Source organism: Bos indicus x Bos taurus, chromosome 17 (genome assembly GCF_003369695.1).
Source record: "Bos indicus x Bos taurus breed Angus x Brahman F1 hybrid chromosome 17, Bos_hybrid_MaternalHap_v2.0, whole genome shotgun sequence".
In the NCBI taxonomy this organism is placed as follows: Eukaryota; Metazoa; Chordata; class Mammalia; order Artiodactyla; family Bovidae; genus Bos; species Bos indicus x Bos taurus.
In genome coordinates this window covers 8080069-8206490 of record NC_040092.1, presented here as the reverse complement: position 1 = coordinate 8206490, position 126422 = coordinate 8080069, and the positions used below count along the sequence as shown (strand labels likewise).

The window sequence follows — 126422 nt, the reverse complement described above, 5'->3', positions numbered from 1 at the left end:
CATAGCAGGGGGAGGGCCACAGTCCTTGTTCTTACGGGGGCTCACGTGTCCCGGAGTCAGATATTCTCATACTTTTTGTCTGAAGCAAACCCAGCTGATGGAGCAGGGGAGGGTTCTGTCATGTGAATCCTCTCACAAAACTTAAATATTCAAACAACTAAGCTCTCATACCAGCTTCCCAGGTGGCACAGCAGTAAAGAATCTGCCTGCCAGTGCAGGAGAGGCAAGAGGCATGGGTTGGATCCCTGGCTTGGGAAGATTCCCCTGGAGGAGGAAATGACAACACACTCCAGTATTCTTGCCTTGGAGAACTCCATGGACAGAGGAGCCTGGAGGACTTCAGGCCATGGGGTTGAAGAGTCAGATATGACTGAGCTCAAGCACTAAAAACTCCCTTATACTCCTGGAGGGAGTACATAATGGTGTTGACTCTTTGGAAAAGGTTGGCAGTTCCTTTTATTAAACATATGTGTATCTTGTAATCTGGCAGCAATTCCACTCTTAGGTATCTGCTAAAGAGATTGAGAATGTTATACTCACACAAAGACCCACAAGTGAACATTTGTAGTACTGAATTGGCCAAAAAGTTCATTTGGGTTTTCTGTAACATCATATGGAAAAACCTGAGTGAACTTTCTGGCCAACCAAATAGCTTTATTGATAATAACCAAAAACTGGGAAGAAGTCAAATTGCTATCAATTGGTGAATAGGTTAAAAAAAAAAGATGTGGTATGTCCATACAATGGAGTACTACTCAGCAGTGAAAAGGAACGAACTATTTATATATGCAACAACCAGGATAAATCTCAAAAGTCTTACATTAGCTAAAAGAACAAGATCGATATGATTCCATTTACATGAAATCCTGGAAAATTATGATAGAAAAAAGACTGGTGGTTGCTAGAGGCTATAGAGGCTATGGTGGTGGAGGAAAGGAATCAACTGCAAAAGGCATCAAAGAATTTTGGGGAGAAATGATAACATTCCAGGGCTTCCCAGGTGGCTCAGCGGACGCAGAAGATGCAGGTTAGATCCCTGGGTCAGGGAGATCCCCTGGGGGAGGGCATGGCAACCCATTCCAGTATTCTTGCCTAGAGAATCCCATGGACAGAGGCGCCTGGTGGGCTACAGTCCATAGGGTCACAAAGAGTCAGACGTGACTAACGGGACTGAGCACACACACACCATAATGTTCTGCAGCAACATGGTGAGGGTGGTGACATGCCTGTGTACTGTGGCAGTTAAATTCCATCACATTGTATAAGTGAAACTGGCAAATTTTGTTATATGCAAAATATACTTCAATAAAGCTGATCAAAAAACAAAACATTGAGTTTTCCACAGCAGAGGAAATACTGACATGGACAACAATAATAATTAAATCCCCTACAGTGGGTCAGGCACTCCATATACACAGGTCTCATTTTCCAGATCAGAAAACCGATGCTCAAGAGCACGAACCTTCATTTCTAAGGCCGCACTCCTGGGAAGTGACGGAGCTCGGACTTGAACCTGGGGAGGTGAAGGTACTTCACGCGAGTTCCGAGACCTATGAGCTGGCCACCCTGTGGCTTGGGAATCTGGACGTTTGCTTGGGAAAGATGCAGTCCTAACACTCATGGGGCTGCTGGTTTCTCCTTGGGGATTAGCTAACAATTATCGAATCCATGCATCTAATGAGATAGAAAGCAACCTCTGATAACAATGATTAGTGCTGAAGCAGTGTTCTTTAACATTAGCTCGCTTTGAAGGCATGTTTAGTAATTAAACACTTCCCACAGCCCTACAAGGCGAGAGAAGAGTAAATGGCTGGCTTTCAAGGACAGCAACCAAGGGGAGAAAGAGGGTGTGAATTTCCCTAGGCTGAGCTCCTGCCAGCCCACCATCAGGACCCTGTGGCCTTAGTCCATTCAGCCCATCAGCACACAAAGAAAGGGCGTGTGGAGGATGACTGTTCTCAGAATGGTAGGTTTGACATCAGGGAACATAGGTGTGAAACATGACTTGGGGCCAGGCTCCTCCCTCTCCAGGCCTTGTTCCCCAGCGGGCTGGCTTGTATGATTCTAAGTTGTCCCGTCCCAGGGATGACTAGATCCTTAGGGGATCACCCAGTGCAGCGATCTTGGTTTTATGGAGGGGGAGACTGGGAAGTCCAAGATCAAGGTGTTGGCGGGTTTGGTGGTACCTGTTGAGAACCCCATTCCTGGTCTGCACGTGGCTGCCTTCTTGCTGTCTCCGCACAGAGAAAGAGACCTTCTGCCTCTTCTTTTTATAATGACACAAAATCCCACTGACAGAAGCGCCTGGCAGGCTACAGTGTGTGGGTGCATGCTCAGTCGCTTCAGTCATGTCTGACTCTTTGCGACCCCATGGACTGTCACCTGCCAGGCTCTCTGTCCATGGGGTTTTCCTGGCAAGAATACTGGAGCGGGTTGCCATTTCCTTCTCCAGGTCATAGCGATGATACTAAAGATAATACCTTTGTGCTTTCCAAGCCCTGCCCCTCCCCCATCCCCACTGTATATAGAGTACTGGGCCCAGTACTTCTATTCCATGATCATCGCCATTTTAGAGATGAGGAAACTAAAGCTCAGAGATGTTTGGCAGCTGGTCCCAAGTCACACAGCTGAGTTTAGTCAGTCTAGTGTAATGCGGAAGGAACTCCCCACTCATTTCCCTGAATGGGTGAGTGAGTGAATGAATGAGCAGAGCCCCTTTTATTATATTACACCAGGGTCTGCCAGCATTGACAGTATTGGATATTCTAGGTCAGATCATTCTTGGCTGTGGCAGCTGTTCCATGTTTTGTAGGATTTTGAGCTACGTCCCTGGCCTCCACCCGCTAGATGCAAGTAACACCTCCCCCTCCCCAGGCTGTGGAAACCAAGGATATCTCCAGATATTGCTAGATATCCCTACGGGAAGATCCCTCCTGACTGAGAACCACTGTATTAGAGATTGGGATTTCACTTCTGATTCTGACTGAAGATAGGGTTCTGCTGCCCTAATTTGGAAGCCACTGGTTTAAATGATATATTTATTTCCTAGTTTAGGTCTCAAAGAGGCTAAATGCTCCTTGAAACTCTTTGCAAACCTCTGCATGCGTGGGTGTATGTGCGGCTCACCTTTTCCTGAGGAGACAGTTCATGGCCTCCATGAGACCGAGAAGCCCATCTGAAACCCCCTTCCCAGTCTGAGGAGTGGACCTGTGAGGTCTTAAGCTCCTCTTTGTTCTTTCTTCTGCCCCCGCCTCCCCTCCGCCAAACTTTGCTCCTCCATCAAGAAAGGGTCTCAAGGCCATTTCTTCTCCTCTGGCACAGTCTGTCCTGAGGAAGATGCTGTCACCCTGCCTCTATTGTCTGGGAGGAATGGCAGTAAAAGAGAATGGGATGGACTTCACAGAGAATCACTGAGCTGCGGAGTAAGAGATTATTGCTTGGCAGTTGCCATGGGAACCTATAAACCACCTTGCTGCTAAGAAGCCAGAGCTGCTTAGAGCACCAGCTCCTGGCCTTGTCTCTACCTCCTCTTTACCCCAGGGGTCCTTGGCCCCAGAAAGGCCAGTCCTTTGCAGTTTTTTTTCATCCTTCATCTCCCGCTGCAGCAATCTTCTCTGTGTTGACTTGCTAGGGTCACCCTTACCTTCTGGGCTCTTGGATTGTTTCTCCCCACTGGGATACAGCATTGTGGCTAAACATATAGATTCAGGAGCTAGACTGCCTGCCTGAATTCAAAGCCTAGATCCAATCATTTCCCAGTTGTGTGACACTGGGCAAATTACTTAACCTCTCTGAACCCCAGTTTCCCTCACTATAAAGTGGGGAGACTGTGTCCCTGCCTCCCAGAGTTCCGGTGACGACTCAGTGACGTTATACATATGAAGCTCCTAGCACAGTGCTCAGTATATAATTAGTACTCTGGGCTTCCCTGGTGGCTCAGTGGTAAAGAATCCACCTGCCAATGTAAGAGATGCCGGTTTGATCCTTGGGTCAGGAAGATTCCTTGGAGAAGGAAATGGCAACCTATTCCAGTATTCTTGCCTGGGAAATCTCTCGGACAGAGGAGCCTGGTGGGCTACAGTCCCCATGGGGTTGCAAAAGAGTCAGACACAACGTAGCAACTGAACAACAACAAATATTAGCTACTTCATCACTGTGAGTGGTTTCTCATTTCCCCGTCTTCTGGGCCATTGTTTGGGCAGTAGTGGGGCACTTCTTCTAGCTACTCACCCCAAAGTCTGTGATGACTGAGAGGCTGGTGGATGGTGTTCAATGCAACTGCCATATCCATTCTTCCACTGGGTCAACATTTGCTTGTCACCTAGTCTGGGCAAGGAAGTGCATCAAAATCCAGAGTCAAGGTTCCTGCCCTAACAGAGCTCATGCCCTAAGCTCTGCGAGAGACACCTGTACCAGATTACTGAAGAGATCACAAGAATGGCCACATCGAGAGTTGTGATCGATCAGGTTAGAGGAGGAGCTGAACTTGGCCTTTGGGATCAGGGGAGGCTGCCTGGAGGAGGAAGAGCCTGAGTTGAGTCTTAAGGAGGCTTTCCAGATAGAGGGGGACAGCGCGAATCAAGGCATGGAAGAGACCAGAAGCAGCACACGTGTGCCTCTGTGCTTTGGGCACTGGTGTGCTGGTAAACACCTAACGACTGGCTCTCCAAACAAAACCAGAAAGACACTCACCTGCTCTGCAGCAGTTGCCGATTTCCATGGTGTAAATATTCTCACCATGGCCAATGTCAAGCTACAGATGTGATGTCACTGAATGTGAGTTTGAGATGCACACAATGGGCTTTTGAGAGCCGGTGTAAGTGGGCTGCACCACACCATCGGCTTTAGGGGCTCAGGCTGGGGGTGAGAAAACAGAAAATCAATTCAGCGTTGCTGGAGAGAAAATTCAAGGCCACCAAGGGTCTGCTCTGGCTGATGACTTGTGGTTTTTCTCTGGAGATCCTTTAACAGTCCTCGATTCACTCATTCAGAAAATCACCACTCGCTTCCATTGCACATGTGTGCCGGGCACTGTGCTAGTTCTAGGGATCATGCCTTGAGGTCGGTGATTAAGACTCTGGCCTTCCACGGTAGGGGGCTTGAGTTGGATCCTTGATTGGGGAACTAGGATCCTGCATGCCACACTGCACGGTCAAAAAACAACAACAACAAAACACACCTACCGCAGTGGCACATAGATCGGGGCCAGTAATTATCAACAAGGCAACTGGAAATACAACTTTTGCTCCCAGTAAGCCCTGCAGATCCTCTCGTCCATGCCTGGACTCTTATGTTTTGGGAAATCTGATCCTTATCCCATGTCTGGGATAAGGCATGGGCATTTCACATTTTGGAACCCCAGGGGACTCTATGGGTCAGGTGCCTAACCCAGGTCTCGGAAGAAAATCTGACCCCTACATCGCCTCCCCCTCCCTCTTATCCCCCATTTTTCAGGACACACACACACACACACACACACACGTCTCCACTAAGATCAACCCCCTCTCTCACGTCTGGCAGACTGTTCACTCCCCATAATTGTTTAGCAAAAGACTCCAGAACACACAAAAATCATTTTGTTGCGACACGTTCTGTCCTATAATGAATGTTCGTTTCAATTAGCTGTCAGAGACCAGAAATAGAGATGTGTGGTCCCTCTCAGGTAAATCACCACCATGGTTGGAAGTGGGCTTAAGGCAGCCCGGCTGTGGGGGTGTGGATGGAGGGGATAGATATTCCGTCATCTCTTCACTCCTTGATGTTCTGCCAGTTTGTTCTCATTTCCATGTCCCCCCCTCCCTGACCCTTGCCTGCTGGCAGATTGCAGACTGTAAATTTGAGGGGAAATAGTAAATGTGCAAACATGATAAATAAACATGTTGCTTTTGTGGGGACGGATATTATTATCATCCAGATTTATAGCTCTCCACGCCTGCACGCTTTATTGCATTTGGGGAAAAAAATGGAGTGAGGTGTTGGTGTTACATTGATCAACTTTCTGCCTTTCACCCCCGTCACCCGCTCTGAGTCGTTTAAATATCAGCCTAGACTGGGGACACAGTCTGTGTCCCTGGGAGTGGATGTGTCTTGACAGGTGTTTTCTTTGGGGACAGTTATTTATAGCTGCAAAAGCTATCACCCCGTAGGGGGCTTCTGCTTCCTCCCTCCCCCTTTTCTAGTTTCTCTAAAATCGAACGTCTATTTTGTTTTCCCAGTAGGAAACATTGCCCAATTGATGCTTTAAAATCTCTCTTCTGTTTTCTCTTTTCTCTCTCTCCCTGTCTCTTCCCGCCTCTTTATATTCTACCCCCTTCTGTCTCCCATCTTTGGGACAGGTTCTGGGTCCTTCCCAGGTTCCAATCCAAGGGTTATCACCAACTTTTGTGCCACACGATCCAATGACGTGCCATCCCTGAGCCTCTCAAACCACCCTTGGGGCCGTGCTTTTTCCTCCGGGCTCCTTGTTGCCAGTTTATAGGGCGAATCATGTGAGATATTTCTGTGTCTGTTTCCACCTCCCCTCCCGCGATGTCACCCCAACTGGATGGTGCACTCTTGGGGACAAGGAGCTTACCATTCCCCCTCCCCCACCTGCTCCTCTGCCCTCTGTTCTGCACCTCAAAAGCCCTCCTTCTGAAGATGCTCAGACAGAATCTTGGTGTCCCTTTGCCTGCCCCCCACCCCATGTATTCAGTCTGTCCCCAGGTCCTGTGGACTGCTTCCCTAGCTGTCTCCACTCTGCCTCTGACCCCACAGCCCCTCCACCTCTCATAGTTTTGAATGTCCCTAAAGTGCTTATCTCTGACCACTGTCCCCTCTCAAGAGGACCCATACAGCAGTGTCTTTACTGACTTCCTCATCTCCAGGCTTGTCCCCCACCCTCTCGGTACTCGTTGTCATAGCTAAGGGACGGGGCAGTGGAGCGCGTGCCTGCAGCTTCTGTTGCTAAGGAAACCACTTCCGTGGTTACCGGGCCGGGTAGCATTTGTCTCACTGTGTCTGGATCCCACTGAGTCGCCCCCACTCTCCAGGAAGATGAGGGGGAGGAGGGAGGAGAGGACAACAGAGGTGGAGAGGGAGAGAGAGAGAGGGAACAAGAGACAGGCAAAGACAGAGACTGAGAGACGCAGAGACACATGGACAAAGAGAAGCAGAAATCAAAACAAAGAGAATGCAGTCAGAGACTGGTTCAGGGATGGGGGCAGGGAGGAAGAGACAGAGAGGAGAAAGACAAAAAGAAAAGAGGTTTAATGTGCATCTCGAGGAAATAAAAAAGACCACAAAGAGAGAAATTGAGAGCAGGAGGCAAGCGTAATAAGGAAAAAGGGTGAGGGGTCAGGGATGAGGACAAAGGACACCAGTGCAAGAGAGATGGGGAAGGAAGGAAAGGAGCTGGTTCCTGAAGGACCTTGCCCTGGCAGCCCCTCGGCCTCCCCACCCTTTCCTCCTGCCCACACTGTCTACCAGGGATGTTTGTAGCTGCCTCGGGGTTCCTGGAGAAATCAGGAGGCAATCCCGCCATCAGCAGGTGCAGGCCCTGATGCTTCTCCTTGGGTCCTGGAGTCACAACGCGCTGGGGGAGACAGCGGGGTGGGAACCCGGGGTCCCAGCTTGCAGGCCGGGCATGTCCCGGGCCCTGGGGACCGCTGGACCACCACACTCTCCTTCCTCCCCAAGGGTCGGGGTTTGGAGAAGGGGGCACACAGACACACCAGACATGGAGCGGTCATCACGACAGCTGGTGGGGTGCAGTCTCCCCACACAGAAGGGCGGCTGAACACAGAGGCAGAGACAGTTCTGAACACCAAGACACACAGTTCTTTACAGCTGCACAGACACAAGAGCAATGACGCACCCAGAACATTCCTGTTTCATACACACACACACATACACATACACACACACACAGAAGAAAAAACATCCCATTTGTGACCTTGCCTTACATGACACTCCATCATGTGGTAGAATTATCAACAAACTTGCTTTTAATGATGGTGTTGACCTGAGGAGTCTTCAGATAGAGGCTGGTGGCCTGAAGAGACCACTGGCAAAGAAATGGCCCAGGTCTTGGACCCAGAGTCTCCCAGAGAGAGAGCTGACCTCTTACAGGGTGGGGAGGCCAAGCCCTCTGATGCTTCGAGAAAGAAGACTAGAAATTTGCCTGGGGAAAAGAAATTTGGTACAAAATACATTCAGAGCCCCTGGCCGGGCCCTGGGGTGGCCCGAATCCTAAAGATGAGAGGCTCAGGGATGAGGACAACAGGTCCAATCCCCCAGCCCTTCCCTTTGCGTGGCCAGGTTCCAAGGGGGTGGAATGTATGAGTCATATTCCTCTTAGAAAAATATATCTCTTTACACTCGCCTTCTCCATAGTCTCTTGGCTATTTGGGAATGAGCATTTACCTGCACCCCAAGGCTTCAGAGGGGGCTGCTTGGGGGGGTTGTTCCAGACAGAACAGCAAGGAGCTGTGACCTATGGCTTTTGCATCTACATGGTGGGGGGTGGTGGTGCAGGTATGCAGGTGTGGGCCGGATGCGAAACCACTGATGCCCAAGGTGAGGGGAGAGAGGGAATCCTGGAACTTGATGCTTTCTAAGACAGATGATCAGCCACCCAGTCCTTTGGTTGGACGTCTCAGCATCGAAAGAGCAGTGTCTGTACGGACACGAGGAACCATCCCATCGCCCCTTTCCTTAAAGGGCCCCCCTGGACTATGACCAAAGCGGGGTCGCTGGTCTGGGAAGGTTGTGGGGCTGTCTCTCGGTCACAGGTCATGTGATTTGGGGCACGCGTGTTCTCCCGCCTGGACAGCAGAGGACCCGCTGGTAGGAGTCGGAAGGGCAGTGTCAGATCAATGCGTGGGACCCCACGGTGGAGAGAGGTGTCACCCCTGGAAGCGGGTCACCTCCTGGATACAGCGGGTGAGGAAAGGGCAGAATCCCAGGTCCTGAAGTGGACACGCCACGTGGGGGCTCCAGATGCCTGTGACCCCACCCGGTGGCCCCAGTTAACCTACCCTGAGAGCCAGGGCCTCTCTGACCCACAGAATGTCAGAAACCTAAGCCCATGGAGAAACCTCCCAGCAATCTTCCTGCCGACAGAAGTGGCCCGGATAAACCCTGTCACCGCGCTTCCTGGGTGGGGAAGGACGGGGCGGCTACGAGCGCTCAGCCCAGCAGGGGGGCGAGTCTGGGCCATTCCCTTTAGCTCTGTGCCAGGATCCTCCACACCCGTGGTGAGGAACCCCGATCTCTGGGACACCCAGGAGCCCTCTTTCCCACAGGTGCGGGGGGCAGGGACACCGGAGACAGAGCAGGGTCCAGGCGGCGGGAACTCCCCAAACCGGCCACCCCTCCATCTCCAAGGGGTGGGGTGGGGCGGTTGCGAGTCGGTGGGAGGTGCCTGCACCATCTCTTCCCTTGAGCTTCCTTCGTCATGCGGGAAACTCACTGGAGGCCAACGCTAGGCCAAGGGGATGGTCCCTACCTACACGGAAGAGTGGACTGGCGGGTGGGGCTCCCCAGGGGCCCGGAGCGCCCTGGGGCCTGCTGGGTCTGAACGGCCCGCCCCCTGCCCCGGTCTGATCATCCATCATCTGGGGTAGTAGTCGTCAGGCACGCCCGTGAGGTTCCTCCCCCGGAGCGCCGCGTCCACCGTCTTGATGTAGGCGGAGATGGTCCTCTGCATGTCCGCCGTGTAGGGGTCGTACTCCAGCTTGCGAAGCCCCGAGCGCTTGAAGTTGCCGTCTTTCTGGCTCTCCACGCACAGCAGCCGGTCCTCTCTGACGGCCACACCCAGGAGGCCCACCATGCGGCCCAGCTGGACGAAGAGGTCGCGCTTCAGGTCCTCAAAGTGCACCACCAGCACCTTCTTGCCGAACTTGAGCCAGTCCAGCGTGTGAGTGGCCCACCACGGGGCGTAGTTCCTCACGAACTCCGGCCACTCTGCATGGACAGAGAGGGGACGCGTGGGCCCGACGTGCGTGCGCTGCCTACGCTCCACCACCACCGCTGAGCCCTGAAACAGCCAGACTCGCCTCCCGCCTCCTGCCTCCGGGCTGCTGCTTCTGCCTGGAACAGTCTTAGTCCTTCCTGCTCTTTGGGGAGACCCAAGACATCTGTCTGGGGCTTACGCCACACCAGGCACAGACATATAAATCTTTGCTACTCTGTTTCTATATTTTAACAGGCAGGCGTGCTCAGTCGCTCAGTTGTGTCCGACTCTTTTTGTGACCCCAAGGACGGTAGCCCACCAGGCTCATCTGTCCACGAGATTTCCAGGCAAGAATACTGCAGTGGGTTGCCATTTCCTTCTCCAGGAAATCTTCCCGACCCAGGGATTGAGCCTGCATCTCCCCCATCAGCAGGCAAATTCTTTACCGCCGAGCCACCTGGGAAGCCCATATTTTAACATGCAGTGATATACTAATATAGCTATCAATTCACATATTCCTCACAACAACCCTGTGAGGCAGGCATCCTCGTTTTCTTCATTTAACAGAAGCGGGGAACTGAGGCACAGAGAGGTTAAGGAACTTGCTCAAGGTCACACAGCGAAAAACTGGCTGAGCTGGGATTTGAAACCAAATAGTCTGGTTTCAAAGTCTGGGCTTTTATCTACCAAGTTATCCCATGTAGGAATAGCTATCCTGTGTAGTAACAATTCTTCTCACAGGGTAGTAACAGGGCTTTTGTATAGAGAACTGGAAAAAGCATACAAAGTTTTTAGCATGGCTCCTTGTACCCTGTAGAAGCTCAGTAAACGCTGGTTATCATTACCACCGTGATTATTCTGTTCTTAGGTGAGATGCCATCTTCCCTGATTTCCTAGGCTCAGCCAGGCACCTCCTCTGGGCTGAGGCCATGGTTTAAGTCGGATTATTTACAGTGTCAACCCTGAATATTCACTGGAAGGACTGGTACTGAAGCTGAAGCTCCAGTACTTTGGCCACCTGATGTGAAGAGTTGACTCATTGGAAAAGACCCTGATGCTGGGCAAGATTGAGGGCAAGAGAAGAAGGGGGCAGCAGAGGATGAGATGGTTGGCTGATATCACTGACTCAATGGGCACGAGTTTGAGCAAACTCAGGGAGATCGTGAAGGACAGGCAAGCCTGGCGTGCTGCAGTCCATGGGTTCACAAAGAGTCAGATACAACTTAGTGACTGAACAACAACAAATTTACATTGTCATCTTGACACCTTTCTATCCAATTCATTCTCTCTTTGCTTTTTATTGAAGTATCACACACTGTTCCTCTGTGCTGTTCATTTCCTTGCCACGGTAAAAGCACAGGATGGATTGTCACCAAGACTGGGAATGTTTGTTTGGGATCTCCTGGCTCCAAAGACAGGCTACAACAGAATGTGGGAAATTCCCTGGAGAAGACCTCAAAGAGACAGCCAGCCAGCCAGCCCCTGGAGCTGCTGAAACTGTGCTCAAGGGGAACCCAAGAGGGGGGTCATAAAGGATGCTGGGAACAGAGAAGGGGATTTGCAGCCTCAATTCTGAGCCCCAGCTGGATAGTAGTCAAAGGGTTGGTCCTCCGGAACCCTGAAGGAACCCTCAGGAACCCTGAAGGAACCCTCGGGAACCCAGGACTTCTCACAGGGGCAGTGCCACCCTGCATCTTCCAGAGGAATCTCTTTATTGAAGGAGGGTCAGCAAGTTTCCCAAGCTGGGCTGGGGAGCCCAGCTGGTCCTTCATAACTAAATCCTCACCCCTGATGGATGATGGACACCCCTTATCTCATTTAATCATAGTGACTACCCAGAAAGGAAAAGACTATTGTTCATTTGTCACCAGTGAGGAAATGGAGGCTCAGAGAGGTGAAGTAATTTGCCCAAGGTCACATAGCTGGGAAGCACCATCCAGACCAGGCCTGCCTGATTCCAGGCCCCCATCTTTCCCAGAAAACAAAAGCCTCACCCCCCCACTCCCTCCCACTGCCTTACACCCAGCAGGGGCTTAATAAATGGTTGTTGAACTAAATTGAAATTCCCAGCAGCCAAGTGGCGATGTGATTAAGGGTTCCTCTTTCTTTGCAGAGCACATCAGAATCTGTGGCGAGGCTCCTGCTCCCCCAGTGCCTCCCTGGAACACCATGGCTGCTTGGAAAATATTTATGCTGATGACAGAGGTATTTTTTTTAGCCTTCAAATAGATTATTTACAATGTATCTAGATAATTGGGCCCTTACTGTTATAATGGGTTAAAACCAGATGTATCTGTGTGATTAGGAAAAAATCTAGCATGTGTATAGTCTGCTTTCCTTATTTTGCGGAAGCGTTTCCCTGCTCCTGCATCATCTCACAGCATCCCTGGAGATTCAGGACAACTGCCGCTCCCATGGCAGAAGACCAGGGGGACGGGGATGATGATCGGTCACCCAGCAGCCCACATATCTGGACTTCCAGGCTTGCGACCATCTCAAGAGGTCCCTGGAGAGTGGGCCTTAGGAAAAGGAAGGGTACATCTACATGATGGTCTGGGTCCCCCAGGGGATGGCTCTGGCCTTGGATGCAGTGGGAGGGAGATGTGGATTCCAAACCTCCCTGGGGTGGGAATGTACATTGCTTGAACACCTACTGTGAGCTGGGGGGCTGTGCCAGGCACTTCGCAGGCCCTGTCTTGGGCAGTGCACACAAGAAGCCTGGAGAGGAGGAATTACCAGCTCCTTTATATACACGGGAACAAGGGAGGCTCTGAGACATGCAGCCACCTGCCCCAGCCCACATAGTGGGCATCCGTGGCAGGATTCGAACTTGCATCTATCCCAGACTGAGCCTGGCTCCTGCCCTCCTGGCAAACCCTTTAAGAGCACCTGATCTGCGCATCTCCAGTGTTCTTTGCGCCCCAGATCCTAGTCTACAAACACTCACCTCACCTTCAGGTGTCATCTAAGACACCGGGTTTGTTCACAGATGACTTTGAAGTCAGATTGCCAGCGTTCATATTGGCTGTGTGACCTTGGGACGCCAAGCACTGTCCTTGAGCCTCAGTTTACCCATCTTCACAATGGAAGCCTTGCTAAAACCTCCCCCTGTACAAACGGAACTGGAATAAGACTTGCAGACCCTGCCACCAGACCTGAGACACAGGAAGTGCTGGATAAATGTTGGCCACAATTATTGTCATTTTTTTGGCCGCATGGCATGTGGAATCCTAGATTCCCTGACCAGGGATCAAACTCAACCCCCCTGCAGTGAAAGTGTGAAGCCTTAACCACTGGGATACCATGGAAGTCCCATGGCTACCATAGTCCTGATGTTGGTACCCAGCATCTCTGAGATGCCCCACGTGGCCAGTCCTTTATGGGCAGCAGATATGTGCTCCCTCCATACCCTTTCTTATAGCAGAGATACCTCACTTGAAGCTCCTGAATGACTTCACTGGAAAGAAGAACAAAAACGAAAAACAAAAGCCCACAATTAGCTCAGGATTCCCGGTAATTAATGGCTGCCTTCAAATTGGGTAATAAAGTCATGCTACGCCACGGACCACTGGTAATGAATGCTGGTTCCGCCGGAACTGCTCTTCACGTGGGCCTGGCAGGACATGGGCTGACCACTCTCTGCTTCATCTTGTTGATGGGGGGAACCGGGGCCTGATTAATGGCTTAACTGTATTTAATTCCCCACGGAATCATTAAACATGGTCTCTGTTTCATTAAACAGATCCAGGACAATTCACCTTGTGTAATCATATCACATAAAACTTTGCTTTGGACTCACTCCAGGGAGATCGTAAAATTAATGTTATGGAACCAAAAGCTGGGGGTGGGTGGGTGGGGGGGTGACAGGAGCCTCGACCCAGCTGTAACCGGGAAGGGGCACGGGCAGGGTGGGGTGGACATGCTCAGCAGGTGGCTGACTTCTTAGGTGGGAGTGACCCTCACATTCTAGGCCGATGGCGTCCTGAAGCAATGATCCTCAAACTCTAAAGTGCACGTGAAGCTTCTGAAAGGACTCTTGTGAAAATGCGAGTTCTGATCCAGGAAGCCTGAGATGGAACCTGAGGATCTGTGTTCCTAATTCCCAAGTGATACTGATGCTGCTGGAACAAGGACTCTAAAGCATGGGTCTCAAACTCAAGTGCCTCCAGGGGTCGGATGTTAATGAAAATGGGAGGACTGGGCAGAGTGGGGGCCGTGAGGAGGGGGCTCTTTGGGGAAGGCACTCAGGCAGAGCACTTGAAGCCCTGGGTGAGGTCTGGAAGGAAGCACCGTCCCAGACTAACGATGGGGCCCAGGCCCCCCAGTGCAGGACGTGTGCCCCACACTCCCCGTCCCCTGCAGCCTCTGGGCTCAGCCTCTCCTGATGTCTCCCTTATCTCTGGTTTTAAAGCTCCCAGTCATCCTGAATAGGGAAGAAGAGGGAAGGTGGCTCCTGGGAATTAGGAATTGCCTGAACCTGAGAGGAGGGGTTATGCCAGAGGAGGGGTTATGCCAGAAGAGGGGAAGCTTTGAATGCACCAGGTCAGACACACCCCAGGGTAAGAGAGTCTGGTGGCTAACGCCTGGGTTTGAATCTCAGCTCAGTCAACTCCTGGCACCTGAGACACGTGACCTGCTCCCTTCCTGGGATGCCTTTCTGCTACCAGTGGTGGTGGCGGCCCTTCTTACCTCCCAGGGAATTAGAAGACTTAAATGCGATAAAGACTGCTAAGTGCCTGGTCCCATGTGAGCTTCCCAAGTGAGTCCCACACTTCTTATTTGGAGCAGTCAGCTTCCTTGGTGGCTCAGATGGTAAAAGAAGCTGCCTGCAGTGCAGGAGACCCAGGGATCACACCCAGGAGATCCCCTGGAGAAAGGAATAGCAACCCACTCCAGTGTTCTTGCCTGGAGAATTTCACGGACAGAGGAGCCTGGTGGGCTACAGTCTATGGGATTGCAAAAGAGTTGTCGGACAAGACTGAGCGACTAATTCTTTCACTTTCAGGATTACTGGGAGGTGGAGAGCTGGGTCTAGTTTTGCCATCACGTGCCTGAGTGATCCTGCCAGGCCCCTATCCCTCTTTGGGCCTCATCTTCCCCATTAACAGTGAAAGTGAAAGTGAAGTCACTCAGTTGTGTCCTACTGTTTGCGACTCTGTGGACTATCGCCTACCAGGCTCCTAAGGCGACAGTCCATGGAGATTTTCAGGCAAAAGTACTGGAGTGGGTTGCCATTTCCTTCTCTAGGGGATCTTCCCGACCCAGGGATCGAACCTGGGTCTCCTGCATTGCAGGCAGACGCTAAACCATCTGAGCCACAGGGAGAATAAATCAATTTGCCTGCCTGGAGACTGCTTTAAAAAATACAGATGTCCAGGCTCCACCCCTGTAGCGGTCCAGTGTGTGGTCTGAGCACTGGGATTTTCCCATGCTCCTCCTGGGATTCAGATGTGCTGGTGGGGATGAGGACCCCTGGGTACAGCGACCTCCTGGGTCCTTTGCCGTTCAGCAAGCAGAGCATCTGCTCCTGGAGCAGGATCCTGCCATTGGTGCCTGAGGGCTTCTCAGCCTGGCCACAAATAATGTTCATTTTTGATTGTTCTACAAATAAATAATTCAGAGACCTTTTTACCCCTTGGGAACAAATGTCACCCACTGAGGGAGTGGGTCGGCAGGGGAAAGGATAGACAAGCCCCTGAGCAAACTGGGAAGCCAGGGCACACACAGTTGGTCAGGCAGGCCCAAGGGTTTTCATCGATGACATCAGTGCTGAGTGTGATTGGCTGGGTTAATGTCATCCTGTCTGCTCTGGTTTTCTCTGGGGAGGGGCTGGAATGTGGAGCAGCTGTCAGGGGGCAGCGGGGGCATGGGGAAGGTTTGGAGGGAGTGGGAAACACCCTCGGGGCTAAAGGCTGCAGCAGCTTGGTTCCTCAAGGCTGAATGAGGCGGGGAGGGCTCACGTTTATACCACCTACTCAGCATCAGGGGCTCTGTGTGGGAGGATTTGTGGCCATGGACATTCTGATCAATTCTTTATTGTAGCTCAGTGGTCCCTGGGTTCAAACCCCTGCTCCACCACTTTCGGGAACAGCGCCTTCAACCTCCCTGAACTTAGCTCGCCCCATCCACAGCACAGGGTTAACTGTGGGAGTTTACAAACACTGAGGTGACTGTCATTACAGTAATGGAGACATGGGTGATAACTGATATGGGGGGTTGAGGGGTTTTGACTTTGGAGCTCTCCCCCACTACGGTGGGGCCACTGCTCTGCACAGAGACATTCTCCCATTCTGGAATCTACTGAGCACCAGAGATGAACACTAAGCTCAGATCATCTTAATGAAGTTCAGCCCTTGGAGACTGACAGTGTGACTTTCCAGCTGTGACCAAGGGCAAGTCACTTAACCTCTGCTGGGAGGGTTTATTGGAATGATGCTCACAGGAGCTCACAGATGACCTCATAGCCACTCTGCCACTGACATGGGTTCAGGTCTCTTGATTCCCAGGAAAAGGTCTGGAACCTGCTTTGAATCAGTGTGGGAAAAAATGAAAGTTGCTCAGTTGTGTCTGACTTTTTGCGACCTCATGGACTGGGGCCTCCCAGGATCCTCTATCTGAGGGATTCTCCAGGCAAGAATGTTGGAGTGGGCTACCATTCCCTTCTCCAATAGATCCCATTATCAATTACATGAGGGTGTATCGAGTGCTTCTAAAGGGCTGACTTCTTGAGTTTTATTACTTCCACTTTATAAACTGGACAATCCAAGTTCATGGAGGCGAAGGAGCCTTTTCTGGAAGTAGTGGAGTTGGAATTTGAACTCAGGGAGTCTTGCTCCAGAGCCCAACCCCTAACCTCTATGCCATGATAACAGCCTGGCTCACAGAGGGTGATGCTCGTGGGCTGGGTGGCATGTGGGAGGCATACCTTCTGAGCTCTAAGTTGGACCTGGGACCTCACACATGCCCTCAAGGGTGCCCTCCTGGATCCCTGGCAGGAGACAGCCCTGGTCCCTCGCACTGCCCTTGGCACCCCGGCGCCCGGCCCCCACTCCCAAGTGGTACCTTTGCCCTTCCAGTGGGCGTGGGCAGCGAAGCCAATGTGTCCGCCGTACTTGCGGTTGAACTCCGCCATGAGGGCCTTGTAGGGGTTGCGGATGAGCAGGATGGCCGCGTCGAAGGCCTCAATCTCCTTCTGGCCACTCTCATGCGTCTTGATGCAGATGGTCCTCCCACTGCGCCAATGGTCCCGCTCACCTTTGAACCCTTCCCGCAGCCGGGGAGGGGGCCAGGGGATACAGCAGTGAGCTGGGGGAGACAGGAGGCCTGCCCCACCCCGTCCCGGGCCACCTCCAGGATCCTCAGACATTCACTTGTCCACTCATTCAGTCACTCGCATGTTTATTGAGTGCCTACTATGTGCCAGGGAGTGGGGGAGAAAATGACTTGCAAAAGCATCCAGGGGTCACAGTTCTTGAGAGCCAGACTATTCAAATAGTGACATGGATGTAAAGTCACTGCCCTGGGTAGGACTGCAGAAGAGGAGTATTCACACCCAGGTGCCATGATGGGGGCCCTGACGTGATCTACCTGAGGGTTCCCCTTAGGGAAAAGTCCACATTTCCACCCCACTGATGCTGGGAATGGCCGTATGGCTTGCTTTGGCCAATGGACTGGGGACGGAAATGGGTCTTGGCCAATGTCTCAGGACCCAGCACGTTTCTGTTCACTTGTGTGTATTTTGGGGGCATCCCAGGTGGCTCAGTGGTAAAGAATCCCCCCCGCCAAGGCAGGAGATGCAAGAGACACAAGTTCCATCCCTGGGTCGGGAAGATTCCCCATTGAAAGAAACGGCAACCTGCTCCAGTATTCTTGCCTGGAGAATTCCATGGACAGAGGAGCCTGCAGGGCTGCAGTCCACGGGGTCGCAAGAGTCAGACATGACTAAGCACACTGAGCGCAGCACACGCATGTGTTTCTGATGTCACTGCGAGAGGGACACGCCCTGGAAAGCTGTTGGTCCTAGAGGGTGAGAGACCCACGGAACAGACATGGGCCCAACCTGCAGTCTGGAGCTGAGCGGCCCAGCCAGCCTGGCCAAGATCACTGACCCAGTCAGGCACCATCCAGAAAGGCTTCCTGGGGCAAGGAGGTTCTTAGGCTGAGAACTGAAGGATGGGGAAGAGTTTACCATCCCAGGTGAGAAGAGCCAGTCAAAGGTCCTGTGGAGGACGGGAAGAAGTGTGTCACACATGAGCGATTGGTACAGGACAGCAGAGGGCGAGAGGGGAGCATAAGGCCAGAGAGGGCTGTGGGGGTTGTGATGATGAGTTAAGTCTGTGCTGAGTCGCTTCAGCCGTGTCTGACTCTTTACGATCCCATGGACTGTAGCCCTAGCCCGCCAGGCTCCTCTGTGCATGGGGTTCTCCAGGCAAGAATATGGGGTTGTGTTCCGTGCCCTCCGGCAGGGGATCCTCTCAACTCAGGGATGGAACCTGCTTCTCTTCTGTCTCCTGCACTGGCAGCTGGGCTCTTTACCACTCACACCACCACTGGACCAGAAAGACTAAACAGTCCTTGGAAGGTTTAACACAAAAGGAAGGAGGGACCTGATCAGGTTTTCATTTCAAAAGCTGAGGAACTGAAAGAAGTTCTGGGTAGCCTGTGGGGGCTTCTAGAGCACCAGCTCTGTGCCGGACACTGCTCTAAGCCCTTTACATGTCGTAGACACCTTGATCCTGTCAGTAATCCTATGAGGGTTTTATTTGATAGATAAGGAAATCGAGTCCCAGAGACATGAAATAACTTTCCCAAGTTACAGAGCTGGCAAGAGGCAGAGCTAAGGTTCAAACCCAAGCCACGATGCCGCCCAAGACTATGCTCTTCACCATTTCGGCCTCTCGTGCCCGTGAGAGCCAAGGCATTTGGGTGGTCTGTTCAAAGCCAATTAGAATGCTAATGTACTAGGCTTTCAAGATACTGGCTGTGTTTCCAACTCAATGAGTGATTTGGGATATCCTGTTGCCTTTTGGGCCTCAGTTTCCCGCATGAGGTGCCCAGCATACAGTAAGAGCTCAAGGAATGACTTAAATGGAAGGAAGGTCCCAGACACATAGTAGGTGCTTGATAAACGGATGCAGGTGAGATACCAACGACATGATCTCAGGAAATGTTTGTGGGATGTGAAGTGAAGGGAAGATACTAAGCATGTGAAAGTGTTAGTCCCTCAGTCATGTCTGACTCTTTGTGACCCCATGGATTGTAGCCCGCCAGGCTCCTCTATCCATGGGATTTTTCAGGCAAGAATACTGGAGTGGGGAGCCATTCCCTTCTCCAGGGGATCTTCCTGACCCAAGGATCGATCCTAGGTCTCCAGCATTGCAGGCAGATTCTTTACCATCTGAGCCATCAGGGAAGCTCACCAAGCACATAGTAGGTCTCAAACAACATGCCTGGGAGAGCTGAGTGGCATACAGTAGGTGCTTAGAAAGGGGTACTCCCATGTCCTTCTAGGGGGTCAGGTCCCCATTCCCCCGTGCCTCCTCACCTTTGTTGTACAGAGAACCATCGAAGTAGTAGCTGCCAGTGTAGAAGCCTGTGGCCAGCTCGATCAGGTGGCGAGCCCACGTGTTGCCGGCTCCCGGGAAGCTGGCCAGAGCAATGAGCTGCTTGGATTTGGCTGGGAGGAACCGTCTATCCATGCAGCGGTTGTCTGCAGAGGGCAGGGCACAGACAGGGGTCAGGGGCAGGGGCCGATCGGAAGGAGACTGTCCAGAAGGGACAGGGTGTGAGTCTCAACCCTGCCACTTTCCAGCTGTGAGAGCTGGTGCTTTGCGAGCCGGTCATCTCCTTATCTGGAAATGGGAACAGGGTTATGAGATAATATGTGAAAGAAGGATGCACACACAGTAGGGGTTCAATAAAAGCCAGCCAGGAGGACGAGCCTTCTCACCAACCTCAGTTTCTCACCTGAACAGTGAGGCTCTGTCTTATCACCCCCACGCTTTCCTCCAGGTTAAAACCCACACATGGCAGCCATCTGCATGGGGCCCAGGCCAAGGTTTTCACCTGGACCTCCAAGCTCTGTGCAGCCTGGCCCTTGCACCCTCCGGGGCTCCTGCCACCCACCCGCTCTCCCTTCCAACCTCCGCACCTGCCAGCACCGGGCCCATCTGTGCTCTGCTCCTGCCTGACTGGGCAGTGTCAGGGGCGCTGGTCCCTCAGCCACGACCGTCAGGGCTGATGCAAAGTGTTATGTCTCGGCATCTCCCACTGCAGCCCCTCCTGGAGCTAAGAGGTCACAGTGGTGATTTTTTTTTTTTTTTTTTTTTTTATAGGTGATGGCCCAGCAAAGGAGATTCGGCAATGGAAAAGGAAGAGGAAAGAATCCTGAATTTTTGGCCCTACCACTGCTTCTTCAGCCTGGACCGACGACCTCAATCCTTACCATAAAGTCACGGCAGGCAAGCCCCCCTCCCTCCCCTGCCCCGGCTCTCCTGCCCCTTGAGCCCCAAGCCTGCTCTCTCAGCCTCTCTCCTCCCCTATGCCCCCACTTTCTGGGAAGAAGGGAGTGACCCCTGCTCTAGCGTCTGTTCCATCTCCTTTCTCCTCCCCCAGCTCATAACTCCCATCTATTTTCCCTATGTCTTCTCTCTCTCTCTTTCAGCTGACTTGATTATTAGCATTCAAACATGAACAAATAGCTCCATCGTTAAAAATAAAAGTCCCCCTCCAGTAAGCACTCTCTCTCTGCACCCCCATGGCTTCCCGGGTGGCTCAAACAGTAAAGAATCTGCCTGTAATGCGGGAGACCTGAGTTCGATCCCTGGGTCGGGAAGATGCCCTGGAGAAGGGCATGGCAACCCACTCCAGTATTCTTGCCTGAAGAATCCCATGGACAGAGGAGCCTGGTGGGCTACAGACCATGGGGTCTCAAAGAGTCAGACACAACTCAGTGACTAACACTTTCACTCCACACCCCATTCAGTCTCACTTTTGGCAGAGTTGTCCACCCCCCATCCCATTTCCTCCTTCCACCGTTTCATGGGGCTCCTCCTGGCTCTGCTCTGCTCACTGCACAGAATCAGCTTCTGGTAAAGTCACCAGTGACAATCCACCATTCAATCCAGCCTTCCCTTGCTTTGTTAACGTGGCAGCATCTGCTACCCGCCATCATCTTGCCCTTAGAATCCTTCCAAGATGGTACCCTGGTCTTTCCTGTTCTGTATTAGCTGCCATTATCGAAGTCTCATCACAAGCCACACTGCTTTCTCAAAAGAGCCCTTCAAGGGGAAAGTCTGAAGTCCTAAACTTAAATTCCAATTCTGCCACCTCCTTGCTGGGTAGGTATCCTTGGAAAAATGATGGATCTGAATAAACCTCAGCTTTCTCACCTGTAACATGGGACATCCTGGGGTTCTCAGGAAGGTCAGAAGAGAGAACAGGTATTGAGTGTGAACACAGGGCTCACACACTGTGAGCTCTTAGTAATGATGCTACTAGCCAGAAACCAGCTCTCTTCCCCTGCCATGCACATTTAATCTGTTTGTTCAGAGGATAGCAGACTTTGGGAAAACAAACAAGTGGAAAAGCATCTTTATCAAGCCAAGCAGGTGTCTGGGAATAGTTTTCATGGGAACATATTGCAAAAAAGGAGCCTAGATACAAAACTTTCTGGAGCGTGGTTATGTTCTATAATTTTGACAGGGTGTGGATTTGATAGGACCCAGTTGGCATTGAACAGTACACTCAAAATTTGTGCATTTTGCTCTATGTAAATGTTACTTTGAAAAACCATAAGCAAATATTGAATTACAATTAGTGATATGAGGACTGAAATGTAATCATGTTGCAACTACTTTGAAATGCATCCAGGAAGAAAAATTGAGGGATGGAGAAATGAAGAGATGCATGAGAAAGTGAACAGACCATAACGTTGAGAAATGTAAAATCTGTAGGATAAGTCTAGCATGTTCACTGTGTAACTCTTCCCATTTTTTTTTTTTTTTTCTGGAGCTTTGACATTTTTTTCATAATAAAATGTTGGGAGAGAGAAAGAACTGGGCCCCTCAATTTCCCCTGAAAATAGAAGTCTCCATTTAACTACTGTCTGGGAGGCGAAGTAAAGGTGCTTATTTTCAGCATTAAAAAGGAAGTGTATTTGGTTCTTAAGCTCCACAAATCAAAACAAATGCTGGAGGCAGTGTGGTACATAGTCGGAACCAGACAGGCCTGGCCGCAGTCCAGGATGATTGTGGCCTAGCTGTGCGATGTTGAGCAAGGCTTTTCACCTCCCTGAGCCTCGGTTTCCTCACTTGTAAAGTAAACCTTACGGGATCAGACGGACAATGCACGGGGAGCATGCGCAGGGCATGTTGAGAAGCTGAGATTAGGAGTTCAGGCTCAGGACCCAGGTCGCCTCGGTCTGAATCCCAGCTCTGCTCTGTCCTAGCTGTGTGGCCCTGGCCGAGCTCTTCAGCCTCTCTGTGCTGAGTTGCCGTGTTTGTAAAATGGTGATAATCGCAGTACCTATGTCGTTGGACTGTTGTGAGCATTAGATGAGTTAATTCAGTCTAAAGAGCTCAGATAGTCCCTGGCACACAGTGGTGCTCAATAAATGGCAGTCTTCGTGGACCATGCTCTTGGTGGCCTCATGAACTACGTGACTCTCAAACCTCCCTGGGGTGCGGGGCCTGCAAGTGCGATGTGGGAAACTGAGAGCAGTAGTGGCCTGGGAATGAGCAACCTGTCAGTCAGAGGCTACTGAGTAGACTCCGGTGTCCTGTTCCCATCAAGGCTGCTCCTGGTCACAGGATAATTAAGCTGAGTGTGACCCTTCCCCCAACCTGTAGCTACACAGTTCTGTACAGACTATCCAACACTTCCTGGAAACTAACAAAAGCTCATCCTTCCTGACTGGAGTGTAAATAAAGCTAGAGGCCACCCTGGCTAAATACATTCCTGCTCGCTGAGCTCTTAGCAGGATCAGCTGCCAGGGAGGAAGCCGCAGTTGGCCGCCACTACCCCACATCAGGCCACACAGGGGCAGCCTGCTGCTGGGGCTGCCGCTAGCTCTTACAGCACCTTTGTGCAAATCAGATCAAGGTACCCCTGCCTCCCCTGAGCAGATGCACTGTCGTCCGGAGTGCACAGCACAACGGGCAGAGCACAGGCTAGCGCTCAAGCATCACTCTTCCTTCAGGCTATGCTTGCGCAGTGCTCAACCTGCCCAACTGTACATGGGCTAGAGTCCTGGGAGATGAAGAGGAAGTCTAGCCCAGTGGTGTTTTGTTAGTTCTCCAGGCTTCAGAGGGTGTGCGGAGTGTCCTTCGCCCTGTGGTCAGAGGTTTCTAGCATGGCCTTTGGAGTCAGAAACCTGAGAGCAAACCACTCTTGCAGATATGTGATTGTGGCCAGTTCTCAAGCCCTCTGAATCTTGGTTCTCCCATCTGTAAAATGGGGATGATACTGCCCTGATCATAGGCTTACTGTGGGCCTTCTATAATTAAATGAGATGAGGCTTGGCACAGGCTGACACGTATAGGTGGAGAGTGTTCTCAGACGTTGGAGTACTCCTTCGCAGGTTTTCTCTGGGCCGAGCACCCCAACAAGTTACCTTTCCAAGTGCCACTCACCCTTCATCATGCCTCTAGCAGGAGAAAAGATTTTCATCTAGAAATTTTATAAACTCCATGACCTCAGGTAAGTCCTGTTCTGAGTCTCAGTTTCTCTACCTGTAAAGGAGGCATAATGACTGTTCCTGCCTCATAGGAAAGCTGAGGGCAATCAGTGAGAAAATGCATGCAAAGGATTCAACAATGAGTCTGGAACAAAGAAAGTCCCTAAGTGCCATCACCACCGCCATCATCACCATCATTATCACCATCACTATCATCACCATCACCATCATCGCCACCATCATCACCATCACTATCATCACCACCACCACCATCATCATCACCATCATCCCCATAATCAGCATCACCATCATCATCACCATTGTCACCACCATCATCATCACTATCATCACCATCATCATCATCCCCATAATCAGCTTCACCATCATCAGGACCATCAGCATCATCATCACCATCACCATTATCACCACCACCATCATCACTATCATCACCACCATCATCATCACCATTGTCACCACCATCACCACCATCACCATAATCAGCATCACCATCATCATGACCATCAGCATCATCATCACCATCACCATCATCACCACCATCATCATCACTATCATCACCACCATCATCATCACCATTGTCACCACCATCATCACCACCATCATCACCATCACCATCACCACCATCACCATCATCACCACCATCACCATCATCACCATCATCATCACCATCATCATCACTGCCTGGTACCCCCAGGAGGTGGAAGAGGAGATAAACATTAGGTGTGGGTTCTACTGGCAAAGGGAGAAAGTAGAAAGGATGAGTAAGATGGAGAAAAAGAAGAAAAAATTATAAATTTGCAGGCTCCTAGAACTGGAAGGCCAACAATCTACAGCTTCATTTTACAGATGGAGAAACCGAGGCCCAGAAAGGAGAAATGACTTGCCCAGGATCATGTGAGTGATCTGGCTGGAGGTCTGTGTTGAAGACCCAAGTCTCCCACTCCCAGTTCAGATGTCTTTTCGCTCAATCTCTCTGCCGCCTTTACAGGAAGAGACACCAAGGGGGTGCTCAGTGTGAGGGCTGCAGAGGAAGGTCTCCAGAACCATCCCGCTTGCCAAGGGCCCTCCCTGTGCTTCCCCTCCAGGGTCTCCAAGCCTGGCCACGCCCGCTAGCCCTGCCTCTGCCCTCTGCCCCCTAGCCTGCTGATGGGCTGGCTGGAGCACCTCTGGGTGGCAGGTGGCCGCTGGGAGAGCTTCTGGGGGGGTGCTGGCTTACCTTGGACCTGCGTCTGGTACACGATGAAGTAACTGGGGGTCCCGCAGCTCTCGAACTCCTCCGCACTGCACTTCTGGGCACAGAGCTGCTCGTCCTCTCTCTCGTGGAGGGGGAACCGAGTGGTGGGGAAGCCACAGTGGCAGGCAGTGCCCGCAAGGGCTGCCAGCGGGTACTCCTGGGGATGACGTGAGAGAGGAAGGGAAGAAAATCACTGAATCCCCAGGCAGCCTGGACTCTGGATGCAAACAGGATTTGTGTTCCAACCACCGCCTTCTCCATCACCCTCCCTGACTCGAGGGTCCCCAAGCTTCACTAGGAAGATTCTGTCCTGTCTGCGTACTTCCTGTACTATTATATTTTCCAGCTTTCTTGAGCTATAATTGACAGATAAAAATGGCATTTATTTAAGGCGTATGCCTTGATGTTTTGATATATGCATACACTGTGAAATAATCACCACAGTGAAACTAATTAGCATGCCCATCACCCCACATAGTTTTACTTTTTGTTTTCCCAAGTGGTACAAGTGGTAAAGAATCCTCCTGCCAACGCAGGAGAAGCAGACTTGGGTTCGATCCCTGGGTTGGGAAGGTCCCCTAGAGGAGGAAATGGCAACCTGCTCCAGTATTCTCACCTGAAAATAGCCCATGGACAGAGGAGCCTGGAGGGCTACAGTCCACAGGGTCGCAAAGAGTTGGACATGACTGAACATGCATGCGTGAGCACGCACATGTAACTGTTTCCTTTTGAGACACAAATTTCAAGTCATGCTTTGAGACTCAGATTTCAAAGGGAACTTCTTTTTTCTATCACTCTCAAAAGTAGTCCTGGTCGAGAAATAGCATTTTCATATATTTTCATACTGTGGACCCTAAAACTATAGAAACAAAACCATGTGATTAAATTCTAACTAGGCACTCTGCCTGCCAAGAACTCCCTGGGGTCAACTCCATTTTCTTGCAAAAGGGAGATTAGTGTAGTGGAGAGAGGCGTTAAAGCCATTGCAGCACTGAGAAGTAGCTTTCTCCTGGAGGACCTGAAAGAAAACTGAAAAAGGAAAATTTTTCTCATGGCCATGAATTACTCCCCAGTCAATCTTCCGGGGCTGACCATGGTATGAAGCCCATGTTTTGGGAAAAGCTGTCTGAAACTGTTCTTTTAAGCCAAAGAGGATGTTGTTACCCATGCGTAACCACTGTCTTCGCTGGGAGTTGTGATTCAGTCGCTAAGTCGTGTCTGACCCTTGGTGAGAGGCTCCTAATTGCTTTAATTGCTCTTTGGAAGAGCTAAGTGGGAGCAGGCTGGACCTGAGATTTGGAGGGCAACAGACTGTCCTTTGTCCAATTTGCTCAGACCCATGGAGCCGAATTCTCCCTGGTAGCTGGTCCACGAATAATCTGCTGACAAACCAAGGTCATACCTCTGGGGCTGGATCCCGTGAGCTTGGCCATGGTAGGTCTGGTTTCTTTCTCAGATACTGAATCTGAGCTACAGCACCTAGCCTAAGATCAGAGAGATGGGGCTGGGAGGCAGATGGCTGAGCCTGGGCCGTGATGGAGGCTGTTTTCTAGCCGGTGACACATACTGAAGCCCCCTCTGACCCCCTAAGTCTCAGACCCATCACCACTTGGCACAAGCAGCTTTGGACCCCTGTCCACCTAATCCCCTCCAGTTTTCTCCTGTGGCCCCTCCAAGGACATTAGGGGAAAATAGAAGAGGGAGGCTTGCAGCAGGGCCTTCCTGTACCCCCCACACCCCCACAGCCTGCCCACACCTTCCCTTCCCTCCCGTTCTGTGTACAGCAGGACACTTTCCACACTGGTTTGCCCTGTGACCTCACTGTCTCCTGTTTGTCCCTCACCACTAGCTGATCTGTAGTTTCCCCTTGGGCCCTCAGGACAGATGGATGTCCACCTGGAGGGGAGACCATGGGAGGGGGATTCCTGCCCAAGAGAGAAAGCTGGACCAAAAGATGGTCAAATCTTTTTTAATCTTATGAACAGCACCCCTGACCTTCCAGGAGGCCTCCAGGGAGCAGAGCAAGCACTCAGGAAATGCTTGGTGACCTGAAGTTACCTGGCTGCCCTTGAATGGCTCCTGGACCTTGAAGAGTTCCTGAAAGCCTCACTGTGGGGGTCTCTGACTGCATTGGTGCTAAGTCGCTTCAGTTGTGTCTGACTGTTTGTGACCCTATGGACCATAGCCAGCCAGGCTCCCCTGTCCATGGGATTCTCCAGGCAAGAATCCTGGAGTGGGTTGCCATGCCCTCCTCCAGGGGATCATCCCAACTCAAGGACTGAACCTGCATCTCTTATGTCTCCTGCATTGGCAGGTGGGTTCTTTACCACTAGCGCACCTAGGAAGCCCATGGAGTCTCCAGGGGAGCTCAGAAGTCAAGACCATAGATTTGGTGTCTGAACCCATTCTGCCACTTGCTTGTGCTGTGAGCTTGGGAAGTGACTTCTGACCTGTCTGAGCCTTGGTTTTATCATCTGTGAAATGGGGAGGAAAATTCCCAGTTCCTAGCCTTGTTGTGAGAGGTAAGCTGTGTGACCCATGGGACAGAGGGGTGCACGGAGGGGCTCAGTAAGTGGCAGTGTCTACAATGTTGCTGCCTCTTGATCTTTCTGAAAGGTGCTTTGTGAATTAGGAGCCTTAATGAAAGAAATGGCCAAACAGGATGACTCAGAACAGGTGGGAGCATTCAGGAGCTGGGGTGTAGGCTGAGCACCCAGGAGGAGCCACAAAGCGGCCCCCAGCCAATGCCAGCATCACTGAGGATAAAGACCACATCTCATTGACTTTGTGCTCCCCGCATTGAGCACAAGGGCCTGGCACAAGGGAGGTTCTCATCAAATAGTAGCTGAGAGGATGAATGAAATGGGTAACCACTTTCTTGCGGTGGGGAAGGGGGGTTCTCCTGTGGACCCTCATATAATTAGCTCACCTTGAATGATGGAGGGAGCTTCTCAAATATCACTGGATGCCAGTGATGAGCTTAGCTCCATGCTGGGTATCAAGAGTGGTCACAAAATGTTTTAGGCATAGCCTCTACTCTTGTGGAGTTCCCTGTCTGATTTGGGAAGAAGGATAAACAGTCAGCCATCCATCAGGGATCTCAGGCTGAGAAAGGACCATCCAGTTGGATCATCCAGTCCAACTGCTATCCAGTACCCGAAGTTCTTGATGCCACACCTGCCCTGCCTCTGCTTGGATACCTCCAGCGATGGGGAATTCACTCTCGTCCAAAGTGGGATTGTCCTGGGCTTTACCTGGCAATCCTCGACACCTGCTTCTAGGCCCAGTCCACACGTCACCCTCACTCCTGAGCAGTCCTCACTATTAGAACAAACACACTTCCTCTGAGGGAAAGAAACGGAACCTGCATAACTCCCAGCCTTTGGATCCACATTCCCCTCCTGTGTCACATGTCACAGTCACAACCTTCCTCAGAGCAGCCAGGTGGCTGCTCCCCCAGCCAAGCATCTCACTTCTCCAGCTGCCCTGCACCACCCTCCCTGGAATTCCATGTGCAGAAGCAGGCTCACCTTCTCCGTGCAGAGGTCCACACACTTGTCCACAGACATGTTGGGCATGGCGGCAGTCACGGGCAAGGCCAGGGAGAGGTTGTCAGGCCTGCGGAAGCAGCCTCGGAAGACTGCACTTCCGTCTGGAGAGCCAAGGGGAAAAGGAACAGTCAGATGCAGGCTGGGAGAACCACCTTCTGAAGGAAGCACTGATGAACTGACGCCCAGTGGAGGCAAGGACATGATGGAGAATCGTGAGCTAGAAAATTCCAAGAATATCCTCAGCCCTAGCATCTCTGTCCACAACCTGGGTTGCTGAGATGTTCTTGCTGGGCCATCCAATCCCCTTTTCTTTGCCCTTTCCTGCGTCTCACTTTCACATCCTTGGTGGTGGTAACTTAGATGCTATGGAGGATTTTCATGATCTCAGGAGAGGGTTGGGCATTTGAGATGGAGGGAAGCCAAGGGGTCCAGGGTCCTCCCACTCTTTCTTCCAGCACTGGGGTGCTCTGCCCCCTTATCCTGGGCTTTAGGGGAGACACTTGGTACCTCAAGAGTGTCTGCCCCATGCAGTGCTACAAGAGGCTGATTTACTGGAGAGATTCCCTTTAATTCCCTAATCTGGAAGCATCCCAGCTACATAGTAGAAAATTTGGAGACCATTGCTACCTCTTTAATAAAAGTTGTCCTCAAAACAATACTCAGCTGTTGTCTTCAGCTGAGTTTACCTGAAGCACACCTTGATACAGTGTTTTATTGAAGGTGTGCTCTCAGGAGAATGGTGGGAAGGAAGCAGGACAGAGGAGGAGAGGAGCTAAGTAAGCATGTGACCTTGGCGGGGTACCACCTTCAGCCTGGAGGGCAAGGGGCATCACAAGGTTGGTTCCACTTTAAGGAATAGGCTCTGACCTTGGCCTTGTCTGCCCACCCCTCCTCAACGTCTGTCATTTGGGAAGCTATTGGGTCAAGGATTGTTTTTCAGGCAAGGGGGCAGATTTGAGCTACTGGTGGTAAAGAGGATTTGGGTGAACACCTTTTGCATCCACTACAGATGGACATAAAGATTTATCAGTAAGAACGCTCTTTGCAGAAATGATTTAAACTAACACATGAAAGACTGAAAACAACCTCAGTGTCCAACAATGAAGTGTGGGACAAATAATGTGTGGAACGATGACACAGTGGGATTCATGCCCCATACAGAATAAGGAGGCTAAAGGCTACTTTAGAGAGAGCTTCGTCTCTCTAAAGATGTAGTCAAGATAGGATGCCAAATAAAAACTGAAAAGATGACACTCCGCCTATTATAAAATGTTAGTTGTGTACACAAATTATCTCTCAATATAAATCCCTAGAGGGTTATCTCTGAATAGTAGGTGTGATGGTTAAGTTTTGTGTCAACTTATGAGGCTGTGGTGCCCAGCTGTTTGGTCAGACACTGTTCTAGGTGTTGAGAAAGTTTTTTATAGATGGATTAATATCTATAGTCAGCTGACTTTGAGGACACTTTCCCTCTGAAATGTGGGTGAGCTGCGTCTAGTAATTTGAAAGAATGAGAGGGGGGGAAAAAAAGAGGTTTTCCAGAGAAGAAGGAATTCAGCTTCTGGATGTCAGGCCTGCCAACCTCCACAATTTCATGAGCCACTTCCTTAAGCCAATCTCTTAATTTATACACTTCCACATATCCTGCTGGTTCTGTTTCTCTGGAGAACTCTGACGGACAGGATAGGATTCTAGACAATTTTTATTTCTACCTTTTTTCTGTAAACCTCTTTCCCAACCTTTTTGAGAGTGCACATTTATTTTTTAATATAATAAAGACAAATTTTAACAATTAAAAGTGGCCCCTGTCAAATTTATCTAAAGGCTTATTGATGCCCATTTTAAATTGGGTTCCGTGGTTCTCAAATTTGAGTTGAATACATTTTTTTCTAGAAGCACAGCTTTCACAGAAAACAAAGGACACAGTTGACGAGTGAATCCAAGCCAGGAGCACGCAAGTAGGAACCATTTAGTGAGGATCTACTAGGTGTCGGTGACTTCTATGTGTTATCCACCCTTCTGAGAACTTTGCAAATGCCATATCATTTTACCTTCTTGAGAACTCTGCAAGGTCCATAGCAATCTCTCATGTGACAAATGAGAGAGACAGGACTTAGAAAGGGAGGTTGTATGGCAATATTGAAGACCCACTGTCAGCAAAAACGTGCTGAGGATTATCTCAGAAACATGATGCTAACCCTTGGGGCAAGTGAAGCAAGCTGCAAAAATCGTATATTTCCATCTATGTCTGTATCTGGGTCTATCTACTGGTAAGCACCTCCCCACCACCAACCCCCACCTTTTTTTTTTAGCATACCTATATTTAAGTGCAGAGAAAAAGATATGAAATTACTCCTCGGGCAGAAGGATGGTGGAGGAGGGGGAGGGAGTCTAGGAACGAAAATTTTAAATCTCAGCTGTCAAAGGCACCCTAGTGATTATCCCTACCACCTGGCACCCTGGAGCCTGAAGTTGTTCATGGTGGAGGGAAATCTAGCAAGCTGAGATGACATCTGGAATTGGGTTAAATGACTACTATCCGGAGCATGCTGCAGACTCCTGCTATCCAGCCCCATCTCCTCCACTTCCCCACCTCTCATTCCAGGCTGGGGAGAAGCGATGGTGGTGGGTGCTGTGGTCCTGGCCTCAGCTTCCCCACATGTAAATGATAAGGAGGAGGTTAGACTATGCAGATTCTCTTCTGTACAGGATGGCCCTCCACCCTCCAAATGAAGAATCGTCACATCCCCAAAAGCCACTGGTGTCCCGTGGCCTCCCATCCCATGGCCCAGGATGCACAGAGGTGAAGCCCCATTTCATCGGTTGCCCCAAGGAAGTTTCAGTGATGCTCAGAGAATGTGCCATACAAGGCAAGGACGGGCAGGGGAGTCAGGTGTTTGAGCAAAAGTGAAAGTCCATGGAATTCTCCAGGCCAGAATACTGGAGAGGGTAGCCTTTCCTCTCTCCAGGGGATCTTCCCAACCTAGGGACCGAACCCAGGTCTCCCTCATTGCAGGCATATTCTTTACCAGCTGAGCCACAAGGGAAGCCCGTTTGAGCTAAGGTTTATAGCAATGAGATGGGAGGCCGGAAGTGGTGTGCACAAATCTTCATTTAACCAAACAACTCAGTTAGCTGGATGCCAACTCAGGTGCCAGGACAAAGAGATGCTGGCCTTTCAGAAATAAGGGGGCTCCCCTTCTCTCTTTAGACTCTACTAGAAGGCAATGGCACCCCACTCCAGTACTCTTGCCTGGAAAATCCCATGGAGGGAGGAGCCTGGTGGGCTGCAGTCCATGGGGTCGCAAAGAGTTGGACACGACTGAGCGACTTCACTTTCACTTTTCCCTTTCATGCGTTGGAGAGGGAGATGGCAACGCACTCCAGTGTTCTTGCCTGGAGAATCCCAGGGACGGTGGAGCCTGGTGGGCTGCCGTCTGTGGGGTCGCACAGAGTCGGACACGACTGAAGCGACTTAGTAGTAGTAGTAGTAGTGTTTATTGAGCCTCCACAGATGCCAGGCTCCTGGCTGGGTGCTTTGGATCCATTGAATCCTCACAGTAGCCAAGAGCAGTAGCTGCCACGGCTGGTTCAGGGAGACACTCTGGCTTCCAGGATCACAAAATTGGCTAAGGACAGAGTGAGATCAAAGCCAGGTTACTCAGTCTCCCAATTCTATGCTTCTTCTAATAATAATAATGCTACTATGATGGTTAGATGCTTATGCTTGCTCTCTCAGTCGTGTCTGACTCTTTTGTGACCTCATGGACTGTAGCCCACCAGGCTCCTCTGTCCATGGAATCTTCCAGGCAAGAAGACTGCAGTGGGTTGCCATTTCCTCCTCCAGGGGATCTTCCTGGCCCAGGGATTGAACCTGCACTTCCTGTGTCTCCTGCATTGGAAGGTGGATTCTTTACCATTGTGCCACCTGGGAAGCCCCCTTAGATAGTTGTAGTCACATCAAACATGCTATTAGCTGGGAACTAAGCTGAATACACATGGCCTCGTTGAACACTTGCATCGCCCTGGTGGTATAAGGAGCCCCATTTTTAAGACAGGGAAATGCAAGTCTCAGAGGACTGAAATCAATTGATACAAGTCACCCAGATTATGATGCAGAGCTAAGACTGGCATCTAAGTCTGAGATCTTTCCACTTTTGATGGTCTTATCAAATACTCTTCATGTGCTGGGCACTGTGTAAACACTTGATACAGTTTATACTCCTAATGACAAAGCAGGTCTCACTCTCCCCATCAAACAGAAGGGGAAACAGACTCAGAGGGGGAAGTGATTCCCTAAGGCCACACAGCTGATACGTATCTGAATTCCAGCCTGGGAACATCTGAGCTCTGAGTCCCTACACTCTGGGCTACCCCTCTCTAAGAAACCAGCCTCAGACCCTGTTTGAGCATTTCCAAAACACTATGACGTGTATTCACTCCCCTTTGACCACTAACCATTCACAAAACCAAGGCTGTCACTCTGGGGTCTCTTGACATTGGAGTTTGATTCTCTTTGTGAAAAGTAAAAGTGTTAGTTGCTCAGTTGTGTCTGACTCTTTTTGACCCCATGGACTGTAGCCCATCAGGCTCCTCTGTCTATGGGATTCTCCAGGCAAGAATACTGGAGTAGGTAGCCATTCCCTTCTCTGGGGGATCTTCCCGATCCGATCCAGGGATCAAACTCAGGTCTCCTGCATTGCAGGCAGATTTTTTACCATCTGAGACCTCAGGGAAGGGGCAGGCAAAAGTCTATGAATCTGGCTCCTTAGAGGAAGTAGAATTCCTACCCTAGCATCTCCCAGGTGGTCTTTTCCTGCCTTCCTGGATGCTGGGAGGCCAGACTGCAAGCTGGGAAGACTCTGTAAGCCCAGCACAGCTCAGACGGGTCTCCCTTTGACATTTAAGCATCTGTTAATGAGTCCCTGAACCTCCCAGCTTAGAAAGCAGAGCTGAACTGAATGCCCTGAATACCAAGTAAAGTGAGGTTTTCCTAGGCCTTAAAGGGCCAGAGAGGGATCAGAAGCTGCTGTTGCGGGTCTCTCTTTGGTCAGGGTATCCACTGGGGTGGGGGTGGGGAGGCGCACAGGTTTGGGAGGTTAGTTCTAGGAGCAGTTAACCTGCCAGATGTGGGGTGTTTCTACAGTCCTGCACATTCTGCTTTTAAAGGGAAACCATGTGGATTCACAGAGAACCTTGTGATGCTCTGTGGGAAGGCTGGAGTCCCAGGGGTCTGGGGAACACTTTGGAGGGCACCTCTCTCTGCAGGTTGCTCTCCATTATGGTTTGGTGATCAGAACACTAAGAATATGCAAGGTGGCCAAGACGCTGAATCATCCTTCTAGCCTCATTTCTTCCATCTGTATAATGTGTCAGGGCTTCCCTGGTGGATCAAATGGTAAAGAATCGGCTTAGAATGTAGGAGACCCATGTTTGATCCTGGGTTGGGAAGATCCCCTGGGAAAGGGAATGGCTACCCACTCCTGTATTCTTGCCTGGAGAATCCATGGATAAAGGAGCCTGGCAGGCTACAGTCCATTGGGTTGCAACGAGTCGGACACGACTGAGCAACTAACACGTTCAGAACGGGTCACCGGTTCTCCCTACTGCTGGCGCGAGGCTGTCTTGTCTCTTACATCTGAAAACACAAGAGAAGTGGCCAGCCTGGATCCCTTAAGTTTCCTAACACTCTCTAGTGATACAAAGAATTTTGGACTTCCACAGCACTAGGTGGATGCCTTCCTGTTTGCAAAAGGTCTCTCATGCCCAGCAGAAAGGGTACTGGTTTTAAATTCAGATGGACCTGGGTCAGCACCTTCCACAGTTGTGTGTCCTTGGCCTGAGCCTCGGTTTCCTCGTCTGTACTCAAGGACCATCATCTCTACCCTGCACAGTTGGGGTGGAAGTTGATACAGTGGCATCTATAGGGCCCAAGACCTACCAGGATTTAGTCAATGTCTCTTCCTGCTCCTTCTCCACCACTCGATCATGATTAAAGGGTGGCCAGACCCTACGTAGGAGACACTATCAGTGCCCCATTAATACACTCCTGGCACTCACCATCCCAGTACAGGCTGCCAGTGACATCCTGTAAACACCCTGGGTGTGTGAAGGATGGACACTAAGCTTCCAGGGAATTGATCTCCTTGCGAGATTAAGAACCCTCTCTACTGCCTTTCCAACGGGATTAAGCTTCCTCAGTAGCGACCTGCTTTGTAAAAGGTCTGTGTTGACTCCTTCCCTTCCCTGGTCTCATGTCTTCACTCCCCTGGAGGTCCATCGTGGGGTCATCGTTCAAGTAAACCAAAGCTCACAGCCTTGTCTCTGGGGGAATCCAACATGGATTCTTTGTGCATTCTTAATTCCCAAGGGGAATCCTGCATGAAGTTCAGAGCTGCTGCTCTTCACAGCCTGCAGTCTGTGAGAATGGCGCCCCCTGGAGTTGTGCCCTGGACAGTAGCAGTAACCCTGAGTAATGTCTTCCTAATGAGCAACCCTTGCTGAAGGAGAGCAACAAAGGAAAATAATAACAGCCGTTAACTCTATGTCGTTGATGCCAAGTATGTTACACGTGTGTGTGTGTGTTTATCGCTCAGTCATGTCCGACTGTTTGCAACCCCATGGATAGGCTCCTCTGTCTGTGAGATTCTCCAGGCAAGAATACTGGAGTGGGTAGTTATTCTCTTCTCCAGGGAATCTTCCTGATGCAGGGATTGAACCGAGGTCTCCTGCATTGCAGGCAGATTCTTTACCATCTGAGCCACCAGGGAAGCCCCAATGTTACACATGTTACCTCAGTTAATCTTCAAAACAACCTAAGCAGTAGATGATGCTATTATCCTGTTTTGCAGGGGGAGATCCTGAGACATAACAAGATTTGATCGGTATTACAGCTCACACAGCTAGTGGGGCACAGAGGTGGGATCTGGCTCCAGTCTTATTTGACGTCACATCCTAGGTTCCCACCTCTCTGCTATTCTGCAGGAGGCCTATCAAATTCCAACCTGGTTGGGCTCCAGAGACCCTGTGTCAGCCACCTGAATTTCCCAGAAACCCTCTCAGGCTCCACAGGAGGGGTCCAAGGATCACAGAAGCCTGTGCCCCACATTCTGATAATGTCAGCTCTTCATTGCCAGGCCAGCTGGGATGGTGCATGACCTCGGCAGCTTGGGGTTTTTTTACTAGCAAGAGGCGAGCAGAGCAACTGTTCATCAGCTCTCTTGACTGGGGGCAGCGCAAGTCCCTCTGAAGTCCATCGTCTCTTTGTTCTGGGGCTTCACAAAGATGAGGGAAATGCCACCAGGCATCAGCTTAAAGGCAGGCGAGGAAGAGTTCTCCTTGGTTTGAAAGAGGCCACCACCCCCCAGGGTAATTAGGCCAAGCTCTACTGCATTAAAGATGCCGGTGAGGAGGAAAGGCAGTGAGCTGGGAGCTGTTAATGGCTACCTATAATCAGAGGGAGATTGAATTACACAAAGAGCCTAACTGTCCGAGGAGAATTCAAAACCAGCTATTTTTAGGCATCACCAAAGGCTCCTGTGAGCTGTTGGAAATTCAAATAACTTGAGCTGGGTGCTGCTCGGAGTGAATTGAGGAGTTTTCATTTTAGGAAGGAAGATGCATTACCATTACTCCAAACAGGCACTGTGCTTTCTGGATTTTATCTCACATGGCCGTCAGAGCAATCTTTCAGGGTTGGAACTGTCCCCATGTTACAGATGAGGCACTTGGGGCTCAGAGAGAATGAATGGCATGGTCAAAGTCAAAACAGCAAGTCAGTCAAAGAGCTGGGATAGAAACAATGTGTGCCTGATCCTGAAACCTACATCCAGAGTCTTCCCTGGTGGTCCAGGGGCTAAGACTCCATGCTCCCAATGCAGGGGGCCCGGGTTCAATCCCTGGACGGGGAACTAGATCCCTTATGCTGCAACTAAGGCCTGGCACAGCCAAATAGAGAAATGCAAAATACCCTGTATCCGTTGCTCCCATAGCCTCCCTGGAGTTTGGTTTAGGGAGAAGTGTAAACTCTTTCCCCCCACCACGATACAGAAGAACAATTCTCTGGCTATTATGCCTCGACCGTACACAGCAGAACTCATGGAGATCCGTCTGAATTATAAAATTCAGGGACCCCAGGCATATATATCAAGGGGAAGGAAAGGCCTCCAGGCCTGGCAAAGAAGGAGCTAGACGTGGTCCCTCCCTCCACCCAGTGTGACTTTCCATGGTCATCTGAGGCTAGATGGTGAGGTGGTTAAAAACAGTATAGTGAGCATAAAGGACAAGCATTGCGCCAAGTTTCCCTTCTAACCTTCAAGAGACAAAAAATTGCTAGAACTAAGAGCAGTACACAACAAGAACAGTATATAAATTACACTATGTAAGTTGTAAACCATAAGTCAAGATCTATTTTTTCAGTGATAACATAAGCTTCATAGAGCTTTCCTCGTGGCTCAGTGGTAAAGAATCCGCCTGCAATGCAGGAGCCGCAGGAGATGCGGGTTCGATCCCTGGGTCGGGAGGAGGGCACGGCAACCCATTTCAGTATTCTTGCCTGGAGAATTCCATGGACAGAGGGGCCTGGCAGGCCACAGTCCATGGAGTCGCAAAGAGTCGGACGTGATTGAAGCAACTTAGCATGCACACACAGTGTAAGCTTCATAATACTTTCATCAAAGAAAAAAGAGAGAGAAAAGGGCTGAGTCCTGGGAGAGGCTGGTCTGCAGTCATGGGGGTTTTGTTGTTTAGTCAGTAAATTGTGTCTGAATCTCTTGTGACCCCATGGACTGTAGCCTCTGTTCATGAGATCTCCTCTGTTCATGAGATTCCTCAGGCAAGTATGCTCAAGAGGGTTGCCATTTCCTTCTCCAGGGAATCTTCCCTCCCCAGGGATCAAACCTGCATTGGCAGGTGGATTCTTTACCACTGAGCCCCCATAAAGCCCATGGGGGTTTTAGGCAGCACTGAAGGATGGTCAGCACCATGGACAGCCACCCATGGGCACAACATATTTATGTATTCCGTGTAATTCTAGTGAACCTTGCAAAGGAAATCTTGCAAGAATCTTTCAGGCAAATGGAATTTCTTGCTACATCCTATAAAGCCATAATATTCTCAAATCACCAGCAGGTCTCTGCCCCTGGGAGGAGAAGCCGCACTTGCTGACACATTTAGCAAACCGCTGTGAAAAATGTAATCCAACCAAGAAGGAAGTCCATTTCTCGGTCCTTTTGTAACAAGGGCAAAGAGTCCCTGTGCCCGAGAGTCTGTGTCAAGGGAGAATAGCAGGGTTCCTGCAGACATTTGCTCTGCCAGTCTTTTAATGCTCTCACTACTGTAGGAGCATTCCATCACCTCAGAGACACAGAGGCCGGCTCGCCACACGAGGCTGCCTCCCCACACAAGGCTGACACCCCATGCAAGGCCAACACCCCACCAGAGGGGTGCTTAAGAGACAGTAAGCCTCCTTTGGATCTTCACAATCATTAAGAGTTCTGTGCCACTGCCCTGGGAAACACAATTAGGGCACAGTGTTAATACAAACTAATGACTCTACAAATGGAACCTGGTTTCTACCACCCCTGTTTCCTGGAGCACTTGCTCATTGCCCTGCCTAAAGGAATACATGCCAGTGTCATGTGGTGGAAGACCTCCCTTTCTAACTTATTTGTGTATAAATCAGATCTCAGGAATGGGAAACCAAGCATGTCACTGAGCCATAGCAAAGACTCCGGCTAGTCTGTGTTGTGTAGAGACAGGACAGGGCAGAAGGAGAGATCAGGGGTCAGGGAAGAAAGGAGGTAGGTCAGACCAAGCAGCATTTCCAAGGGAGAGGCATGGGGTCCGGAACTCAACACAAGGCCAGGGTGTTTGCAGCGCTATATCGCATTAGAACCCATAGCGGGAGTCAGAGAACTGGGTCCCAGCCTAAGTTCAGTCCCTGAGAAGCTCTGTGGCCCTGAGAACATCAGGCCTTGCCCATTGCCCACTAAAAGTAACTCTTGGCGTTGGCACACTCTGCTCCTTCTGCCCTGATTTGTCCCCTGCCCTCTGGCAATGTGTCTCGAGTCTGAATATCCTCCTCTTCACACCAGGCAAAATCCTGTGTGTCTTTGAAGGCCCTAAGCAGTCAGCCTTCTTCTGTAGAGCCGTCCCCGGGGCTGTTCAGTCTGGCCACTTGTGCTTTTTCGGCCTCAGTTTCTAAAGCTGCACAATAGAACACAAGCAAGGAAGGTGCTTCTAATAGGTCACCAAACGTAACCTTTGCTGGTCCTGGATTTTTGCTCTCAGCTGGACATGTGGCTCTTCCTTTCACCTGGAAATCTTAGAATGAGATTTGGCTCAAATGTTGCTTTCTTGGCTCCTATATGTACGTCACCACCCCCTTGCCCACTTGAACAGACCCGACTGGTCTTGGGTCTGCCTGTCCACTAGACGGTGACCTCCTTGAGAGCAGGGCCTATGCTTTATTTTTTTATTACCCATTCTCCTCTCCAAGCCTAAGCCACGGGAGCTTACCAAGTGTTTTGGTTCAATGAACAGTCCTCATGCTCTCTCCCAATACCATGTTGCCAACTGGGAGCCCACGAGGAGTTCCAACTTGACCAACCATCTGTCTCCTTATCCAGACCACTTCCATTCTCATCTCAGCCACAGTAGCCTTGAGGTTAGCAAGGCTTAGATTCCTTTCTGTAGTCTCCTGCTGGAGGTGCCCAAGCTTCCAACCTTGCACAGTGACAATTCAGAACAACTGGGGTGGGCTTAGACTCCGGGTCTCCTCTCTTGGTAGAAGTGAATGGGTTCCCCATATTGAATGTATGGATGGAACGTTCCTTTCTCAGATGGAACAGAATACCACTGCAGAGGTGGGTGAGCCGAGGGGCACAGCAGCATTCCCAGCAGCCTCAGGGGTCTCTTACCAGCAACCACCCAATCAGCCCACCCCCTCACTGCTACCAGGGCAAAACACATCTGACTGTAAGAGGATCTCATGGTTTATGTGTGTTGAGGCTTTTACATTTCAGGTAATTGAAAAAAAAATCTTTGATGGTCCATGAGACTATATTGCTTGGGCTTCTTAAGTGGCTCAGTGGTTAGAGAATCTGCCTGCCAATGCAGGAGACCCGGGTTTGATCCATGGGTTGGGAAGATCCCCTGGAGGAGGAAATGGAAACCCACTCCAGTATTCTTGCCTGGAGAATTTCATGGACAGAGGAACCTGGTAGGCTATAGCATGAGACTGTTATTATACCTGGTGATCTTAATAGTGTGTGTATCTGAGGATGTGTGTGTGTGGTGGGGAGGAGAGCAGGAGACAGAAACAGAGACAGAGAGACAGAGAGAAGACAGACAGGAGAATGTTCATATTACCCAGCCACTCTGAACATTAAGCAAAAGGAGGTCTGGCTGAGAGCGGCTGATGACATACACCGCCCAATTCTTGTTATCTAGCTCAGCATCATTCACCAGATTGTTCTAGTGGCTGCAGCTTTCCCTCTAAATACACATAACTCTAAGGTCATCTCTTCTTATGGTCAAAGTTGACATCCAAATAATGTGAATACTGGCATAAAGAGGATCAGTAGTGGGCCTCCCTGGCGATCCAGTGGTAAAGAATCTGCCTGCCAATGTAGAGGACACAGGTTCGATCCTTGGCCACATGCCACAGAGCAACTAAGCCCGTGTGTCACAACTCCTGAGCCCTCGTTCTGGAGCCTACGAGCCACAACTACCTAGAGTCCATGCTCCGAACCAGAGTGGCCACGGCAATGAGAAATCCATGCATTGCGACAAAAAGCAGCCGCCGCTCACCACAAGTAAAGAAAACCCGCATGTGGCAAGGGAGACTCAGCACAGCCGAAAATAAACAGATAAAAGTAAAGAGATCAGTACTGGGGACAATGACTCTGCCGTCAAATCAAAACCTCACTACCCTAATGGCCAAACCAGAAACTCGCTGCGCGGACATTTTCCAGCCCGGATTTCACATACCCGCTGTGTCCTCTGCCAGCCGGGCCCTCAGACCTGGGGGAACTGAGGCCACAATGGACAGGGAGACGGTACCTCCTTTTCTAGAAATCAGCTGTTTTGCAAATTGGCGGCACGCTTGACCCTGCTGCAGAGCAAAGCGTGAGCAGAGCTTCAAAATCATAGGGCTTGGAAAACAACACATTATCAAGGAAACCAGCAATGAATTTTTATCAATGATGATATTCACACGGAAGAGGCCTTTCGCTGCATGCACACGGGCATTAGGGTTCTGCCAAGTCCACCTGAGTGGGAAGGCCTACATTCTGGGCGGATCTTGTCAGCTCCACTGAGGTCTAAGGCCTTATTATTCAAGGTGTGGTCCATGGACCAGCAGCCTAGCATCACCTAGGACCTCCTTGGAAAGCTGAATCAGAGTTTGCATTTTAACAAGATCTCCCTGGGATTCCCCAGCATGTTCAAATTCGAGATTTGTAGTTCTGGATTCCTGTTTCCACCTCAGGACCGCATCAGAAGAGTACCCAGGACAAACCTCAGCCCTCTGTCTTTTGTCAAGGCCATTAGCTCTGCTTGTCGGTCTGAACGTCAGCTCTGAGGTCACAAGGCTGTGTGACCTTGGGCAGGCTTACTTAAATTCATTAAGCCTCGGTTTCCTCACTGTAAAATGGAGATGATTAACCATGGCAACTGCCTGAAAAGTCTGTAAGGAAGGGAAACAAAATCAGGCTTGCAATGGGCTTAGTACAGTGCCCGGTGCACAGCAGATGCTTGAGAAACAAACATTAACTGCTACTAAACAGCCAGAGAAGGAACAATGCGACAATATCCACAGAGGAGGGGTGGCTCCTGTCCTCGCCTAACCACACCCTTCCCTCCCTCAGTCTGAAAACTGGAGAGTTTTTCTCATAAGACCAAAACATTGGCAAGTGAGGGATAAATTGCCTCTGCATGCATGAGTGCTAAGTCACTTCGGTTGTGTCCAACTCTTCTCGACCCTGTGGACTGTAGCCTGCCGGGCTCCTCGGTCCACGGGATTCTCCAGGCAAGAACACTGGAGTGGGTTGCCATGCCCTCCTCCAGGGCATCTTCCCAACCCAGGGATCGAACCCTTGCCTCTTACATTTCCTGCATTGGCAGGCCGGTTCTTTACCACTAGCGCCATCTGGAAATCGTCTCTATGGGAGCATTAAAGGCATAAGCTATGGGACTTCCCTGGCGGTCCAGTGGTTAACTCCATGCTTCAGTACAGGCGGCCTGGGTTCAATCCCCTGTCAGGGAACGAAAATCCCACGTGCTACATGGCACGGCCAAAAGAGAAAAATTAAGAGAGAAGCTCTGGAGTTGGTTTAAATCCTCTGCTGCTTGTGTGACAGCGAGCCTCAGTCTCCTCATCTGTAAAGTGGGTGAATAACTGCAGTTTGGAGGGCCATCGTGAGGACCACGTGTGCTCTTGCAAAGAAGGCACTTCGGAAACGATGGAGCGTTTGCTGTTGTCAGTATCATCATCACCATCGTTAGGGACAACCTGCTCTCAGCCAGTCAGGAAGGACAGGCCAGGTCAGGCTTTCGGTGTCTGTGGAGGGGGAAGAGGGGTTTGGCTGGAGGCGAGGCTGGGGCAGGGTGGTGGTGTCTGGTGGCGGGGGGCGCCCGAGGGCTCAGGAGGGGTGGGGGGCGCGGGTGGGCGAGGGGCGGCGAGGGGAGGGGCTGACTCACGTACACCTGCGGGCTGACTCTTGGGCCAGCTGCAGCCGGTAGACGGACAGGCGGTTGGCTCCGCCGCACACGCTGCCCCGCTCGCCCTTGCAGTCCATGTCACACTCCGCCTCGCTCACGTTTGCCGCCTGGATCTTGTGGCCGCAGTAGCACTCGGCGCCGAACTCCAGCCCAGCGTACAGGTAACCCCTGGGGGAGGCTGCTGTCAGGCCAGGGTGCCTGCCCCCATGGAGACCCCCGGGGAGGGCAGGGAGTCGTGGCCAGGGAGGAGGTCCCAGGGGATGGGTCGGCTCTGGGGACTCAGAGGTCCTGGGGGAGATGGGGCTACAGATGCTGAAGGTGGGATGACAGAGAGACCCCCTGGGGGAGGAAAGAGGGGACGTCAGGGGACAGGAGACCCATCCACAGTGGACAGCGGGTAGACAAGAGGCTTCAGGAGATGGGGAGACCCCAGGGAAAGGAGGAGACTGGGGTGGGGGGCTCTCCTTATTTTCCTGGAAGCAGGAGGGGGAAAACAAGGAAGGCTGTGGGGGTCAGGGAGACCTAAGGAGATCTAGGGGACAGGGGTGCTCCAAGGGACATCAAGATCGAGAATTAGGAGACCCTGAGAAAGTCTTGGAGGCTGAGGAGTCTGAAAGTCTTGCAGGTGCAATGGGGAAGAAGCCAAGGAGGATTACAGCGAGGTCCTGGGTTGGGGCGGGGCAGGCAGGGAGACTCAAGGAGGGGACGAGACCCCAGGGAGACCACTGGCTTCCCTCCCTGCCTGAGGCCTCACACCCCCTCTACACCTCGCCACACAGACACAGCACGTCACAGTCGCACCCCCCCACAAACACCTTCAGCACCCCCGACACACACCACACCCTTCCGGTCCTGTGGTCCCTCTGCCCTCCCTACTCTCCGGTCTCCCTGTCCACAGCCAGGAGCCAAGCATGGGTCGGTCCTGTGGTCCCTCTGCCCTCCCTACTCTCCGGTCTCCCTGTCCACAGCCAGGAGCCAAGCATGGGTGCAGAGTCTAACCCCTTTGTTCCGGGAAACACCACCCAGGGGTGATACCTCTATGTCCCCTGAGAGAAGTCGGGCCCAGGAGAGGGGGCAGGGGACTCTCACATCTCTCTGGAAAACCAAGGTCACATATCCAGCCAAGTAAAAAAACTCCTTTCCTTAAAACAAAAAAGAAATCCAGGCACTGCAACATTTTCCTTTTTTTTTTTCACAGCTATGGAATCATTTCCTAAAAAGGACTCTTGGTAAGGATCCGTCTGTAAACAGATGAGAAGGGAATTGCTTGTTCTGGCTCCAGGGATGGGTATGAAGTAGTGGCAGGGAGGGGAGTAGGACAACCTCTGCTCAGCCCTCTTGCCCACTGCATTCTCTGAGGATGTTCCAGAATTGAGAAAGGTTCCTGGGGGCGGGGGGCAGCCTGCAAATTACTGGTCCTGCAAGACTGGACTTACAGGAGGTGTCAGCTCATGCCTTCCGGGGGCTAGCTGGAGACACAGACCCACCCAGACTCATGTCTCTGAACATCTCAACTACTCAGGGTGGCATGCAACCACAGGGTCACCTAGGCAGATGCAATTGTTGTTCAGTTGCTCAGTTGTGTCTAACTCTGCAACCCCATGGACTGTAGCACGCCAGGCTTCCCTGTCCTTCACTGTCTCCTGGAGTTTGCTCAAACTCATGTCCATTGAGTCAGCTCTTCACATCAGGTGGCCAAACTATTGGAGCTTCAGCTTCAGCATTAGTCGTCCCAATGAATACTCAGGGTTGATTTCCTTTAGGACTGACTGGTTTGATCTCCTTGCAAATGCAGTTCAGTTCAGTTCAGTCACTTAGTCGTGTCCGACTCTTTGCAATCCCATGGACTGCAACACGCCAGGCTTCCCTGTCCTTCACCAACTCCTGGAGCTTGCTCAAATTCATGTCCATCAAGTCAGTGATGCCATCCAACCATCTCATCCTCTGTCATCCCCTTCTCCTCATGCTTTCAATCTTTCCCACCATCAGGGTCTTTTCCTATGAGTCAGTTCTTCCCATCAGGTGGCCAAAGTATTGGAGTTTCAGCTTCAACATCAGTCCTTCCAATGAATATTCAGGACTGATCTTTAGGATGGACTGGTTGGATCTCCTTGCAGTCCAAGGGACTCTCAAGAGTCTTCTCCAGCACCAGTTTAAAAGCATCAACTCTTCGGTTCTCAGCTTTCCATAGTCCAACTCTCACATCCGTAGATGACTACTGGAAAAACCACAGCTTTGACTAGATGGACCTTTGTTGGCAAAGTAATGTCTTTGCTTTTGAATATGCTATCTAGGTTGGTCATAGCTTTTCTTCCAAGAAGCAAGCATCTTAATTTCATGGCTGTAGTCACCATCTGCAGTGACTTTGGAGCCCCCAAAACAAATTGTAGATGCAGCAGGAGCATCTTAAACTATCTGGGCATCCTGGGGCTGGGTCAGCCTCCTTCTTCCACCTCTCTGTCTCTCCGAAGCCTTGGTTCTCAGGTGTCCCTGGGCCCATCACGTATAACTGGACGCACTGATGGAAGGACCACTACTGGACAGCAGGAGCTTTGAAAGTTTCCCAGCTGGATGTGAAAGTCAGAGCAGCGGGGCTCCAACCATGGTCCCGGGACCAGCAGCATCCAGTATCATCTGGGAACTTGTTAAAAATGCAAATTCTTGGACTCCACATCAAACCCAGCAAATCGAAAATTGGGGATGGGGTGGGGCCCAGCAGTTTGTTTTGAAAGATCTCAGGTGAGCTTCCCTGATAGCTCAGTTGGTAAAGAATCTGCCTGCAATGCAAGAGACCCAGTTCGATTCAAGGGTCTGGAAGATCTGCTGGAGAAGGGATAGGCTACCCACTCCAGTATTCTTGGGCTTCCCTTGTGGCTCAGCTGTTAAAGAACCTGCCTGCAATGCCAGAGATCTGGGTTCAATCCCTGGGTTTGGAAGATCCCCTGGACAAAGGAAAGGCTACCCACTCCAGTATTCTGACCTGGAGAATCCCATGAACTGTATAGTCCATGGGGTTGCAAAAGTCGGACACGACAGCGACTTTCACGTCCCGGCTGATGCTGACACGCGCGTCCTGGAGCTCACAGCTTGGATGCAGAGACAAGCACATAACTAGAAAAGGGCTGCACAGTGAGATGAGGGTGAGATGGAATATATCGCCGATGGTGGAAATGCAGGAGGGGCCCAACATGCCTGGGGTGCCAGGAGAGACTTCTCAGGAGGCGACAGCCAAGACTGAGCTTCAGAACATGAGTCAGATCAACTTGCGTAGTTCAGTTTGGTTCCTCACATGCTTGTTGGCAGCCCACACGTGCTTCCAGATAGAGCCAGAGGTGAGTCAGCCAAGGCCCTGCCTCCAAGGAGCTCCCCAGCTAGTCGGGGGACAGAAGCATGAGCAGGCTTGGGCCGCAGAACAGCAAGAGCTTACACGTGCTGTCTGCCAGGCGTTGTTCTCAAACATTTGCTTGGCAAATACTAATTCTTCAGCCCCCACAAGACCCCTCTGAGGCCATGCCCTGCCATTTACCTCCGTCTCCCCACAGTCCAATAAATAAATTAATCAATCAATATCCTAGAGAGCTGGGAGTCTCTCCTAAGCTGAAGGTGGTCCTGTGTTCAGGATTTTGATGGTGGACTGTTCTGGAAGCTGATTATAAAGCAGACAGTGTTTCCCAATCAGGGAGAGAGGGAAGGGTCCCTTGGCCACCCACTTGCCCATTTCCTCTCCAGCCATGCAGCCAAGCTCTTCCAGAGCTTGTGACCTCCAGAGGCATCAGGCTCGAGTCTGAAGGTCAGCATGTTAGAGGCCTCCTGCAAACCGCCACGGGCCAGGGTCCCAGGGCATGGGGGAGGGCAGGTCTGCTCACTGCTCGGTGCCTCCCGGACAGCAGGGCTGTTCCCAGGCCTGGCCCCAGGGTCCCCCCTCGCCGTCCCCTGGGGTCTGTCTACTCTCTAAACGTCAGCTCCCTCCCCGTAGGGCCTGTTCTCATCGAGAACATTGTTTTCTCCTTAGATTGGAACACATTGCCTGGACAGGTGAGCGTTTCTCCCTGGGGCAGGAACGAACAGTCTCTTGACTGGGGAACCACGAAATATCCCTGATTGCAGGCTCCCACCTCAGCTTTCCCACAGGCATCTCACAAGCCTCACGCCCACAGACTCACACTCGCCAGCACGTAAACACTCGTGCTTTCCCCACAATTCTGGACCCTTGCCAGCATATCCACAGAGACTCCAGCACTCACAGCCACTATTATTTAAAGGCAATTCGATGTTGGCATTAAGCTCACAAACATATCACTCTGCAGAGTGTACACTGTAAACTCACACCTAGGCACAGCCTCACATAACTGCACACAGATTCCTACAGACCAACTCCCTACTCTTGATCTCCAGCATCCATGAGACAGGCTCCTCCGTCCATGGGATTTTTCAGGCAAGAGAATGTGCACACGCATGCCCACACACACACACACCGTTGCCTCACCCTTCCCTTAAAGTCCTTCATATGCATCCTTCATATGCCCTCCCACGGAAAAAAAGAAAGACCACCACAGGTAGGAAGCTGCAAAAGAAGAGGTCTGAATGCAGGGAGCCTGGGACCCTACCGTTCTGCACAGTTGTCCTGGCAACGGAAGACGGTCATCTTTTTGTAGTCGAAAAAGGACACGCCTCGAAGGGCCCGGCTCTGGGTGTCATCCAGGTAGCAGCCAATGTACTTAGCTTTGGGAAGATGAGAAAAGTAAGATCTGGGGTGGTGGGGGAAGGAGACAAAGCTGAAAGCGTTTCAGAAGTGATGAGTATGCCTCTGGCTATGTGGCTTTGTTGACCTCTTGGTACCAGTTCCTTCCTCTGAGCAGTAAAGTGGAAACAAGAGAGCCTGAAACTCGTGTGCACTGGCAGAGCTTGGTCTACGGGGGCAGTGGAGTCCCGTGGGTAAGGCTGTGGGCCTTGGAGGCCAACAGAGGGGAGGAAGGGACCTTGCATAGCCAGGGTTAAGGGCACACCCCTGGGCTCTACTGATGGCAACTGGGCACCCAGCAACCCGAGCTAGCCTCATTCCCTAAGTGCCAAGCACACGGGACTCTTATTAAGACAGCTCTGAAGAGCTTGATCCGTTGACAGCCTGCCGTCATTTCTACAAGATGACTTAAGGTTATTTTTTTTCTTGGAAGGAACACTGGACTTGGACACCTCAATATCCAAATCACTGTCTCACTTTGGGGACATTCCAGAGCATTTGGGCCGCTTAATCTCTCTGAGGCCCAGTTTCCTTCACGGTGGGGATGAAAATATCGGGCCAGTGAGGTTAAAATGGACTTATCTGCATAAACATGTCCTCCACAGGGTCTTGCATATAATAGGCACGTCGTTAAGGTGAGTGGCATAAGAAACCAGCCATTCACGGCGCTGTTTGAAGTTCTTCCCACTTTTCCCACCTTGTGAGCCAAGGTAAAGGCTTTCATCCAGAAGGAAAAATTTTTTTTAAAGATTCTGTTTGATGTGGATCATTTTTATAAAGTCTTTATTGAATTTGCTACAATATGGCTTCTGCTTTCTGTTTTGGGTTTTTGGCCGTGAGGCAGGTGGGATCTTAGCTTCTCAACCAGGGACCGAACTCACACCCACTGCACTGCAAGAGGAAAGTCTTAAACTCTGGACCACCCTGGGAGTCCCTCAGAGGAAAATCTTGAATTATGTTAAACAACCATCCAATGATACACCATTCACTTAGTTTTCTTAGATTAGTACGTGTGTTCTTACACGTCATGGTAAATAGTACACGAAGACGGTACTTTACAGTCTATCAAGGCTTTTCCCGTGGGTTCTTACAATCATTATTAATTTGGACATGCACTTTGCTAAGTGCTTTACTCATACTGTCTCTGTGGATCCTTAGAATGAGCCTGTGAGGGAATTATTAATATTCCCCATCAATGTAGAAGAGGAAACTGAGGCCCCGAGAGGCTAAGTCAGCAGCCCAAGGAAACACAGCTTATACCCATGGGGCTGGGTTTGGACCCAGGCAACCTGGCTGCAGAGCCCATGTTCTGAACTACTGCCCTCCTTGTTTCTCTCTGCTTTTTCTTTTTTTAAAGACTTTTTTTTTCCCTGCTGTGGACCATTTTAAAGTCTTTATTGAATGTGTGACAATATTGTTTCTGTTTTATGCTTTGGTTTCTCACCGGAAGGCATGTGGGATCTTAGAGCTCCTGTCCCCGACTGGGGATCAAACCTGCGTCCCCTGCGCTGGAAGGCGAAGTCTTAGCCACTGGACCACCAGGAAAGCCCCTCTGGTTTCTCTTTGGATCCGGGGACCTTTGCAATGACCCAGGTGCAGTGGCTCCTGGCATGCTTAGACTCTGTTCTTAGATGATTGAACAGAGGCCCAGAAAGGTGAAGTGAGCTGTCCCAGACCTGAAACTAACTGACGGTAGAATAAAGATTTAAATTTAGGTCTATCGGACCCCAACCCAGTGCTCTTGCATTTGGGAGTCACTGGAGGTGAGCCTGAGGACCCAGCCAGCCCTTGGAATTAAATGGCCCTCCTGGAGAATGATTGAGGAAAATGCTACATGCCACTTGATCTCGTTCAGGCCTAGGCTGCTGTCTAGTTAAACTGTGGGCTCCTCGCCACTCCCCTGCCCCAACTCGTGATGGAGAACAGGGTCTAGCAGAGGATACAGGCTCGTTAAGGAGAAATTGTGTCCCCTCAACGCCGCCCTAGGAGGTGCAGAATTTGTCAGCCTCGCTGGAGATGTGTCTCAACCCTGATCACCTTGAATTTCTTTCATAAGACAGAGGTGATTTGGTCAACTAAAAACAGTCCATCTTTAAAAGAAACATTGCCTCCCTGGAGCAGGGACGTCAGACGGTGACAGCTCTGGAAAAGCCGACATCTTGTCCCTGTGCTTGTTCAACAATGGATGACTCTCCTGTGTCACAGAGGGAAGCATGGCCCGGGGAGGGGTGTGTGTGTGTGTGTGTGTGTGTGTGTGTGAAGTTTGCATCTGGGCTGGGAGAGAGAACTTCCATGGGCCATGGTTGGCAAGTAACCTTAGTTCAATAGTTCACTAGAGGACAGAGTGTCCAAGGATGGGCAGGAGGAGAAAGAAAAAGGAGGAAGGAGAGGAAGGGAAAGGGAAAGGGAGGGAGCCATTGTTTATTTTGCCAGAATGAGGTCATTGTCATCAGGTCAAAAGCTGTGTGTGTGTGAGAGAGGGAGAATATGCATCGAGTACCTACTATGTGCTGTCTACTATGTGCCATTCCTCATTTAGAAAGATTTGGTCCTCACACCCTTCTTATTAACCCATCTTATAGATGAAGAGACTGATCCTAATGACTGTCCCATCTCCCTGTCTTAGAAGTGAATCTTTGTATCTGGCATACGTATATGCTTTCTGGCTGGTCCCCACTCATGTTACTCCATCTTACTTGTTTCTAAGTAGAATTCGAAATGATGCAATCTGTCTGTGTGCCTATGGCTTGGAAGCATCTCGCTTCAAATTTAAGCCCAGATCTGTCCTCCAGCCATTGTACATTTGAGGAGGCTTCACTTCCATTTGATCCACAGGCCTCAGGATCATAAGGTGCCACACTGAGTCCTGAGGGAGATGAGTGCTCACAACCCAGAAATGCTGGGCTTGGAGCTGGAAGTACTATGACCATGGGTGGTCTCGCCAGAGGGTGAGGGTGGGTGCATTTGACTATAGGTGGGATTTTGGATTGTGTTAGATGAGAGTTTTATAATCAAATTAATAGGTGTGTGAGCATATGTACACACGGGTGAATGGGTGGGCTGTCCTGGTACTCTTTGTGCCTTCAAAGCACCCTGTCCTTGTGTTCTTCTGTTGCACACACGTGTGCATGCTCACTCATGTCCCACTCTTTGCAACCCCCATGGACTGTAGCCCGCCTGCCAGGCTCCTCTGTCCATGGGATTTTCCAGGCAAGACTACTGGAGTGGGTCGCCATTGCCTTGTCCAGGGGACCTTCCCGAGCCAGGGATGGAACCTGCGCCTCCGTCCCTGGCAGGCGGATTTGTACCACTAGTGCCACCTGGGGAGCCCCTACCTGCTCTCATTTTGGGGAGACGCTGACCTTGGAAGAGCCGATCATATTCACCTGCCACCAGCCAGTGATTGATGGCTCCGGGGAAGGACACAGGACCTACCTTTTGGATTCTTTTAGATTAAAGCTGGGAGAAAGAAGCCTGTCTCCCTTGAGTTGTGACACTGGTATTTTCTAAGCCCAGAATTACCAACAGCCAAGATCCCTGGCACAAAGTCAGTCTGTGCAGGAGAACCAAGCTAAGTCAGAAGCAAGCAGAGATGAGAGTTAGGAAGAGAATGGCACAATTCATTCATTTGACAACCTAGGCTCTTCGGTAGTTTGGGGACAAGACACACTACATTTTCTTCTTTGGCTGAAGCTGATTGAAGGTGGGTTTTTTGTCACCTGCCATCACAGGAGCACTGACTAATATGCTGACTGCCGAGCTAAGTTGCTCGAGTCCACCCAGCTGGGGGAGCCCAGACTATGTCCCTATTTAGGCTGCCCTTTCTTGTGTACCACACTTAGTCTCGGCTTGGGAGAAAGGCTTCTCCATCCCGCCAGAGAGACCTTCCTGGAGGAATGATGGGAGACGGAGGGTCTTTTGGAAGAGGAGTTAATACTTGACCATAGGTCCATCTGCCCCAAAGCCTGGGCTTTTAAATGCTGTACCATCCCTTCCCTAACCCTCCCACCAGACCAGGCAACAGGCTGAGATGACCCACACAACAGCCGCTCAAAGACTTGATGTGGGAACAGATGAACCTCCTCTTCTTCCTCTGTCCACAGGAGGGAAAAAGGGACTTGCGGTCCCCTTCACGGCTGCTCTGGAGAAGCCTGGGCATGCTATATACTGTGACCTGACGGATGGGCTGAGCTCTTTGGGTCAGGAAACGGATACTGAATCTGTTTCCTCCTTGCCCCGGGCAAGGAAGGGCTGGTGACTCTTTCCCTCCTGACCCTCAGTGCAGGCTGTGGCCAACACGACCGGCAACCCTGTCGCCGGAGCTCTATCGCCCAGTTAGAGATAAGCTCATGGTGGGGTGACGGGGTGGGAGGGGGTGGGCTACCATCCAACCCACTTCCGATTTTCCTTAAGTTCTGCTGCAGTGGCAGAATCTCCCGGAGATGAGGGGGAGGTCGGGTATGTAAAACAGGGACAAAATTCACAGGCCACTCGAGGGTGAATTAATGGCTGAGTTCATACAATCTATCAGCTCGTCGGAGCAGCCATCCGAATATCGCTGAAATGGCAAAGTCCCATCCCAGCCTTGCTATTTATCTCAAGCGCGGAAACCAGTGAGGGGTGAGCCCAGGAGAACACAAGCATCTGGAAAAGAGCTTTCCTGACTATTTTTCCCCCTTTCCTGTCTTTTTCTTCCCCTCTTTTGCTTCAATTAATCTTCCTTTTCAAGCAACGTTGTTCTCTTCAATAAAGGTAATTTGTTAAGAGGATAGCTAAACATGTGCTAATTTGTATTCCTCTTATTTATTGTTTGTGAGTAGATTTGCAGACAGGAGGTATTACAGTGTCCTCAAGGACCAGTTTCAGAGTCTACCAGATCTGGGTTCTAATCCTGCCATTGCAAGTAGGCTGGCTGTAGTACTCAAGGTCCTGCCTAAAAAGTGGAAATAAAACATAAGCGTGTAGGATTTCCCTGGTGGTCCAGGGGTTAAGAATTCTCCTTGCAGTGCAGGGGACACAAGTTCAATCTCTGGTTGGGGAAATAAGATCCCACGTGCCTTGGGGCAACCAAGTACCTGCTTGCTGCGACCACTGAGCCCATGCCACAGCTAGAGAGTCAGTGCGCCGTGACCAAAGATCCCACATGATGTAATGAAGATCCCACGTGCCACAGCCAAGACCGGACACAGCCAAAGAAATGAAATGAAAATTAAAAAAAAAGAAAACCAACATAAAGGTATTTTGGGTTGAACTGTGCCCCTCATAAAAAAAAGATCAGTTGAAGTCCTAAGCCCAGTACCTCAGAATGTGACCTTCTTTGGAAATAGGGTCACTTCTGATGTAATTAATTATGAGGTGATACTGGAGTAGGTGGGTCCCCATCCAACATGACTGGTGTCCTTATAAGAAAGCGGCAAGCAGCTCTCTGAAGTCCCAGAGACACAAGGAGAAGACCGTGTGAAAACAGAGGCAACAACTGGTGTTTTACAGCTGCAAGGAAGGCCAAGAGTTCCCACTGATGCCAGAAGCTGGGGAAAAGGCTTGCAAGAGATTCCCTCTTAGGGGCTTTGAAAGCCCGTCTTGATGTTGGACTTTTAGCCTCCTGAACTGCAAGGTAATACATCTCTGTTGTTTCAAGCCACCCAGTTCATGGTACTTTGCTATAGCAGCCCTTGAACACCAATATGGGGATATTTTTAAAAACTATTTATTTATTTGGCTGCTCTGGGTCTTTAGTTGCAGCACATGAGACCTTTTTCTTCTTTTGGAAAGAAATTTATTTATTTATTTTATTTTTGGCTGTGCTTGGTCTTTGCTGTTGTGCAGGCTTTCTTTCTGGTTGCAGTACTCCGGCTTTGCATCGTGGTAGCTTCTCTTGTTGTCACGCATGGTCTCCAGGGTGCTTGGGCTTCAGTTGTCGCGGCACGTGGGCTCTGTAGTTGTGGCTCCCGGGCTGTAGAGCACAGGCTCAGTAGCTGTGGCACATGGGCTTAGTTACTCCATGGCATGTGGGGTCTTCCCGGACCAGGGATTGACCCCGTGTCTTCTGCATTGGCAGGCAGATTCTTTACCACTGAGCCACCAGGGAAGCCCATCTTTAAGCTGAGGCAGGTTAACTCTTAGTTGCAGCAGGATCTAGTTCTCCCACCAGGGACCGGACCTGGCCGGTCATTGGGAGCATGGAGTTTTAGCCACTGGACCACCAGGGAAGTCCCTACAGGGGTATTTTTAAAATTGACTGTAAGAAAAAAAAATTGACCAGAAGGTTGATCTCTTTGTGGGAGGAAGGTTGATCTCTTTGTGGGAAAGAGAAACAGTTACTTTCCTGCTGGGGGCTCTTCACTGTCTTGGAAAGTTGTCCCTCAGGAGGATCACTCCAGGGCTATCTGGGCTTCCTTGTGCAGGAAATTGCATTCCTGGAATTCCTGCTCATATCTAGGTTCCCTAGGGGTAGAAGGGACGCATCTTTCACTTTGGTCAGGGCCCAAGGATCCTAACAGGCTCAGCTCAACTATCTCCTCCCCTCAGGAAGGCATGATACAGCCCCATGACCCAACCGGATCCCTCCCTTGGGATCCCAGAGTCCCCTGGTTTACCCCACCTTAGCACTTTCTAAACAATTTTCCAAGTACTGGGCATTATTTTTTCAGAGTATGAAGAATTTAGGCCCACTGTGGAAGAATTTTTAACAAAATGAAAAAGTGCTATAGTGGGGGAAAGCATGACATGATACTATATATATATATATATATATATATATATATATATATATATACAGTGTTCCATTGTTTAGAAATCACCGACTCAACTCTGTGAGATGGTGACGGACAGGGGAGCCTCGAGCCTGCAGTCCATAAGATTGCAAAGAGTCAGGCATGACTTAGTGACCGAACAACAATTCTTTAGAAATAAACCCACAAGGGAGGAAACAAGACCAAAAAGGTGATACCTCAACAGGGTTGATCATGACTGTTGTTGGATGGTGGGCCTCTGGGCTATTTTAACTTTTATCTCTTTTTGCTGTGTATTCTAATTTTTCTACAATAAGCATATGTGACTTTGATGATCAAGAAAAAAGTTATATTCTAAAATATAATTCATCTTTTTACTTGTCTTTCTTTCTCCTGGAGGGTATGACTATTCCTCAGACCAAAAAAAGAAAAAGTGTGCTTGAATCATTCTTGTGTCTCCATCTCCCAGCACAGGCAAGGCAAACAGACATGCAATAAATACAGAATGAATGAATGAATGAATGGAGTTGGGATTCTATTAAGAGTCGGATATGACTGAGTGACTGAGCAATGAACAATATAGCTCAGTGGTTAAGAATAAGAGCTTTGGGGGCTTCCCTGGTGGCTCTGGATCTTTTTAAAGTAACAGTTAGAACCGGACATGGAACAACAGACTGGTTGCAAATCGGGAAAGGAGTATGTCAAGGCTGTACATTGTCACTGTGTTTATTTAACTTCTATGCAGAGTACATCATGTGAAATGCCAGGCTGGATGAAGCACAAGCTGGAATCAAGATTGCCGGGAGAAATACCAATAACTTCAGATATGTAGATGATACCACACTTATGGCAGAAAGCAAAGAAGAACTAAAGAGCCTCTTGATGAAAGTGAAAGAGGAGAGGGAAAAGTTGGCTTAAAGCTCAATATTCAGAAAACTAAGATCATGGCATCTGGTCCCATCACTTCATGGCAAATAGATGGGGAACAATGGAAACAGTGAGAGACTTTATTTTGGGGGGCTCCAAAATCACTGCAGATGGTGACTGCAGCCATGAAATGAAAAGATGTTTGCTCCTTGGAAGAAAAGCTATGACCAACCTAGACAGCATATTAAAAAGCAGAGACATTACTTTGTCAACAAAGGTCCATCTGGTCAAGGCTATGGTCTTCCCAGTGGTCATGTATGGATGTGAGAGTTGGACTATGGAAAGCTGAGAACTGAAAAATTGATGCTTTTGAACTGTGGTGTTGGAGAAGACTCTTGAGAGTCCCTTGGACTGCAAGGAGATCCAACCAGTCCATCCTAAAGGAAATCAGTCCTGAATATTCATTGGAAGGGCTGATGCTGAAGCTGAAACTCCAGTACTTTGGCCATCTGATGTGAAGAGCTGACTCATTTGAAAAGATCTTGATGGTGGGAAAGATTGAAGGCATGAGGAGAAGGGGATGACAGAGGATGAGGTGGTTGGATGGCATCATCGACTCTATGGACCTGAGTTTGAGTAAACTCCAGGAGTTGGTGATAGACAGGGAGGCCTGGTGTATTGCAGTCCATGGGATCACAAAAAGTCGAATACAACTGAGCAACTGAACTGAACTTGTGGCTCAGTGGTAAAGAACCCACCTGCCAATGCAGGAGACATGGTCTGATCCCTGATCTGGGAAGACCCCACACGCCTCAGAGCAGCTAAGCCTGCTCGTCCTAGAGGCCATACTCTGCAACGAGAAGCCCGGGCACCCTTACTAGAGAGTAGCTCCTGCTAGCTGCAACTAGAGCAAAGCACATGCAGCAACAAAGACCCTGCACAACCAAGAACAAACAAAAAAAAAATTTTTTTTAAAAGAAGAGCTTTGGATGTAAACAACAGTCGGGTTGGAGTCTGCTCTGCCACTTGGCACCTGTGCGACATGGGACAAGTCCTTTAACCCCTCTGAGCCTCCGTTTCTTCACCTATGGAAAAGAGTTTAATACTTCCTACAGACATAAGGCTGAGTATGAGCACACAGTCTGACCCAGAGCTGACCCTCCATAACCTGCATAGATTGCATCTTCTGCTGGAGGAGGTGGGAAGTGGGAGCCCTGCGGTTGCTTCCAAAAATGCTGACTAAATCTCCTGTGTCCTTTTTCAAGCCCAGCCCAACACCCTCTGTAATCTGGGGTGGGGGAAACAGAAACAGCACAGATTTTGAAATCAAACTGGAGTCAGCTCCTGGCTGTGCTCCTGGCAACGGGGTCACCTAAGGCAAGTCACATCACCTCTGTTCTCTCCTACAGGATTACAATATTAATAATAATAGCCAGCACGCACTAAGTGCTTACTGGGGTCCAGGGTCTGTGCTGAACACTGTCTGTGCACTGAGAACTGAGACGATGTAGTGCTTAGGGTTCAAGTGTAAGATCCAAACCTCCCGGGTTCAAATATTGATTTATCCTCTCCTCCTGCTGGTTAACCTTGGGCAAGTTACCTAACCTCTCTGTGCCTCCATTTCCTCCCTGGAAGGGGGAGTTAATGACAGTGTCTACTTAACTGGGCTGCCAAGAAGACTATGGGATGTACCAGCTTCAAAGTGTTTAGAACAGTGCCTGGCATTTAGAGAGCATGCCATCGATTTTTCTTATATAATCATCACAACAGACATCTGATGTTAAGTACCTTTTACCTCCCAAAGGAAACTGAGGTGACCTGCCCAAAGAGCTTCACAAGCTACCACAGAACTGGAATTTGAACCCTCATGTGGCTGCTCAGAGCACAGGATCTCGAAAGCCTAGCAAGGTGACTGGCACGTTGCAGGTGCCAGCTCCACCCGGGAAGTCAGACTTCCTGCCCAACCCCAGCCCAGCCTGGGAGCAGCTCCACCCTCCCTTCCTGTCCCATGATGGGCTCCGAGTCCTTTACAGCTTAAGTCTTGCATCGTTGCATCAAGCAGAGCCCTTGCCAACTTTAGATAACCAAATGTGTTTAGCATCAGGTCAAGGAAGCGTCTCATTTTTATTAGCGTTAATCTAATATGTTGTGTTTCCTTGCCGAACTCTGAATAAGTTAATCAAGGACAGTCTGAATTTGTGTTTTCTTAATAAGACTGCCTGATTTCAAAGCTGCCTGAAGAGAGCTCTGCGCTCCAGGCTTCTTTATTTTCTCTTCTGTCTCTCTTTATACTTTATAAAATATCTAAGATTTCCAGAAGCAAGGGGTGGGGTAGCATGGTAGAGAAGAGGGCTCACAAGCTTTGGAATTAAATGAATCTTGCTTCAAACCTCAGTTCCTCTACTCACCACGTGGGTAACCTGGGGTAAGTGACTTCTTCTGAGTTTAAAAATTTCTCATTTGTAAAATAGGATAATAATAGTCTTTAACTTGTTGAGTTGTTGTGATAATTACATAAGGCAATGACGGTCTAGCCTATAATAACCATTCAATATATATTTAGCTACTAAATATAGTAGTAGAATACTATTAATACTAGTGGCAGAAACTATTAAGTGACCTATTATTAAAAGCCAAGAGATCTGAAAAGCATTTTACATATATCATCTCATTCAAATAACATATGAAAAGCACATGGAACAGTGGCTGGCATGAAGGAGGTGCTCAAGCAATGGCAGTAACTACCTGGAACAGGGGCGGTGGTATTTCATTCTATTTGTTTCTATTGTTGTTGGATGTATCAATTGTGCCATTAGGGAATCATATTCTATTAGAGGACCTCAACGAACACAGGAAATTACCATTCACATAAGGGCCATGACAGGGAGTACAGAGAAGGCACATTTGATCAAGCCTAGAGGGGGGGGTCGGAGAAGGCAATGGCACCCCACTCCAGTACTCTTGCCTGGGAAATCCCTTGGACAGAGGAGCCTGGTGGGCTGCAATCCATGGGGTCTCGAAGGTTGGACACGATTGAGCGACTTCACTTTCACTTTTCACTTTCATGCATTGGAGAAGGAAATGGCAACCCACTCCAGTGTTCTTGCCTGGAGAATCCCAAGGATGGCGGAGACTGGTGGGCTGCCGTCTATGGGGTCGCACAGAGTTGGACACGACTGAAGCAACTTAGCAGCAGCAGAGGGGGGTCAGGGCAATTTTCTGCAGGTGAACTAAGCTGAGACCTGGAGGATGAGTAGAGCTGTGGCCAGGCAGCAGGCTGGTCATTCCTTCGTTTGTGCATCCAATAACTCTTTTATACAACCAGTAGGTACTGAGTACCATCTTTGTTTCTGGTGCTGTCCAAGGTGCTGATAGAACGAAGCAATCGGGACAGGTACCCATTTCTGCCTTCATGGAGCTGACAGTCTAGTAGTAGAGATAGACTACAAGGAAGCAAAGTGCTTCCCTGGTGGTTCAGTGGTTAAGAATCCACCTTGCAATGCCGGGGACACTGGTTCGATCCCTGGTCCAGGAAGATCTCACATGCCGTGCCACAACTATTGAGTCTGCCTGCTACAACTACAGAAGCCCGCATGCCTAGAGCCTGTGTTCCACAACAAGAGAAGCCACTGGACTGAGAAGCCTGTGCACTGAAACTAGAGACTAGCCCTGCTTTTCACAACTAGAGCAAGCCCATGCAGCAACCAAGACCAAGAGCAGCCAAAAATAAAATAAGTAAATAAAATTTCAAAAATTAAAAAACTAAGGAAGCAAATAAAAGCAAGATACTTTCAGATGGTGATAGGTACTGTGACAAAAATAGAATTGGGGAACGTGGTCCTGACCAGGCACAAAATGGGGCTACTTTAGGGCATTCCAGGAAGACCGCTACAGGATGCCATGGTTTGACTGGAGACCTGATGGAAGGGAGGAAGGGAGCCATGCAAAGATATGGGAAAGAGCATCCCAGATGGAAGAGACTAACTATAAAAAGATCCTGAGGTAGGAACGGGATTGGTGTGTTTAAGATGTGTGGTGAAGTGGGTGGGAAGTGTTACATGTTAATGTTACAACATATAATGCCAAGTGTTACAACATGGTGGGCCATGATGGGGGCTCTGGAATTTATCCTAAGTTTAATGGGGCTTGCAAAGTAGCAGAAGGAGTTTGGAGTGGCTGGGATGAGATGAAGCTTGGTGATTGGAGAAGGCAGTGAGAGAATTTCTCCATCAAGGCAGCACCTCACACCTCAGCTATGCCTACAAGATGGGGTCCCTTACCCAGGTGGATCCACAGACCTTCCTGATCACCCCTAAGACTCGACTCTGTGCAGGCATCATGCTAGATGTTTCCATAATCATGTCTCATCAAACTCTCAGGAGAAGCCTGGCAGGAAGGAGGCCATTGTTCCCATCTTACAGATGACAAAACTGAGGCATGAAAAGGCCAAGCCATTTGCTTGGACTGCATGACTGGTTGGAGTGGAGTTGGACTATGAATCCAAGTTCCCTAAGCCATTCTGCTACCTTTCACCTTCTCCTTCACTGCCCTGTGAAGTTTTCAAGGAAGTGGAATTCTAGAAAATTCCTGAGGGTAAAATGATGGGGTCTTCTGGATGGCTCCTGAGCCAGAAGCAGGTTGGGACTGAAGCAGGGAAACATGCTCCCCAGGACGAGTCCCCTCCAATAGCCCTGCTTCCTTCCACGGTGGGAGAAGGGGTTTTTCCACAAGTTGAATGACAGCGGAAGTGTGACATGTGGCAGGGAACACAAGGGCTGGGGAGGTTTTCCTTCTGTCCTGATTGGTGGTAGATCCTCCCAAACCATCTGGCTGTGATTCTGGAAATGTCCATTCGTGTTAATCTCATGAATTGCAGGAGTTGTGGGGTCCTCCCCAGAACGCTGCTCCGATGAGGGGACATCAGTTGACCCTGGGAAGTAGTCATAGAGCCAGCATCCAGGCCAGATGTGTCTGCTTTGAACTTGTCACTGACCAGCTATGTGGCCTTGGGGAAAGTTTTCACTTCTCCAAGCCTGTTTCCATGTGTGTTAACTGGGCATAGGATCACATTCCTTAAGTCCATGGAGTGTAGTGAAAATCAAGTGAGGTGATGTACTTAGGAAGAAAAGCCCACTTTGACTGTGACAGGCTAAGAAAATGCAACGAAACGAAGTCCCCTAAGCGCCCTCACCAAGGGATCCGGCTAAGCAGAACAGAAGCTCTGCCACTAGCTAGCTGTGTGACCTTAGGCTCCCGGGGCCTCAGTTTCCTCATCTTTAAAATGGGAATAATAGCACCTATCACATGGGGTTGTGGCTGTAATTTGATGCCTGTCAAGTGCTTGGAAAAGTACCTGGCCCTTAGTAAGTGCTCAATAGATGCTCGGGGTTTTGATTTTCAGGTGCATGTAACAAGGGCTATAAAGGGCTGCATGGGAGGGTCAGATGTTGAACTCTGACAGATTCAGGGTTCAGCTCTAAGCGTGGATGTTTATAAGCTGTGTGACCCTGGGCAAGCTACCTAATGTCTCTGAGCTTCAATTTTCTCCTCTGTGAAACCTCCTGCATATATAATGGCTGGTTCCTAGGAAACACTGAACACTGGCAGCTGTTACTATAATATTATTAGTATCATCATCCCCCTTCCCTTGTCCTCAGCCACCTTCCAGCCCAGAGGCTCACCCCTCTTACCTCGCTCCTCCTCCTTCTCCCGGACGACCCTCCCCTTGAGGGCCCGGCTCCAGGCTCCCCCGTAGTCCCCCAGCTTGGCTCTCTCATTCCCGTCCTTGCCCTTGAACCAGGGTCCGTACCTGCGGGCGATGCTTGAGACTTCACCTGTGTCCCGGAAGCCTCTGCCCAGATTTAAGTCACCCAGGAAGGTCAGCTCAGCGCCCTCCACTGGGGCCCCCGCAGCGGGGTTGGCCTGGTTCTGGGAGACGGCAGGCTGACCCACAAAACCAGAGTGAAGGAAGACAAGGCTCCCAGCTGTCAGGTAGAGCACCAGGAAGGTAAAGAAACGCACAGGCTTCCTGCGGAAGTACCGCTGGAATTTGAACCAGAGCTTGGCCATAGTGGGATCATTCCGGACTGGATCGCTGGGGCTCAGCTGGGGCTTGGGGGGGTGTGGTCCAAGGAGAGAAGGGAAGGGGGCTTTGTTTCTTAAGCTTCCCTTAGGGATGGAGCCCCTGGGGGTCTTCAGTCTTAATCCCGCTGTGAAGGTGACTGCCAAGTCCAGGGCAGGAGGGCAAGTCCAATGCTTGGCTGACACCAAGAGAAGAGAGGACAGGCTTCCCCAGCCCTCCTGAGGTCAGGGTGGGCTTCTCTGGGCCATGAAAGGGGTTCTGAGGCTCAGGGCACTCAGGAGTTGGTCCCATGTTCCTACATCTTGTTCTCTGCCGCAGAATTCCCAAAGAACTTGGAAAATAGCAATCGGAGGAGGATTTTGTGAGGGTTCACAGGCAGCTGGAGTTCGCTTCTTGCCCGTTCTTGGTTGCTCAGGCCTATAGGACCTAGGTTAATTCACGGAGGGCCTCTTTCCCAGCTGGGGACCAAGCTCAGTCTGTCCACCTGGTGGAAACACAAGCAGGCAGCCTTTCATCTGGTGAAGCATTAGGGCTCAGGGCTGCCACCTGCAAAAGAGCACAGGTACAGACATAAGAAACCTCCTGGCAGAGGCCAGAATGTGAAGCTTTCTTGAACATTCTCAGGGGAGGGGAGAATGCAGAGTCCAGAGAGGGAGGAAACCAGTGGCCCAAAGAACCCAGCAGTGCTGGGTAAAAGCGACTCCTGCTGGTCCTCGTCTTGGGACAAGCTTTATCTTGGACAAACTCAGGTCCTTAAGCCCCATTGCTCAGTGCTCAGTCATGTTTGACTCTTTTCGACCCTTTGGATTGTAGCCCACCAGGCTCCTCTGTCCATGGGATCTTTCATACATGAATACTGGAGTGGGTTGCCATTCCCTTCTCCAAGGGATCTTCCCAACCCAGGGATTGAACCTGCACCTCTTGCATCTCCTGCATTGCAGGCAGATTCTTTACTGCTGAGCCATGGGGGAAGCCCTTCCTAAGCCCCATACGTCTGCATATTTGTCAAATATATGCTGATTCATGGGGGTTAGTTTAAGTCTAAATGTACTTCCTAGGTCTTTGCCAGACTGTCTGCTGGACGTGGCTGATACTGAACTAGATCAAATTTGTTCATTTTTTTTCCCCCAAACACATATTTATAGAAGACCTACTGTGTAGCAGGCACTGTCTTGCATGTGTGCTAAGTCGCTTCAGTCTGTCCGACTCTTTGGGGCCCCATGTAGACTGTAGCCCCCAGGCTCCTCTGTCCATGGGATTTTTCAGGCAGGAATACTGGAGTGGGTTGCCATGCCCTCCTCCAGGCTCTGTTCTAGGTGCTGGGAATAAAGCTGTGAACCCAAGAGACACAGTTCCTTCTCTCACCGGGATCACGTTGTCATGGAAGAGTTCAAACCCAGAGTCCCTCTCTTTTATCCAAGGAAGAAAAGGAGAAGGAAGGAAAGCAGAATTATTTAGCAACATACGCATTCACTCAGTATTTATTATGCATGGCATGCTCTGCTTTGTACGGAGCCTTCCATGTGTATTAATTACTCTTCCCCATGTTCCCATGGGAAGTGCCTATTTCCCATTTTACAAATGAGGAAACTGAGGATACACAGCTGGTGAGTGGTGGAGGTGGGATTGGAACCTAGGATGGTCTGAACACAAAAGCACAGCTCTGAACCCCCGCCTTTTTGACTCTTTCTCCCACACGGTCAGGACATCACTTGGGAGTTCTGAGACAGCCCCTGAAGCAGCAGCCCGTCTCCACCTGCTCCCAGTGGCCAGTGGTGGCTCATTGTATGAGGGCCCCTCAGAGTGTGGTCTGAGGAGCGTCTGATTCAGCATCCCTTGGGAGCCTGGCTACGCACGAAGATTCCCAATCTCTCCAATCGGAATTTCTGGTTGAGGAGGAAGCCTACAGGTGTAACCAGGTGCTCTCAGGTGATGATCACGAGCACAAAGGTTTGACAACCATGGTTTTTTCAGTAAACACTCAGGATCAGCAGTCTGGAAGAAAATAGATTGTAAATTAGAAAATGGAAAAAAAAAAAAAGAACTCCATTTGCCTTATGTGGTTTCATATCACCACCAGCAGGGGGCCTCATGACAATCTTGGCCACTGCAAAGGAGTCAACTGTCAGCCAGCCAATGGGTGATTTGAATGGTGACAGCCCCTACCAAATCCAGACAGCAGTATGAGAGTTTAACTGCGGTGTGAGGTAGAGTCCAGTGTTCCTACACATGCCATCCTATTCATTCAAGAATTAAGTACTGAGCACCTACATACACTATCGTTGTAAGCACTTGGAACTATTCAATGAACAAGACAGCCCCAAATGCATGCTCTTGTGGGGTCAAACTATCTGTTCATCCATCCGTCATTCTTTAATCTACCCAGCAGTCCACCTACCCATCCATCCATCCATTAAGTCACAATCTATTCACCCATCCATCATTCATTCTTTAATCTATCCATCAATTCCCCTACCCCTCCATCCATTCATCATTAATCTGTTCATTAATCCATCCACCCATCCATCCATCACCCATTCATTCATCTATCTATTCATCTGAATTGGAGCAGCCCACTCATTCATCCAGCTCTCCACCCACCCATTCATCCACCCATTCCTCCATTCATTTAGCAACATGTGTTACTTGCCTACCATGCATGTGCTTGGAACGCAGAAATAAATAATTTGAAAAAAAAAAAAAAAAACTCGGAGTTGCTGCTTTCAAAGAATTCAGAGTTTACTGAGGGAGAGAGCAATTTAAACGATCACCATATCAAATCACTATATTAGAGCTGCTGCTGCTGCTAAGTCACTTCAGTTATGTCCGACTCTGTGCAACCCCATAGATGGCAGCCCACCAGGCTCCCCCATCCCTGTGATTCTCCAGGCAAGAACACTGGAGCGGGTTGCCATTTCTTTCTCCAATGCATGAAAGTGAAAAGTGAAAGTGAAGTCAAAATCAGTTGTGTCCAACTCTTCTGGACCCCATGGACTGTAGCCCACCAGGCTCCTCTGTCCATGGGATTTTCCAGGCAGAGAGACAATGATAAATCCCATAGTAGAGGTATATATAAGATATAGAACAGAAATTAATATTAACAGCTAATGTTTATCGAGCACTTATTATATGCCAGATACCACTCTACAAACACAATGCCCTGATTTAATCATCATGTCAATACAATGAGGCAGATCTAGATCCATTTCAAAGAGGAGAGGAATAAAGCACAGGATGATAAAGTAACTTGTCCAAGGCCACACAGCTGGTAAGTGGCAGCTGGCTTGTGAACCTGGGCTCATCTGATTTCACAGCTTGTGTTCCTAACCACACATCTATTCTAGTCTTGTATTCCTTTGAGAATATGGTAAAAAAAAAAAAAAAAAAACCAAAAAACTACAGGCATATGCCCAGAGAAGAGCGCTTGCACAAAAGTTCCTAGATATTGGCTTACATGTCAAGGGGTTTCTGTACCCTCGGGTAAGAGGCCCCGGAATGTGGGAGCCCCAAGAAGTGAGGGTCTGAAGCTGCCCTGAGGGGACTCAGAGATGGCTGCCCTCTGGGAGGGGTCTTTAAGCTGGCGGGTCTTGCAGGAAGAGTCAGCTTTCTGGGTGAAGAAACAGCAGAAGGACACTTTAGGGAGGAGGAGCAGCACACACCCAGGGCAGGGCACTGCGGTGGAGGCAGCTTGAGGGGCTTACTGAGTGAAGCCAAATTGCTCAGTCGTGTCTGACTCTTTGCGACCCCAAGGACTGTACATAGCCCACCAGGCTCCTCCGTCCATGGGATTCTCCAGGCAGGAATAGTGGAATGGGTTGCCATGTCCTTCTGCAGGGGATCTTCCTGACTCAGGAATCGAACCCAGGTCTCCCACACTGCAGGCAGATGCTTTACCCTCTGAGCCACTAGAGGAGCTTAGTGCATGGTAAGAAGGCAGTGAAGCGGTGGGTTGGGGTCAGACCCTGGGGAGCCTTGAATGCCAAACTCAGAAATCTGGACTATAACTGAAGTTTCATGGTCACACCGACACTTTGGAAAGACCAGCCTCTTATCAGCTTAAAAACCTCTGGGCAGTGAGGGGTGTCCCCTGGTATTCCATGTAAATCACGCACATGGCAGAGATTTCCGCAGTTGGGCCAGAATGAAGGAAGACCAGCAGCCCTCATGGGAATAGGCGGTGAGGGGGACACCAGCCCTTCCAGAGGCATGCAGGCAAGAGCATGGACTCTGCAGGCAGACCGATCTGGGCTCAAATCCCGCCTCTTCCATCCACCACCTGTGTGACTGGGGCAAGACACCTCTTCTCAGCGACCAAGGCTCCTGACCTGTGAAGTGGACATAAGAAGTTTGACACTCCCCCCGAAATATATTGGTTGGAGGATTGCATTGAAAACTACAGGAAGAGCACAGGGGGCTCAGCTTGGTGCTCTATGGTGGCCTCGATGGGTGGGATGCGGGTGTAGGGTGGGAGGGAAGTCCAAGAGGGAGGGAATATATGTACACATATAGCTGATTCACTTTATCGTATACTAGAAAACTAACACAGCATTGTAAAGCAACTATACCCCAGTTAAAAAAAATTGTACATCTGGCACATAGTAGGTGCTCAAGAAGAGCCCTCAGCCCCTCCCCTCCCGTGAGCACACGTGAGCTGCCTCCAGAGCCCCTTGCCGACAGCAAGCAGCGCATCTGCTGCGAGTATGGAGACAGCAAGGACTTCCGCTGTTGTGTCCCCGTGGCTCTGTCTCTCTGAGGGTATTTCTGGGTCTAGTTCCTTTTTGTTGTTCCCTTCCCGTTCTTCTATATTTCAACACATCTTTTCTCTAAGTGGGTGCCAAATGGGTTTTAAGAAGATAATGAGCTCATTAGGAGCTGGCAGGGAACAGAGAGACTGAGGCAGTGGTGGTGTCGGATGTGGGGTTGGGGAAAGGGGGGCGCGGATTCTGAGGAAGGGGGCTCCTCCCGGGGAAGGCGGGCGCTGACTCGAGTCGCCCACACCAGACTGCCGGTGCTGGGAGGTGGGGGAGGTCACCTGGAAGGAGGACGCCCTGGACTCCGAGCCCCGTGTAAGTGGGACCCTGTCTGTGCTCTCGCTACGCCACCCCATCCTCTGGCAGACGGTAAGTCCCCAGGGAACACTGGTGCAGAAAATAGTGAGAAGAAGCAGAGAACTTGAACCTCCGCCACAGGTCCCTGCCATGTGCCAAATCCCCGAGTGACAGCCTGAGGGAGTTGCAAATGCAGGGCCCCCTGCAGCAGCCTCCTGCGTTTCTCAGCCTCGGGTGGTCCTAGGGCACAGGGGCCGCCGCTGAGCCAATCCCACTTCCCCCAGGGAAACGTCTGTCTCTCCTGTCCACCCATCATCCTTCCTCTCCCTTCTCTCTCTCTCTTTCCAAGTCTCTCTCCAGCTCTCTCTGTCTGTGTCTCTCCAGACAGAACTGGGGAATGGAACTAACTGCCACTGGCGGAACACTGTGTTTGAAGGTTTCACAAGCCTCTAACCAGCTCCTCCCTCCCGGCAACCTGCAAAGTAGGTGTGACTCCGTAGCTGATGTGTGTCCCACCCTGGGCTGCGGGCACGCCTTGACCTCCAGCTGCCCCTTCTCCTCTGTTTCTGGTTGTTCGTTACAAGCTGGAAGCCAGAATCGCATTAACAAGACTCGACAGGTGTCTTCACCTCTCTGAGCTGCTGTTTTCTCTCAGCAAAGCAGGTAGCCCCTAGAAGTCTCCCTTGCAGGGTCTTGGGGAGGACTGGATGAGATCACTCACAGGGGCAGAGATGGTGTTTCTTACAGGCTGGCTCTCACAGCTTCGTCCCTTTGCATTTCACATGAGACCTGCTCTGGGCGTCAGTTTCCCCATCTGCTGAAAGTGGCACAAAGCCCCTGCCCTGCCTCCCTCCCTGGTTGGCGTGAGTTGGCGTGAGTTGCCGTGACAGGGAGGCTGAGAGGCCCCCTCTGCGGGAATGACAGTGTTTGGTTACTTCAGTTCGTGTTTCCAGCCGGAGCCCCAGAGTGTCTAAACACAGCCTATTTTTAGCACCAGAATGAACCTCGGGTGCTGAGCTGCCAAGAATATGATGGGCAGGGCAGAGCTGCCCTGAGGGAATGGAAAACAAGAGGTTCAGCTTGTCCCACAGCTCCCTCCCTCGGGGGGCTGTCGCGCTTCCCCCTCCAGATTCTGGGGAGCAGGTATGTCTGGCTGGAAGCCCATAAGGCTGGGCAGGGGCCTGGTTCTCTTTCCACAACTCCCTGAACTTGACCTCAGGGCACAAACCCAGACACCAGCTGATTCCCTGACCATCCAAACTTGCCAAGAAAAAGATGCTGAGAAATCAGGTTTGCGAAAGTTCAACTTCTTCAAAGTTCTGGGGAGGAGATCCACCCGGGGACCTCCAAGAAACTGGGAGCCCAGGTCAGTGGTTACCTTTTGGTCTTGGCTAAATAGTAACAATGTCAGAAACCACTGGCATTTGCTAATACCAAATACACAGGAATTCCAGTTGAGTGAGCTATTTCAATAGAAGATGATGCTGTGAAAGTGTTGCACTCAATATGCCAGCAAAAAAACTCAATATGCCAGCCAGGAAAACTCAGCAGTGGCCACAGGACTGGAAAAGGTCAGTTTTCATTCCAATCCCTAAGAACAGCAATGCCAAAGAATGCTCAAACTACCGCACAATTGCACTCATCTCACATGTTGGTAAAATGATGCTCAAAATTCTCCAAGCCAGGCTTCAGCAATATGTGAACCGTGAACTTTCAGATGTTCAAGCTGGTTTTAGAAAAGGCAGAGGAACCAGAAATCAAATTGCCAACATCCGCTGGATCATGGAAAAAGTAAGAGAGTTCCAGAAAAACATCTATTTCTGCTTTATTGACTATGCCAAAGCCTTTGACTGTGTGGACTGCAACAAACTGTGGAAAATTCTGAAAGAGATGGGAATACCAGACCACCTGACCTGCCTCTTGAGAAATTTGTATGCAGGTCAGGAAGCAACAGTTAGAACTGAACATGGAACAGCAGACTGGTTCCAAATAGGAAAAGGAGTACATCTAGGCTGTATATTGTCACCCTGCTTATTTAACTTATATGCAGAGTACATCATGAGAAATGCTGGACTGGAAGAAGCACAAGCTGGAATCAAGATTGCCGGGAGAAATATCAATGATCTCAGATATGCAGATGGCACCACTGTTATGGCAGAAAGTGAAGAAGAACTAAAGAGCCTCTTGATGAAAGTGAGAGAGTGGAAAAGTTGACTTACAGCTCAACATTCAGAAAACTAAGATCATAGGATCTGGTCCCATCACATCACGGCAAATAGATGGGGAAACAGTGGAAACAGTGAGAGACTTTATATTTTTGGGCTCCAAAATCACTGCAGATGGTGACTGCAGCCACGAAATTAAAAGACGCTTACTCCTTTGAAGGAAAGTTATGACCAATCTAGACAGCATATTAAAGAGCAGAGACATTACTTTGCCAACAAAAGTCTGTCTAGTCAAGGCTATGGTTTTTCCAGTAGTCATGTATGGATGTGAGAGTTGGACTATGAAGAAAGCTGAGCACCGAAGAATTGATGCTTTTGAACTGTGGTGTTGGAGAAGACTCTTGAGAGTCCCTTGGACTGCAAGGAGATCAAACCAGTCCATCCTAAAGGAAATCAGTCCTGAATATTCATTGGAAGGACTGATGCTGAAGCTGAAACTCCAATACTTTGGCCACCTGATGCGAAGAGCTGCCTCATTGGAAAAGACCCTGATGCTGGAAAAGATTGAAGGCAGGAGGAGAAGGGGACAACAGAGGATGAGATGGTTGGATGGCATCACTGACTCAATGGACATGAGTCTGAGTAAACTCCAGGAGTTGGTGATGGACAGAGAGGCCTGGCATGCTATAGTTCATGGGGTCGCAAAGAGTTGGACACGGCTGAGTGGCTGAACTGAACTGAACTGAAATACACAGGCACTGTGTTGAGCATCTTATTTCCATTGCACCACTTGATCCTCCCTAGAACGGTTTAACCCCTAGAACAGTTTAACTCCCTGGAACGGTTTAACCCCTGTATACCTCAGTTTCCCCAGCTATAAAAAGGGGGAAATAACAGTACTTATCTCATAGCACTGGTGTAAGGAGTAAATATTAGCAAGTGTCAGTGTTATGTCTTATTATGACTTACAGAGAATATGTGTGGTTTTGCCTCTCAGTGCCCCACTTTCCTGTTACAAGGATCTCATCTTCCTTCACAGGCCCCCCTCATCAAGTCTCAGCTCATATGGCTTGGGCAGAATGGAATCCCCTCCCTAGTCTCTGCAAACACTATTATCTTTCTTTCCTGATAGATGTGTCCAAGATAACACAGGGTGTGTATATATTTAGGAGTGCAACTCCTGGGTCCTACTGTGAGAGCGTCTTATGACTATCCCAGGAAATGATGATCTGTCCTCTAAAATGGCTGTAGTGACAATCCCCCCCCCACCACCTCCCCCAGTAACGCATGATGAGCACGCCTATGGCTACAAATGCCATCCACACTTAATGCTGTCACCCTTTTCGTTTCTGCCTGTCTGCTAAATCTGTACTAGAGGAGGGCTGTGCCCTACCTATAGAATTGACTTCCAAATGCCATTTGGAAGCAGACTCAGTCGACGACGGATGGGAGTCGGTGTTTAAATGCGCAGCTCCCTCACCCCACTGATGGAGTAAGTCAGGCTGTCTTTGCACAGGCTCCTGAGCTTCCCCAGCCTCAGGGGACCTCAGTGGTAGCTGACTGACAGCACCACCTTGCCTTGATGTTTTCCCTTCCCTGTTTTTCTTCCCCACGCAGGGTGTGGCTCAGCTGGTAAAGAATCCGCCTGCAACGTGGGAGACCTGGGTTCGATCCCTGGGTTGGAAAGATCCCCTGGAGAACGGAACGGCCACCCACTCCAGTGTCCTGGCCTGGAGAATTTCACGGACTGTATAGTCCATGGGGTCACAAAGAGTCAGGCACAACTGAACAGCTTTCACCAGGGAAGGAAAAGGATTAGTGTGCCTTTCACCTAAAAAGTACTTTTACTTACCCATGGTATCCGTTACTTGGCATATACCCTGACTTATCCAATCTTTTCCTTATCATTAGATATGTAAAATATTTCATTTTCCTTCCTTGTACATAAATAGTGCTATGCTGAACCTGCTGAATGTAGATCTTCACCCAGATTCCTGGAAAGCAATACATGACCTCTCATGAGTGTGAAGTGTGGGCACGATTACACCCATCTTACAGGTGAGCAAGCTAAGGCTCACGGAGATTCAGTAGCTTGTCCATGTGCACACAGGTTGCGCTGCCTCTTCCATCTCACCCACCTCCCAGGAAGAGTCTCCGGAACCCCGACTCCCCACTCCCTCGCTTTCCAGGACAGAGACTCACCCACCACTGCCCAGAGCTGACAGCTCACCATCGATGTCCCCTTTCATTCATCTTTCCCAAAACTCGAGAAAATAAATGAGAAGGCAAAATGCCATTAGCTTAATGGCCTTTAACACCCAGCCATCTGCCATGATGTAATTAAATAAAAAAATCAGAGGGAACATATGGTGCCCATTATGAATAAATATTAAAATTTTGTTTCCCCAGCTAATGACTCCGGCATCTCTTGCTCCACAGGCAAACTTTACGGCCATCGTCACTTGTGACAGGGAATCAGGCTGAGCCATAGTGAGAAATGTGAGGAATGGTGTCAGATCTGGGGTAAGATCTAATTGTTAGCCATTTCTGGCTTGAATCTGCCTCAGCCACGGGGTGGCTGTGTGATGTCAACAAGTGGTGTGAGACTCAGTTTCCCCATCTGTAAAATAGGAACAATTCACTCTGCCTCGTTGGGAAAGTATAAGGGCGAAAGAAGCTAATGTCTTTAAAATACATAGCAGGGCTTCCCCGAGGTTCAGTAGTTGAGAATCCACCTTGAAATGCAGGGGACGCCAGTTGGATCCTGGTCCAGGAAGATCGCACGTGCCGCGATGCGACTAAGCCTGTGAGCCACAACTACTGAGCCGGCCCTCTAGACCGAGAGCCAAAACCACGGAAGCCTGTGTGCCCTAGGGCCCGTGCTCCGCAGCAAAAGAAGCCACTGCAATGCGAAGCCCGCACACCGCAACTAGAGAGCAGCCCCTACTCTCCCCGCCTGCCACAACCAGAGAAAGCCTGCATATAGCACCGAAGACCCAGCCAAAAACAAACAAATAAATAAAATACAGAGCATTCTAGTAACCGCACGTGCTAACATTCATTGAGCACCTCCCACGTCAGAGTCGGACATGACTGGAGCGACTCAGCACACAGGCACGCACGCCCGTGCAAGAAACTGTTCTATACGTCAGTTTGTTCTATCCTTCCAACAATCCTATATGAAAGATCTCACGTGTTAGCCTCATTTTGCAGATGAGACAACTGAGGTTCAGAGAAGTTAAGTCACCTACGCAAGGTCACACAGCTAAGGAATGGTGGCTGCTGCTGCTGCTGCTACGTCGCTTCAGTCGTGTCCAACTCTGTGCGACCCCATAGACGGCAGCCCACCAGGCTCCCCCATCCCTGGGATTCTCCAGGCAAGAACACTGGAGTAGGTTTCCATTTCCTTCTCCAGTGCGTGAAAGTGAAAAGGGAAAGTGAAGTTGCGCAGTCGTGTCCGACTCTTAGCGACCCCATGGACTGCAGCCTACCAGGCTCCTCTGTCCATGGGATTTTCCAGGCAAGAGTACTGGAGTGGGATGTCATTGCCTTCTCCAAAGGAATGGTGGAGCAGGGCTCAAACAAAGGCAATCTGGCTTCAGAACATGCACTCTTAACCAAGGGGACTCAGTAAGAGTTAGTTACAGTTAGTCTTCAAAGATACACTACACAAAACCCAGACACAGTCTAACCAGATGATCCAGCAATCATGCTCCTTGGTACTTACCCAAAGGAGTCCAAAACTTATGCCCACACAGCAGCCTGCACAGGGAGGCTTATAGCAGCGTTACTCGTAACTGACAAAACCTGTAAGCAACCAAGAGGTCCTTCAGTAGGTGAATGATTAAAATAAACTGTGGTACATCCAGACTGGAATAATATTCAGTGGTAAAAGGAAATGAGCTGTCAAGCCATGAAAAGACATGAAGGAAACATCAATGTATATTCCTAAGTGGAAGAAGCCAATCTGAAAAGGCTACACAGTGTGATTCCAACTATCAATATATGACATTCTGGAAAAGCAGGACTACGGAGACAGCAAAAAGATAAGTGGGTGCCAGGGGTTAGGAGGGGACGGATGTGTAGGTGACCTGATGATTTTTAGGGTGAGGACGCACTTCTATAAGATGCTACAATGGTATGTGTAAGTAAGTAAACGTTAGTCGCTCAGTCGTGTCTGATTCTTTGTGATTCCATGGACTATAGCCTGCTAGGCTCCTCTATCCATGGGATACTCCAGGCAAGAATACTAGAGTGGGTTGCCATGCCCTTCTCCAGGGAATCTTTCCAACCCAGGGATCCAGCTCGTGTCTCCTGCATTGCAGGCAGATTCTTTACCATCTGAGCCACCAGGGAAGCCCACTGCACTGGTAGATACACATTACACATTTGCCAAAATCTACAGAATGTACCACTCCAGTAATGAATCCTAAGGTAAACTATCAACTTTGGGCAAAAACGATGTGTCAATGCAGGTTAATCAATTATAACCAATGTCCCACTCTTCTGGGGGATGTCGATGGTGCAGGAGGCCATCTGAGGTGAGGGGCAGGGGATACATGGGAAATCTCCCAACTTTCTGCCCAATTTTGCTGTGAGAGTAAAACTTCTCTAAAAAGCAAAGTCAATTTTTTTTTTTTTTTTAAAGGGGAGGTAATCACATGCTTGAAAAGGCATGGACTCATTGGAGTAGCTTTTTAGTGAACTGTCTAAACTCTGAGCTGGGGAGAAGGGAAACAGTTGCAGGAAGGGACGAGGGTGTGGTGGGGAGATAAAGGTCATGATGAAATGACAGTTCTGGGCGCCTCTGGTGGCTCAGTGGTAAAGAATCTTCTGCCGGTGCAAGACACAGGTTTGCTCCCTGATCTGGAAGGATGCCACATGCCACAGGATGACTAAGCCCACGCACCACAACTACTGAGCCCAGCATGGTCAATAAATAAATAAGTAAAGAAAAAAAATATATATATAAGAAATGACAGTTCCCCTTTTCAAGTGGTTTGATGAAGGGTCACCCAGTCCACTGGTCTTCCCTGTCAGGCGGCTGGCAACTCTCCTCTGAGCCCAGGTCACTTTCCTCGCCAAGAGGGACTTCAAAAGAAAGGCCCCAAATCCCTATCATTAAGCCATCTGGAGTCATCCTTCTCCCTCCAGGAGCTGCTGTGTGGTGGGTCAATTAGTGCGTATTTGCATAGAGGTCCTTAATAGGCTGCTAATTGTCTGGGGGAGAAAATAGATGGCTCTGCCGGTTCTGGGCAGAATGTTTACCCAGAGGGGCCGACCTCCAGGGGGTGGCAGAGAACCGTGGGGAAGGAGGGAGGGGAGGGGTGGGATGGGATGGAAGGGAGTGAACTGAGTGAATTATCACCGACTCAGGTGCAGTAAGGAGTAGGATTTTGTGAATCTTTTGCTTCGGGATGTGTGTGTGTGTGTGTGTATACTGGCTCCTAAGGCAAAATGCATTTCTCCCTGTAGGTTCATAAAAATCATTTGAAGGAGAATAGTTAGGGAGAGGTTCTTTGGGTACAGTGGTTGCAGAAGAACCTACCGAGCAGAAAGCGTTTGAGCTGAGACCTGAAAAATGAGAAGGAGGCAGGCATAGACGATCTGGGGCAAGGCTCTCCCAGACAGAGGTGGGAAGGGACCCTGAACACCCCAGGGACCTGCATTGGGGTGGGGTCAGTGTGGAGAGAGCAGGGGCTGGGCAGCGAGCTTCCATCCTGCAGGGGCCATGGATTCTGCTCAGGACTGTTTCTGAACGCAGAGTGACCCATCCCTGATTCCTCTGGTTAACAATGTGGGGATGGAGCTGAAGGAGTCCCCAAAGGACCCTCCCTGCCCCAGCGGGGTATGGCCATGTCTCTGTGGCTCAGGGAGGCTGAAAGGGTAGCCCAGGATCACATGGCCAGGCCAGGGCTGTGTTGGCTCCAGGTTTGTTCCCTGTGTGCCCACGCCGCTCCCTGCCAGCCCCCATCACCCCCTGCCCAGCCATGACTAGTGACTCGCTGTTTGCAGGCTCCACACTGGCCGTGGAGGTTTAAGCTCTAATTTAGAAACAATGACGGCTCCCAGTAGCTGCTCTTCTCAGAGAGGAATTTTCCACCAGGGGTTTCCCCAGCAAGAACCACTGTCCCCACTCTCCAATCAAGCAAGCCTAGTTGTTCTGTCTAAGCCAGTGCGCAGGTGTGTGTGTGTGTGTGTGTGTGTGTGTGTGTGTGTGTGTGTGTGTGTGTTGGAGGGAGGGGTCTCTGCCCACGGCCCAGCTGTATGGGTTCAAGTTCTCTTCCACCATGGGGCACTCAGTGGTCTTGGAGCTGCAGCTGGCTCAGAGCAGGTCTACTAGGTGGGTTCAGAGCCTATCAGAGCTGGAGGGAGGACCCTTCACAAGTCCCAGGCCGGCTTCCTTACTGACAGATGGGGAAACTGAGGCTCAGAGGGGCAAGCGGAGGGACCACCCACAGTCATCCAGTGACTCACCCAGACCTGAAGCCTTGGCACCTTCCCTGGGAAGGAAAGAAAGTGGGTAGACGACCATTTATTGCACACCTACTACGTGCCAGGCGCCTCCATCTAACCGCATCTAGACTCTCCCCAGGGGCTCTGCTCGGCAGGTTGGTTTATTCTCACTTTACAGATGAGGCAGTCGAGGTGGGGAGGGTCAGCCCACTCTCCAAAAGGCAGAGCCGGGGAGCGGCAGCGTGAGACTCGAATCTGGGCCCGCCCACTCTGGCATGTCAATCATAACTTCCTGCAGCGGCAGAGGCGGGTGGCTTGATTCGGAAGCCCTCGCGGTCCAAGGGCCTTTCTCCAGGGAGTCTGCTCAGTCATCTGGCAACGCTTCTTGAGGCTCCTCAGCTGGGAATGAGGGAAGGGAGCCCCTTCTAGAAGGCCCAGGGGTCCCCAGGCCCCTGGGGTATCTTCACCACATCCTTCAGTGGCCCAAGAAGTTCTGGCGTCCCACGCAGACAACCACTGCCTGAAACTGACCAATACTTCAGCTTCTTGAAGTCTTCTCACCTCTAAGAAGGTGGCACACGACCACACATGTGCAAGTGCCAATACAGATGCGCATGCGTGAACACGTGCATTCCCCACGCCCGCCCCGCCCTTCGCCCCCGGAGCAGGTACACACGCGTGCCCATATCTGTCGGTCCAGGGCAGGCATCCTTCAATCCACTTTGCAAGTGAGCCCAGAGGGCGCTCGGTGACTTACCCAAGAAACGGGTTCAGTGTTGCAGGTAAAACAAGAAACGGAAGCTTCCCGTTTGGCCCAAAGATAGTTTCTTAACCCCTGGGATGGTCAAGAGCATAAACCAGCTGCTGCTGCTGCTAAGTCGCTTCAGTCGTGTCCGACTCTGTGCGACCTCATAGATGGCAGCCCACCAGGCTCCCCCGTCCCTGGGATTCTCCAGGCAAGAACACTGGAGTGGGTTGCCATTTCCTTCTCCAATGCAGGAAAGTGAAAAGTGAAAGTGATGTTGCTCAGTCGTGTCGGACTCCTCGAGACCCCATGGACTGCACATGGCTTCAAAAGTCTAGGCCAGAGTTTCTCAAGCTCAGCACTACCGACATTGTTGATACTGGACAATTCCTGGCTGGCAGGGGTGTGGAGGCCATCCTGTGTATTGTAGGGGTTGGTGTCTCTGGCCTCTGCCCATTAGATGCCAGCGTTGTCCCCCCAACAGCTCCACCCCGCCCCCCAAATTATGACAATGAAGAATGTCTCTAGACAGTGTTCTAGATTTTGCTTGTGGGAGTAAAGAGAGGTGTGTATCAGAACACCACCCTTAGACCCATCTGACTCCAGCTTCACGAAGTTGTCGTCTCCGCTTCTAAAGCTTAATTCTAGATTTTATCCTAATGCTTTTTCATAAGACTCTATGAGAAGGCCCCATGTTAGGATCCCTGACCTCCAGCATTCTGTGCTGGGATTCCAGGGTCAGTTTCAATGTTGGCAGGTTCTCTGATTCCGAAATTCTTTTCTAAGCCCCTGAGATCCTGTCTCCTCCCGTGTCAAGGTTGAAACTCTCCCTGGGAGACGGCCATGCCTCGCTGCCTTCCAGCAACCAGCATGAAAGATGTGCCCATGAATTATATATTTCCTGTCATCCCTTAATTGCTTGGCAATTACAGACCACCAAGGGTCATGTGCCTGGAGCAAGAACCTCCCCTTTGGCAGAGGGAAAACAGCTGGGTGGAAACTCACCAATGTACATAAAGACGTTACCTCTCGCAGGGTAGGTGGAGGAGTGGTTTTGTTTTGTTTTCTTCGTTTTGTTTATCTGTATTTTCTTTTTCCACAGTCAGTTGGGGTTCAGAGAAAGAGATGGAGAATGCGTGCGCTTTGATGTCGGTAAATCCCATGGACAGAGGGGCCTGGTTGGCTGCAGTCAATGGCATCACAAAGAATCAGACATGACTGAGTCTCACACACACACACACAACTTGGGCTGGAATCTTGGCTTCATCACTTACTAGCATTGAGAAGGTGAGGAAGCCACTTACCTTTTCTAAGCTGCGGGTTCCACACTCATAAAATGGGATGAGGATGACGGTACTCGCTGCTGGAGTTGTTTAGGGGGTTAGTTCACGTAATGCATGTAGAGCACTTAGCCGGGAGTCAGGCGTACGTGCGGGGGGACCGAACCCAGGTCTCCCACGTTGCAGGCAGATTCTTTACCATCTGAGCCACAAGGGAAGCCCAACACAGTCACAATGACTGCTAACTTCATTTTTGACCCAACCCAGGCAGCTATGGCATGGTGGCGGGCACGTGGGTTCTGCACTGTGTTAGTAGTTCTGCTGTGTTCTGGGGAGGGCATGTCCCCTCTCTGAGCCCTCTTTACACGTCTCTTTTCCTGATGTGTAAAATGGGCAGAAACATGCCACTTCTCAAGGTCTCTCACAGGCATCTGGTGCCAACAGGCATGCCCAGCTATTATTACCCCATTCCAGAGGGCTGGTGGGCACAGAGCCAGGCAGGGTGGGACTGGGGCAGAAGCTGGAACTGGAGGCGGCATCTTATCTCTCAACTTATTTTTGGTTCTTCTACAGCACAGCCTCCCCTCCCACCCCACCAGCCCTAACATTAATAGGTCGCTGCTGTCATGATGTCTTTAAATTTAGAACACCGCCCCCCCGCCCCACACACAAACACGCATCCACCCACACACCCCCAGGAATAAATCTGCCAGGGTGGGAGAGAGGAAGGTCTGTCTCATTACAGACCTTCCTCATTACAAGAGGAAGAAGGAGGCAGTTTGATGCTGGAGGCTGCAGCAGCCAGGGTCTTGGGATAGGGAAGTTCCCCTCCTCCCTGCCCCGAGTGCTGGACAGGAGGTCAGGGTGCTCGGGTGCTCACCTCATGGGGCCCACCAGCAAGGCCAGTCCCGGGAAGGAAGGGGTGGGCTAGGTAACCACTCGGGTCTGTGGGCTTGAATCTGGACATCCCTGCAGGCAGGCTGGGTGCCCTGGGTGAGGTGTGCAGCCTCTCTGAGCTGGAGTTTCCTCATCTATAAATGAAAATTTTTGTGGGGTCATCTTCAAGGGCAGGTGACCTGTGTGGTCCTGCGGGGCTCTGCACTAGGTTTTAGCTGTCTGCTGTCACTGTCTTGAATTTCTTAATAATCTTTGAACAAGGGACATTTTCATTTTGTTCTGGGCTCTCTGCAAAGTATGTCGCTGATTTGGGGTGGTTGTAAAAGTTGAAGGAGACTCATGACGGAAATTCCTAGTCCAGTGCGGGGCACCGGTGGATACACAGGCCTGGTATCTCCCTTCCCTTCGTCTTCCTGCTGCATCTTCCAAGCTCATTCTATGACTGTGTGGCCCAGGGCAAGTGGCTTACCCTCTCTGCACCTTCAGTTTCTCCTTTGTAAAACAAAAAAGCAAAAACTGACTTAAATTTTCTCTGGCTCCACTTAGTGTTCCCCCAACCCTCTCCCCTGGCCATTCAAACGGCAATGCACTCATTCATTCATGCAGTCATTCAACAAACGTTCGCTGAGTGCCAACCCCCTGCCAAACCAAAGTTTGCCATACAGATCTGCCTGAATTAGCAGATCTATCCACGGGGAGGGTTTATCCTGCACAAACTTCACAAATGCATCATCTCTGGGTGTAAAAATGTCACCTTCCTCATCTCAAAACAACACTTCTCTGATCCACAGGAGCCCAGGATTCTCCCCCAACTCCAGTCTGGCACATTTATACAAGGGAGTACTACTCAGTCATAAAAAGGACAAACTATTGATAGACGTTTGGGACAGTACTGATGACTCTCCCAGACATTATGCTGAGAGCAAGAAGCCAGACTCAAAAGGATATATGGTTCATATACATGACATTCTAGAAAAGGCCAAGGGAAAACATACTGGTGGTGGCCAAGGGCTAGAATCAGGGAAGAAAATGACTGCGAAGGGGCACAGAGGAATTTTTGAGGGTAACAGAAGCTTGTATATCCTGACTCTGCTGGTGGCTGCATGGCGGAATGCGTTTGTATGCTTGTTTGTTTGTTTGTTTGTTTTTGTTTGGTTTATTTATTTATTTTTTTGTCTCACTGAGCAGCATATGAGACCTCTTAGTTCCCCGACCAGGGATCGAACCCTGGCCTCCTGCAGCAGAAGCACCGAGTCTTAACCCCTGGATCTCCAGAGAAGTCCTTGAATGCATTTGTTAAAAAGTCCCAGAGATATAAACTATAATGGGTGAAGTTAACTGTAGGCAAATGATACTCAATAAGAGACATTAAAAAAAAAAACAAAAAAAAAAACCCATTGTGCTTTTTCCTGCAATGCCAGCTGAGCTCCGAAGGGAAGAGATGCTTCCCAGAGAATCAACACCTGCTCACTTCTCATCCTGGGCCCCTGGGATGCTCACCTGGCGGGAAGGGATAGCTCAGCCAGGGCAGGGACAGCTCCCATGAGCACCTGGGCTCCCACGTGACCCTCATCCCATTGCCTGCTCCGAGAGCAAGAGTTTTCGGGGTTATTTTTGCTCTGAGAAGTACCAGCCACAGGGTACTTTCTCTGCAGGCAGCCGCCACCCCCTGCTGTGTTTACATAAAAACACATTTGCACAGGGTTTTGTTTTTACATTTGCCTCAGAGGCCTGGAGTCTATTAAATGTGGGGAGGCCTGATGATCTGGCTGGAAGCAGCTGATGGGAGAGGGCAGGCTGAAGGAAGATGCTCTAGGCCTGCATTTCCTCCCAGTCCCAGGGAGCCCTGGGTCTCTCTGCAGAGGGGATAAAAGGGCTCACTGAACTCTCTTGTGCATGTGCCCGGCATTTCTCAACCTCAGCCCCACTGACATTTGGGGCTGCGTGATTTATTGTTGAGGGGGGCTGCTCTGTACACCGCAGAAGCATCCCTGGCTTCTGCCTACCAGCATCCTTCCACCAGTTGAGATGATCAAAAACATCTTCAGTCGCTCAGTCGTGTCTTTGTGACCCCACGGACTGCAGCACACCAGGCTTCCCTGTCCATCACCAGCTCCCGGAGTTTGCCAAGTGTCTCCTGCAGGGCAAAATCGCCCCCACTTGAGAACCACTGGCACACACACGAAGATACACACACGCAAGCTCAGCTCAGGAACTCTCCGCCTTTCAACGCCCACCTGAAACAAGCGCTGACGCTGTCTCCCGCACCTCTGCATCCCTGGCTCTTTCCCCAGTGCCTGGCGTGCAACGTTTGAGAGGCTCAAAGGCGTTCTGTGGCATGAGCAGACCATGGCGGCACGACTGATACCGACGGCCACCGGCTTCTGCGGCTTGGAGGGCACTGTCCGGCATTCGGACTCTGGCCACCATGCAGGTTTGCACCATGTGCCAGGCTGTTCCCACATCACCTCACCCGGCCCACAGATTGAGGCCCATGACTGTCTCCATTTTCCATGTAAGGAAACTCAGCTAGCGTGTGGTAGAACTAGGATTTATGGGCTTCCCTGGTGGCTCAGTCAGTAAAGAATCCGCCTGCAATGCAGGAGAACCAAGTTCGATCCTTGGGTCGGGAAGATCCCCTGGAGAAGGGAATGGCTACCCATTCCAGTATTCTAGCCTGGAGAATCCCATGGACAGAGGAGCCTTGTGGGCTACAGTCCATGGGATTGCAAGGAGTAGGACATTATGGAGCAACAAAGCACGCATGCACGCTGAGCTGGGATTTAAGCCTAGAAATATCTGTTGCCAGGGCTCACTCTCTTAATTATCACATTCCATTTAAGGCACTTGCAGCCTTAAATATTCTTTAAGGATGGGATGGGGAATAGTGACAATAATTTCCTCCTTCACCAAACTCTGCACAGACTCCCCTGAACTCTTTTTCACATCAGATCAGATCAGTTGCTCAGTCATGTCCGACTCTTTGCGACCCCATGAATCGCAGCACGCCAGGCCTCCCTGTCATCACCAACTCCCGGAGTTCACTGAGACTCACATCCATTGAGTCAGTGATGCCATCCAGCCATCTCATTCTCTGTCGTCCCCTTCTCCTCCTGCCCCCAATCCCTCCCAGCATCAGAGTCTTTTCCAATGAGTCAACTCTACGCATGAGGTGGCCAAAGTACTAAAGTTTCAGCTTTAGCATCATTCCTTCCAAAGAAATCCCGGGGCTGATCTCCTTCAGAATGGACTGGTTGGATCTCCTTGCAGTCCAAGGGACTCTCAAGAGTCTTCTCCAACACCACAGTTCAAAAGCATCAATTCTTCGATGCTCAGCCTTGCTTCACAGTCCAACTCTCACATCCATATATGACCACAGGAAAAACCATAGCCTTGACTAGACAAACCTTTGTTGGCAAAGTAATGTCTCTGCTTTTGAATATGCTATCTAGGTTGGTCATAACTTTCCTTCCAAGGAGTAAGCGTCTTTTAATTTCATGGCTGCAGTCACCATCTGCAGTGATTTTGGAGTCCAGAAAAATAAAGTCTGACACTGTTTCCACTGTTTCCCCATCTATTTCCCATGAAGTGATGGGAATGGATGCCATGATCTTCGTTTTCTGAATGTTGAGCTTTAAGCCCACTTTTTCACTCTACACTTTCACCTTTATCAAGAGGCTTTTTAGTTCCTCTTCACTTTCTGCCATAAGGGTGGTGTCATCTGCATATCTGAGGTTACTGATATTTCTCCTGGCAATCCTGACTCCAGCTTGTGTTTCTTCCAGTCCAGCGTTTCTCATGATGTACTCTGCATATAAGTTAAATAAGAGGGTGACAATATACAGCCTTGACGTACTCCTTTTCCTATTTGGAACCAGTCTGTTGTTCCATGTCCGGTTCTAACTGTTGCTTCCTGACCTGCATACAAATTTCTCAAGAGGCAGGTCAGGTGGTCTGGTATTCCCATCTCTTTCAGAATTTTCCACAGTTTATTGTGATCCACACAGTCAAAGGCTTTGGCATAGTCAATAAAGCAGGCATAGATGTTTTTCTGGAACTCTCTTGCTTTTTCCATGATCCAGCAGATGTTGGCAATTTGATCTCTGGTTCCTCTGCCTTTTCTAAAACCAGCTTGAACATCAGGAAGTTCACGGTTCACATACTGCTGAAGCCTGGCTTGGAGAATTTTGAGCATTACTTTACTAGCGTGTGAGATGAGTGCAATTGTGCGGTAGTTTGAGCGTTCTTTGGCATTGCCTTTCTTTGGGATTGGAATGAAAACTGACCTTTTCCAGTCCTGTGGCCACTGCTGAGTTTTCCAAATTTGCTGGCATATTGAGTGCAGCACTTTCACAGCATCATCTTTCAGGATTAGGAATAGCTCAACTGGAATTCTATCACCTCCACTAGCTTTGTTCGTAGTGATGCTTTCTAAGGCCCACTTGACTTCACATTCCAGGATGTCTGGCTCTAGGTCAGTGATCGCACCATCGTGATTATCTGGGTCACGAAGCTCTTTTTTGTACAGTTCTTCTGTGTATTCTTGCCATCTCTTCTTAATATCTTCTGCTTCTGTTAGGTCCATACCATTTCTGTCCTTTATCGAGCCCATCTTTGCATGAAATGTTCCTTTGGTATCTCTGATTTTCTTGAAGAGATCTCTAGTCTTTCCCATTTTGTTGTTTTCCTGTATTTCTTTGCATTGATCGCTGAAGAAGGCTTTCTTATCTCTTCTTGCTATTCTTTGGAACTCTGCATTCAGATGCTTATATCTTTCCTTTTCTCCTTTGCTTTTCACTTCTCTTCTTTTCACAGCTATTTGTAAGGCCTCCCCAGACAGATGTCTCTTATTGTTGTTGTTTAATCGCTAATTCGTGTCTGACTCTTTGTGACTCTGTGGACTGCAGCACGCCAGGCTCCTCTGTTCTCTGCTATCTCCAGGAATTTGCTCAAATTCATATCCATTGAGATGGTGATGCTATCTAACCATCTCATCCTCTGCCACCCACTTCTCCTTTTGCCTTCAGTCTTTCCCCAGTGTCAGGGTCTTTTCCAATGAGTTGGCTCTTTGCATCAGGGGGCCAAAGTATTGGAGCTTCAGCTTCAGCAACAGTCCTTCCAATGACTGTTCAGGGTTGATTTCCCTTAGGATTGACTGATTTGATCTTCTTGTAGCACGAGGGATGCTCAAGAGTCTTCTCCAGCACCACAGTTCAAAAACATCAGTTCTTTGGTGTTCAGTCTTCTCTATAGACCAACTCTCACATCCATCCAATTTACCTTGATTTATGGACCAAACATTCCAGATTCCTAAGCAATATTGTTCTTTACAGCATCGGACTTTCCTTTTACCACCAGACACATCCACAGCTGAACGTCACTTCTGCTTTGGCCCAGCTATTTCATTCTTACACGAGCTACTAGCAGTTGCCCTCTGCTCTTCCCCAGTAGCACACTGGACATCCAGGGGGTGCTCATCTTCCCTTGTCATATCTTTTTGCCTTTTCATACTGTCCATGGGGTTCTCCAGGCAAGAGTACTGGAGTGGGTTGCTATTTCCTTCTCCAGTAGACCACATTTGATTCATGGAGGCTGATCACCCTGTGATCCTTGAAGGGGAGGTATCTTTGTACTGACCAATTTTAGTGAGGCTCCTTCGAAGTCAGTTTAGCAGAGTTCCCATCCTCCATTCATGCTTTTGAACTGTGGTGTTGGAGAAGACTCTTGAGAATCCCTTGGACTGCAAGGAGATCCAACCAGTCCATTCTAAAGGAGATCAGTCCTGGGATTTCTTTGGAAGGAATGATGCTAAAGCTGAAACTCCAGTACTTTGGCCACCTCATGCAAAGAGTTGACTCATTGGAAAAGACTCTGATGCTGGGAGGGATTGGGGGCAGGAGGAGAAGGGGACGACAGAGAATGAGATGGCTGGATGGCATCACTGACTCAATGGACGTGAGTCTGGGTGAACTCCAGGAGTTGGTGATGGACAGGGAGGCCTGGCGTGCTGCGATTCATGGGGTCGCAAAGAGTCGGACATGACTGAGCGACTGATCTGATCTGATCTGATATCTGCTCTAATTGGGTTTCTCACCCTCCACCATTCCCCAGGTAATGTCAGATCACCTGACCTGCCTCCAGCACTGCCTTCAATCCTGTTAGGTTGCTTCAGTCAGAATCCTCCCCAGTTCTTTTCCTTTCTGTAGTTTTGTAATTTTCCATCCATTGATCACCCCCCTATGTCTGGCCAACCTTATTGCTTGGTTGTATACGCCCACTTGCCCATGCTGTATTCGGAGTTGAGCTAGTTCTCTCCAGAGGTCTCTCTTCTCCTGTTGCAATAGTCCTGAATAAAATCTACTTTTTCCACTTCAGCTACTCTCCAGCTCTGATTTTTCTTTAACAATAGATCCAGATCTACACACATGGGGGAGGGAATGTGGTTGAAAAGCAGAAAGTCAGCCAAGATTAACATGGTAAGGAGTGTGGATTTAGGTGCAGGACCTACCAGCATCCAGATCCCTCTTGGCCACTTACCAGCTCTGTGAACTCAGGCAAGTGGCTGGGGTTCATTTTGCCATTTGTAAATGGGGACCATGACAGTAATACAGGACACGATTTTTGTAAAGGTTAAATGAGGTAATGCTGTAAAGTGCTTGCTGTCCTGCATGGGCTCAGTCATATCCAGCCTGAGGACTCCATGGACTGCAGTCCGCCAGGCTTCTCTGTCCATGGGATTTTCCAGGCAAGAGTACTGGAGTGGGTTGCCATTTCAGATCCCTCCAGGGCATCTTCCAGACCCAGGGATCGAATCCAAGTGTCCTCCACCTCCTGCATTGGCAGGCAGATTCTTTATCACCAGCTTCACCTGGGAATTCTGTAGAAAGAGCCTGAGCTCAATAAATATTGGTTGGATGCTGCTGCTGCTGCTGCTAAGTCGCTTCAGTGGTGTCTGACTCTGTTCGACCCCATAGACGGCAGCCCACCAGGCTCCCCCATCCCTGGGATTCTCCAGGCAAGAACACTGGAGTGGGTTGCCATTTCCTTCTCCACTGCATGAAAGTGAAAAGTGAAAGTGAAGTTGCTTAGTCATGTCTGACTCCTAGTGACCCCATGGACTGCAGCCTACCAGGCTCCTCCATCCATGGGATTTTCCAAGCAAGAGTACTGGAGTGGGGTGCCATTGCCTTCTCTGATTGGTTGGATAGATACATTTAATAGGCTTTGGGGACAATAGTCCCAGATAAGGCGGAAATCAGAAGGAGAGGTGACTTTACATCAAACCACCCAGCAAGGCAAGGGTGTTTGAATCCCAAAGAGTCCCCACCACACACACATACACACACACACACACACACCCACACACACACGAGTGAGACAGAGCTGGTTACTCCTCAGTGGCCTCCTGCCCTTCTGATTGGACTGAACAGAGGTCCACTGTGCATGTGCTGGCCGTTGACAGGCTGCCTGGTTGGGTAAGAGGCCCCTGCAGGTCCCTGTACCACAGGAGTCAGAAGGCTGCTGACCCCTGGAAACTGTGGAGCCTAATTCAGCATCCCTTGACCCCCTTCTCAGCAGATGTGCTGAACGCAGGCAACTCTGACCTGACCTCAACTGTGACTGCCCTTGTGGGAGCTACCGAGAGGCACCGTGATCCCTCCCAGGTCTGACCAAGGGACAGGACAAAGGGGAGCCTCTGGGCCATCAGCCATAGAAGGTTCTGCTCCTCCGTGTTAATTCAAGAGCATCCACAGCTCCTGCTGAGCGGCTGAAGAGCTCTCTGGAGCCTCTTTTCGAGTGAAAACAATCATTTGCAAGAGCTCACGATGCAAGGAGCAGACGGAATGGCACAGTTGCACCACAGCCAGCCTTTCTCACAGCCCAGAGCCTGTGGAGCCACTTGGAGGAACAGCAGCTGCCGCGGGCTGGTGGGAGGGTCTGGGGACATGGAGGAGGGCCCATCTCCACGGCTCCCCAGAACAAGCCAGGGCTTTCACAGCAAAGGGGCAGCAAGCATGTCATGCCTGGTGCGTTTGTTTCCTACGGCGGCTATAACAAATTGCCAAAACTGGAGTGGGAGATGCTTAAACAATAGGAATTTAGGCTCTCGGAGTTCTGGAGACCAGACGTTCCAAATCAAGGAGTCAGCAGGAGGCAGGATTAGTTCCTTGTGGAGGTTCTGAGGAAGAATCCGTTCCATGCCTCTGTCCTAGCTCCTGGTGGTTGCTGGCCCTCTCTGGCATTCTTTATATGATAGAGGTAATACTCCAATCTCTGTTGCCATCTTCAAATGCATTCATTCTCTCTGTGTTTGTTTTTTTTAAATTATTTATTATTATTATTTATTTTTATTTCTGGCTGTGCCGGGTCTTTGTTGCTGTATGAGTTTTTCTCTAGTTGGCGCAAACGGGGACTACTCTCCAGTTGCGGTGTGGGAGCTTCTCACTGTGGTGGCTTCTTTGTTGCTGAGTGTGGTAGGCTCTAGGCACAGGGGCTCCGTAGCTGCAGCTCCTGAGATCTAGAGCACAGACTCAGATCTGTACGTGCACCATTGTGGGGCACAGGCTTAGTTGCTCCATGGCATGTGGGATCTTCCTGGATCAGGGATCAAACCCACGTCTCTTGCATTGGCAGGCAGATTCTTTACCACTGAGCCATCAGGGAAGCCCAGTTTTCTCTTCGGTCATCGAATTAGGGCCTCACTTGAATCCCATGTGGCCTCATCTTAACCAGTGACACATTTCCAAATGAGGCCCTGAGGTTCCAGGTGGAGGTGACTTTGGGGGAGGACGCTCTTGACATAGCAGGTATTGAATTTCACTCCTGCCACTTGCAGCTGTGTGATGGTAGACACGTGACTTAACCTCTCTGGTCCTCTTTCCTCATCTTTAAAAAGGAATAATGATAGGATTATTGTGACGACTGGATCTGCTGCTGCAGTAAAGCAAGCAGCTCCAGGCACAGACCCTGGAGCCGGATGACCTGCTACCTACTTGCTGTGTGACACTGAGCAGGTTGCCTAAACTCTCTGGTCATCTATTCCCCTGTCCATAAGGGTGAGGAGATTGAAAGATACTATGGCCCTTCTCGCCCTCATAGTTCTTAAAGCTCCCCAAAGGCACTACAGGGAGTCCATGGGATCTCTTGGGATTTCCACAGCCCCCAAATTATACTTTAATCCACAAAAAATGGTACAACTCTGTGCTTTTTCTTTTTTGGGGCCGGAATTGGATTGACTCAATGTCAGAGTCCATTCATTCTCAAGACAAGAAGAATTTTTCATCAACAATTATTGCTCTAATACTTACTTTTAATTCAGTGAAAAAATTATTTAAAATCATGAAGCTTGTTCAAGAAACAAAATACAGACACAAATAAGAATACAGACCTCTGGGTCTGGAGAGGTTTGGGCTAAACGGGGTTAGCTGACATCAGCTACAACGAACAATGTTAACAGCTCTTAGCTATGAAATTCTCACTTCATAGCAGGCATTTTACTCACCGTTGTCCACAACACCTCTCATTTACCCATGAAACAACCCTACGAGGCAGGGACTCTTATTAACTTTACAGGTGAGGAAACTGAGGCCCAGAGAGGGGCAGTGACTCACTCAAGGTCACACAGGTGCTCAGGGGCCAAGTGGGGGTTTGAAATCAGGTCTCTTTGACTCGAGGGCTGAAACTCTTAACCAAGCTGTTAAGTGGCCCCGGTTGACTACACGCTCTCGAGCAGAGAAATATAATGTGAGCTGTATGCATAGCTTAAAATGTTCTAGAAACCACAATTAAAAAAGGTAAAAAGAAACAGGTGAAATTAGTTCAACCAATATGTCTAAAATATAGTCCTCTCAACATAAATATAACATAATTTATCAATGAGATATTTTATATTCCGGGTTTTGTCTTTGTTTTTTAACACTAAGACTTCAAACTCCGGCGTGCATTTCACCCGTACAGCACATCTTGGTTCAGTGGCCGCCATAGCGGACGGTGAGGCTCAGGAGAGCTGAATATCTCTGGGGGTTTGCAGAGCTGGAGAAACTCTGTAGATTCATCAATTTCCAGCCAAGAAGCATCACCGCTGCAGCTCGGTGGCCTCCTCATGTGGGAGGGAAGAGAGGTGAACAGTTTGTTTCTCTGGCATCCAGACTAATGTGGGTAACAGATGACTCATGCCATGAACCCAAGAGCTCCAGCCTCTTTGTCCGAACCCCACCCTGTGGGCAGCTCCAGGCCACCCCAAGTGTGACCTCGCTGGGAGCTGACCGAGCCCAGCTTGTTCTGGAGCCAATCTGGGCTCCTGTGGGCCCCCGAGCCCAGCCTCAGCCCAGGAATCTGGTGGATCAGAAACAGCCCTGCAGACAAGTAAGACAGCTTCTGCAGGCCAATGGGACTGAGAGTCTATGCCTGGCTTTGAACCCCAGCTTAGCCACTCCTAACTGGGAGAAGTTGCCTACTGTAACACTGGTGTCATCATAGTAGCTCCTTCTTCACAGAGTTGGCAGGAGAGTCAAATTGATGCAGAGAGAGTAAAGGGACAAAATAGGTGATTAAATAGTTAATCTCACTAGGGGATTGTAAGTAGAAAAAAACATGGGAGACCCCTGTAAGTTAATGATCGCTCAGGAAAGCAGGTTTGCTTAACTGCAAAGCCAAGCAGGCTTGCTGAGCAACAAAACCACAAGAAGCACGAGACATGCCCCCAAACGACAAAATGACGGCGGCGTGAGACACACATCCTGCCCAGCGAGCTCAGTGAGTTAGGACAAGCTCTCTGCACAGATTAGCTATTGCTGAGTTGCTAAGTTGTGTCTGACTCTTGCGACCCCGTGGACTACAGCCTGCCAGTCTCTCTGTCCATTGGATTTTCCAGGCAAGAATACTGGAGTGGGTTGCCATTTCCTCCTCCAGGGGATCTTCCCAACCCAGGGATCGATCCATGTCTCTGGCACCTCCTGCACTGGCAGGCCGATTCTTTACCACTGTACCACCTGGGAAGCCCCTCTGCACACATAAAAAACAATAATTAGATTGCCATTGTAGGGACAAGGAAACTCACCTCCTCAACCTGGAGGAGGAACCAATGGTGGAAGCATGACGTCTGCTCAAGAAAGATAAAGAAGCTCTTCTCCCCCTCCCCACTTTTCCTTTGACTACAAAACCTTAGCCCAGTAAGTTCTTGGGGCACGGCGCCCCGTCACCCACCTGCTTGTAAGCCTCACAAATGTCCTATTCTAATAAATCACTTCTTATCTATCACTTTGCCTCTCACTGAATTCTTTCTGCACCGGGACATGAAGGACTGTGGTACCAGAGTTCTTCAGAGTCCCCCAAAATGACACCCAGTGGTTTCAAAATGAGGAACTATAAAAGTCACTTTTATCTCCTATCCACTTATGTCAAACTGCATTGACTACATTACAGAGAAATGCTATTTTTCTCCCCATTGTACAGATGCAGAAACTGAGGCTCTGAAAGATGAACTACCTTGCCTAGTATCACACGATGGATTCGTATCCATCGTAGCCAACGATGGATTCGATTATAGACCCTTTCTCACAAGGAGGTTGTGAGGATGCAATGAATTAGTAAAATAAATGGAAGCACTTCAAAGAGGGCTGGGTTCACGGTATGTGCTCAGTAGACTTTTTGCTCCCACCACCATCAGAACCATCACCGCCATCATCACCATCCTCACCGTCATGGTCGTCGTCATCAACATCTTGGCTGCCATCATCTCTGTCATTATCACATCACCTGTGTTATCACTGTCAGCCTCATCTTCTGCCTCCCGGTGTGTTGTGAGCACAAAGCACAGTGTTGGGCTCAGAGCTGCCGAGCCTACCCTGATCCTGAGCAAGTTTCTTAACCAGGTTAAGCATACACATACACACACCCTTACTCCTAGGACATTTTCTTTGGCCAAAGAACGCTCTACCACACAACTTTGAGAATGTCTTTAGGGAGAGAAAAGTAAGTCATCCACCGCAGGTCCTGTGGAATTTATTCTCTCCTCCTAGCACAAGAAGGCCCAAGGAGAACAGCCTCCATGTTCGGCTCCTTGGCCACCCACGGGGGAAGCTGCCAAGTGAAATAACCTCCCTCGGATCTTTGATGGGCCACTCAAACAGAAGGGTCTTGTTTGGGGCATTTTATTTATTTACTGCTAGCACTGCTGCCAACCAAGTTTATACAGAGTTGCTACAGGTCAAGGTCTGGGCAGAACCTAAGGTCTGGGCTGCCTCTCCTCTCACCCAGGGAGGTTGCCTCTTGACAGCTTTTCCATTCCTTCATCCCCGACTCCACAAAGTCCATCAGCCCACTGTCTTGCTCCCCTCCCCAGGCTGCTCTTCTAATTAATTCTTCAAAGCCAGTGACACCAGGGCGATAATGAATTTATGCACAGATATTTGCATGTTAGTGGGGGGTCTCCCAGAATTTCAAGGCTCTGGGTGGGTGGGAACCGGAGAGAGTAGAAAATGGAATTTCAAAGAAGGGAAGTAATTTTTAGCAGCTCAAACTGTTGCACAAGGAAGCCTCCCACCCCCAGTTCACGCTGGCCTTGCAAACTTGACGTTGCTCTTGAGACCTGTGGATAACTTAATTGTGCAATTCTGGGCTCTCAACAGAACTAGGGGAATTCCCCAGAACACACTGAACTGGGACATTTGTTCAACATAGTCTATTGAGCATCTGACTTAAGCCAGGCACAGTTCTAGATGGTGAGGTAGAGGAGAGAATGAAATGAAACTCTGGTTCTGTGTATTTTAAACGATAGGGAGCAGAAGCTTGATTTTGCTAGCTTGATATTCTGTGTGATTTTCAGAACCATCATTCATTTAAGCTAGCGTTTACTGAGGCTGGCCATGTGTTAAATGCTTACAAAAATCGTTGCTCAGTTGCCAAGTTATACCCGACTCTGTGACCCCATGAACTGTAGCACACCAGGCTCCTCTGTCCATGGGGATTTCCAGGCAAGAATACTGGAGTGGGTCACCATTTCTTTCTCCAGGGGATCTTCCTGGATCAAGGATCAAACCTGTGTTTCCTGCATTGACCAGGTGGATTCTTTACCACTGAGTCATCAGGGAAACCTCTTGCAAAAATCACCCCAGGTAATTACCACAACAACCCCATGAGGCAGGCACTATTCACATCCTCCCCATTTGACTGATGACAAAACTGAGGTGCAGTGAGGCTGAAAAACTTGGCCCAAGCTGTTCACTGAGAAACTGGAAGAACTGTGCCTTGAACCCAGAACCCCAGGGCTACCGAAGTACATGGAGGGACTTACAACCTAGTTTTGAAGTGAGAAATCAGGCTGTGACCTGAGAGATGTGTAGGGGTGCCTGGTGAAGAAGGTGGGCGCAGGAGGACAGGACCCCTCATGGGGGATGGGGAAGCAGTAGCCTGGGGCGAGGTGAGTGACCTGTTTGAAGATCTGGCCCCAGGACTCCTGCCTCCAGGCCCACGTTTCTGTTCCTTTTTATACCCTTGACCTCATGAGCCCTGCTCTCTAACCAGCTAAGCTAAACCAGGGCTCAGCAGGAGCCCAAAATAGCTATGGCTTCCAGGCAAAATTAGTGCCGAGTCAATCCTGCCCCATTCATCACTCTGACTCCAACCTTGTTATTTTCAGGCAACACGGCACTGGGAACAAGTTAGAGAGGAGAGAGGGAGAGAAGGAGACTCCTTCAATTCTGTTATATTACCAGGTTTCTAATGGAAAATCTGTTGTTTCTTGAAGAAAGTTTTTAAGACATTGGTTAATGCAACTGCAGCATCCTTTGACCCCTGCCCGCTTCCTCTGGCTTCAACACCCTGCAGAACCCACATCTCCTCTAGCCAATGTGGTCTGAGTAGGGTTAACCCCACATTCAGCTCCAAAGACGAGTCTCGACTAGACTAAGCCGATCAGCATAGCTGTCTCCCTCTCCTACCACAGTGACTGGTTCGGGAGCAGGCAGATAATCTAATTAGAGTCAACGAGACTGGCTGGGAGAGGGAGGTTCTGGTTTCTTGTGGATTGGGACAAGTAGGAGAAATGAGACTGGGCTCTTGGGGATGTCTTGTTAACGTCAGGCAGCCAAAGACCAGTTAAGGTAGAGAGGCGAGAAACTAAGATCTGATGCTTTTTGTTTCAGCCTGGATCAAACCATACCTGAAGCAAGCGCTTACAGATTTAGATGGCTGTGAGCCAAGAGAAAAGATTCTCTTTAGGAAGTCCGTTTGAGTTATGTTGTTGCCATTTTCAATCCCCCAGACGGCTCAGTGGTAGAGAATCCTCCTGCCAAGCAGGGGATGCAGGTTTGATCCTGAGGTCTGGAAGATCTGCTGGAGAAGGAAATGGCAACCCACTCCAGTATTCTTGCCTGGGAAATCCCTCGAACAGAGGAGCCTGGTGGGCTACGGTCCGTGGGGTCACAAGGAATAGGACATGACTTAGCAACTAAACAACAACAACTTTCAATTTAAAAAAGTTTTACCTGTGTTAGAGCTATTGCCAGATTCTCACCCAGGTTTGTGAACATCTGTGGCCTGGGCTGTGGGAAAGCAGATATCTGGGATGGAACTGAGGTTGGACGGTGAAGGGCTTTCTGAGTCGAAGATTTGGGATGATTATGAGTCTCTGAGAGGAACAATCAGCTCTGCAGAAGTTTAAACGCAGCCCATGGGTTCCTTAAGAAAGAAGAACCACAATAATGCTTTTTGTCTATCAAATATCTGCCTGTTGTATTTTGTGCATTATCTATTCTGATCAGTCTCACCACCTGAGGAGATTGGAGTGAGGACTCCCATTTATAGTAGAGCAAATTGAGACCCAAAGAGGAGAAGTCGGACACTCGAGACACACAGTGAGCGGAGAGCTGAGCTTGGAACCCAGGTGGGTCTGCTGGGGAAACCCCCGATTCCGGCACATCACCACCTCCCTAACAGCAGCCGCCCTGGGGAGAGCCTGCTTACCCTCCGTGAGACAGGGCTTCGCGTCAGTGCCTGGAAGCAGATGACACGGCGAGTGAATTTCCCCAGGACCATTCTCTCCGCTTAACCTTGGCAGGGCCCCAAGGGCTACAAACACTTCCCCGGAAAGTCTGAGGGCTTTGCTGAACCTAACAGACGACTTCGCTTAGGAGTGGAAGCTCCAGCAGAATCACAATGCAGGAATGTCCTTGTGGGGACCACCCATAAGATTCATGAGATGTCCCCATCGCCATCATACCAAGACCAGAGGCGTGGAATCGGTACCTTACAGGTACGGAGAGAGGCTCAGGCTCATAGTCCCTGGACATTAACTGTATCTGGCTGGAACTGATCAACTTTGGGTTGTTTTATTTTTAGTGTTTATAATCATCAGCCTCTCTTTAGGGAGAGTTGTATTGATTTCAGAGGCATACAGTGGTTCAGAGGGTAAAGAATCTGCCTGCCGGTCAGTGCAGGGGACACAAGAGATTCAGGTTGGGTGGGGAAGATCCCCTGGAGGAGGAAATGGCAACCCATTCCAGTATTCTTGCCTGGAGAATCCCATGGAAAGAGGAGTCTGATGGGCCATAGTCCATGGGGTTGCAAAGTGGGACACGACTGAGCACATGGCATATATTGACTTACAGTCTCAGGTAAGTTACCTTCTTAAGTAAATAGTTTTCATTTAAAAGAAAAAAAAAAGCAATTCAATTCGAAGAAAAATTAACAAATGTGGCAAAAATCACAAAGGTGGTATGCTGATGAGTTAAGTCTGGGAGACATCTCCCCCACCCCCTCAAATGAACCCCAAACTTTTGTCTCAGTAACTTAGCAAATGGGAGAATCCAAGAGATAAAGAAAGAGGCTGAGTGAAAAGGAGAGTGGGTCCTCTTCCCTCTCCATCCTCTCCATGACCCTCCTGCCCCAAACCTCTGAGTCAGAAGGTTAGGTGTCCTGAGCTAGGCTGTCTCCTAATTCCTGTTACCAGCTCAGTGTGGAGCTGGAAGATGGATCTTCTGGAGAGAAAGCTGAAGTGGGCAGGGAAGGTGTTTCTAAGATGAGCTCCAGGTGGGAGGACCAGCAGGGTCTGTTAAAGCTAAGCATCCACCTCGCCCATGACCCTGCAATTCCACTCCCAGGCACAAGCCTAAAAGCAGTGAGTGTTCTGTCTACTGAGAGACTTGCACGAGAATGTTCCTAGCAGCTCTGTTCCCTATGGCCCCAAGCTGGAGAAACAACTCACGTGTCCTTCAACACAACAGTGGGTGAAAATGAAACAAAAGGAAACGAACTGCTGTGGACTGAATAAACATAGAGGGTGAGAAAGAGGAAGGGCTCGTGTATGATGACTCGGGCAGATGACAAGACATTGGTGCTGTGGGGAGGAGATACAGAGGACCCCATGGGACATGACAGGCCCATTTATTCTCCCGACAGATAAGCATTATTACTGCCTTCATTGAGTGTGTGGGTGTGTGTGAGTGTCTCCATGCCAGAGATGGAAATGAAGACTCAGAAGCTAGAGTAACTTGCCCAAGATCGCTCAGCATGGAAGGGGAGCAACTGGACTCTGCTTCCAGTGCTCTCTTGACCACTCCTCAGTCTGTCCCAGACACTCTGATTGGAAACTGTTCAGGGGCTTGCTGTAGGCAGGAGGGAAGAGGCACTCTCACATCAATCTGGTTCTCATTTCACGGCTTGGAGATTCAGGTTCTTCCCTAAAGTGAAACCCTGAAGCCAAGTTAAAAGGCTGTCTTCATTTCTGCCTGTGTCTTGGCAAGTGATGCTCTGGCCTTGAACCTCCTCCTCTCTCTGCACTTGTCACCACCTACTCCCTCCGCCCCCACCCCCACCCCTCCGCCTCCAGGGGCAATTTAATCTCTGGGTGTCCAGTTCCCTGACACTCTCCAGGAAGGAGGTCAGTAGGGTGAATTCCAGCATTAGCATAAATTATTGACCCAGTGCCGTGGCGGCCACTGAAGGACATTGTGCGTAACCCACGCCGGGGCCCCCAGCCTCAGATCACTGGTAAGTTCAGGCTGTGCAGAGAAGGCAGAAGAAACCTACCAAGTGTAGGAGGTTGGCTGACCCCGTTCCCGCCTCAGACATCCCTCCCGCTGGCTGTCTGCGGGTCTTGGATGAGCCTCCCACAGGTGACAGGACAGTTTTCAGAGGATTTAATTTGGGCGTGATTTCCCTAACATGGTTCTCTCCTCCCCACCTCAAGCAGGTATCTGGTCTTGTTGTGACACCTGGTCTCAGGGATGCATTTGCAGGGCAGGAAATAGAAGCAGCCCACGAGTCAAAGGCTGTTCTGGTGTTTGTAGGAGGCCAGAGCGGGGCTGCAAACTCAAATGCCCACAGGGGCCAAGGAAGGGAGTTGGGGGCCACATGTAATTTAATGTAGAAACAACAACGAGAGACCCCACATGCCTCGGAGGGGGCAGCACTTGGTACCCAGCTCCAGGCCACGGCCACCTGTTTTTGTTTGTGTGCTTAGTCACTCAGCCATGTCGACTCTGCCACCTTTTAGACTGTAGCCCACCGGGCTCCTCTGTCTATGGGGTTTTCCAGGCCAGAACACTGGAGTGGGTTATCATTTCCTTCTCCAGGAGATCTTTCTGACTCAGGGACTGAATCTGCATTTGGACATTATCAATTTTCTCAGAGATACTGGACATCTAGGGGCTTCCCCAATGGCTCAATGGGTAAAGAATCCACCTGCAATGCAGAAGACACAGGAGACGTGGGTTCCATCCCTTGGTCAGGAAGATCCCCTGGAGGAGGAAATGGCGACCTGTTCCAGTATGGGTGCGTTAGTCACTCAGTCATCTCCGATTCTTTGCGACCCCATGGACCGTAGCCCGCCAGGCTTCTCTGTCCATGGGATTCTCCAGGTAAGAATACTGGAGTGGGTTGCCATCCCCTTCTCCAGAGGATCTTCCTGACCCAGGGATCGAACCCTGATCTCCTTCATTGCAGGTGGATTCTTAACCGTTTGAGCTATAGGGAAGTCCAACTGTTCCAGTATTCTCACCTGAAAAATCTCATGGACAGAGAAGCCTGGTGGGCTACAGTCCATGAGGTCTTAAAGAGTCAGACACGACCGAGTGACTAAGCATGCATCGGACATCTGGATTTTTATACAAAATATTCCACTTTTTAAATCTTGGAAGCTAAAGATTTGAAAAACACAGAAAAATCAAAATTATGGAGACAGTAAAAAGGTCAGTGGTTAGCCAGGGGTTGGAGGAAGAGAGGGATGGAGCAGAGGGTTTTTCTAGGGCAGTGACATGATTCGGCCTGATTCCGTAATGGTGACTATGTGTCATTATACATTTGTCAAAAGCCGTAGGATGCACAGCACAGAGTGAACTCTGGTGTAAGCTATGGATTTTAGGGAATAATAATGTACCAGTACGGGCTCACCAGTTGTACAAATAGACCACACTAACACAAGATGTTAATTTCCAGGGGAACTGGGCAGAGGCGGGTGGGGGTATGTTGAAAGGGTGTATAGAAACTGTTTGTACTTTCTGTTCAATCTTTCTGTAAGTTTAAAAATGCTCCCTCCCCCAGAGACTTTCCTGGGGGTTCAGTGGCTGGGACTCCACGCTCCAAGGTGCAGGGGGCCCAGGTTCCACCCCTGGTCAGGGAACTTGATCCCACCTGCCCCAGCTAAGGATCCCACATACTGCAACTAAGACCCGGCACAGCCAAATAAAAATGTTCCTCAAATAAAGCCTATTAATTAAATAAATATAGCAAGCCAGAGTGAAACATCTGGGAGCCTCGTTCAATCTTAAAACTGTTTATTAGCAAACCCGGTTGAACGCTCATTGATGGGCCTGCAGGGGGGTCTTGGAGAGGAGGTTGGGGGAGCGGAAACAATTTTTCTGTGACAGGGAACCAGACCAGAAGTGGAAAACAGGTCCTGGCAGAGGCCCAAGGGGAGTGGGTGGACTCTTAATGCCAGAAATACCGACCTAGGCACAGATTGCTAGCCTGGCCCAGAAGCAGCATGTTTGCAGACTTGGAGGAGACAGACCAGATCGATGAATGGATTTTGATGGTGACTAGGTGGACCCAGTGATGATGAAAATTAAGTCTCCTGCAACCCAGTAGAGACTCCAAGTCTAATCTGAATTCACTCAAAGAGATAGAAGAAAATGGATGCTTCCGGTGCACCTGAATCTGTGGCCTTAAATAGATTCCTTGATGCCCACCACCCACAGCTGCCCGCTTCAAAGGAATTCAGCAATCTGTCGAGCCAGATTCTTAAATGTGCTGGCTCCTCAAGTAGACAGACAGGGCTGGATTGCAACCCATTCTTAGAAAGGCTCTGCTCAAATCCACCCAAAATTCATCCCCTGATCCCTCTACTACTGAGTCCAGCTTGCTGCTAAGTCGCTTCAGTCCTGTCCAACTCTGTGCAACCCCATAGACGGCAGCCCACCAGGCTTACCTGTCCCTGGGATTCTCCAGGCCAAGAACACTGGAGTGGGTTGCCATTTCCTTCTCCAATGCATGAAAGTGAGAAGTGAAAGTGAAGTTGCTCAGTCGTGTCCGACTCTAGCTACCCCATGGACTGCAGCCCACCAGGCTCCTCCGTCCATGGGATTTTCCAGGCAGGAGTACTGGAGTGGGGTGCCATTGCCTTCTCCGAGTCCAGCTTACGGGAAAACTAACATCTGGGAAGGCCATTTCACAAGTATCTTTTTAGACAGTTTTAACAGCTACCATTCATGGGTGCTGAGCTGTCCCGATTGGTTACCCTGTGAATAACGCATCATTCAGGGGAGGAAGCATCTCTGGGATGCTGCATGGCCCTTCTGAGGCTACCTGGGTGACCAGGGCACAGTCAGGTATGCACCCAGCACCTCCACCTCCTCTTTGGGGTGCACTGAATCAACTGCCTTCATTTTCTCTCCATCTCACAGTCTATTTCCACAATGCAAAGCTGACGAACGATTTTATTTTTTGTTCACGTGGGACCGTTAAGAGTTTTGGCAAGCATTTAGGAAGCATCTTAAAAATAGTTTCAGAAATATTACATTTGAACAATATTTGAACGGCACAGATGGCTTGCTGATGCAGAATGATGGGGAAGGGAGTGCTGCATCGGGGAGGGTGCTCAATGTCGATTTCAAAGAACCTAACATGCCTCCTCATACACGGGGTCAACAACAGTTCCCTACATCCCCTGAATGACCCAGGAAAGGCATGGGCTTTGACTGGATCATCTACATCTTCCCCAGACAACCAGCATGGGAGGCAGAATGGGAACAGTAAGAACAGTGGTATATGACCATCCCAAACTCCCTGACTAGCCCTTCCCTCGGCAATCCTAAGTTCATTTTATATGTCTGTGAGTCTCTTTCTGTTTTGTAAATTCATTTGTATCATTTCTATTTAGACACACTACTATATTTAAAATGGATAACCAACAAGGATCTATTGCATAGCACATGGAACTCTTAATGTTATGTGGCAGCCTGGGTGGGAGGCAGGGTTTGGGGGAGAATGTATACATGTATATGTATGGCTGAGTCCCTTCTGTTCACCTGAAACTCTCATAACATTGTTAATCAGCTAGACTTGAATACAAAATAAAAAGATAAAAAAAAACCACGTTGTTGTTGCTGATATTTATGGAGCATTAACTAAGTGTGATACTTCGGCCACCTCATGAGAAGAGTTGACTCATTGGAAAAGACTCTGATGCTGGGAGGGATTGGGGGCAGGAGGAGAAGGGGACGACAGAAGATGAGATGGCTGGATGGCATCACCGACTCGATGGACATGAGTTTGGGTGAACTCTGGGAGTTGGTGATGGACAGGGAGGCCTGGTGTGCTGCGATTCATGGGGTTGCAAAGAGTCGGACACGACTGAGCGACTGAACTGAACTGAAGTAGTGTGAGGCACTGCTGCTGCTGCTAAGTCGCTTCAGTGGTGTCTGACTCTGTTCGACCCCATAGACGGCAGCCCACCAGGCTCCCCCGTCCCTGGGATTCTCCAGGCAAGAACACTGGAGTGGGTTGCCATTTCCTTCTCCAATGCATGAAAGTGAAAAGTGAAAGTGAAGTTGCTCAGTCGTGTCCGACCCTCAGCGACCCCATGGACTGCAGCCTTCCAGGCTCCTCCGTCCACGGGATTTTCCAGGCAGGAGTCCTGGAGTGGGGTGCCATTGCCTTCTCCAACTGGGCTGTGCCTTTTGCATAGGTTGTTGTTGTTGTTCAGCCACTAAGTGATGTCCAGCTCTTGTGATCCAGTGAATTGCAATCCCTGGGCTCCTCTGTCCATGGGATTTCTCAGGCAAGGATACTGGAGCGGGTTGCCATTTCCTTCTCCAGGGGATTTCCTGACCCAGGGATTGGACCCGCATCTCCTGCAACCCCTGCAGGGGCAGGTGGATTCTTTACCACTGAGACACCAGTCAAAGGTGTCTCAAAGTTTGAGACACCTTTCAAACTTATGATTCAGTTCTACTATTATCCCCACTGTATGCATGAGAATGCTGAGGCTCAGACAGCTGAAGTACCTTGCTCAAGGTCATGTAGCTCCTCCTAAGCAGTGGCTCTAGGATTTACCCAGGTCTGTACACTCACCACTCATTTATGAGGGTCTCCAGTCCTATGAGGGGCCTTTCGGTGTGTGTTGACGTCTTGGCATTATCTCACACATCATGCTGACCTTTCTTCTATCATTCAATCAGTCTTCAGCAACCAGATAATATACCGAGTCCTTATTCTAGGCCTGGTGAGATGGCTACAGGACCGAATAAAACAATCTCCCCACTAACAGCCATGACCTATGTGCGCATACGGTGCCAGGTGAGGTCCAGGAAGAATGAGTCATGCTGGCTCTGGGGTTGGATAGAGTCCTTTGGTGCCTCCAACTGCACCGCATACTCTAGGCATCCCTGTCAAAACTAGCCTGTCTCATCTTCCAGTGTTTGATTATTAACATACAGTGGGCTAAGAGCAAAACCACATCATATCTGAGCAAGAGGGAACCTTAGGGGTCATCCCCATCGTACAGATTTGGAAACTGAGGCCCCAGGAAAGAATGAGTCTTGGCTAACATCACACAGCAGATCCAGAACCCACACCTAGGTCTCTTCACTCCCCTCTCAGCCTTCTTTTCACAACATCACTGCGATGGTTGATTTTATGTGTCCACTTGACGGTGCCTGGGTGCCCACACATTTGGTCAAACATGACTCTGGGTGTACCTGAAAGGGTGTCTCTGGATGAGATTAACATATGAATCCATAGCTGAGGAAAGCAGGTTGCGCTCCCCAATACATGTGGCCCTCATTCTTGGGCATGGCAACAGGAAGATATTTTCCTTCTGAGAAGCTTTCTAGAACCATTTTGTCGTGGGCAGAATGAAGACCCCCCTCCCCCAAAGATGCCCATGTTCTAATCCCTAAAACCATTGACTCTGTTACCTTACAGGCAAAAGGGATTGTGCAGATACGATTAAGTTAAAGGTCTGGGGATGGGGAGATTACCTGGGGTTATCCAGTGGGCACAACTTTATCACAAGGGTCCTTAGAAGAGGGAGGTGGGAGGGTCAGCGTCAGAGAAGGAGATACGACATGAGAAGGTGGCCTAAGGGAGAAGTCACTCTGCCTGAGTGTCTTCCAGCTAGGACACCATGTCTGTCTTCTGCCTTCAGCCTCAGACTGGACCTTATACCATCAGCTCTCCTGGGTGTCCAGCTCTCTAACTGCAGACCTTGAGATTCAAAGCTTCTGAAATTAAGTCGATCCCTTATAACACGTCTGTCTCTCTCTTCGGTTCTGTTTCTCTGGAGAACCTTGACTAATGCAGGCAGCAGGCTGGGAATCGGGGCAAATTTGCCATCTAGGAAGCCTAGTCGCCTTTCCCTGTGGGAATTCTCTGCCGTGGGGTGTTCACATGCTCGTAGTATTCCACGAGGCACTCGTAGGTGCTTCACACATCAACCTCCCCTAAAATGTCAATAGTTACGTAATTATTTAAATGGGAATACTTAGAAAATTTATAAGTGAACATCGAACCTTGATTTTACATATATTATCACTTAGGATGAAGCTGAATAAAATAGTGAGTTGATAGAAGAGCCACTTTAAGAGGAACATGCAGCTCTGGGGAGTTCTCTGAAGGTAGATCAAGAAATGCTGGAGTTTGGGGAGATCATTCCTCTAAAAAAGATACGTTAATGGAGGGGATTTTGAATTCCTGGGCATGGGGGTGGGAACACACCTCCCCTCTGAGAAGCTTCCTAGAACCCTTTTGTCGTGGGCACAGTGAAGACCCCCCCAAAAGATGACCATGTCCTAATCGCCGGAACCTATGACTCTTACTCTACATGCAAAAGAAACCTGGCAGTTAAGGGTCGTGAGATGGGGATTATCCAGTGGGCACAACACCATCACATGCATCTTTAGTAGAGGGAGGCAAGAGGTGAGAGGTCAAACCGGGAAATGCAACATCAGAAGTTGAGACCAGAGTGATATGGTTGCTGACTTTGACAACAGAAAGGGGTCATGAGCCAAGGAATGTGGGCAACCTCTAGAAGCTGGAAAAGGCAAGGAAACAATTTCTTCTAGCACCCCCAGAAGGAACACAGCCCTGCCCCTATCTTGATTTTATCCTAAGGAGACCCATTTTGGACATCTGAGCTTCAGAACTATAAGAGAATAAATGTGTGTTGTTTTAAGCCATTGAGTTGATGTTGTTACAGCAGCAATAGGAAGCACACACACCCTTTATCATCTCTAAGGGGCCGATCACATACTCTGAGGACACACAGAGGGACTCTCCACTCTCCCTTCCAGCACCCCTGCCTTCCCTCCTGCGAAAACAATGAGAATACCTTCAGCCTGTCGCTCCAACTGTGTGTTAGCATCACCTGTTAGCTGGCTAAGGAAAACCTTCCAGAATCCAGGAGGGTGGTGGCATCACCTGTCATTCATTTGCCCCCACGTCGACTCCTCCCCTTCTCCACCCCGCACTCTGCCTTAGTTAGGGTGGTCTTCATGAACCACACCCACAGGCTGTCTGACTTCCACTTGAGTTAGGCCAATGTGAGGGCAGGCGAGGAGAAAGTAGGTATAAAATGGGCAGGGCATTCCTTCCCCCAGTCCCTCTCTCTCTGTGGAGTCACCAGGGTCGGCTGAGCCCCTCCACCAAAGACCCGATCCCTCTCCACACACTTTGCTCTGGGCTTCTGCCACCTCTCTTGCACTTTGCCTTTTCAGGACTAGAGGTGGTAACAGCTCCCCTCGGGCACTAACCCTGGAGTGCGGCACCATCCGCTGTGATTCCCCCACTTTGCACACCGTCCGCCTTCATAGACTCTCGTCTGCTGCCCAATCTGAGTGAGTCATCGCTTTCTCCAGGCTCCTACTGATACCATAGATGTTTCAAACACAATACAGACAAGGGAAGCCACTTGTCCAGGGTTAAGAACCAGGCAGCGGGAGAGACAGCCCAGGTCTGTCCAAAACCCCTGGCTAGAGGGTGGTGCCAGGGCAGCCCGTGGGCTGTGGGCTGCAGAGAGCCAGGGGACAGGCTGTTCTTGTTCATTTTCCAATTTGAGTTCACGGCCAACCGTTAGTGATTTGGTGCTTTGGAATGCAAACCCAGAGGTCCTGCTTCTGAAAGATAAACCAGCATTGCTGCTTCTAAGTGTGTGTTATGTCACCCTTGCAATGGCCTCAATGAGGTAAGTACTAGCACTGACTCAGTTTCCTATATGGGTAAACTGAGGCATGAAGATTAAAACCACTGGTCCGAGGTGACTCAGCTAAGCAAGCTGAAGAGCTGGGAGCTGAACCTAGCTCAGTGATCAACCATGGCAAACTGAGTCCCATGGGGCCTGCATCAGGTCACCTGCCTGGCCCCCAAGGACATATGAGCTTGCCACTCCTTCCCTGGGCTCTTTCATGTTTCCAGGGCAGGAACATCCAGCCCTCCCCTCAGCCTCCTGGGTGGGCTTGGTTCATTCCTGGGAGTCCCACCTTTATCCCCAGCAGACTTGGCCACCAAGAGGGGGAATTTGTCATCATCCCAAATGCAGCTCACTTTAAAAAATCTCTGCTCACGGCTATCTCGATTACCCATCACCGATGCCACCCGACCCAGTATTTCTCCAGCCTCGTGGATTTCTGAGGGCATCTGGCACCTGGCTGGAGCCTGTGGTTCCCATCCCTGTGCCCATGAACACACAGAGCCCTTGTTCTCCTGGCCCTTGCCCTTCCCAGCACAGGTTGGACCCTTGCCTCGCTTGTCTGAACAGAGCCTCTAACTTGGTCCTGCCTTGGGCGCCGTCCCCTATCAGCCCGCCAGTGGAGAAAACAAGCCATGCAGAGGCACTTTCAAAAAAAAAAAAAACACAACTCAGAAATCAGAGCTGGCCAGGCGTCCTTCTCCCACTGCGTCACCTTTGGAATGGGCAGTCTTGCTGGGTTTTGTTTCCCCTCTTTCTCTTACTCTCCCTGCAATTAATGCCTCTGTGCATCCCGGAGGAGGAGGGTCTGGCTAAATGCTGTTATTGTGAGGGTAACTGAGGCTCCCCAGACACCCTGAGACGGGTCCAGGAGGGCGGAAAGGGGATCGATGGCCCGCTTATCGCAGAGCAGCCGTCCCGCTGTCTGGTGTCCCATGGTGGGCAGGGGAGGGTGCGGAGAGAGTAAGGAGAGCTGTTGCAAAGAAGGGATCAGACCTTGGTGGTGGTGGTGGTGGGAGCAGGGAGGGGGGAAGGAATTTCTAGAAAAAAAAGATGAGATGTGTTATCTGGCCAAATAAAGTAATTAATTGGCCATTAGCCTCTGGAGTAGGTTTTCATCTCCCAACCTCTCAGAGATTAGAGAGGGAACCGAATTAACCCCAGGGAGCACCTCGGTGGAGTCCCTGGCCAGCATGGTCACTAAATATTTATGTGGCGTCTTTGTGTGCAAGGTATTCTGGACCCCCATTCCTTGGGGGGAGGGTGGAGGCAGCCACAAAGAAGGGGGCCTGGGCAGAGTGAGCCCTAGGTTCTAATCTTGACTTTGATTCTAACTGGTGATGTCTCCTGGCAAGTCCCTTCCCTGCTCCGGGTATCAGTTTCCCCAGATATAAACTGAGAGGGCATGTCCAGGCGATCCTGGCTCATCCACCTCTGGCCAAGCAACTTGAGAATTTCTCCAAAGATGCTGAAGCTGGACGACAGTGGGGTAGCCCCAAAGTATGAGTGTACTGAATACACTGAACTGTACACTTAGAAGTGGTTAAGACGGCAAATCTTACGTGTATTCTACTGCGATTTAAAAATTGGGAGGAAAGGGTAAAAAATTTTTAAAGAATGGATTTACTATCTATTGCATGGATAACACTATACAAAGAAGGCGGTGAATACGGCAGTGCCTGCCTTACAAGGGGCCATTTTACCTCAAGGAAGAGAGGCTTTTGGTTTTCTTTTGTGGTTGCCATTTTAAAATAAATTCCAAGAGTCTGTAAACTGTATCCAAAGGGTCACATGCCAGATTCGGCTGCCTGTGTTTATAAATAATGCACAGAAAGTTTTGTTGGAATAAGAAGGAAGAAGGAAGGAGGAAGAAAGAAGGAAGAAAAAGACAGAGGAAGGGAGGGACAGAGGGGCAGAGGGAGGGAGGAAGGAAAAGGAAAAACTCTCTACTGCAATAAGCATGGCATGCACTATTACATATCTTGTGTATATATATATATCTCCTTCCCTCTACTTGGATAACAGAACCCCTATCTTTGGAAGGAGGCAGCGATTTGCCAATTCCCAAGGAATGTGTTATGATTGATCTAAACCAGTGGTCTTAACTAGAGGCGATTTTGTCCCCTAGGGGGCACGTGGCAATGCCCGGAGACATTTTTGGTTGTCACAATTGAAGGGGGTGGTGTTCCTGGCATTGGACGCTGCTCAACATCCTACCAGGCACACAAGACAGCCCCCTACAACCGGGAGTTATCTAGCCCCAAACGCTCCTGCTGCAGATGGGATGTCAGTAGCTAGACCAGTAAACCAATCAGCAGGACCTCAGCTGAGCAAGAATCCTAGGAGACAGCATGTGATACGGTGAGGAACAGTCTGAGGAGCCTTGAAGCATGACCACGCTGGGCCCCCACAGCAGAGGCTGAGCCCTGGGGACAGGGTGGGGAGGAGAGGCAGCCACAGAGGGGCCAGGAGCCCCATCTCGGGAGACAGACTCAGATCAGAGGAGGGTTTATGAGGCAAGGACCCAGGGCCAGACCAGTGGCTGCAGAGGGAGGCTGGTCCACGGCTCCAACAACAGGCTCTTCTTTTTTAAGAGCCTCTCACGGAGGTCTGCCCAGCGTGTCTGCTCAACCTGGCCACAGCGAGCCACAACAGGCTTCGGGCCTGACCTCTGAGAGGGGGCTGTCTGTGTTGCTTCTGGATCCAGGGTCAGGACAGGATGAGCAGAGAGCCTGCCAAAGGGAAGGCCAAAGAGAGGACCGGGATCCACTCCCAAGCATGCACTATGGCATCCGAGTCCGCCCATCTCTCTCTGCAGCACCTCCTCTCTCTGCTGCTTCTGAACTGCAGCTGGACAAATGCATGATGCACCTCTGCAACATGCCATCTCCCCGAGCTGAGCTCCCCCTGACCCACAAATATTCTCCACCCTCTTCCTTTGCTCGGTTAATTCCCACCCATCCTTCTCATCCCCGTCTCCACATCTCTTCCTTGGAGACCCCGTGAAATAAGTTGAGTCTGCTTCCTGTAGGTTCCCACAATGTGCCAGTCTTTCCCCTTGGATAAGCTCATGACACATCCCTGAAATTATTTATTTAAAATCTATCCGATCGGAGGGGAAGGAGAGCAGAGTGGTTAAGAGCAACAGCCTTCTGCATCAGACAGAGGCAGTGGGGCCAGGGAGATGAGGTTAAGCAGGAAGAGGCTAGGGGGCTTTGTGAAATGTACAGAATCTCCTTGCAGGACACTTCGAAATGCAGCCTTGAAAATTAACATGTCAGTGGGAATCCTTTGATCATTTCTCCTTTGCAGACTAGAGGGAAAGGAAAAGCACTTTGGGGTGAAGCCATTACTAAGAGGGGAAAGGGGAGTCAGCCTCAGATTCCCAGGCAGATAGCTCTGTTCCATTCCTGGCTGTGTGGCTCTGGGCAACTCACTCCACCTCTCTGATCCTCACAGTCTCCACTTGTAAAAACGGGATGACAGTAGTAATCTCACGATGTTGTCAGAGGCTTTAACGAGGCGATCTACCCAAAGCCCAGAGCCTGGCATGTAACAACCGCTCAATAAACAGTTGTTATTATATGACGGTATCTGACACCTGAAAAGACCCTGAATTTGGTTTCTACAGATCTGGGTTCAAGCTTGATTCCTAAAGATCTGGGTTCAAGCTTGATTCCACCACTCATTTCCTACTTTTTTTTTTTTTTTCCTCCTCACATCACTTAACCTCTCTGACCCCTCCTCTGTCATATGATGAATGGACCATGAGTCCCAGAAAGAATAATGAAGAGGGCTGGAATCACCACCATAATAAATACAAAGGTAGCTCTATTTATTGATCTAGTCACTTTACCGTCTCCCAAGCCCTTCACAGTTTTCCAAGCCCATCCCCGACCCTATCATCTCACGCTCATTCATTCAACAAACATTCAGTGAGCACCACTATGAGTGAGCCAGGCTTCACATTCTGGGCGCCGGGGAAACACGGTTAAGGGCACAAAAATCTCAGTCCTCACGGAACGTAAATTCTTGTGCGATAGGTCTTGACTCGGGGGCGATGTTGCCCCCTTGCCCTGCCAGGGACGTCGGTCAAAGTCTGGAGAGGTTTTTTTTTAGGTTGTCACCTCCCAGGAAGGGGGTACTACTGGCATCCAGTGGGTGCAGAGGCCAGGGATGCTGCTGAAACATCCCAGGATGCCCAGGACAGCTCCCAACAACAAACAATCACGTGGTCCAAAATGTCAATAGATTCGAGGCTGAGGACACCTTGTTCTTGAGGGAAGAAGCAGAGAGTAAACAAAATCAACGTGCCAATCACATGGTAGATTAGAAGATGATAAGAGCCGTGGAGGAAAAGGGCATGGGATGCCAGGAACACCGGGGTGGCCATGGCGAGGAGGGGCTGGATTTACTCAGAGTCACTTGTGGGGCAGCCGATGAAGCATGGGAGTCAAAGATGCCTCTGAGGCTCTTGGCCTGAGCATGTGGAAGCTTCAGTGAAGAGCCCTGCCCAACAGCCTCTTTCCAGCCATTCTCAACCCTTTCCCACCCCCACCTCCACTGTCAATTCCTCCTTCATGCTTTACACAGCAGCCCAGCCAATCTTTAGATAGAAATTTGGAGCTTTCACTTCCCTTCTCCCTTCCCTTCCCACCCAGGTTTCCCAAATGCCAGGTGATTGCCCCCCTAACTCAAAAGGTCATCCATGACCTACCCCTCCCTTGGTCCTCTCCCCAACCCTACTCTTCTCTACCACCAGCCACAGTTCACCTGATTCACCTCTGAAAACAAGCCTCTAGCTCTCTTTCCCATCAGGAATACTGTCTTTCTCCCTCACCCACTCTCCAGCTCTGCCTGGCCCTACTCCTCTCGAAGGGCTTGGTTCAGATGCCACCTCCTGCAGGAAGCCTTCCTGGAAACCCTCTACTGGGATGAGAGATCTCCTTTGGAGCCCACACCTCCTGATGCACTGGTTTGTAATTGCCTACCTCCTCCACTGGACTGAGAGCTCTACGAGGTTGGTCATCAGAAGCATCCTGCTCACATGGGCCAACCGTCCAGGTTTGCGGGGGACTGAGGGGTTCCTGGGACACTTAGACGTTAAGTGCTTAAACTGGGAAAATCCCTGGCAAACCAAAACCAGCTACTCACTCTCATCATATCCCTGATGCTTAGCAGAGTCCAGAAAAAGGTAAGCACAATCCATGTTTATTGAATGAATGGTAAGTAGGAGATTTATGAATATTTCCTAAATGAATGGATGAAGCTCATCATCAAGGGAGTTAATAACCCAAAACCATCAGCCAGGCTTCTGGAAGCATGTGGAAGACCTGATATATCCCATGTTGAGCTCTAAAAGGGAAAGTCACTCACTCATGTCCGACTCTTTATGACTGCATGGACTTAGCCCATCCAGACTCCTCTGTCTGTGGAATTTTCCAGACAAGAGTACTGGAGTGGGTTGCCATTCCCTTCTCTAAAGGATCTTCCCAACGCAGAGATTGAACCGGAGTTTCCTGCATTGCAGGTGGGATCTTGACCATCTCAGCCACCAGGGGAGCCCTCTCAAGCTCCAAGGACAAACACAAATCACGGTATTTCTGCTCTCTAGCTAAGGTTCAGGTTCAAGAGGAGGGCCCAGGACCACCCTCCTATCTGCACGGAAACGGAGGTCAGGGTGGCTGGAAAAGATCTGGGGCAGTCAGTCTGCTGACCTAGCTCTCCTGGACGGGGGGCCAGCCCCTCCCCAGGGCCGGGCACTCGGCTGCCCCACCTCGGAGCCCCGGTCCTCATTCTGAGCCCTGCCCCAGCTGTGTTATCTGACCCTCCACCCAGGACAGCTGATGCCCTGTCTTTTGGTAGCCGGCAAAACTAGAAACTTGAAAACGCTTCTCAGGTTTTGTTTTTCTCTTTCTTTCCTAGTTTCTTTCTTTTTTTTTTTTCTTCTGGGGCCATCAACCCTCACCCCATGCTTATCAAGGTCTGAGAAAAAGGGGATAATTGTGTTCTCTGGCCAGGTGGCCTCCATGCCAAAACAGAAAGCTACTGGGTTGTTTCCACACATGTAAATTTGGAGTCCTGGGGGCTTGCAGGATAGAGAGACACACCCCATGCCGCGGAGAGTAGAGAAACCTTTGCTTAAACAGGATGACAGAAATGTTCCCTGTGCGTAAACAAAGGCAGCGTGGTCTAGGTGGCACTTCCCCCCGAGAGGTAATTATCTGCGGTGGGTACAGGGGGTCTTTCCATGAGACCCGTGACCCACAGACAAAAGAAAACACAAAATGAAGATGTACAATTTGATGAGTTATTGCAAAGTGAACACACACCCAGGTAACCACTTTCCAGGGCCAGAAACAAAAGCCAGCTTCTCAAAGCCCCCTCTGTGCTCCTTCCTAATCACCTCTCCCTCCTTCCTCACCCAAGGTCGTGACCGTCCTGATGACTTCTTCCTTGCTTTACTTTATCATATTTTCACCTAAACGCTATAGCTTAGCTTCTGTTTTGAGCTTTGTGTAATTCATATTGTATAGTATATGCCCACAGGCTTCCCAGGCTGTGCAAGTGGTAAAGAATCTGCCTGCCAATGCAGGAGACGTAAGAGAAGCGAGTTTGATCCCTGGGTTGGGAAGATTCCCTGGAGGAGGGCATGGCAACCCACTCCAGTGTTCTTGCCCATGGACAGAGGAGCCTGGCAGGCTACCGTTCATAGGGGTCACAAACAGCTGGACACAACCGAGTGACTTAGCAGGCATGCACACACACCTGCCCTTTTGTGTCTGGATTTTTTTGCTGGGCATTATTTGTGGCACGAAGCTGTAGCCAGTTCATTTTCACTGCTGTGTACTACTCCATGTTATGACGGGACCTCATTTTATTTGTCTATTCTACTATAATGGACACTTGGGTAGTTTCTGGCTTCTCATGCTTACAACTACTACATGTATAAAAAGAACATATATCCTCATTTCTATTGAGTCTATATCTCAAAGTAGAATAGCAGATTAGAGGATGTATCATGCCATGTAAGAAAATATAGCACAGCAGTTTTTCAAAGCAGTTGTACTAATTCATACTCCTACCAGTATCTGAGGGTCCTAAGGGTTCTTTTTAAGTTTCAGTTAATAACCACAACCTTTTGCTGTAAATATATGGCAGGCTTGGAGTGTGGGTGTGGGAAGAGATCTAACTGACTCCCCAATCCCCCTCAAGTGGGCAATTCTGGCAGAGGCGACACAGGTTAGTTAAATCATCACGGAGCAGTGGAATCACAAACCCTGAAGGACAGGGATGGATCTGGGAAAGCATACAGTGGGGGAGATCTGATCTGGTCCAGGGGAACTCCACAGGAATTCTCAGAAATCATGCTTCGCCCAAGACCCGAAGGTGGAGGTGCAATTAACCAGGTAAAGAAGGTTGGAGGCAGAGAGGGGCCCATGCCGGGCAGAGAGCACAGCATGTGCAAAGGCCCTGAGGTTGGAAGGGAGCAACGTGAGTCTAAGGAGCTGAGAAAACAAAGGCCCAGAGAGGTCCAGAAAGTCTCCTGAAGTGACGCAGCAAGTTAGCAGCAGAGCTGGGTCTAGAGCCCATTGCTAAGGGGTCCTTGGTGCCCATGAGTTTCTGTGAATGCAGCTGGTTCCAATAGAAGGTAGCGCCCCTCTCAAGAGCCAGGGGTGCGAGATGCAGGCACGCTAGAGTTCAAGTCTGAGCTCTGGCATCCCCTAACTGTGTGACCTTGGGCAGATCCCTTCTCCTCTCAGAGCCTCAGTTTCCTCATTTGTAAATAAAGAGAATGATATAAGGCCACAAACTTCAGGGCTGCTGTGAGCCAAAAAGGTCCATATAGTCAAAGCTATCATTTTTCCAGTAGTCATGTACGAATGTAAGAGTTGGACAAGAAAGAAGGCTGAGTGCCAAAGAACTGATGCTTTCAGACTGTGGTGCTGGAGAAGACTCTTGAGAGTCCCTTGGACACAGCAAGGAGATCAAACCAGTCAATTCTAAAGAAAATCAACCCTGAATATTCATCAGAAGGACTGATGCTGCAGCTGAAGCTCCAATACATTGGCCACATGATGCAAAGAAGCCGACTCATTGGAAAAGACCCTAATGATGGGAAAGATGACAGGAGGAGAAGGGGGCGACCGAGAATGAGAGGGTTGGATGGCATCACCGACTCAACGGACATGAGTTTGAGCAAGTTCAGGGAGATGGTGAAGGACAGGGAAGCCTGATGTGCTGAAGTCCATGGGGTCACAAAGAGTGACACGACTGAGTGACTGAACAGCAACCGATGCTTGGAAAGAACCTTCCATAGAGTGGGTGTTAAACACAGACAAGAAGCATGAGCGTGTCTCTCACTTTCCCCAGGTCACCGGGGCTGGAGTTGCACAGGAGGAGCCGAGGTTGGTGAGTGGCTCCCGTGTGACCAACACCTCCTTAGGAGGCAGGAGCTCTGAGGACCCCCCTTCCAGGTCGTAGAAGAGAAAATCAAGGCTCAGAGAGGTGGAGTGATTTGCCCTCTGTCACACAGCAGGAAGTGGGATGGGAGAGCCAGGATCCAACCCTCCCTCACATGGAGGGATGGCAGCTGAATTACCTTCACAGCCTCTGCAGAGAAAGTTTTATCCCAGGAAATCAATAGAGTAAAGCAGGAAATCAGAGAGAACATTAATAATCTCAGGCAGCAAAATGAACTGCTTCTAAGCGGTCGTTCACACTGAAGCCATCCACGGAGCCTGTTACGAATGGTGTGGCTCAGAATGAAAAGGAACTCCTGTGGGGACATCCAGGGGGACGCTGAAGGCAGGCGGCACACAACCCGATTCTAGAGCAAAGGGCTGGCTCATCTTCCGAGGGCATCCCCAACACCAGTTCTCTGTGGTTCAGACAGAACAGGCTCCGTGTCCCCCGTGTTGGGGAGACCTGGCTTTACAACAGAGGTCCAGCTGAGCCCACAGGCATGCCTGTTTGCTCTGTCCGGTGTTTCAAAATTGCCTGAATTGGGTGACCAACATTTACAAGCAGGTAGAGGTTGTGCATAACACCTTAAAGACCACTGAGAGATGTGGGGAGACAGCTGGGTGGGAGTGGGTGCTCCCTGTAACTGGTCCCCCACGTTTCTGGCTCATCACTGCCCCTCCTAGAGGACCTGCCTGCCCCCGGCAGCATCTGTCACCCCTCCCTGCGTCCTTTGAGTCATCACCAGCTTTTAGCTGGTGAAGCGATCCGTGAGATGTGGTTTGTTAGGGAATGATGGCTTTTGGCAACCAAAACTGGAGGGGAATTGACAGGCCCAAGACTCCCAGGGGCCAGTGGGGTGCCGAGGCTGAGTCATCTGGTCATGGGCGTCCCCCATCACCCTCAGTACTCACAGAGCCCCTCCCTGGCCCATATTATCACATGTCAATAACATGTGATATCACATGTCAATCACGTGTCAACAACAGCTTAGAAGCAGTAGGAACAGCGTTTACTGTGTACACTGCATGCTGGGCTCAGCGCCAAGCACCTTGCATGATCAATATCATTTAATCTTCACCTCACAACAACCCTCTGAGGTGACAGCAGTAGAAAGGTCATTTTAGTGTGACCAGCATTTACTTCCTTTGCTCAGGTTAACTGGGTCCCGATTATCCTTTGGGGACCCATCCCACTTCTGCTATTGGTCTTTGTGATTCGGGAAACCACAAGAGCTGATTCACACCCTCCCCACCCGAGGAGGGTCCACGGTGGCCATATGACCTCAATCTGACTGAACAGTATAGTCATTTTCTCTGATTTCAGGAAACCTGGTGGGAGGAGGGCTTGGGGCTGACACTACGTAATCATGGAGTTACTGGTAGGCATTTGTGCAGAGATGAAGATAGTCAGAGCCCACTGGAGAAGGAAAGCCCACCACTGAGGAAAAGGAGTCAAGAGATTGGGACGGGGAAAAAAAGAGACACACTGGGAGGGAGGGAGAGAGAGAAAGTGAGGGAATGTCCTGTGATGCCATCAAACTCCTGGATCAAGCCAAACCTGAAGCTAGTTGCCAGTTACATGAACCTATACCGTCCTTATTTGCCTGAGAATAAAAGAGTGTCATGATATTTAAGTTGGACTTTCTGTCAGTTACAACCAGAAGGATCCAACGAATATAAATCCTATCATTATTTCCATTTTACGTATGAGTAGTAAGAGTCGGACACGACTGAGCGACTTCACTTTCACTTTTCCCTTTCATGCACTGGAGAAGGAAATGGCAACCCACTCTGGTGTTCTTGCCTGGAGAATCGACTGAAGTGACTCAGCAGCAGCAGCAGCAGTGGGAAGCCAGGGCTTCCCAGGTGGCGCTAATGGTAAAGAACTCACCTTCCAATGCAGTAGACATAAGAGACCCAGGTTCAATCCCTGGGCCAGGAAGATCCCCTGGAGGAGGGCATGGCGACCCACTCCAGTATTCTTGCTTGGAGAATCCTATGGACAGAGGAGCCTGGTGGGCTACAGTCCAAGGGGTCACAGGATGCACACACGCAGTTAGAAGCTAAGGGGATTGAAATAAATTACCTGAGGTCACACTGTTGTGAATTGGCAGCACTTGGATTCGAGCAACTTTTGCCTTGAACCTGAAGCTGTTAGGTCAGAACTCTTGGTCTTTTATCCAGAGAAGGCAATGGCACCCCACTCCAGTACTCTTGCCTGGAAAATCCCATGGACGGAGGAGCCTGGTAGGCTGCAGTCCATGGGGTCGCTAAGAGTCGGACACGACGGAGCGACTTCACTTTCCCTTTTCACTTTCATGCATTGGAGAAGGAAATGGCAACCCACTCCAGTGTTCTTGCCTGGAGAATCCCAGGGAAGGGGGAGCCTGGTGGGCTGCCGTCTATGGGGTCGCACAGAGTTGGACATGACTGAAGCGACTTAGCAGCAGCAGCAGCTCAGTCTTTTATAGGGCTGTCTCTCAATCTCTCTCTCTCTAGGGGCCAAGAGTTGAGAGTTTTAGAAGCATCCTATGTTTGGAGCTGCTGGTACACTCTGGTGATTTGGGGGAGGCCAGGAAGGGCTGAGGAGAGGCTGCATCAAAATGAAACATATAATTATTATTTAAATCAGTTCAGATACAGAAGGAGAAAAGTCAGAGCTTTCTGTGGCATTTCCCCCCCATGCCGTTTTTAATTCTATCTTATCAGAACACAGCTGGGATTTGTTTTTCAAAAGGAAAAACTCCTTTAATTAAAAAAAAAAAAATTCTCTGATAAAAGTGAAAATAGCCCACAGGCCGTCAGGTGACAATGGAAGGGAGACAGGGCGTTTTAGCAACTTAAAGCAGATTAAAAAACTAATTTGTTGACTCTCTTTTGCCAAGCCTACCTCTCCCCTGGAAAGCTGTGTGTTTTGCATAATGAAGCTGAAATCCTGAAATCACTGAAGTCCGCCTAGCTCCCTCTTTGTAGGCATTTCAATGGGCTCCCACCTCATGTGGGGGTGCAGTTTCTTCTTATTGCTCTGGTCGGGGTTTAATAGAATCATTCACTCCCTGTACTTAAAATCTGTCCAAGGCCTCCCACTGCTGGAAGGATAAAGAGCAAAGCACTCGAGGGGCTGGCGAGGCCCTGAGGATTGTCCACTGGCTGTGTGCCAGCTCTTCCCTGGTCTGGAAATGTGTCCGTGTCTTTGATTCATGCCACTCTCCTCACCTCAGGGCCTTTGCACATGCTGCTTCTGCTATCTTCCCAGCCTTTTTCACCTGCTCAATCCTCTTCATCCTTCAGAGCCGGGCTGTTTTTTTCTCTCTCTCAAGGAATTCTTCATTTCAGAGGCCCTAAATTCTGGCAGTTACTTCAAGTTGTAATTATATGCAGGTTGGGGTCTTGTTTTTCTCCTCACTTTCGCCACAGGGTCTGGCATACAGTAGGTGCTCAATAAAAATCTGTTGATTAGACCAGTGGGTGAACCTTGATGAAAGGGAGTGCATGGTGCCAGCGTGCCATGGGTTCCTCAACACCTCAGGTCTTCCCTTTGCTGCGTGCAAAGCCCCAGTCCACATTCTCCCAGCGTGTTTTCACACTCTCCTTGCACACCCACTTTTGGGTGTGCATAGTGCTCTGAGGGTGAGACCATGTTGTATGGGGAAGAGAACATGGCCTCTAGGGTCAGATCTTAATTCCAATCTTAGCCTCTCCAGACTTTAGAAAAAAAAATTTTTTTTTAATTTATTTATTCAATTTTGGCTGCACTGGGTCTTCATTGCTATGCACAGGCTTTCTCTAGTCTCGGGGCATAGGCTTCTCCTTGCAGTGGCTTCTCCTCTTGTGAAGCATGGGCTTTAGAGTGCATGGACTCAGTAGCTGTGGCCCACGGGCTTAACTGCCCTGCAGCATGAGGAATCTTTCCAGACCAGGGACTGAACCCGTGTCCCCTGCATTGGCAGGTGGATTCCTATCCATTGGACCCCAGGGAAGTCCTCTCTAGACTTTTAACTTACTTATTTACTTTGTTTTCATCCTGCCAAAATCTATTGTTGTTGCTGTTCAGTTGCTCAGTCGTGTCTGACTCTTCGCCACCCCATAGCCTGCAACACGCCAGGCTCCCCTCTCCTTCACTGTCTCCCGGAGTTTGCTCAGACTCATATCCGTTAAGTCAGTGATGTCATACACAACATAAAATTTCCTACATTAACCACTTCTAAGTGTACAGTTCAGTGGTGTTAAGTACATTCACAGCGTTGTGCGACCATCACCAACATCCATCTCTAGAACAGTCATGTTCCCAAATGGAAACTCGATCCCATTGAACACCAACTCCCCATTTCTCCCCCCAACCCGCCCCCGGAGACCACCATTCTACTTCCTGTCTCTCTGAACCCGACTACTTCAAGAAAGTCAAAGTGGAACGATACAGTGTTTGTCCTGTTGCGTCGGGCTTATTTCACAGCGTGAACATCTTTGAGTTCATCCTTGTTGTAGTGTGTGTTAGAATTTTGCTCCTCTTTAAGGCTAAATAATCTCCCACGGCATGGATGGAGCACACTTTATCCCATGTCGACGGACACTTGGGTTGCTTCCACTTGTCCGCCATTGTGAATAAAGATGCTGTGAACGTGCCTATACTCCTTACCTGAGAAAGAGGGTAAAAGAGCATTTTCCTTGGAGGGATGTTGTGAGGATCAATGAGTGAAAACACAGAAAGAGCAGGGCACATTTCCTGGCACATCAAGCGCCCGTGTTGATCAGGGGCCAGTGGGCAACAGACGGCTCACCCCAGTGGGGTGACCAAGGGCAGTTACGATGGTGGGCAGAGTGTAGAGAAGCCACGAGGGGTGGGAAGTGCAGCACCCAGGGCCTGGCCGCAGAGGAGGACCATGCCCGCCCCCAGACCAGAAGGGGTAGGGGAGGAGGGTTCCTCGATGCAGAGGACCCTGACAGGGGCTGTTAGAAGACACCACCTCCATCACCTGCTGTGTTTTCCTCACTGAACTCATCACTATTTAAATTTAAGCTGTTCAGTTATTTATTTATGCATTTCTGTTCTGATTCCGATTCCTGGAATCACCCCCCAGGACAGCAGGGCCTCTGTCTGTTTGCTCAACACTTCATCTTCAGGACCTAGATAGACCTAGGTACAAGGTCGATGCCCAGGAAATACTCAAGCCTGGTGCACCTAAGCACTCAATAAATATGTGTTGAATCAATGAATGTGGAATGATTCATTTGTTTTTTTTCCACCGTGGTAGCCAAATAAAGAAAAAGAAGTGAAAATGTTAGTTGCTCAGTTGTGGCTGACTCTTTGACCCCATGGACTGTAGCCTATCAGGTTCCTCTGTCCATGGGATTCTCCAGGCAAGAATGCTGGAGTGGGTTGCCATGCTCTCTGGGTCAGGATCTTCCTGAGTCAGGGATCAAATCATGCAGATTCTTTACCATCTGAGCCATCAGGGAAGCCTGGTAGCCAAATAACTACTCTCCAAAGATATCCATGCCCTAATTCCTTGAACCTATGGTGATGTTACCCTACATAGCAAAAAGGGCTTTGCAGATACGAGTAAGTTAAAGATCTTGAGATGGGGAGATTATCTTGGATTATCTGAGGGGGCCCAGTGCCATCTAATAAGGTGGTGGCGGTGGTTTAGCTGCTAAGTCGTGTCCAACTCTTGTGACCCCATGGACTGTAGCCTGCCAGGCTCCTCTGTCCATGGGATTTTCCAGGCAAGAACACTGGAGTGGATTGCCATTTCCTTCTCCAGGGGAACTTCCTGACCCAGGACTCGAACCCAGGTCTCCTGCATTGCAGGCAGATTCTTTATCGACTGAGCTATGAGAGAAGCCCATCTAATAAGGGAGGCAGGGAATTCAGAAGTCAGAGATGGAGATATGACCGTGGAGGCAGAGGTCAGAGCGACGTGGGGCTACCAGCCTCGGAATGTGGGCAGCCTCCAGGCCATAGAAAAGGCATGGAAATGTTCCTCCCCTTGAGAGTCCAGTAGGAACAGAGCCCTGCTGACCCATTCTAGACTTCTAATCTCTAGCAATGAGAATAAGTTCACACTGTTTTAAGTGCCTGTACTTGTGGTCACTTGTCACAGCAGCAGTAAGAGATGAATACGGCCACGTGTGAAGCAGCGTGGGATCTGAGGCCCCTGTAACAGGTCAGGGTGCAGAAGGCCCAGCTCCTGACCTCAGCTCTGTCACCAACCTGTGCCACCTCAGCCAAAGCCCCCTTTCACAATGCCCAGGGCTGACGGGCTGAGCTTACGTAGTAAATACTCATAACACCTCTGGGAGGAGGCGCTGTCACTGTCATCGCCATATTACAGACGAGCAAACCGAGGCACGTGCCTTCCTTATGGTATTTCCTAAGTCCGTGGGGTCGCACAGAGTCGGACAAGACTGAGCAGCTTCACTTTCACTTTTCACTTTCATGCACTGGAGAAGGAAATGGCAACCCACTCCGGTGTTCTTGCCTGGAGAATCCCAGGGATGGGGGAGCCTGATGGACTGCCGTCTATGGGGTCACACAGTCGGACACGACTGAAGTGACTTAGCAGCAGCAGCAGCAGCAGCAAGGTGGTAAACTGAAGCTTCTGTCCTCAACCCAAGACTCAAGGAATGTGGGGCTCAGATAGTAATCGGGAAGCTGGGCTGGACTCCAGTCTAATCTGCCTCCAGAACCAGGGCCTCCTGCTTCCTCCCCAAACTGTAAGGTCCTCAAGGACAGGATTGGGGTCTGCCACTTCTGTATCTTCAAGGCCCGGGACAAAGTATGACTCTTAGAAGACTCGGAGCAAATGCTGAGCATCAGCAAATCCTGACATTCAATACAGAACGAATACGTGAATGAGAGATTGAACAAATCTCCCCTCAACCAAAGAGACGCTTCTCATGTCTGTGATCTAATTCATTCCTGCCTACCTAACCTCCAGGTGAGCCAACTCGAAGGTCAAGTATGTGCTTGCTTCCCAAGAATGGCAAGCATGCCTGCTAGCATTGGGGAGGCAAGACGACGTCGTGGTTAAAGGCATGGTCTCTGACATCTGGTGATCTGAGTGCAAATTCCAGCAATGCCTCTCCTGAGTTGTCAAATCATCTCTCTGAGCCTCACAGGTTATAACAGAAGTCATAACAGAAATATCTCAGAGAGTAGTTGTATGAAACCTCTGGCATGGTATCTGGTATCTGGTAAGCACTCCATAAGCATTAGCTGTTATTATTATTATTAACACTGCTGATGTTGGGATGAGCAGAGATCCAGGTAGGAATGGGGTATCCATGGTGAGAAGTACATGGTGCATCTCTGAATGAGTACCAGGGGTCCCACAGGAGCAGGAAATACAGAGCACTGGTAACTGCATCAGTTAGCTACAATCACAATAATGGTGTGTAACGAACAACCACAAAGCCCCAGTAATATAAGGATTTAATTAGTTGATCTGTTAGTGGCCAACTGGAGCATGGCTGAGCTAGACTCTTCACTGAGGTTTGGGCTAAGGGTAGTTCAACATGTGTTCATTCTGGGGCCAGGCTAGGGGGAGGAGGGCAGCTACCTTGGTGGAGCCCTTCTCCCAGCCATGGCAGAAACATGCAAGGCCCCTGGACATCTAAGCTTGGAAAGGACACTCTATCACTTCGGGCCAGAGGAAGACACAAGGCCAAACCGAAAGTGAAAGATGAGAAGCACAGACCCTGCCTGCCTCTTGAGTGGGAAGAACAGCCACATCTCATGGCTAAGAGCATGGATACAGGGATGGGGGAGGAATTGGGGCCAGGGATGTGTTTCCCCCAACAACCAAACACTAGGCAAACCTCAGAAAGGGTTCTCACACTGCCCCGGCCTGCTCGCCTCACCAGCTTCTGCAGCCCCTGCGACATCAACTCCTGGTCAAAATCTGGAAGACCCCAGCAGCAACACTGGCAGTCTGTGGGGATCCCCATCCTCACCTTCCCAACATCTGGACCTGCTCCAGGGAGCCATTAATCTCGGGCAATTTCTTTTCTCACTTGATTTGTTTATTTAAGGAAAACAAGTTGCTCTTAATTAGGAACACTGCTGTTGAAATGTTCAGTGCATTCTAGGCTGCCTATGTTCAGACCTTCTGCCTAAAATTATACCTGTGCTCTGAACATCTGCGAGTCTGTTCAGTGACTGGCCTAAGTACAGGCTTCTGGCGGGGGAGACATGGGTTGTCCTGGGGGTTGAGGGAGCTGGGGGGCAGAGGAAGACACAGCTTCAGAGCAAAGGCGCCTGAGAAAATGAACATCCGACACCCCAACACTCTGCTCAGAGCTGGCGCCACCAATCGCTGAATCAACACTCGGCAGGCACACACGCGAGCACAGTGCAGACGTGCAGAGCACACGGAAGAGCAGCGTTTAAAGGTTCAGAGATGCGTTCTGTCTGGACGCTCTCAGCAGTGTTTACAGCCGCCCCCCCCCCGCGCCCAGCACCTTATCAGCCCTGCGGACACCGAGTCACACCTGCACAGACGCATGTGTTCAGAAACACACATATACACACGCGACACACACAGAAGTTGCTTTGCCCCACAGACAGGCAAGCACACGAAACACACATCATACACCCAGGGACATGTGAAAAGATACAAGGCCCCACTCTAGGTACACACATTCGGGAACTCACGCACACACAGGAGCCATGCACAAACGTCACACTGCAACATCCAGAAGCACATTCGGAGACACCTCACGTGCACACCGAGACACACTCGAATGGACACAGTGACCAACAAGCCCAATAGCAACACTAAGAAACACATACATATACACAGAGACACAGCCAAGCGTACTGTGCTTCACAGGTGCACACACTCAGAAACACATGTGTACACACACAGATGACTAAGTTTACACTGCAAAGCACACAGGTGCACATCCATAGAAACACACACGTACATAGAGACATAGTCAAGTGCACCCTCTCTCACTCACAGACACACGTGTTCAGAACCCCACACGCACACATAGAGACACTCACAGAGGCTGCATCACAGCAAACAGGCACACAGAGGACGAGAAGCGTGCAGGGCTGTACACACACATGCACACAGAGGCACAAAGACACCGTGAAAAGCACGGGGATAGACACAGCCATAAGCTTACACTCGTATCACTGCACACAGGTGCGCACGTGCACACACGCAGTGCTCACAGATGCCCACACAGACAACACGTACATGTGCCCTGGCCACCCCACACAGCCCCTCAAACAGAGACTGGCACACAGACCCTCGCGACACATGTGTGCACCTGACCACACACACACAACTGCTTAACACTCACAATTGCTTATGCATACCCACACTCACACTGCCTCACTCAGGCACGTGCACACACACATATGCCTAAGTCCGTGGACAGGCAATCTCATGAGTACACACTAATACTGACACTAGTCTCACATGTGCCCACACACGCTTCAGGGTTTTACGTAACTCTACTCACACGAGCACACGTACGCATACTACGTGAGAACGTATGCACAGGCACATGTTCACACACAGGTGTCTGCACAGACACACACGTCCTATTCCGCCAGGAAAGCAAACTGTTCGTTTTCTGAATCCTGAAAGTCGAGCCCGTAGATAAGAGCTAACACACGGTGGAGCTGCTCCCACTCCAGGCCAGGCTGCATGCCTGTTAACTCACTCCGTGTTGGCCAAGATGAGGTCTGTCTTCCCCATGGAGGTTTTAGCATGGACCCAGGGCTTCCCTGGTGGCTCAGCCTGCAATGCAGGAGACCTGGGTTTGATCCCTAGGTTGGGAAGATCCTCTGGAGGAAGGCACGGCAACCCACTCCAGTATACTTGCCTGGAGAATCCCCATGGACAGAGAAGCCTGGAGGGCTACAGTCCAGGGGGTCACAATGAGTCGGACACGAATGAGCGACTAAGCACAGCACAGGGGTTACCTCGTACAGGGAGGGATGTAGATATCCCAAGCCTCGGAACCATCCAGAAAGAAATAAGACTGACTAATTGACAGCCTTCCTCCACAATCTCAGCCACCTGCCCACACACACACGCAAGACACTTTCCCGGCGTGGCTGTTCCTGCAGGGAACAGCAGCCTCGCCTGATCAGACAGCCTAAGCAGATGGAGGGCTGCCCAGACATACTGAACTTCTCTGCCCTGGATCCCTCCACAGCTGCAAAGTTGAAGCCATGGAGACAGCTTACCTCTACCTCCTGTTGTCATGGCGACGCAGCAGCTGGATGCATCCAGCGCTCCCAGACCGCCTGGGGCTCCCCACTAGGAGCTGCTGGTCCAGAAGTGCTTTTATGAGGAAGGAGCGGGTAGCGGGGTCGGGGCGGGGGAGGGAACTGCAGGTGTCAGATGATCCGAGAGAACAAGGGCCGGGTCCCCAGCCAAGGATTAGGCACCTGGTGCTCAGGGCCAGCCTCCCTGGGGACAACAGCACCCAGATGCCCGTGCGCAAGACTCAAAACAGACAGCCTTGCTGCTGCATTCGTGCAGCCCCAGTCTCACCAGGCGCACCAAGCACTTCCCACGCACCGTCTCAGTTATCAGCTCCTCATTGTACTGTGGAGGGACCGAGGTTCAGAAGGCGAAGTGATTGGTCAGACTCAGACGTGTCTCAGTCCCAGACCATTCACACACTGTGTTACACCACCTCCTGGGATTTGGAGGATTTCATCTCTGACAGTCACTCAGGGCTGTAAGAATGTCTGGACCTCTGAGGATACAGGAAATCTCTTCCTTTTTACAGAAGCAGCAACTGGAGCTCAGAGAGGTTGAGTGATTTGCCCAAACTCACATAGCAAATTGATGGCCGACTTGACGTTCAACCTCTTGACCCGAAGACGGGGTTTCCCCAGGACATTAAATACCAGCCTCTGACACCCTCGAAGCATTCCTGGGTCCTGGCAGCCTAGAGAAGCAGCTCGTAGCCTGCCTGGCCCCAGGTCAGAACCCCAAGCACTGGCGGGAGGTCCTCAGACTCCCACCTCATGCCTCAAGCACTGTCCAGGAACCACGCAGCAATGTTGTTTCCTAGAGGCAGACACCAGGTCTGACCACAGGGCCAGGGGAATACATCTGTTAGGTCAGGAACAGAAGCACCTCCACTGCCTGCCTCATGGACCAACTAGTTCATGGAGATGACCCCGGCCCTAGGCTGGAACCCTAGGAAGTGAAGCAAGACTTCATCTCGGGGGCTGTGACGACAGGGATGGCTCCAAAAATGACCCTTGGAGACCAGGTGGCCTCTTTGGAGCATGTTTTTCCTTAAGAGGAAAAAAACGATCTGGCCAGACTCATGAGCTACGTGCTGGGCTCTGCAGAGCCTCGAAGGGCCTGGGGTGTGACAGACCACCCACAGCCTCAGAGTTGAGGATGATAGTGCCAGGAGTCCCCATCCAAATGTCCATTCCAACCTCTTTTCTGCTGAAGTTTGCACCTCGCCAGGCTCCAATCTGAATGGTCTCATTGAGCAGCTCAGGAAACTTCTCCCAAATTTTTAGCTCATCTAAGGAGCTGCAAGGGATCGGAGCTGATCCCCACTGTTTCTAGCGTCTGCCAGCGAGGTGATTCGGCTCCGGCGATGACGCTTGGGGCTGCTGGAAGGGCTTGGATGGGGGCGATCTGTCTGGACAGGTCCCCCTGATTCCCTCTACACATACATATACACACACATATGCACGCACGCACCAGAATGGACATAAGCAAGACTGCAAAGCACTCTACACAGAATTCATCACCCAGGCAGTCCTGGCTTCTTCTCCAGATGATGGGGAATCTCGTTTACCAGAGTATTACCCCCACAAGGACCCTGTAAAGTCAACTTGAAAATAGGTCCAGCTCCTTCTCCCTCAGAACTCTAACTGGCCAAGAAGGGGGTGATTCATGAGTCAAATGAAAGGGGCCCACTGCCTTCCCCCCGGCCCAGGTCAGCTGAGAAGCCCTGCACGTCCTATCTCAGGAACCCGAGGGGATGCCTGGAGGAAGGACGCAGGATAAGCCGGCACGTCCAACCCTCTGCGGGAGGAGAGAAAGTTTGTCATCCACCCAGAGCCGGCTGTCACCACTCGGGGTTCTTTACTCACCTGGCTCTGGACACTGAACCCCAGGCTCCAGGCAGCATCTGGAATCGGCAGCCCAGCTGGGGGACAGATATCCTTTGCAGCAGCTCTATGCCCTCTCCCTAAGGCCCCCCTGCTAGCAGGACCAGGCCCCTTAGCCCTTACCTGAGGGTCTCAGTCACTTGCAAACTCTGCCAACGGAGCCCAGCCAGCGCCCGGGGTCTCTCTCTCTGCGACTCCCGCGTCCCGCTTGGCGCACCCGCTCTGTGGGTGCCTTCCCAGCTGCCAGCTGCTGCAGTGGCATCCAGGAAAGGGAGACTGGATTTTCTTTCTCGCCGCCTAGTCTCCTCCCGGCGGCCCGGGGGGCTATTTCTCCGGGTCTGGTGCAAGGGGCATCCTCCGCGCCTCCAGCGGGAAAGTGGAAGAGTGTGCGTCCTGGATTGCAGCAGCGGCGAAAGCGGTGGCCGGGGACGAGGAGGCGGTGGCGACGCCAGCCGGTGAGCCGGGGAGGCGGGCGGAGGCGAGAGGAAGTGCAAACCGGGCTCCTGCGAGCCTAGCGCTCGGGCGGGCTGGCGGGCGGGCGGCACTGCGGGTGCCCCGCGCCAAGGCGAGGCCCCGCGCAGGCACCCACCCGGGGATGCCCGGGCCCGCTGCGCGCTGGGCGCGGGCTGCGGCTGGGCGCGGGGCTCCGGCCGCCTCGCCTCCCTCTCTCTCTCTGCCTCCCTTCCTGCCTCGCTCGCTCCCCCGGACTTCACGTCTCTGGAGCCCGAGCTCCCAGCGCCGCCGCCGCCGCCGCCGCCAGCACGCCTCAGCCCGGCGCGCTCCTCGCGCGGAGCCACGGCACTGCCTACCGCTTAACTCCTTGCATGCCACCTGGCCCTCCCGCAGCCTCCCGGGGAGCTGGGCAGACCCGGTGCCAGGCCTGCTGCGGCTCTGGGGAAGGGCCTCAGCCTCTAAGCCTCAGTTTCCCCATCCGTAAAATGGGCTCGAAAGACGCACGTCCTAGAATTGTCTGGAGAATTAACTGAGACGATTGTGGGATGTGCCAAGATCCCTGGCATTGCGTAAGCACTGATAAATGGCAGCGGATTTGTTGTTGCTGCTGCTGGTTTTGTTCAGGAGGCTTGCCACGGTGCCTCATTAATGGTAACCCCAATAAAGGGCACTCGGGTTTTGGGGGGGTGGGGGGAGGGTGTTTAGTTTGTTGTTTTACAAGCTACACGGGCAGTAAATTTAAGCTGTGTGACTTCTGTCTGATCACTCACCCTCTCTGAGCCTGTTTCAGAATTTCCCTTCGGAGCTCTGTGACCTTGGACAAGTTTCCACCCTGAATCCCTGTATCCTCCTCTGTAAAGTGAGATGGTAGGTAATGGCCACCGTCAAAGGATCTCCATTGAAACTCTGGGAAAGGAGCCCACCTAAAGGAAGGGTCACTGCTGGGTGAGTGCCTCCTAAGTGCCAGAAACATGGCCGTGTACTTTCGCACATATCAAGCCCTTGAAAACAAGCCTCGAAGGCTGCTAGTTCCATTTTCATTTTTCAGATGAGAGAACTGGGGCCAACAGAGGTTAAGAGACTCAGCTAGCTTAGCACAGCTAGAAAGGAGCAGAGCTGGGATTGATACTCTGGAATTTCTGACTCCAAAACCATTGTCTGTTTAAGCTTGGAACTCAAGGAGAGGCTTTAACGTGGCCCTTTGCAGACTCTTCTTCATTTAAACTAACAAGAAGAATTCATACCTGCATCTTCTTTATCAGAGCAGTCATTTTCCCAACTATAAAATTAATTCTCATCTAATGTACATAATTCAGAAAATAGTAAATAAAAAGAAGAAGAGCAAATCAACTCCATTCTTATCACCCAGAGATGATGATTTTTAACATCTTGGTGTAGTTCCTTCCAGTCTTTTTTCTATACCTATATATAAAAGCATGTAGAATCATCCATTCTGTATCAGGAGATGGGTAGGGCTTGGCAAATGCAGCTCATAAATCCTTTGTGAAGGCTGAGCCCCCAGTTTCACAAGAGAAAAAGACATATAAATGCTCGATCAATGGCAGCTGCTACTTTTTATTAGAAAGAAGTGATCTGAATAATACTAACACCAGTTGCTGAGAATTGCTGAGTCCTTACTAAGCAATAGGCACCATTTCTGTTAATTCTTTACAAACACTTTAAGGGATACATCTTGGAGTTGGTTCATTTAAAGATGAAAGACTGGAAAGATGGTTAATTTAACAATGAAGACTCAGAAAACTGAGGCCCAGAAAGGTGAGGTCAGTTGTTCAAAGGCACACAGCAAATTCATGGCAGAGCTGGAATTAGAACCCCAGCTCATCTTCACACCCCACCCCAGTCTCCAGCATGATTACAAATGGCAGATCCTCTGTTTCTTTCCCACGCCATCCTCTTCCCACCGCAACTCACAGCCCTCTTGCTCTATCCCGGGGACAACCCTCCAGGGAGCGATCCAGAGACTGACACCTGGTCAAGGAGCCCATCGCAGGGTCTGAAAAGTGTACGACTGACCTCTAGCCATTTCCAGTCCACCTCCCCAAAGCCCACTTCTCCCTGCCCCTCTGTCATGCCCCTCAGGAAGGAGCACTGGGCTTCTCACAAAGTGGAAGAAGCCGCGGGTGAAGCTCAAGGGCTAGGCAAGTGTCCTTGGGTTGGTCACTCACCCCTTGGAGCCACCGCTTCATTATCCATGAAAGGACTGATAATGTCTTCCCTGCCTGCTTCTTAGGGTTTGGGGAAAATAACAGACTGGAAAGCACTTTGAGAGTGGCAGAATTGTAGTAAATAATGGTGATGTTATAACCATCACTGCCATCATCATACAAGCATTTAAGAACAGAGTACCCTGGCCTTGCGCAGTGCTGAAAAGTGGGAGCCCTGGAGACGAGTTTGTTTTTCTCCATATGGATGACCCCTCACAATGCATTGAAAGAATTATCTTTTCCCCACTGCCCTGTGGGTCCACTTGTATCACAAAACATATGTTCCGCACATGCGTGTAGGCTGGTTCAGGGCTTTTCATTCGGTTCCACTGGTCGATTTAGTTATGTTTATGTCAGTATCACATGGTCTCAATTACTATAGCTTTATAATAGTCTTGATATCAATAAAACACATTCTTTTAGCATTCTCTCTACAATATTATCTTGGATATTCTTTTTTCGAATTTATTTATCAATTTTAGAATTAGTTTATCAGGTTTCTCATACGACAATGACAAATACTTGCTGGATTTGAATTGAGATGACATAGTCTACGGATCAATTTTGAAGACATTTGCTATCATTACAGTATTGAGTTTTCCAATCTCTCTATGTCACACCATATGCAGAAATAAATGCCAATTGAGCTGTAGATCTAAATGTGAAAGGCAAAAGAACAAAGCTTCCAGAAGCCTAGAGCAGAGGCAATCTTTATAATCTTGGGGGTAGGAGAAGACTTCTTGTTTAAGAAGCACCATTCAAAAAGGAAAATACTGGTATATTTCATATATTAAAATCATAAGACCTCCACTAATAAACACCATGTAAGTGCATGAGTCAAGGCATAGAATGGGAGCAGATATTTCCAATACCCAGAACTATGGGCTCCTATTCAGAACTTATTAAAAATCTTCCCACAAATCAATAAGTAAAAGACAGACAGCCAAATCAAATGCTCAAGAAACTGGGACAGAGGCTTCACAAAAGAAAATGTTCAGAGAGCCAATAAACTCATTAAAAGGTGTTCAACCTAATTAGAAATCAGGGGCACGCCTATTAAACCTGCAAGGGGAGACCGTTACACGAAAATTACCAAAATTGACAACCCCAAGTGCTGGTGAGAATGTGGAGCAACTGGAAATTGAATGTGCTGCTGTTAGGAGTGTAAATTGGTACACACATTTTGAAAAACTGTGTGGTATATCTACGCACTCTGAATATACACCCCTTTCTGGCTAGCATTTCCCCTTTTAGGTATATACCCAACAGAAATGAATGCTTGTGTCCGCCAAGAGACGCGCAGGAGAATGTTCACAGCAGTCGTGCTTGTTGCTTATAA

At 50.0% G+C, this 126422-nt stretch overlaps 1 protein-coding gene across 3 annotated transcripts; it reads right to left on the bottom strand.

Annotated features, from left to right (window-relative positions):
• Nucleotides 1-7962: 7962 nt before the first annotated feature.
• On the bottom strand, nt 7963-123372 carry WSCD2 (WSC domain containing 2). 3 transcript variants are annotated; one of them, XM_027566473.1, is made up of 11 exons: nt 122529-123372; nt 91633-91825; nt 71496-71575; nt 60164-61101; nt 46742-46856; nt 42118-42302; nt 28392-28513; nt 24844-25018; nt 19479-19643; nt 16997-17197; nt 7963-9945 (listed from the first exon to the last, which is right to left on the bottom strand). In XM_027566473.1, exons 4-11 carry the CDS (start codon nt 60540-60542, stop codon nt 9593-9595), a joined length of 1695 nt encoding a protein of 564 aa, XP_027422274.1. In that variant the 5' UTR covers nt 60543-61101; nt 71496-71575; nt 91633-91825; nt 122529-123372; the 3' UTR covers nt 7963-9592. The 3 variants fall into 3 exon arrangements, with proteins under 3 accessions (XP_027422274.1, XP_027422273.1, XP_027422276.1); XM_027566472.1 differs by lacking the exon at nt 91633-91825; XM_027566475.1 differs by lacking the exons at nt 71496-71575; nt 91633-91825.
• Nucleotides 123373-126422: the final 3050 nt, after the last annotated feature.

Excerpts from the sequence above, each read along its gene's own strand:
- WSCD2 (XM_027566473.1), bottom strand. The coding sequence starts at position 60,542 with ATGGCCAAGCTCTGGTTCAAATTCCAGCGGTACTTCCGCAGGAAGCCT. Across the intron at positions 42,303-46,741 it reads CAGGACAACTGTGCAGAACG|GGGTTACCTGTACGCTGGGC; the intron begins GTAGGGTCCCAG and ends AGCCTCCCCCAG. Across the intron at positions 17,198-19,478 it reads TGGTTCTCTGTACAACAAAG|GGTTCAAAGGTGAGCGGGAC; the intron begins GTGAGGAGGCAC and ends GGCTGCGGGAAG.